General features: G+C 36.1%; 9 protein-coding genes across 14 annotated transcripts; 3 read left to right on the forward strand and 6 right to left on the reverse strand.

Moving 5' to 3' along the window:
• Positions 1 to 13434: 13434 nt before the first annotated feature.
• On the reverse strand, positions 13435 to 15115 carry LOC121248919 (myb-related protein 308-like). The gene is made up of 3 exons (XM_041147529.1): positions 14818 to 15115; positions 14562 to 14691; positions 13435 to 14282 (listed from the first exon to the last, which is right to left on the reverse strand). Exons 1-3 carry the CDS (start codon positions 14948 to 14950, stop codon positions 13622 to 13624), a joined length of 924 nt encoding a protein of 307 aa, XP_041003463.1. The 5' UTR covers positions 14951 to 15115; the 3' UTR covers positions 13435 to 13621.
• Positions 15116 to 22956: 7841 nt separating this feature from the next.
• On the reverse strand, positions 22957 to 25627 carry LOC121248921 (patellin-3-like). Its single transcript, XM_041147530.1, is given in 5 exon segments — positions 22957 to 23244; positions 23656 to 23791; positions 23900 to 24024; positions 24114 to 25300; positions 25303 to 25627. Coding segments are annotated over 5 exon segments (1848 nt in total). The 5' UTR covers positions 25448 to 25627; the 3' UTR covers positions 22957 to 22989.
• Positions 25628 to 30447: 4820 nt separating this feature from the next.
• On the forward strand, positions 30448 to 36858 carry LOC121248922 (serine/threonine-protein kinase SAPK7). 2 transcript variants are annotated; one of them, XM_041147532.1, is made up of 10 exons: positions 30580 to 30898; positions 30994 to 31148; positions 31507 to 31581; positions 31697 to 31798; positions 31926 to 31979; positions 32118 to 32210; positions 32310 to 32402; positions 34231 to 34335; positions 34422 to 34520; positions 36314 to 36858. In XM_041147532.1, exons 2-10 carry the CDS (start codon positions 31029 to 31031, stop codon positions 36638 to 36640), a joined length of 1068 nt encoding a protein of 355 aa, XP_041003466.1. In that variant the 5' UTR covers positions 30580 to 30898; positions 30994 to 31028; the 3' UTR covers positions 36641 to 36858. The 2 variants fall into 2 exon arrangements, with proteins under 2 accessions (XP_041003465.1, XP_041003466.1); XM_041147531.1 differs by having other exon boundaries at positions 30448 to 31148.
• Positions 36859 to 38109: 1251 nt separating this feature from the next.
• LOC121248923 (ferrochelatase-2, chloroplastic-like) lies at positions 38110 to 54621 on the reverse strand. Of its 2 annotated transcripts, XM_041147533.1 has the most exons (11): positions 54426 to 54618; positions 54158 to 54346; positions 52516 to 52837; positions 50410 to 50553; positions 48869 to 48970; positions 47517 to 47620; positions 47298 to 47424; positions 40664 to 40816; positions 39704 to 39804; positions 39322 to 39523; positions 38110 to 38522 (listed from the first exon to the last, which is right to left on the reverse strand). In XM_041147533.1, exons 2-11 carry the CDS (start codon positions 54274 to 54276, stop codon positions 38298 to 38300), a joined length of 1599 nt encoding a protein of 532 aa, XP_041003467.1. In that variant the 5' UTR covers positions 54277 to 54346; positions 54426 to 54618; the 3' UTR covers positions 38110 to 38297. The 2 variants fall into 2 exon arrangements, with proteins under 2 accessions (XP_041003467.1, XP_041003469.1); XM_041147535.1 differs by lacking the exon at positions 39322 to 39523 and having other exon boundaries at positions 38348 to 38522; positions 54426 to 54621.
• Positions 54622 to 57132: 2511 nt separating this feature from the next.
• Positions 57133 to 72080, reverse strand: LOC121248924 (TOM1-like protein 5). 2 transcript variants are annotated; one of them, XM_041147536.1, is made up of 11 exons: positions 71647 to 72080; positions 71181 to 71269; positions 70134 to 70247; positions 65427 to 65505; positions 65092 to 65193; positions 64874 to 64987; positions 60824 to 60981; positions 60076 to 60151; positions 59132 to 59217; positions 57933 to 58091; positions 57133 to 57749 (listed from the first exon to the last, which is right to left on the reverse strand). In XM_041147536.1, the coding sequence occupies exons 3-11, from the start codon at positions 70232 to 70234 to the stop codon at positions 57326 to 57328; spliced, it is 1299 nt and encodes a 432-aa protein (XP_041003470.1). In that variant the 5' UTR covers positions 70235 to 70247; positions 71181 to 71269; positions 71647 to 72080; the 3' UTR covers positions 57133 to 57325. The 2 variants fall into 2 exon arrangements, with proteins under 2 accessions (XP_041003470.1, XP_041003471.1); XM_041147537.1 differs by having other exon boundaries at positions 70134 to 70252; positions 71647 to 72017.
• Positions 72081 to 74493: 2413 nt separating this feature from the next.
• On the forward strand, positions 74494 to 85639 carry LOC121248925 (alcohol dehydrogenase). Its single transcript, XM_041147538.1, has 8 exons — positions 74494 to 74911; positions 80839 to 80974; positions 81114 to 81183; positions 81346 to 81439; positions 82325 to 82538; positions 83476 to 83617; positions 83812 to 83982; positions 85192 to 85639. The coding sequence occupies exons 1-8, from the start codon at positions 74593 to 74595 to the stop codon at positions 85381 to 85383; spliced, it is 1338 nt and encodes a 445-aa protein (XP_041003472.1). The 5' UTR covers positions 74494 to 74592; the 3' UTR covers positions 85384 to 85639.
• Positions 85640 to 86247: 608 nt separating this feature from the next.
• On the reverse strand, positions 86248 to 92731 carry LOC121248926 (DDT domain-containing protein DDB_G0282237-like). 3 transcript variants are annotated; one of them, XM_041147540.1, is made up of 12 exons: positions 92546 to 92730; positions 91857 to 91945; positions 91265 to 91432; positions 90798 to 90970; positions 89312 to 89754; positions 89153 to 89231; positions 88578 to 88924; positions 88042 to 88487; positions 87789 to 87948; positions 87522 to 87683; positions 87356 to 87444; positions 86248 to 86731 (listed from the first exon to the last, which is right to left on the reverse strand). In XM_041147540.1, exons 3-12 carry the CDS (start codon positions 91375 to 91377, stop codon positions 86581 to 86583), a joined length of 2163 nt encoding a protein of 720 aa, XP_041003474.1. In that variant the 5' UTR covers positions 91378 to 91432; positions 91857 to 91945; positions 92546 to 92730; the 3' UTR covers positions 86248 to 86580. The 3 variants fall into 3 exon arrangements, with proteins under 3 accessions (XP_041003474.1, XP_041003473.1, XP_041003475.1); XM_041147539.1 differs by lacking the exon at positions 91857 to 91945; XM_041147541.1 differs by lacking the exons at positions 86248 to 86731; positions 87356 to 87444; positions 91857 to 91945 and having other exon boundaries at positions 87543 to 87683; positions 87806 to 87948; positions 92546 to 92731.
• Positions 92732 to 96558: 3827 nt separating this feature from the next.
• On the reverse strand, positions 96559 to 98138 carry LOC121248927 (tyrosine--tRNA ligase, chloroplastic/mitochondrial). Its single transcript, XM_041147542.1, has one exon. The coding sequence runs from the start codon at positions 98114 to 98116 to the stop codon at positions 96668 to 96670; it is 1449 nt and encodes a 482-aa protein (XP_041003476.1). The 5' UTR covers positions 98117 to 98138; the 3' UTR covers positions 96559 to 96667.
• A 1943-nt stretch (positions 98139 to 100081) lies between these two features.
• Positions 100082 to 102255, forward strand: LOC121248929. Its single transcript, XM_041147543.1, has 2 exons — positions 100082 to 100252; positions 101251 to 102255. Exon 2 carries the CDS (start codon positions 101328 to 101330, stop codon positions 102003 to 102005), a length of 678 nt encoding a protein of 225 aa, XP_041003477.1. The 5' UTR covers positions 100082 to 100252; positions 101251 to 101327; the 3' UTR covers positions 102006 to 102255.
• Positions 102256 to 115279: the final 13024 nt, after the last annotated feature.

Here is a 115279-nt window from a genome sequence, read left to right on the forward strand (position 1 = left end):
GGAATGCAGGAGCTGAGATGATATATTTGTTTCTCTTTGTATGATTCAAGCTTCAATCTAGAGGAAACGTTGTGTTTCCTTTTGCAAGGTTGTTCATCTGTGATTTGCAGGAAGGTCTCTATGTTCTGTTCTTACGAGCCCTAGTCTTGGGTTGTGTCTTCTCTTTGCTTTTTGCTAATTCTTTTATTTCTTTAATCTGGTTGCAAGGTTTTCATTTGCGGCCTGGAGGAAGATCTCTATGTTCTGTTCGTACTAAGCTCAATTTTGTGTTTTCTGTCTTCTCTTGGTTTTTTTTGGCTAATTTCTTTTTTCTTTAATCTGTTTGGAGGTCAAGCTCAGTGCAAATTTGAGGGTTGTTCATCTGTAGTTTGGAGGAGGGTCCTATGTTCTATACTTACTAGGTCCAGTTTTGTATGATCTTTGACTTCTCTTCTTTTTTTTTTGCCTAATTGTTTTATTTCTTTGATATGTTCGGAGGTAAAGTTCATAGCAAATTTGAGGGTTCCTGTACTAAGGTTCTTCGTCTACAGTCAGAAGAGTATATCTCTTTTTTTTTTTTTCTTTCCGACTTGTTTCATGTGTGGTTCTTTCTCTTCAGTTTTGAGCCTTATTTTTTGTTGTCGGTGATCTAGTATTCTCTGTTGTGGTTGCCATGCGCTTGTTTTGTCTAGAGAAGTTGACAATAGGGATTGACCAAGCTGAGTAAATAGGATTGCAGGAGATGAGATGATTTGTTTCTTTCTCTTCATATGGTTCGAGCTTCGGTCTAGAGGAACTGTGACGGTTCTTTTTGCAAGGCTATTCATCTGCAGTTTGGAGGATGGTCTCTATGTTCTATATTCTTCTTGGCTCAATTTTGTGTTTTCTTTGTCTTCTTTTGATTTTTTTTCCCCTTGCCATTTGTTTTTCTCTTGGAGGTCAAATTTGGAGCAAATTTGAGTGTTCTATTACTAAAGGTCTTCATCTATGATCGGGAAAGGATCTTTTTTTTTTTTTTTTTTTTTTCCATTCAACTCTTTTCTTGTTTGTACTTTTTTCTCTTCAATTTTGGGCCTTATTTTCTGTTGTCTTTGTGTTCTGGTTGCCATGTGCTTGTTTATAGGTGTTCTTTGTTTAGGGCTTTTTTCCCCCAAAGTGAGATGGTGTTCATCCATGCCAAGGTCATCTGTGTGGCATCTTGAAATTCATCTTATTGTGCTTCTGGCTCACTACTTCTTACAAGTTTGTCAAAATGGGGTTTTCCTTTTTCACAGAACCCTCCGCGCAGAGATGCAAGCTTCCTATACAAAGAGACCTGAAAACTAAAACCTCTAGAATGTTTCTGAACATGAGCCAATGCACATTTACTTAATTTTTCTCAAGCAGTGGGTTTCTGCTCACTTGGCAGCAAGGGACTTGATTGACTTAGCTGGCTGTTTGGGCTTAGCAGGGGAATTACAATTGCAATGGTTGGGGTTTTCCAGCTTTTGAATATTGTTCATGCATTTTTTGCCACAGGAGGGATGATCTTTCCTACTCATAAAAAGGAGGTATTATTTTTCTTACAGTGTTTGAAACATATTTTCAATTGTTATTGTTAGACTTTGTTGAACTTTATATTTTTTATTACAGCTGGATTAAGTCGCTATCTATTATGTTGAAGAGTTGGGCTGTAATATATATATATATATATATATATATATATGTATATGTAATATATTAAGGGTAAGCTTCAAGTTTCAACACATTTGGCAGAGTTTGTAAATTCACCTTAGGTTTGTATATTTGTTCTAAAGGGAGAAATTTTAAGTTAATATACTACTTCTCTCTTTATTTTTGTGAGATTTCTTTGTAGCTGTAACATATCTCTTTTCCAAAACGTGTCAGTGAATAATAGCATATGTACAAAACAATCAAACAAAAAGAAAAATGAAAAATAAACAATCGACTATCTCTCTCCAATATGAAAAAGAAACAAAAAATGACACCCTAAATAGAATGCGATCTAAATAGACTTCTAATTAAGCATGAAAACCAAATGGCCTATAAACTAAATGGACTAGACATTTAAATCCTAATACGATCTATTTAATAACGAGTTGTGTTGTGTTTATTTTGACTCATTTAATAATTAATTAAAAATTAGTCAACACGATACGACTCATTTCAATCTATTTCATGTAAATGGGTTGAATTAATCTGTATGACTCATTTGACAAATTTATATTTATTAGTAATCACATCTAAAAAACAATAAGACTATTTACAAAAAAAAATATCAATGTTTTTCAGATTTTAATCTACAATAAAACCAATTATAAACCCAACAATAACAAATATGAGCATAGGTTCACAATTACAATCCTAACAATAAAAACATAAGCATATTGAGAAATACCAATATTACAATCCAACAATAATAAATGAAATTTAAACGGGTTATTGCAGATTGATCCGTCTATTAATTATGTCTTAATGGGCCAATCCGTTTTGACTTGAATCCATTTATATTAAATTCAAATTCGCTAATTTCCTATAGTGTTTGTATTGAATTCACAAGTTACGTCAAATATTATCACCCCTATTAGAAAGGGTACGAGACAACTAATGAAGTTGTAATAAATGGTGGAGGTTAAAGAAGTGCAAAACACGAGAAATGCACTAGATAGGTAATAAATGTGGTAATAAATGTTTAAAATAAAAATGTGTTTTGCAAAAATAATGTTTTACAAAAGAGAAGTGCTACAGACACAAAGAGATTATATAAAGTAAATCCACAAACTGATGTAGTTTCATGAAATCCGTTTGATCTACTTTATAATAAAAGTAACTTTGCAATCTGATATAGCACATCAAACTACGTCAGTTTGTGAGTTTACTTTTATGTAATTCTTGTATGGCTAAAGTATTTTCCTTTACAAAAAGGGTGTTTCGGCTTTCATATATTGTAATAAATGCGTTTGAAATTGCATTTGTATGGCAAGTAATTCCATCTCTAGTACTTCAAATGCTTCACCATATGGTGTCATGTTAATGGTAAAACTCCCTCATTAGAGTGACCTAATAATTATTCGGTAAGTGTGGAAAGAAAGAATTGCCCGTGCCCAATGGGCATTATTGTCTGTTTTGGTAAGACTGATCACGTTGCAATATTTGGCATGATTGTTGATTCAATCTTATCATGAGTCTCCATAAAGACGAATCATTAATCTTGCTCACTTTATTTGTTATATCTTTGTTGGGATTCATAAATGCATGTATTTTATTTATTTTTTCAATCAAGAAAGTATTAAACTAAAAGAGAGATACAAGAAGACGAGGTGGCGGTGAAAAGAGAGTGGGTAAAACAAAAAGGAAAATGGCAAAAAGTCATAAGTTCAAGCCCATGTTCTTTGGTTAGGTCAAGGAGGAGACCGTCGCAGATGTTTTGCATTAATCCAAGTAGATAAACTGGTTGTGACTTCAAACTACAATAGATTAAAAGACACCGTTGTTGACTATTTTGGTGTGTTGAATAATAAATTTATCTGAATTATTTTGGCTTATCCCAAATCAGTACAACCTTATCTATTTATAAGCAATAATTACAAGGAAAAATATTCTGATTATAAAGGGATTACACAAAAGTAATCCTACAAACTGACGTGGCTTGATGTGATTCGTCAGATTATAAAATTACTTTTATTGTAAAGTAAATATAACGGATCAGATAAACCTACGTCAATTTGTGAGATTGTTTTTATATAATTCTTTTGTGGATGTAGCAGTATTCTAATTTCAAACATTGTTGGACTAAGAATCTATGAATAACAACAGTCTAGAGAAGTAGTTTGACTAGGAATTATTAACATCATATTACACTACGTACAAGTAGAACATATTTTCATAATTGCTCAATGTCTTTTGCAACTAGGAGTCTGCTTCTTATCTTGTTAATTATGTTTGATTATGCTTGATCTTCTTATGGCTTATCCTTATCACTTTGAGAGATTGTTTTGTATTTAACTACGATTCCCTTAACGCACGCCTGCAAGCCCAATGATGGTGACACAACATTGATTTTGATTCTAAGTGAAACAAATATGGGTAAAGCAGTTTTGCTATGTACAACCGACATGCATAAGCGGGATGCAACTGGTTGTATGTGGCAAAACTTATGTGGAGGTAAAAAAAAAAACAAAAAGTAATAGAAAAAAACAAAAAGTAAAAAGGCAAAAGCAAAAGAAAACAAGAAAGTTCTATTTCTTCTTCTTCCTTCGGTAGCAGACCACACTTTGAAGATTTTTTATTTTTCTTCTTCTTCTTCGGTGGAGTAATAGACCATTGTAGTAACAAAGGTTAACATAAATTTTTATTCTTCCTTCGGTGTAGTATACCACACTTTGAAGCAAACAATATTTTCTATTTTCCTTCTTCTTCGATCGATAGCAGACTATTGCGACAACAAAAGTTCACACAGATTTTTTTTTTCTTCCTTCACAGACCACACTTTTCGTTTCTTTTTCAAAGGGAAAAGAGAAGCATCAAAAGCAGAGGCCATTGCCCCTTTTTTTTTTTCTTTTCTTCTATTTTCCTTTGCTCTCCTCAATCCAAGCTGGTCAGTCTTTCCTCTTCACACTTCTTTTCATTTCCCTTCTCATTTTCCTTCCCCTCTGAAGATATTCAAATTGTAATTAACGCACTTTCTTTGAGTTACTGGTTCTCAGATAATTTTATCTTCATTTAATTGCTCTAAATCGTGTGTGCTTCCATTTCAGATGTGGATTTTTTTTTCTTCGAGTCATTGTTCTTCCATTTAAGATATTTTTTTTTCTTAAAACAACCGGCCACGTGGGACGCAGTGCCCCTGCGATTCCCCTGGCCGGTTGTAAATAGACTTTTTCTTTGTAAAGATGTTTGTCAACTAATCTTTGGTGGAAACAAATTACATTTTGTTGATGTTTCATGCAACCATGTCCCGAACAAAATGGAAGTCAATCTCAATGTACTTTGTGCGTGTATGAAACACTGGATTTGTAGAGAGATAAGTAGCTCATCTATTGTCACACCACAAAATTGGAGGCTTTGGAACTAAGATGTCCAATTCCTTGAGCAGTGAAAGTAACCATTGTAGTTCAACAATTGTGTTGGATAAAGCTTTGTATTCAACCTCTGTACTAGACCTGTCAATAATGACATGTTTTTTCCAACTCCAAGATATTAGGTTCTGTCTCAAGAAAATATAGAAATTGTTATTTGATATACAATCATCTCTTGAGCCTGCCCAGTATGCATAAGAGAAGGCTTGCAGCTGAGTAGATTTTAACTTTTGTAGAAAGAGACCATGATCAATGGTTTGTTTGAGATAGCGCAAGAGACGCTTCACAGTTTGCTAATGAATGAGTTTGGGACTGTGCATAAACTGAGAAAATTTGTTAACTGTAAAGGCAATGTTTGGCCTTGTTAAAGAAAAATATTGCAGGGCCCCCACAGTGCTCTTGTATAGACTGAGATCTTCAAAATCTTCACCCTCATGTGCTGTTAAACTGGTAGATATGGCCATGGGTGTAGCAATAGGCTTGGCCTCACTCATTTTGGTCTTGTTTAGAATGTCAAAAATATATCTTTGTTGAGATAGGAATAGTTTTCCACTACTGTGTATAGCTTAAATGCTTAAGAAAAATTTTAAGAAGCCTAGATCCTTGATGACAAAGTCATGTTGCAGAGCTTTAAGTAGCTCATCAATTGTAGAAATATTTGAACCAGTAATAAAGATGTCATCAACATAAATCAAAGCATACATAGTTAGATTGTATGATGTATGAATAAATAAAGAGGAGTCTGATCTAGATCCTATGAAGCCAAGGTCTAATAACTTGTTGCTCAACAAAGAAAACCAGGCTCTTGGAGCTAGTTTAAATCCGTATATTGCCTTATGTAAGTTGCACACATAGTTAGGAAATTGAAGGTGTGCGTAACATGGGGGTTGAGCCATAGATACTTCCTTTGTTAAAGCACCATGTAAAAAGACATTTTGTACATTTATTTGCCTTATAGGCCATCCATAAGATACAACAAGAGAAGAGAGAGAATTAATCGTACCGTGGTGGGCTTTATTACCAGACTGTAGGTTTCAGAGTGATCAACACCGAACTGTTGTAGGAAACCATTGGCCACAAACCGTGCTTTGTACCGCTCAACATCACCGTTGGCCTTTCTTTTGATTTTAAACACCCATTTAGAATCGTTGATGTTACTGGTAGAGCAAGGTGGAACTAATGACCAAGTTTTGTTCTTCAATAAGGCATCGAACTCAAGATTCATGGCAACACGCTATTCGGGTGATTTAACTGCAATGAACTAGCAACTGGGTTTGGTGACAGAGGGATTGAACTCAGCGGTGAAGGCTATGGGATGATATCGTATGGAGTCGTTAGTGTAGGTCTTTGGGTTTGAAGATGTTGTTTCGGGATCTGGTGACCATGGAGTGTTGATTGGCAGTCGATGCCATCCTGGTAGGTAAGATTGTGGGTGACGACGAGTAGAGTTGTAAAAATAAACAGGAGAACTGAAAAATCGGCTCGAAGCGGACCAGACTGGTTGGTTTGGTCCGGTTTTAAACCGGTTCAGTTCGAGACCAGTTCCTCCATTTTAAAAATCGATCATAACGGGTTCGATCTCGTTTTATGTTTTCTAGGACCGGACCAGACCGGTTCGCATATTTCTATATTTTTAATATTATATATAATATTTTTTATATTATATATAATTTTTATAAATTATAATTATATATGAAATAATATTATATTATAATTTATAACATAAAATTTTAATTTTAAACATGAACATTTATTTGATCATATGTTTTAATATAAAATATATATTAATTACATTTTATGGTTTAATAAATTCTCAACATATTCATTTTGATAAATATATTAGTAATACTAATATATATTAGTATATTAATTACTATATTATCACTAACATATAGTAATAGTACTATACCAATAGTATTACTATATACTAATAATATTAGTGTATTACTAATATTTATATATATTAATATATATATATATAAGTATAAGAGATTAGAGATTTAATATATATTAAAAACCAAAAAACAAGATCGAAACCGGCAAAATCGGAAGTACCAGTTTAGGAGGGCAATCAGTGCATTATCGGTTCTTGAAAATGCAAAACCAGTGTATACCGGTTTGGTCCCAAAATTTGTCCAAAATCGAACTAAACCAGACCGGTTACACCCCTAATGACAATAAGGCATCAAGACTAGAGTTTGGGTTTTGAGCAAAGGTTTGAGGTGAGGGGGATGAGGGATTGGGGTTAGGGAAGATGTTTGGGTATGTCAGGCTCTTTATAGGTTAGGCTGACTAATTGGCCCTGCTAATGTTGGGTTGAGTTGGAGGCAATGAAATGACTGATGGTTAGGCTTGCACAGGTTCAACTTCTACACAGACTAAGAGTGGACTGTTGGGCTATACCAGAGAGGCTGTGAGAGGAGTTGGATCCAAACTTGTATATGAGTGAATTTGTGATTGAGTTTGGAAAGGGAATACCGACTCTTGAAAAACCACATCAAGGGAGATAATGTTTTTCTTGGTCAGTGGGTGGTAACATTTGTAGCCCTTGTGTTTGAGGATATAACCAAGAAATGTACAGCGTGTAGATCGTGGTTGAAGCTTGTGTTTATTGTAGGGGCAAAGATTGAGCCACCAAGCACAACCAAAGACTTTCAAAATTGTGCAGCCATGAGTACATTTGAACAACAATTCAGATGAAGATATTTTATGTAAAAGAGGTGAGGGGAGACGGTCTATAAGATAACACATTGTGTGGAAAAGCGTCGTCCCAAAATTGAGGGGGAACATGACTATGATGAAGGAGGGCTATGTTAATGAATTTGTACATAGATTATTCATGCTTGCTTGCAACTTAGGTATTTAAACAAAAATTACGTAATTATTTTAATTAAGTGTAAATAGTAGAGAATGTATGATTCTATAAATGTATAATGTATTAACTATTTATATATAATGACATAAATTATCACATGATTTATAATATATTATTAATTGATAGCATATATTATTTTATATTTTATATGATCAATGATAATAAATTAGATAAAAATTACATCATTAACTTATATAATTACTATATAAAAATAATATATTAAATTATTAAAAATATTTTAAAAATATATATATAGGGTTCAATTCAGTCCGGTATGGTCCAGCTTGGTCCTGTCCAGTCCAAAATTTGTAGACCCCGGGGCCAGACCAAATTTCATCGGTCCATATATTTTGGGATCGAGACTGACCGGTCCATAATTCGGTTCAGTCCAGTCCGTTCCGGACTAAATTCTTTATAGTCCTAGTTTTTCAACTATGTGGTGGTGTTTGCATTCGATTGTACCATTTTGTTGATGTGTATGTGGACACGATAAACAATGACAGATTCCAAGGGAAGTGAGTAATGTCGACAACGAGTGAATTACATTGCCCTAGTCGGATTGAAACATTTTTATTTTGCAATTAAAAAATCGTTCCACATGGACTTGAAATTGACGAAAAATAGTTGTAACGTCACTTTTGCATGAGATGGGGCAAAGCCAAGTATAACGATTAAAGGAATCCAAAAATGTAATATAATATCAAAAACCATCTTTAAAAATAATTGGGTAAAGACCTCAAACATTACTAAATACTAAATTAAGAGGAGCAGACACCCGCTTACAATTAACAAGAAACGGTAATTGCTCACTTTTGAAACTAAGACATGTGGAACATGAGAAAATATACTGACTAGGTACGGTAGGTAAAGAAAACTATGACAAGACGCGACAAACAACTTTAAAGACTGGATGACCCATTCTTGAGTGTCATTGAGAAACTGAGGTATGTCCCCCAATAAGGGCAGTGGGTGAAGAAGCTTTTGTAGAAGTGGAAAGAGTATATAGTCCATGTTTACTTGGCCCACACAGCAGTGTTTTTCCTGTGGCTTGATCCTTTACAAAAAAACAATGTGGATGAAATTCAAAAAAGGTATTAATATTTGCGGTGACTTTTTGAATAAACAGTAAATTTTTCTTAATGTGAGGAAGATGGAGAATATTTTTTAAAAGAAAAGAAATATTAGGATTAGAAAGTCATGTGGTGCCAGTGTGTTTAATAGGTAAGCCCAAATCGTTGCCAATCTGGATCCGTTCTGAGCTAGTGTATTTATCATACTTGATATTCAAGTTGGCCAGAGGTAATATGATATCAGTCACCCGAATCAGAATACCACTAACCATCAAACTGCTGCGAGGGGGCTATGAAAAATGCCTGAATTACAGATGGAGAGTCATTTTGATATGATTCATCGAATCTGTGATAACATATAATTACTATGTGGCTGGTACGATTGTAGACTTGACAGATCTGCTTTAACACTAGAGCGTTTGAAAGGCCACGACCACTTCTGCCTCTGTCACGATTGGTTTTGTTTGAGCCAAAATTAGAACTGCGACCACCATAATGGGAGAAACAACCACCCTAACCACCTCTTCCGCCTCTGGAATGTGAGGCCATATTTGCATTAACAAGATTCAAATCAACTGAAGGTTGGTGTTGTTTCAACCGAAGTTCATGAGCAAGCATGTGACCATAGAGGTCTTCTAGAGAGATCGGATCAACTCTTGTTGTGACCGACGTAATGAGCGAATCGTATTCAAGGCCCAAACCAACTAATAAGAAAGACACCAGCTCGAAATTGTTCAATGGCTAATCTGCAGCGGCAAGGGTATTGACTAAGGTGGTGACTTTTTGGAAATAGTCGGTGATGGAAAGTTTCCCTTTTTGAGTGTTGACAGATGATAGTGGTGGTTCATGGATCGTGCCCGTGATGTAGATGTGAAATGGTTCATGGATCGTGCCCGTGATGTAGATGTGAACATTTATTCTAGATTAGACCAAACTTAGAGGTGTAGCATTTCGTAACATGTGTAAGAATTGTTTCGAAGAGGGAGGAGTTCAAGGCGTTGAGGATGAGTTGGTCCTGCAGAATCCAAGTGGTATATGTCAGATTTGAGACCAACTAATTTGTGTGGTTGGTGAGAAGCAAGGAGGTACATGGAGTGAAGCCGTCAACATAGGCTCATAGCCATGGAGGTTGAGTACTTTGAGGTACGGAACAACTTGTTCTTTCCATAGTAGGTAGTTGTCACATGTGAGTTTGATAGGGACAAAATTGTTGAGAGGGGTAATTGATGGAGGGAAGGTGTTTGATGAAATGATTGGCCGAGTGAAAATAGGAGAAGAGATGGTGGAGTCAAGCGGTTGAGTGCCTTGATCCTCCATGAAAAAAAAAATTGATGCAAGTCAAGAGGCTCTTGATACCATATTGAAGAATAAATTGATCTGAATTATTTTAACTTGCCCCAATTGATACAACCTTGTTTATTTATAAGCAACAATTACAAACATTGTTGGACTATGAATCTATGAATAACAACAACCTAGCGAAGTAGTTTAACTAAGAATCATTAACATCATATTACACTACGAGTAGAACATATCTTCATAATTGCTCAATGTCTTTTGCAGCTAGGAGTCTACTTCTTATCTTGTTAATTGTGTTTGACTGTGCCTGTTCTTGTACTTCTTGTGGCTTATCTTGATCACTTTGAGAGATTGTTTTGTGTTTTGACTTCGGTTTCCTTAACGTGGTGCATTTCATAGAAGAGCTCCATTACCATTACTTTCATGTTCTCGTTTGGAGAAAATAAGAACATTGTCGAGTAACTAGAGCTGAAAAAACACGATCTTTAGAAATATCGGTGTGTGGGGCTCATGCGCAGGAGGGAATGAAATGGGATTGGCTGTATTTTGAATATCCATGACCAAAGAATCTACCAATACCATGTGTGTATGTGTTGGAGGCGTGGTGGTCTTGAACTTGAGTTCAAAAAATATTCTCTCCACCACATATAAGATATTATTAAGGAAAGTTCTATATATCACGTCACATTATTATTTCATTTTTATCTTATTATATAAGATGTAATATATTTATTATTGTTAAATAATCTTTTATTAGATAATTTTGTTATAATCCAACGGTGATAAATAGGATTATTAATATAGGATTAAAGTGGTCAGCATATAACCAACTTTGATGGGCCTCTCCAACGCTAAAGCTTCGGATTCGAAAAGTTTTGTTGGCGACAATTTTTTTCTCGAATTTTGTTCCCATGAATGTGGGCGTAGGTAAAGGGAAAACACCAAAGAGTTAGGTAAGAGGGGAAGTAATTCTGTAGTAAAGTGAAAAATTTCTGAATTTTACTATACAACTTCCACATTTTATATTTTATAAATTTTTAAATTTTTTAATATTTTTTTGAGTTTTTTTTTTAAATTATTTCAAATTTTTTATTTATTATTTATATAATAAATATTTGATAAAAAAAAATAATAAAATTAAAAAAAATATAAGATGTAGAGTATTAAGAAATTGTGAAGATTTATTCAAAATCTCGGCGCTTCCCAACCTTCTGGATGGTGGCCCCGCCAGTAATGGTAATGCCCCTTTATCCTAAGAGTTTTTCATTTACATACCATATACTATATTTATTATTATTTTTTAAAATTTAATTTTTATTTATTTTTATGTATGATGTGTAAATGATGAGTAAAAATTTTTTTTTATCAAAAATAATTGAACTACAGTTTGAATACAAAATAGAAATTAGATAAAAAAAAAAATGTGTGAAAAAAAAATGTGGGTAGGAAAAAACCAAACCATTAATTAAAAAGAAAATGAGAGACAGGGATAGCAGATAGCCAGGAATTAATGAGCAGAGACAGAGGGGTGGTTGTCTTGAGACCCTCTTGACTGACATCACCCTTCCAATTTACCTACCCAAACTGTTTACAAGGACATGAAATTAAGGAGCCCCCCACCAACACCCAATATTATATCCATTTTATATTCTCAGTGCCCACCTTTTTCATCTTCTTATTTATTGTTTCTTTGATTACAGGTTTGGTTCATATCACAATTCTTCCTTTCACGTGATATTTATTTTGCCCTCAACCCTCCTAAATTTGGTTATCTTCCTTTAAATGATTTTGAAACTTGTAAACTAAAAATAAATTTGGTTCATATCATTTCATCTGAATGTAATTAAGGTAGGACGTTTATGGCAAAACGTAGCAAAGCATGTTTTGGGAATTTCCTCATTCAATCTCTTATGTTATGTTTATTCAGATCAGTTCCTTTTCTGTAGTTACATTGAGTTTCCTTTCGGGAATTCACTAGGTACCTACGTAAGTAGTAGTATTGAGAAGAATGTTAGCTACCCCGCCCCCCTTAATGCTTAACTAATTGTATAATATATGTTAATTTATGAATTTATTTTTATAAAAAAATTTTATGATAAAATAATTTCTTAAAAAAAAGTTCATAATATTCCACAGTGCATAATTCTATTATATTCATTTTGCTATGGATAATATAAATTGAAGTATATGAAATATGAATACGTAATTTTAATATTTATCATTAAGAAAAATGATATATACAAGTCTTAAATGTATAATTTTTATATAATCTCTTTATAAAAAGTGAATTTCACTGTAAAAAAATATAAAAAATTATTTTTTTTCGTAATGGAGTCTATAGTTTTATAAAAGACTACTTATACAATACTTTACATTTATAACTTCTACAAATATTACTATATTATTAATTAATGGCGGTGGGAATTAGCTGTGCCTTTATTGATTGGCCCTTCGTCGAACTGCCCATGATTTCCCCTTTCCCTTCACATGATGCAATATCATTATTGATCAGTATACACAATATATTTTTTTTTTGTACGATCTCTGCAAATGATCTTATATGACATTAGCAAAATAAGATTAAGGTCTCTGATTCGTTCAATTAAATAATTCAAATAAATTAACTCATATTCAACATGAAATTAATTTGATGTGCTCAAAACTTAGCTGAAAATTCTTGTTACAATCCACAAACATTACCTGAATCCGACACAAAATTAGCGAGTTAGTGCTTGATAGATTGTATAACTTGTTCAAATAATAAATCAGAATAGGGTTGAAAAGTTTGAATCGCTTAACTAAACGAATTGGGTTCGGATTAATCTATACATGATAGAAATTCAAGCACAAATGCAACATGACAAGGATTTTATAAATTTCGTCAAAATATAAATATATACTAACAGTTATTGACAAAATTGGAAGAATATTATTAGCTAGGGTCCATCCCCCCGATCTTAAAATTAATAGGTATTAATGTTTGGACGAGAGGAGATGATCAATACCTATTTTCTCACCCCAACTAGAAATTAAATATAAAATTAAGAAGCTAGCAAGTAATTAAAATAAGATTAATATGGAAATGAAAACCCAAGAACAAGAAACAACTTGGAAGGAAAGAGGTTGTGAAAAATTTATGAATAGTTTATATCTTAAAGCTGTTCTGCTCTTCTAATTGTCAGATGGGGGAAAAACAAAATCTTCCAACTAACATTTCTGATCATTCTTCTTCCAACCACAAGATTACATGTGAGCATAACTACTACTGATCAAAGTCTGAAACTACTTCTAACTTCCAAGCTTGATCAAGAGTTTCAAGGTTACTTATATCTATAGAGATTCTCAGCTGTTAAAGTCGTCCCCCATGGCTGTTTGCAGCTGCATGCTCGGCTATTGATCTGAAACCCTAAATGGCAACACAGACATACAGTATCTTGACTAACATTATTCCCATACCACTGATACGAAACCTGTTTCTGCTGTTGCTGTTGCTGTTGTTCTTGCTTCAACTCTTGTACGTTGGTAGAAGCATTTTGAGACTGATATGGCCGCAGCCCTATGGAGAGGTCGAGGTTGAGTTCAGGAAACACTTCCTCTGTGGTCACTCCACTGCTGCTGTTCGACTCTTCTGCTGATTCAGTTTCAACCTTTACGTTAGCATTAATAACAGTACTGCCATTAATTGGATTCATGAGTACTTGATCAGGCACTTGCTGCATCAATATTGGAGCCATATAATTTTCCACTTCAAAGAGAGAACATTTGCTGTCGTTGTTTGCACTTCCTTTGTTGTTGCTAATGTTGGTAGTGGTGGCAGTACTGGTCGTTGTTGTGGCGGCGGCGGCGGCGGCGCCGTTGAGTGGACGGTGAGTTTGAGGATCAACTCCACGACTGTAGAGCTTTCTTTTGATGTGAGTGTTCCAATAGTTCTTGATCTCGTTATCAGTTCTTCCTGGTAAGCGCGCGGCAATGAGAGACCATCTGAGATTAAAATAACAAAAGTTTTGATGAGAAAATAAACTTATTGAAACCCACATCAGATTCTGCTTATTTTGGAAGAAGGGCTTGAAGTCCATAAAGGCTTGGTTTAATTAAACAGAAGGGGGAGAAAAAATTGCATGGGATTTAAGTAATATACATTCTGACTTTAAAAAGTAAAAATCAAAAGCAGCTTTTTTTTTTTTCAGAAATAAAAAGGTTAGACTTTCAGAATAATAATCAAAATGACATTAAAAGTTGAAGGGAATATTTATGGCGTACTTGTTTCCAAGTAAGTTGTGAAGGTTGATGATGAGTTCATCTTCTTCTTCAGTGAAGTTTCCTCTCTTAAGATCAGGCCTGAGGTAGTTTATCCACCTTAGTCTACAACTCTTGCCACATCTAAGCAAACCTACATATATGATTCAAGCCAGCCATATATTCCTTAAACACAAAACCCAAAATCTCTCTCTCATCTCTCTCATGTATGTCTGCAGGCAGGTATGTGGGAGAGACAGAGAAAAGGCAGGAAACTTACCTGCAGCTTTTGGAAGAGATCTCCAACAGCCTTCCCCATGAAGTTTGATGTAGTTGATGAGGCGTTCATCTTCCTCTTTGGTCCATGCTCCTTTATTGGTGTGCTCTTTTTCACAGCAAGGAGATCTGCCCATGGCTAGCTGTGGTTGTTCTTCTCTCAGACTCTTCAGAGAGAGAGAGAGGGAGAGAGGGAGAGAGATAGGGGGGATGGAAAAGGAAATGGAAACAAAGGAGGAAGAAGGAATATAAATGGGAGGTGGTGGAGAAGAGGAGGAGGAGGAGAAGGTACTGCAATTGACTCGGGACCCATTTTTAAGTATTTATTTATAATTTATAAGATGTGTGTGTAATGCGGGGCCGGTATGTTATTTGACCGAGTTGGTGAGAAAGACGAGTGGTTGCAATTAAGTTAGTGTTGGATTTGGTAGGTAGCTCTACTTTTTATGTTGTTGGAGTTATTTTTGCTTTATCCTCAAATTCCTCACTCCTCTTTTGCATTTACCCTCCTCAATTTCCTTCTATTTGTAATATTTCCACTTCTCCTAACAAATTGATGAATGCATATCCCACTGTCATTCTTTTCATTATTGTAATTACGAACTTTATGGAAAAAAAAAAACACAAACTAATATTTGATGTGATATTTTAGATCATAAAATTAATATGAAGTCATATCAGTTTATAAATTTATTTTTATATAATATCTAATATGTGGGTGTAAAAGTTCTGATATAAAAATGGCTGCGGATGAGATAATGAGATTGTTGAGGATGTGGAAGAGCAAAACAGTAGTACCACTGCATACGTATTTCCTTTAGTTAAAGACTCTCCAAGCAAAACTTATCCTTTGAAGTCTTTCCTTATCTTTATTTTCCCAACTAGATATGTTTTTGTGGTCTGCCCGGATCCTTTCCACTCCCCTTCTGGCTACAGTATTTCGTTTATTTATGTCCATTCCTAACAAAAGGATTCTAGAAGACCACCTCTACTTACTCCACTACTCTTGTCAATTCAGGATCGATGATGAAAGCTGTAAGTAACAAACTTCCCTACCTTCCATGATTGAGCTTTTAACTGTGCCCACCTACAATTAATATCTTCCATTTCCCGCCCCACTTCATGTTCCTTTATCGTATTATACCTTCCATTCTCTCACTAATTTTATATTTTATTTTTTCTGATCTATTATTTCTTAGGTTCTTTTTAAAAAAAAAAAAATTATTTAGAGTTGATGCAATGATATTAATCATATTGAATACCATAAAAAAAAACTTAAGCGTTTATTCCCTAACACTAATTAGTTTTAAGTGGATTGATGGATCAACATGATCAGTCCGGCAAGTAGTATCAATGCAATAGCAATATGAAAAACGCTTGTTACAAGCGTCCGGTACAAACGTGGTTGACGTGGAGACACTTGATGAGAGAAAGACCGAGTTGATGAGAGGGACAAACCGAGCTGATGGAGCTGGTGAGAGAGAAAGATCGAGCTGATGTGAGAGGAAGAATTCATTTTAAATCTGACGTGACATGGACAACTGCATGCCGGTTGTATTTAACGATTGTATATAAAAGGACTGTAACAATATTATAAGTCATGCATGGATTCGAGTTGCAAAAACCTCATCGCAAGGAATGATTGTTGGGGCAGTGTGTCTACAAATTAATATCGCTAGCTCCCTGCAACAACTCAACATGAGCAGGATAATATATATATATATATATATATATATATATATGTTGTTTATAATTTTTTTTTGTTGGTTATTTTAACAAACATTGATGGATGTTGATGATGAAAATCCAAAATAAGTAACTTGCCTGTATTTTGTTGATTTGCAAAACTATATATGTTACTATATTAAACAGTAATTAATTACTGGTAAGTTGGCCTACTTGACCTCGTTTGCGACCTTTGCTGAATGTCATTGTCCTAAATCATGCGTGGCTGCAATATTATATATATCCTACCCACTCCTGAAATGTGAAATGAAAACTACGTGTTTCTAGAACATGATCATGTGACGTTCCTTGTAATTTTAATTGATATTGAAATTGAAATTTATTTTTTTATTTTTTTATTTTTGTCATTTTCATGAATCAACCAACCCCAGCCAGCTTTCCATATATATAAATAATTGAGCCAACTTAATTCCACAGACACAGAATGTCATTTTAGCCGGCCATGTGAAAAGCTTTATGGGGGAGGGAAGGTAGGTTGGTAAGGGACATCTTCCTAACTTAACTTTTCTTGCTTCTAGAAGAGTTTGATGAAAATAAACTACTCAGAAAATGGAAGAATCTTTTTGAGTTGGTAACCCACCCTCCTCAATTGCTAGCTGCTGCTTGCATGCCAGCTTTGTGTTTCCTGCACCTCTCATGCATGCTAGCTATTCCCATTAATTTCATATATATTCTTGTCTTTTTTGTTCAGTGATCTGGATTAACATTATTCCTTCTTATATTAATATAATATGGTTTCTTTTGAGAACTGTTTGTCAAAAATGAAATATTTCCAGACCCCACCACATGCATTAGGCTGACCAGAAAAGGGAATGATGATATAATTTAAGTAGTACTGATGTTTTTTCTTATTAAATAAAGGGTCGCACATACAGTTTTCAAGTGAGAACTGTAAATAGAATTTCTCACCAGATATACTTGTTTAAAGAGAATAGCCCTTAATGATTTTTTTTTCAACCGAAACGAACTATATGCTAATTTTAAACTTAGTGATATAAATCGTAAAATATCGATTATCATTATAATTATGACGATGATTAATATTAAAGTAGCTAAGTAGCAGCAAGGCCCAATATTTGGGTCAGTTTTGGGCCTGACGGAAAATATCAAACCCAGTTCGGTCTGAACCTTTTGGAAGTTGACGACTCTGAGTAATCGAAGAGTTTAATTAACAGGAAGATGACATTCACTTTACAAATTAATCCAACATAGCTCAGCACTCAGCACATTATCCAATATTCTAAACTCGGAATATCGCAAAACCATAACACTATGGCCTATGCACCAAAATCATTATACATGGGAGTAATTCGGGAGTTTTCTTTGAAGCAACCTACGACTTTATCTCGAATATCTTATGTTAATAAGACCTGATTTGGATAGTAAGAGTCGCTCATTTCATCTCGTCTCATCACATCTCATTCTAATATCTAAATATTTTTTAATTTTTAATTTTCAACGTTTTCATTTAATCATTACCTAATCATTACTTTATCAAATTTCTAAATAAAACACAAAAAATAAATCAGGGAATGTGTGGAAAAGTTTTTCATCTCATCTCTTTCTCAAATATCATTCAAACACAAATACTTTCAATTTAATCATTACAATTTTTCTAAATTTTCAAAAAAATAAAAAACAAAATAATTAAACTTTTTTAAATCTCACAACAAAAATAATATTAAAAATTTATATTATAACAATATTTTAACTTTATAATATTTTTATTCAATTTTTTCTCTCTCATTTGTCAAAAATTTATAAAACATCTTAATTCAAATTATTTCACTATTATTTACAAATTATTTTTTTTATTATTTACAATGATCTTATATAATGTCAGCATCCAAACGAATCCTAAATAAAAAACATAAAAAAAAAAAAAAAAAAAAAAAATCTTGAACAGCCCGGCTCTACCTGATCATGAAAAATAATAAGATAAAAAACAAAAACATGTCATTTCAGTAAAACCTTTGTGTTGGGTTTTGTACACAACACATATTCGTTTTGGTAGGTGCCCCTTGTTGGACCAAGATACTAGGATTCTTTGCCCCTATCTACTGTTTTTGGTGGGCTTCTCATTCGGCCTTTGTATTTGGATGGATGCCTTTGTTTTCTTCCTTCTTACTTTCCTTCTTTCTTTTTTTCTCATGGAATATATTCTCATTGCCGGGAAGAAAAGGAAAAAGAAGCAAAAAAAAAAAAAAAAAAACTAAAATCTTGAGTTATTTCCTTACCATGACCTTCTTCTGCTTTAGCCTAAAGACTGCACCGCAAATGCAAAGAATCCCACAAATTGAATCACATGCCAGGTGAGGCACATGGTTCTTCCATCGGTTGAGTCCTTCCATGCATTATTGGTAGACCATCAGTTCAGAATGATGCCTACTACTATTATTCATCATTTCATTTGTGTCAGTCTCGGAGATCAGATGCATGCATAAAAAGAGTGGCATTGGGCATAATTGGATCCCAAAAGCTCTGTAACAAATTAAGTCAAGTGTGCATACATGCACCCACGTGCCATGAGCAAGAGCATGCTTGTCCCTCTCGGTCTTACCATAATTTCTGTTAGGGGTGGCTAGCACTACTTCCCCGTACCCCGCCCCCGCCTCGGGGCGGGGGTGGCCCCTGGGTTGAGGGGGCTGGGTGCGGTCCGTCACTTTTTTATTTAAAAAAAAATATTATATTTATTTTATTTATAAATTATTTATAAATGTAAATGTAATTAAAAATATATTTTTAATCTAAATTATAAATTTAAATTTTATAAATATGACTATAATTTAAAAAATATGTATTTAAATTTTATAAATATGACTATAATTTAAAAACTATGTCATTTTTAAATTTGCTAGTGCATATTTTATGTAAATTGTAGTTTATTAATTTTTAAACTATGTAATTTTTAAATTTGCCAATACATATGTTTTGAACAAGTCTAACAAATTATAATATATATTTATATATACACAATTTGTAAAATATAAATATATATTTATGTTTATATATATATATGTATATAATATATATATATATAAAAAAATGTAAGCGGGGGCAGAGAATGGGAAATGCAGGAAGGGGCAGCGGAGGTAGAGCCCTGCTGCCCACCCTTAATTTCTGTCACCGGGACTCTCCATTTCTAATGCCACTATAGATCACAAATATAAAAATGACTTTTTATAATTTTAGGGTGCCCATATACTACTTTTAAAAAAATGGAGCACGCTAGATCCACATGAAATTTTTTTTTATTTTTTTTTTTGACGGATTCTATTTTTTCAAAATTATTGAATAGAATTTGCACATCTTAAAACTATATCTTTCAAAATGACGTCATATCTCGGGTGAGAGTGATGATCAGAACCCTTCACATGTAATTGCATGCCTATATGGAGACATACTTTATTGCATGAAATAATTTCACCATTTATTATATATAATAGAATTACTCGTTCCACAAAGAAAACGACACACAGGCCATCAAGTTCGTTTCATCCTTTCCCTCACAGAGTGAAGATTTTCCTTTGAATTTTAGTGTAAAAAGTAATCATCAATGCGTAGGAACCACTTTCCCACTCTTCTTTCTCTTGAAGCCAATATTTACTCATAAAAAAACAATTGTATTGCAATTTGTATGATCCCTCCTTCATCGTTTACTCATTAAATAATTAGAAAACTTCCAAAATGCCCACACGTACCAGGCACTAGTAATCATGTTTCTATCATGTATAGACGCATGTAGATGGTCGAATCGATTACGTTTACTGGTGTCTCCAAATCATCATGCCTTTAAGGGCCCACCTCTCTTGCTCTCGTGTCGAAAGATTAATGGGCCTTGCTCATAAGTCATTGGGCGGCCGGTACCACTGGGCTTGGTCCAAATTCTTTAGCTTTTCTATCAACTTGTTGCTTTCGGGAGGCCAGGATGTTGGGTGGTCATGTAAATCTCTCAACTCCAAAATCTAATTCGAAGCGGTGAAACTTATAAACAGACCACCAGCCTATCTTAATGTTTAAATTAAATATGTGTGTTTAAATAGAATAACAAAATTAAAAAATTACGTATTGATTAAGTGAAAGTGTATGGTGTAAGGTTTTCTTATAGTATTTCTCTTTTTCTCACTTAAAGATCAAAACCTATCAACTCTGGAATTTGCCGGGTGTTGAATAAATAGGATGGGGATTGAAGAACATGGCTAATTGAGGAAAGGAAAGAAAGTTGGCTCCCCATATATATTTAATGCTTGTTTGAAGTTCTACAGAGAGGAGTGTCATCAGTTCACTCTATGTATATTGATGGAAGAGGGCAAAACAACGTGGAGTCAATTCTCAAGCACGCAGCAAATAGGCATTAAAGGATTGGGAAATTGCTCTCTGCCCTTTGGACCACTATGCTGAGAAATAATCTCATATTGCCTGTGAATAAAATCTTGGACATGTTTATAAGCAATGAGCAATTCTCTCTTGTAGAACTGGTTTTTTAATATGAGTTAGGCCCATAAATTTTTTCATGGTATTAGAGTCTACTACAAGACGAATGGGGCCCACACTACTTACCCCGTGACAAGAACCAGAAAAAATATTGACCTGCACGTGAGGGAGGGTATTGAGGAATAATCACACATTGCTTGTGGATAAGGTATTGGGCATATTTATAAGTAATGATCAATCCTCTCTTGTAGAATTTGTTTTTTAAGATGAGTTAGGTCTATAAATTTCTTCACACCACACGCATAATAATCATGATGCCAACTGAGGGCACACCTGCTTGCTGCAGCTGCATTGCTGCTATATTTCTTTCTAATGCCAACCATATAATATTCTTTGGTGCATGCATGCTTTCGCCGCTCACTTAATTTCACTTTGCCAGATCAGAGAGTGATCTTTTGTCATGTCATTTTGACATAAACAAAACATTTTAAGAGAAAATTAAAAGAAGTTTAAGGGACAAGGTTGGTGCTGATCCATTCATGGTACGTACCAATTTAAACTTTAAGAATGTCTCTCTCTCTCACTTTGGATACCACCTTGCCATTCGTTATCATACTTCATTGTGTTAAGCTTTGGAGGAATTCCTTTTATAATATGTTGGCAAATCTTGATTCTTGATCAAGAATGAGATGAAAACCCAACGCATATTCACATTCTTTATCAAAGTAAAGAAGCTAGGGAAACAACCATGCACTTTAATAAGGTAAAGTGGCATTCTCAATGATGACCATCCACTTTTTTTTTTTTTTAACAAGATAAAGAAAAGAAAACCACTTCTGGCTCTGTTCATGCCTAAAAAGTCTCAATAGTGGGGGAGAAAGCGAAATAATTTAATTAAATCATTATTAAATGGATTATAGAATGCAAAGCAAATTGGGTTTAAGGATGAAAATCAGTGCTGAAAAACAAAAAACAAATAAAAGTTTCAGGACAATGAGTATCTCATGGGTCCAAGATGTCTCTCCTTGTCATGTTTTGGACATGTCCAACCGTGGCTTGCACAGTTAAGGAAGCTGGACAAAGCAGGAAGGCCATAGCCAAGGAGATGACACTAGAGGGCGTGAGGGGCTGAGGCACATGGTTCGAGGTTGAAGTTGGTTTTAAAGAATAATATCTTACTGTTAAACCAGCCATTCAAACGTTCAAAAGCACTTGGAAATGCGATAATGATTATCTAGTGATTATAATTTCACAGCAATCTTGATGGGAAGTATAATGCTAAAGTTCCAAACCTGGTCTTGAAGATAGTGGCTTTATCGAAATGGAAGAAAGCACAGATTACACTTTTAAGAAGACGACACGATAAGAAAGGTACATTCCAAATTTGAAACCGACTTTTGAACGGGATCTATGGCTTTTCTTTTTTCTCAACTACATCAGTTCAACTTTCTACAGTTTAAAGGTCTTGAAGATAATTAAACTGAGCTACAATCCCGAAAATGAACACCCCCCACCCTTGTACACTTCTCCTACCCCCTACACATTCTACACATCCTATGTATAGTGGATAATAAAAATTTAACATGTTTTATGTGATATGTTAGATCTATTTTATAATAAAAATAATTTTATAATTTAATATATTCAAAATGGTAATTTAACAAGTGGCGATTCTAAATTTGAATCTTAACTCTACTCTCATCTTTTATACAGTGAATTATCGCATTAAAATTTCAAGTCACGAAGATTTAATAATTAAAAATTTAATTAAATAATATTCATATTTAATAAACAGCCACAAAATGTATAATTAAACATTCAGGTGAAAAAAAAAAAAAACCCAAACCACTTTCAACAAATATATTTGCTTCCCTATCTATAATCAACAAACCCCAATCTTCAAGCTCCGATGGCAATGATATACTTGGATGCAGGAATTAAGCAGAGCGGTCTTACTCTTATCTTTCTTTTCCCATTTCCTCTTAAAAGAAATCATTCAATCAGAAGAAGGCTTGATCTTCAAACGGTAAAGGAGCTTTTTCTTCTTGGAGGTAGGATTATCAATGGTGAGTACCACCTTGCCAGGTTCACCAATCTTGAAACTGTTGCAAACAACTGGTTCTTCAGATGAGGCCACCTTCCTAGCCTTCTGAATGATCACAGTGTAATTCTCTTCAGCGCTTGGCACAAATTCTGCACCGTAGCTCACCTCCCATCCCACTACTCGGACTTCCCAAGCAAGAAGGCAGGACTGCATCAAGTGGGTATTATTCAACACGAGTACTTGGATAACAATTGGTATCATTTATTAACAACTCGAACGCAAGCTACTGACTTTTTAACCAGACAAGTTTCTGCAGAAAATTTCACAAATGATATGCTTTGACCTATTGAGAAAGTGCCATATCTTCATATCACAAAGTAATGTACGACATGAGGCGTAGCCCATTGAGGGTTTGTTCTAAGCCTATGGACTTTAATATGCTGTACAATTAATGCAGTTAAAAGATACCGTTTCCCTATATATATAAATGGCACCAGTACAGTATATATGTCACCAAACAGGGTTCAGAGAATCCAAGAAAAGATTCCCTATTTTCAATAACACAAGACAATACAAAATTTCAAATGCTAGCTTGTAGTATGACAGAGAATGTTTCACCTCAGTAACTGGAAATTCCACGATGTGTTTTGCTGCAGGCCTAACAGTTATCTCATTTACAGCATCTGTTGTGCCAAATTCACCATCTTTGCTCAGTCCTCCATATTTGACTGGTACCTGCTCTGCAGCTATGTACCTGTATTTTCAAATTCAATCCAATTTAGACTCACATGGCAAACTCTTTTGTTTTCTGGGTGGTAAAATATCCAAAGCCACAAGTAAAAAAAGAAAATTTGGTGCTCACCCCAAAAGGGTCCCTACAGACTTAGAAGGGCCAGCAAACACAAATTTGCTTTTGGTTCTCTGGGTTAGGAATGGGCTTATCATTCTATTGACCGCCAGGTACCACCAAGGGACATTGATAAACACCTAAAAAACATCCAAACCCTAAATTAAAACAGCAAATAACATTGCAGAAGTTACATAGAATAGAAGTGGGATTATATAGCAAAATATACCTGTTTGGCTACAAATTCAGGATAATTATCTTGGAGCAGGTGTAGGGCCTGTTTTGTTGCTTGTCTAAGCTCCCGCTTTCCAGGTCCTGGAGAATTCTTCAAATCATTGACCTGAACAATAGTGCAAATACCACCAGGGTTGAAATCCAACTTCCGGATACTCCTTTCCAGGAATTGAATCCTCCACCTCAAGAACTTCTGTCTCTTCTCTTCATCAGAAAATGTTTTCTGGTAAAGCTCCTTGTTCTGGAATTCCCCGTAGACATTGTAGCACACAGGGTGTCCTTCCTTATCAAAGCCGTGCATGAACACCACCTTCTCTAAATCATTACCCAGGTCTTCTTCTAGCAACTCTTCGATCCCAAACTCTTTCCTCCAGCGCACCGTGTTCTTGATCATGGTGAATGCATCTTTCACCTTGAAATCTCTTGCTCGGAGAAATTTCAAGAGAATGACATCGCTTCTCTCATCGGCGAGGAGTGGGATCCCCCAGATGGATACTTCGTCCGGAGGCAGAGGAGCCGAATCCTCAGCTTTGGCATCTTTTTCTTCCGCCTCCGATGGTGCAGCAGCCTTCTGATCCTCCGCGTTGTTTGCTGGAGGTGGATGAGGCTGCTCCTGTTGAACTGAAGAAGAGACCGCCACAATGGTCTCTTCTATGGCTTCCACAGTCTTTGCACCATCATCATCTACGGCATCAGCGGCAGCCTTCTTTTCAATGACCTCCGTTGCCACTACCGTTTCTGTTACTTGTTCTGCAACTGTTTCTTCATTCTCCGGTTCCGCCTTCTTCTCTGCTCCTTCCTTGGTTTCTTCTGGAGTTTCTGATTCTGGCTTTGCGGGTTCTTCCGATGCCATTGGAGGAACATCAGCGGCCACTTCGGCTGGCTTTTCTTCAGCAGGCTTCTGATCCTCCTTTTCCTCTACAGCCGCTGGCTTTTCTTCTTCTTTGGGGGGTGGTGGCGGTGGAGATGAAGTCAGAGTAGTGAATTCATGCTTGTTGAGAGCATCTTGGATAAGCTGCTTAAGCTCTTCAAGTGCTTTCTTCTCGATGTCGGGAAGGTCAGCAACTCTGGTGCTCTCTTCTTTGAAGGAACCCGATTGAGGGATCTTCGCATCGGTGTCACCCGGTTTCGGCAACTCAGTCCCTTCTGCCGCAGGCTCCTCCTCAACGGGATTGGGCTTCGGGGCTCCTCAGCCTCTGGCACATGAGGTTGCTCTTTCTCTACAGTGGCGGCAGCTTTCTCAGACTGTGGAACATCAGTGACCACCACCTCTTCTTCTTCGACTAATGCCAATGTCTCTTGGGGTTGCTTTTGAACTTCATCAGCCATGGCGATTGATTCTTTAGTTCCCACAACTGTAAACTGCTAATAGATAGAGAGAGAGGGAGAGTGTTCTCAAACTATATATATAAGAGAGAGAAGTTGAGAATCTTGAGATATAGAGAGAGAGAGAGAGAGAGAGAGAGAGAAGTCGAGTGGGTTGAGGGAAAGGGTCGTGGGATGGAGTTTTAAAGAGAGGAGGTTATGGGCTTATGGCCTTGGCCCTCGTTTGTGTTGTGGGGTCGTGGTGGTTTGTATAGTGAAGGGTGGACCAGGCTGCCAGGGTTTAAATATGGATTAAGATATCAGGTTTAAATTTGAAAATTCAATGCATAATTAATTATTAGGCGGATTTTGGAGAAGCGATAGCACGCTACTTTCATTTTATATTATATATTATGTAATTATAAAGAATAATGCTACAAGATTAAAATGTGCAAGACTTTATAAAATTATTTTCTAATTAAAAATATTTATTTAAGTACTAATTGAAATTAACATGACTCCGAGAATACCTAATAATTATTTAATTTTAAACGGAAAAAATATAGATACACAAATTAAATTTTATAATATTTATCAAGTCTTACAAATCTATAGGACAACAATAAATAATATATAAAAAAAAAACAATAAATAATATAAAGCACACTTTCATTTATAAATAATATTTAGACAGCTAACAGTGTTCTATTAGGCGGGACCTCATGATGCTTTGCCTCATTGGCATTGTAACGGGGTTTTTTTTATATAAAAAAAAAAAACAGAGAGAGAGAGAAAGGTTCTTTGTGTGCTGTGAGGGGTTGAGATGAAGTGTGAAGGGCCTATGGACAGTGTGAAATTAGGCAAAAGTGGCCCAAAAAAGTTTTAAAAATATGAACGTTGGATGGATGGATGCCTTGGATCCATTGCGGTCGTTCAGAGGTCATTCTATCTTAGCTGTTTCTGTAATCTTAACCGTTAAAGCTGTGGAACCCTCCACTTAAGGAGGCCCCCATATATATCATGACTTGGACTACCCCTTTGCAAAGTTGCTCTCAACAACTATACTGCCATCAATTGCTGCTATTCCTCAATTGCTTGGCACATTTCTTCACGATAGTTTGAGATTATCATGACAATTTCTTTTTTGTTTTTCTTTTTTAAATGCTTCGTAAATGTTGTAGACCCTATTTTATATAGAGAAATATTTTAACTATAAATAGATTACATAAAAATAATCTCACAAATTGATATGTTTTTATATAATTTGTCAGATTATAAAATTATTTTTATTATAAAATAGATCTAACGGATCACATAAAACTACATCAGTTTGTATAATCTATTTGTAGCTATAGCAGTCATCTTTTATATATTTATCTCTCTCACTCTAAGTTCTAAAATTTGGATATAAACTTTAAAATATCTTAATCTCATTATATATATCCTGTTAAAAAAATGAACGAGCTAAATTGATTATGGAGAAAAATAATGACATGTTATGATGTTGCTCCATACTTTTGAATTCTTTGGAAAATTTGATAATGTAAAGGTGGGATTTTAAATTTAAAACATTTCGTACCTTATCAAACGTGTTCATTCATTAACATGTGGCGTGGGCATGCTCTTGAAATGAGCGAGGGAAAAGACGCCGTTGCCTTTGCCAATTGCCATGCGGATAAAGGGCAATAATTTTTTTTGGTAGTGCGTGGTAATTTCACCTCCAGATCTGATTAGTTGAAGAAGGGAAAAATAAATAAATATTTTAACAAAAAATAGACAAATAAACGCAAAGACGAAATGCCTTATATTTACATTTGGATTGAATTTAATAAATACATAAAACAAATGAATCTATAAAAAATGTGAAACTTAAAAAAAAGGAAAAATGGCAACACGTTTATAAATCAAGAAGAAGGGCATATTACTCTTCATTGGTAATGGAGTTTTCATGGTTGTTGTGGTACTGTCACATGTACTTTGCAATGGTAGTAGTTTTCATTGGTTCAAAGTACTTATTTCAATTCCCTCGCTGGTTTCAATTTGATTATTTTCCCACGGTGTATTCATCTCCCGAAGTAAAAAATAATATTACTTTTCATCTTAATTTTCATCATTTTATGATGTTGTATTAAATGATTAAAAATTATTTATTATATTTCACTTATAAACATATCATCTAATATCACATTATGAGATGATAAGAAAATAGATGATAAATATATTTTTTCATAAAGAAATTCTGTAATTGTGTTTAGAGAATGTGTCATATTAGATAAGTTTTACTACACAACCTCCACCACACTCTACACTCCACATTTTTTTAAATTTTTTTATTTTTTAATATTTTTTTTAGTTTATTTTTTTAAAATTATTTTAAATTTTCTATTTATTATTTATATAATAAATATTTAATAAAAGAAAAAATTAATAAAAATTAAAAAAAATGTGGAGTGTGGAGTGTTAGAGGTTGTGAAGATTATTTGGTATTAGATATAGTTTTATAATATGTAAGCGCCATGCACTTGTCCACCATTAAAAATAAAATTTTTCATATTAACTTCAGATTTGTCCACTTTTTTTTGTACAATTCATTCTCCATAAAGGAATTCCGCAATTCCAATTTCAAATCATAATTCATACACAGGAGGCACTCAGTACGTACCATTGCAACCCATCCGTAGGAATTCCATGATTCTGAAATGGGCCGACGATATAAAGTATTGGGCCAGGCCCAAAATGGATTCTCCCAAAATTCCATAGTTAACTAATACCTTCAGTTTCCTTCTGCGCGGTCCAATTGGGTTGCATACTTGGGCAGCAGTTGGGCTTGGAGAGACGTTTAATATATTTTATAATATATATTTTAAAATAAAATATCTTATTAAAAAATATCTTATGTTTATAAGATAAGATTATGTAATATTTTATGAAAAGTAACTGTGTTTATCATTTTTCCAATAAAATCAGTATTCTTGAGCAAACAGACAAACTGTGGCGGCAAATTTGACAGTTTTTTCTTTGACTAATCGAAAAGATGGGGCGCATAATGATAGACAACGATTGACAAGATGGGCGTGAACTGTATTGGTCATGGCACATGTGCCTCCCCACATGCTACGCATAACGTCCGAGTTTCATGTCTCTCTTTTTTATGGCATTGTTTTTGTTTTCGAATAAATACGACATTTTCTTTTACCAATGCTGCACGTATTTGTCACGGCTTTGTAATTCTACAAGTATCATTAATTATTATGCATTACAACTCACAAAAAAAAATATATATATATACTCATCATCCTTACATCATATATTATACATAATTTTTTATTTTTTCCTCTTAACAAGTATTTGATATATTAATAATAAGTAAAAGAACTCAATTACTTTATCAGAAATAAAACAAAAAAAATTAAAAATAAATATGATGTTTGGTGTGTAAAATGATAAATAGCAAAACTCAAAAATAAAATCTGTCTATTTTCTATTAAACTTCTTTAATATGCATCAATATTATTCATAGATCTCTCTTTTCATCTGTCACCGCATTAATTTTTATGAGTAATATTAGATACAATTTTCAAATATACAAATATCGCATTCACTTTAAAAAAATTGAGATTTACCATTAATAAAATTAGTTTTTTAGTAATAGAATTCAATTTTTTTTAAAAAAAGTGGGCGCCCTAAAATTACAAATATTTATTTCTCAATCTTCAATCCATGTACTTCTTTCAAAGCCAAGTGCTACTGTTTTTCTTTTAATCAAGCAGTACTTTAATTTTCTAAATCATTTGATATATATAGTTTGATTGTTTACTGGAATCTAATCGAGGTTAATTACGAGTGTTTCTTTGGGTCATGACATGCCTAATTTCTATGGGACAACCAGCGGAAGGTTGACATGATAATATATATATATATATATATATATGTTACACGTGTCATGGTCAATATTAGTCCAAGTTAAACAAGTCTTTAATACTAATTATCATTATTCTATAATATTTATTATGTATTTATAATCTTAAATAAAAATATATAGAATGAAAATTATTCATATAATATTCCTCTATTCCATTTTAGATTTTGGATAAAAAATATCATTGAAAATCTTTAATAAAAAGCTGACTATTTGGCCAATATTATTTTACTTATAAGTCAAATACTTCCATATCAGTATATAATGATCTTGTACGTGCAATATATATATTGAAATTGGAACAATTTGCTAATTTATTCATATAATATTCCTCTATACCATTTAAGATTTTGGATCAAAATCATTGAAAATCTTTAATAAAAAGCTGCATGAGTATTTGGCCAATATTTTTACTTTTAAGTTAAATACTTCTATATCAGTATATAATGATCTTGTACGTACAATATATACTCATTTTCAAAGGGCTTTGCATTAAAAAAAAAAAAAAAAAAAACTCAAAAAATATTTATTGGAATATTATAATAGTGGAAAAATGGTTCATTAAAAATATGTTTGGATTGATAAATGTTTAAAAAATATTTTTAAGAGTCTTTTAAACGTATGTTTAGAAAGAAATTTTTGTGAACTTATAAGTAACTTTTTATGGAAGTTATGTTAATTTTTAATTATTGAAAATTCAATAAGATATTTTAGTACGGAAAATGATAGACATGCATGATGCAACCTTTTTTACAATCTTTAGTAAAATTTTGTTTTAAAGGATTTTTTTGTAAAAGAATTTATAAAAATAATATCATTTTACATAAATATCATTATTTTAAAGAAAAAAATCTATTTATAATATTTTTATCATCATCATTTTAATATCTCATGATGTGATATTAAATTATAGGTTAATAAATAAAATATAATAAATAATTTTTAATCATTTAATACTATGTAATGGATTAATGATTAAAAGATGATGATAAAATAGATGATAAGTATTATCTTATTTTAAAATATGATTATATAAAAGTTAAGAAAATGATTATACATTATTACTTTTTTAGCAATAGAAGTTATTTATGAAAGAGATGTTCTGTCGAGAAAAAGTCTGTGCCGACTCTTTTGTTTACGGACATGACCTGAAAGCAGTAAAACGTAAAATGGTAATGCGAGAAAGATTGCTGGTTAGCTTGTGAAAAAGGCATCAAAAAGTCAAATTGACTCCGCGTTGTGTCATCTCCTAGCGCAAAGGCGTTTTTAAAGATCCAATAGCAAACAACTCATGAATTTAAATATATATAAACGAAGAAAAAGACGGATGCATGGTATGGATTCAGTAATGGAGTTGCAGTGATTGGATTCAAGATGGTCATGGATTCCCATACTCATTAACCCCATTTTTCTAACGCCTCCTCCACGTGCATACTTCAGCTCCCTCCTGAATTCACTTCCACTATCCTTAAATATATATAAACTAAGGATTTGGATCCAATCCCACACTCTCCTTGTACACAGACGCAATCACAGACAGTAGTAATCCTCCCAAGGTTTCAGTTTCCTTTCCTATGTGCATGCAAGAACTGATCGAGGCTGTGAAAGTAGTTGCATGCATAGTTAATCGTTGGGATCGTTTTTGATGTAGTTGTTGAAGCAGCGGTCAATAAATATTCTGGGAAGATGGAAAAGTACGAGATCGTGAAGAACTTGGGAGCTGGGAATTTTGTGGTGGCAAGACTCTTGAGGAACAAGGAGACTAAGGAGCTCGTCGCTATGAAATACATCGAGCGCGGCCAAAAGGTTTGTCATGGTTTGCTGTTTGGTTGAAAAGAAAAGCGATGAATGAAAATACAAAAAAGATATTAAAAGTTTAGTTTTTTACTGTTATGTTTTGCTTTTTGGTTGCTGTTGGTTCCAAAGAGTGGAAGACTAATTTCAATTGATTATAAGCTAAGAAGGGTGCGTTAGGCTGAGGCGCGCTGAAGGAGGACCGTGTCTTGGGCTGTTTGCTTACAGGGAAAAAAAGCATGGAAGGAAAAGAAAATTCAGTTTTGGAATCTTAAATTTTTTACAATTTAGAGGACCCCAGAAACAGAACAGAATTAAAAGGATCCTTTCTGAACGTCACTGGTTCTAAATTATCTCACTTCAACTGCAGATTGATGAGAATGTGGCGAGAGAGATTATCAACCACAGATCGCTTCGGCATCCCAACATAATCCGTTTCAAGGAGGCTAGTTTTTGTTTTTGTTATTATTTTTTTTTCCTGTTGCAAGAATTTGGTTAAAAGGGTTTGGAATACAATTGCCGAAATCCTTATTTCTGTTGTTTGATATATAAATTTTCAGGTGGTTTTGACACCGACAGATTTGGCGATTGTGATGGAATATGCATCCGGCGGAGAGCTCTTTGAACGAATCTGCAATGCCGGCAGATTCAGTGAAGATGAGGTAAAAGTTACTATCTCTTTTTCACTCCAATAATCTCTCTCTTTCAATCACTTTCTCTTAATTAATGTAATTATTTTTATAATTATTTTAGTCTTTAATGTTTTTTTTTTTTTTTTCAACTGCGAAGGCTAGATATTTCTTTCAGCAGCTGATCTCTGGTGTCCATTATTGCCATTCCATGGTAGCCATCTCTTTTCACTCTTAAAAGCTGTCTTTTTTTTCTTTTCTTTTTTTTCACTTACTTTCTCCTTTATATTTCTCTACCATTAAAAGTACAGTTTGGAGATACAATTATTATCTTTTCCTCTTTATTTTGCAGCAAATATGCCATAGAGATTTGAAGCTGGAAAACACACTTTTAGATGGAAGCCCTGCGCCACGGCTCAAAATTTGTGATTTTGGTTATTCCAAGGCATGAAACTAATTTCCCACATATTTATTTAATTTTGGGAATATTTATTATGGTCTTTTGATAACTTTTTTCTTGGCCTACTTTTTACTTGTGTTGTAGTCATCCATCCTGCATTCAAGACCCAAATCCACAGTTGGGACTCCTGCATATATTGCACCAGAAGTTCTTTCTAGAAGAGAGTATGATGGCAAGGTAAATTTCTTGTCACTCGCTTTCAGTGGAAACCAGGAGGGTGTTCCATTGCCTTGCATATATTTTCTTCTTTGCCCTTAAATTATGGTCCCTATTGACAAAAGCACATATTCTAGTTAGAAAGTGACGGTCACTGTTTCAACGACATACTTTTGTTTATTTCTTTATGTTCTTATTTATTTGTTCAGATTCCAACAAGGTTTTATGGTGTACTATGAATGCAATTATGGATGGTTTCCACGACATACAGTTTTTTATTTCTTTATGTTCTTATTTATTTGTTCAGATTCCAATAAGGTTTTATGATGTACTATGAATGTAATTATATATGGTATACGAAAACTACAAAAATTTAAAACCATTTGTTTTTTCTTTTTCTTATTTTCTTTATGATGTACTATGAATGTAATTGCCCATTGCACCAAAATTGGGGTCACCTTTCTTCTTCTTTTTTGGCTCTTTTTCTTTATCTTATTTTCTTCTAGAAATTACTTTGCTTTGTTGGCATAAAAGAAGAACATTCCCCTTTGTTGGGTTTATTAGTTGGGACATAATGCCAGTGGGTGTGGGCATGAAAAAGTTTAAATGGGGATGAGGGTTAATATTTAGCCCCATTCCATGCCTGAAGGGAGTTGCAGGGGCAGGGATGGGGATGGAGAAACTTACCCATGACCTACACGATCCTATTGACATCCCTGCTTGGGTTATTTTGGGATAATTTTCTTTAAGTTTCTTGTGTATGGAGTTTGAGTTGATGTGTTATATGCATATATGCAAGCATGAGCTAAGCCAGGAAATAGTTGGATGAGTGTGAGTTCATCTTTCCTAAGTATTGGGCACCTCTGGTAAGGGACATTTTGTAACTGTCACGACAATTAGAATACTGTTTACCCCCTGTTCGTATTGTGAATGTATTGGCTGGGATGCACATGGAAGTGGTGCTCCTTAGCTTGTTTTTTTGTTCCTTCAATTACCTTTTTTTAATATCTAATATAGTTAGCGACTTTATAGTCACCACCCCATTTGGGTGTATGGTTTGAAACTTCAATTTTGGCCAATTTTGAATGCTTGCTTAGTTTTTGGACTTTATAAAGTGACAACCACTAGAGCACTTGTTACCCACTAGCATTTGATTGGCTATTGAATAATGGAGGGTTATAGCATCAGCTTCCCACCATGTGAAAACTTAGTTTTGTCATTACTTGTGTTTGACTTTTTTTCCCTCGTTTCCTCTTATTGGAGTGGAGGAGAGAGAGGCAAGGATCTTTGTTTATCATATTAGTGGAGTGTGCAAGGAGTACGCAAAAGTGCCTGCACATAGAGTTTTTGTTTCTAGAAATATGATGAGGTTGATAAATCTTAGATGGGCCATTCCTTCAAGCATCGTGCCTTTTTTTACTTATCATCCATGGCCACTCATATTTTCGCGTCAGCTCATAAAATCCAAGTGCTTTTGATACATTGGGAATGTTGCTATACTGAACTTGGTCTGGCATGGCATTTTCCATTCAGCATATGGCACCAGTTACCATCCTACACTAGCATTTGGTTCACTACATGTAGATCCTCAATGCAAGTTTGAGGGGAAGCTGAAACTCCCTCTTTCTGCATATTTAATCTCTTAATTCAGTTACTTTTCTTCATTTCTGGTAACGATATCCAGCAATAAGCAGTTTGAAGCTTATTCTACATGTAACATAATATGAAAAACGAATAAACACATATATAGTGTGCTCGCTAATGTTACTACTTTTAGGTAGCTATAAATGGGAATAACTTAAATTTGTTAGTTTCAGTGAGGATAATATCTTTTCTTGCTTTTATTTAGTCGGCAGATGTATGGTCATGTGGAGTAACTCTCTATGTCATGTTGGTGGGAGCATACCCTTTTGAAGACCAAGATGACCCCAGGAATTTCAGAAAAACAATTCAAGTAATTATGCCTCCTCCATCTATATGCTTTTTGAAAAAAATATGAGTTTTCATATTTTCTTCTTCCTCTTTGTCATTCTTCTGCAGAAAATAATGGCTGTTCAGTACAAAATCCCAGACTATGTTCACATATCTCAAGATTGCAGGCATCTTCTCTCTCGGATATTCGTTGCAAGTCCATCGAGGGTATGTACCATTTTGGAAGTAACTAGATTTTATTCTGATCATTGCAGTCACCTTTTAGCCATTTTCATCTCGTTGGAACTTACTTTAATGGACCTTCCGACATTTATTTTTTCACTCTTCCTGGACATTTTCCTTGTGCCATATATCATTTGCTGTGCTAATGCAAGGTGCACTAGTATTAATGTCAAGTTTGACTGGCTTGTCTGTGGTAAGGTGGATGCTTTAAATAATATGGTAGACATGATAGAAAGTCAACAATAAACTCTCTCTGGTTCCACATGTAATATGGTAGTTCTGTCTTGATTGAATTTGCAAATGGCCAACCGCACCCTCCTTGTCGATGATGACCTTTACTGCTAATGAATATCTTTTCACTCACTTCTTTAGGAAATGCAGAAAGGATTAGGATACAACCAAGCTGTATCTTGCTTATTAAACGTGGTCTGATACTCTACACCTTGACATCCAAGAAGTTTTGGTGTAGAGAAATCGCAACGCAGTCCAAGTAATAAATGCCCTGACAGAATAACAATGGTTAAAAAGATACTTAAACAAGTCCATGGATTCCTGGTTGAATCAAGTGAGACCTATAATAATTCCTAGGGGAAATATAAAATGGTTTCATAAAACAGTGGTTCTTTTGCTTTCTTGAGAATTCATCTTATTGCTTATATTGCAATTTATATAATTTTGTTTGTTTTACCTTTTAACGTTGATGCAGATATTATGGTAAAGAAATATGTTACTCTTTCTTTGCTTTCTCTTCTCCTCATACAAGGGAAACTTAATCCCCCAACTGTTAAGGTGTCTAAATCAGCAATGATATGGTATTTCTTATTATTTGACATGGGAATGAGAACATGTGCAAACAATTTTTTTTTTTTTTTTCTAAAAATATATTTGAGATGGGAAAAGATTATCGATGGAACACAATATATCTCCCAGAAATGTATCCTCTATTAGACTGGCTTTTACTGACCCATGTTTGGACCCTTCGGCCTTCATATCATTTATGACGACCACACCAGCAAGGGATAGTGCACCAATAGTGATTAAACATGATATCCAATTATGATATTTTCTTTTAGCTTTATCTCAAAATTAGCCTGAGTGGTTCTAACCGTTTAGAAACATCAAGACCGTCTTAAGGTGTTGGAACAGAGAGATGCCTCGTGAGGCCACCGAGAGCTTGTGATATGCATCTGACACCACTTCAAATTAAAAGATTTAATCTTTATGTTTGGTCCCAATTATGTATATCAACTACTTTCTTTGCTTTTTCTTAACGCAGAATTCAACATCCACACATCCACTTACAATTAATCCCACCCAGTGCAAGTCTCTACCACATCAACCTAACTCCCTTTATTTTGTGAGTCCTTTGCAAATGCAAGAGTTTAACCCGTGCAAAAGTTGAACAAAATGCAACAGCCACTAAACAAAACTCATCCAAGATTCACTAATGCTTTTAATAGGGCCACATGCCAAACATGTCAACACCAGGATGCTTTGCTTAAGCTGGACCATAAGCTCCATAAGAGAGATTCCGAGAGTCCACCAAAAACCTGTTTATACATGTTGGACAAAACTTCAATTCAAAGTTTTTAAAGCTCTAGATGTGGATTTAGTCACGCATATCAACTGCACACTTTGTTTTTCCTCATTGCAGTATTTCAAAACTCATATGTGCACTCACAAGAGGTCTGACTTGCTTTAGTTGTCACAATCTGCTGCAAAGGCAGCATTCTCAGCTTTACTCTATAGTAATTTCCCATGCATCGTTGGTTTTGCAGAGAATTACAATCAAAGAAATCAAGAACCATCCATGGTTTCTAAAGAACTTGCCAAGGGAGCTAACAGAGTCTGCTCAAGCTATCTATTACCAGAGAGACAATCCTAGCTTTTCTCTTCAAAGTGTGGATGATATAATGAAAATTGTATCAGAGGCGAGAAAGCCACCCCCATCATCTAAGCCTATTGGGCGCTTTTGCTGGGGAGCAGAAGATGAAGAAGGTAATCAAAACATAGATGCAGAAGTGGAGGAAGAAGAGGACGAAGAAGACGAGTATGACAAGAGGGTCAAAGAAGTTCATGCTAGTGGAGAATTTCATGTCAGTTAAGCAGTATCATCCTTCTCTAGCCATAAGATAAGTGTTTAAAGTTGTGAAAGTAGCATTCACCAATGTGTATATATAATATTTAATAAGTAATGCTCCAATCTCAAAAAAAAAAAAAAAATTGTGGATTTGAAAGTACTAGACCTCGTGTTCTAATTTGTGTGGCACTTTGCATGTAATGTACTATTTGTTTCCTGAATGAAAAAATGGTTGTCTTGTTATATGGGAACATGAATGTATATGTATTGCTCGTTTCCAGTGACTCATAATCAACCAAAGATCTGATACTCTTTAACAGTAGAGCAATCTTAGATGCAAAAGCTTCAATGTGCATACCACTGGCTATTACTCAAGAAGCATATAAGACCGCACTACTATGCTAAGCCAACCTTTTTTTGAGTGAGGGGGACTCACATTTATCAACTAATATCATCATTATATAAATAAATATTGACCCAAAACAATCAATTTGTACTTGGATAAGCACGATTAATGTAGTCAGTTATGAAGTTATCTTACTTAACCCAGTAAACAAATTAAATTTGTTTAGTCAGATAAAATAATTAAAAAAAAAAAAAAGTAGTTATCTTTGTTTTCTACATCTTTGGTTAGTATATTTTTCGGAAATTTTCTCAAGAACTTTTCTGCCCATCAGAAGTTCCCTTGCTGGGGACCAATCCAATCCAATCGCATTTTCAAGCTTTTCCCAATTAATCCTTCCATCATCTGTTATTGATCTTGAATGTGGATGTTCAATCTCCTAAGCCGAATAGAGTGAACAGTCATGTGAAAAATGTCGAATGTCGAAGGAGGTAGTGCATTCACCAAAAAAATGTCTTTGCACTTGTTTTACTCTCTTGTGAAGTCTTAAGTACTGTCTTTGAGATATGCCCATCAATATTGTTTTGATGTTTGGTATGTTCTTCACTTCCACTTGCAAAGAAAATGTCTTCCAGTTTAGAACATCACTAAAGGGTAGTGCATAGCTATCAGCATATCACAAATCAACACTGGCACACATTCAGCATAGATTGCCTCCACAACTCTCGGACTTGCTACATCATACCCACTTGAGCACGAGCAGAACCTGCTCTTCTTCAGCATCGAATCATAAGATACTCTATTTGGAAGCTGGCTCATAAACCTGCACATCTTCGTCTTTGTTCTTCCATTGCTCTAGAAGTAGGTATCTAATGTGGCCATAACCCACAGGTCCCAGGATCGAAAACTTTTATCTCAATTCGCTGCTTTCATAAATGTACTCTTTCAGAAGTCTCAATCCATAGCCAGCTGAAATGGGAAGGCCAACAGCTTTACGGCCATGAATACAGCTGGTTGCAAGGTATATTGTAAACAATTTCAAAATATACGCTAAAACTGTTTCATCACAAACAACGTTCGGAAAATTTCTCACCAGTGGAAAATAACAAGCACAAACGAAAAAAACAAAGCAAAAAACTTTACAACATACATTCAAGGAACAGTCTGCATGCATACAAACCAAAATCACTATGATACATATTTTTATGTAACATTTTATTCATATCGGTGTCCATGCTGCAAGAGCCAAATGTGATACATGTATGGAAGATGCTGATAGTATGCATAAACAAAATTTACAAGTGGCTCCATTAATTTCCATGAAGGAAGAGGGAGAGATTCACCGAAACAGCGGCAATATGCCCCACTGGTGTAGAAAACCCTCCCCAGTGGTGACTTCTAGGACCAATAGAACAAGCACTGCCAGCATAGCTGCCCTTCCGTTCCAAGTTTCGGCACTTTTTGTCCAACCCCATTCCCACACTGTAACCGGTGCTGGTAGCTCCCTGCGTTGTGAATCATATGCTGCCAATAATTCTTCTACGCTGCCAAGGGGAACCAAAGACTGCAAAAAATCCAAACCTTGGATCAGACTTCCATTCCAAGAAAATTAATCTGGATTTTTTTTTTACCTTGAAAAGCAAAGTTCTAGACTCAAGGCTTCACCAAGTTTCAGAACTGACAAAGTTCATAAATGCTTAAGAAGACAAATTTGAATTTTATGCACAATCAATAATTATGAAAGTAAACCAAACAAAGCAGAAAAGCTTGAACATCAACCTTCCCTGCTGGTACTGACCCAGAATCTTAGGCCCCAGGAACATGTAAAAGCTTTCGGCAGAGAACAAATCTAATAATGATTCAATTACTATCAATTGAATGTTTGTAAATACCTATCAAAATGTACAGCAATTGCTATTCACGCACACAAGCCATTGAACATAAGGTTCATATTTATATGGCCTGCTCACAACGCTTCTCTACCTAACACTTGTCTACGCAGACAGAGAACTTCCACTTTGATTTTTTTCTAGCTTCATAAATAGGAAAAGACTCTCAAGAACATGTGCTTTTATTTCAAATAAAGTAACTATCTTCATATGGAATAGATCTTTGAAGACACATAACTACCATCTAAAATAAAGCAGATCTTTGACAACAGACAAATCATTCTAATAGAAGATCAATTGCAAGGGCCAGTACAAAATGCAAAGCTCCGTAGACTTGACAAGTCACTTATAGCATCATTTGCTCTCACTAGATGCCCTAGAGTACTCTATCCAAATTTATTGCATCAGTATCCATTCCAAACAGAAATGTTCAATTGCGTATGGCATATTGATTCAACTCCAATATAAAGGTACCTGTCGAGCTTCGAGGTTTGAGACTGCCATGGCTCCAACGTATGGGAGACTCTCAATCACAGCATCAGCCAAATCTGAAATGAAGGTTGGTTCACAACCTAGGGCAGGAACACGCCCCCATTTTTCTATACCAGACTTTAGAGCTAATTCTTTATACTCAACGTCAATTTCTTCTAGAGTTTCAATGTGTTCACTGACAAAACTGTGAATCAAGCATACAAGTTTTTATTAAATGTATTCCAAACATATGTGGTGTTTTCGTGAGTGTTGTGCTTGAGAAAGAGAGAGAGAGAGAGAGACACAAACACACACACACAGAGAATTAAGGATAGACCAACAGGAAGCACGAGGTATTGAAAGTAAGGCAAATGACACGCATTACCTGATAGGGACTGCCAACAAACGTTTCACTCCTTTTTGCCCAAGTTCAATTATTGTCTCATCCGTATAGGGTTTCAACCATTCCACAGGTCCAACTCTGCTCTGCAAGAACATTTACTATGTAATGAGTTCACAATGGTATCATGGGTTACATGCAAAAAGACACCAAATAAAACAACTTACATTGTTCATTAGACAATAAAAAGGCTCCTAAGTACGATCATCAATTCAAATGACAAAGAATTTCATTATGAAGATAAGCTTTAAAAAAAATCAACATTCAATGAAAGATCGGCCATAAACAGTTAATGTGATACGTTTTTTTAATAAGTATTGATGGTGTAATTCATACATATCAAAATGGTCCCTCTATCTAAGCTCTGTTAATTTCATTGATGGAAATAACTAAAATGACATTTACTTGCCATGTCACAACCAATCACATACGAATAAGTGTCACAAAAGAACGGTAAGCTTTCAAATAATTAAATAATGTCCATTCAGCAAGCCACCTCAACCAAAAATATTAAAGTCATAAAAATAAAGAAAACATTAAAAAATAAAATAAAAATTACAACATTTAATGAATCAACTATGATTAGAAAAAATACACAAAATAAGAAAGATTATACTTAAAAGACTGCACCAAATAAAAAAAAAAATAAAACTTGATAAAATAAAATTACAAAAAAAAAAAAAAAAACTTAAAATAAAAAAGGGTGACATTGTACCCAAATCAGGTTCTCAAGGGGTGGCCACCATCGGCATGATAAGGGTCTTGCTGGTCACCCCGTGGGTGGCCTGGGGTAGCCAACAGTGGCCACGCCATGGGTTTAGAGTCCGTGTTAGAGTTCAAAGTCCACCATTATCCATAAGCATAAGATTGGACACTGTTATTCTCTGCTAATAATAAGGAAATACAAAGATGGGAGTACAAAAGCAATATAAAATCACGAAGTACCTGATAAGCAAGAGTGTAAGCATTATTTATCTTCCTCTTTTCTAATTCTTCAATTATCAAATCCACACATTCCTCCATCTCTGCCTTGTATGGATCACCAGCTTCTTCAACATATGCAAGTGGCACCCCATGCGCACTAAAGAATATCATAACCTACTATGCCATTCTCAATTATACTGGGTGACATTGTACCAGAATGATACGACAAAGTAACATTTAAAGCTTGTAGCTTTGATGTAAAAAAGAGAGAAGCTTCTGAAGGAGCTAAAAAGAATAAGCATGAGCTCGATATGCAGATTATAGAAGTATAAAGGAGATAACCCAGGTACACATGAAGTCAACTGACAGCAAAATGAGATGGAGGCGAGAGAGAGAGAGAGAAATAAACGATCCAAAAAAAGATGAAGAAACAAAATGCTCCACCACTCTCATCCAATTGAAAATTAATCTCAAAAACAATGATGTCAGTTTTAAGCAATGAGATTTCAGGTCCACCAACCAAAATTCCAAGCATTTATTTCGCTCTAAGTACTCCCTGTCAAGCATAAAGGCGCAACATTCACTATTTCTTTTGGAGCTGCCTCTCAACACACTAAAAGCTCCCCCCATTGAATCAGGTATAACCCAAGAAATCCTAAATAGAAAGAAAACTAATAATCAAAGCTGTCTAGCAATAGCACAATGCAAGAAAAAGCATCTCAAGTCTAGTAGACGCATACAAGAGTTTCTGGCTTCGTTGAGGACTGCAATAATATACATCTGTTTTTTACCAAGTAAATAAATGTTCAAAACAAGAAGGATAAGAAACTAGCTTAGGAGTTAGGAACATTGCCCCACAATTGCCGTATAATAATGACATATATATAATTATGTCCGTACAACCAAAGTTTTCTGTACAACCAAAAACTCCGATGAGGCCGGGTGGGATTAAGCGGTTAGATCACGACGATTGAGCAGTGAGTTGTAGGGGTTGCGGAGTAGGATGGGGTACAGAAGAAATTTAGATATAGAATAAAAAACATTCGGTTCGAGGAAGGAAGGAAGCTCCTTGCTCATTACAGAAAGTAGCTAGAAGATAGTTAAGGAAGTGAGACTTGGGATGGTTAAGGTGCAATAGTTTGCTAAAGAATTAGAGTGTTTGAAGGGGGGACGAAGGATTTTTATACCACATCAAGGGAGGGTACCAAGAGCTTCATTGCACAGAGGTGTTCAAATGTCAATAGCCGTTTCATGGCGTTAGTAGAATATGGTGGGGGTGGAAGGCGAAATTTTATCTTTGTACTGGAAGACATGGAGGGGACGAGGTGGAGGAGGATGGCAAATGCATTGAGGGAGGCCATTTCGGGGGAGGGGATCGTGTTTTGTAACTCGGGCGAAGTATCACAGAAACTGTCGGGGATGGGGAGTAAAACATAAAGTCGGTCGTACAAGGAGGCCTTGGTGCAGACGATGGCGCCGATGCAGTCCCGAGTGCAATATTCGTGTGGCAGGGCCGGTGGTGGTAGGACTCAACAGCAAACCACATTGAGATGCCTACAAGGTCAAAGAGCGGACATGGCCCGACACACTACAAGATCAGACTGGGTGCACTAGAAGGGAGGCAGTGGCAGGCCCGTTGTCACTTAGGCAAACGATGGCGTGCACAATACTCTAAAGGGCATGCAATCCCAGCTGACAGATCTGCAGGAGAAAGTGGCTACTCTAATACGCTGTGTTGAGGAGGATAAGGCTACGGGCTTGGGCTTTGCACCTAGGAATGATATTGAGCCTAAGAAATAGATGGGTGTAGGCAAGAAAGCTGGGCCTCAACTCGTGGGGAGTAATAAGCAACCAAGGGACCTGGCAAGGTCTGATGGGCCTCGGGTAGCAGGTTCGTCAAAAGAACATGAAAGTGCTGGTGGCCCAAAGATAATAAAGGGCCCATGATCTGGGCTTTAGCCCATGGAAGAAAACAAAGGGAAGTCCACGTGGGTGTTCAGCCTATGTGGATAGTGAGATGTGGGGACGTGGCTCCGGCCTTCTACCGGTGGGAGGCTCCTGACCTCGCCAACAAAGGTCCCGACAGACAAGACCATAGCCACAGAACCGTCGACAAAAGGCGCAGATGACGGACTTGATAGAAAGAGAGAGAGGTGTTGGCGGAAAAGCCCAAAATGGATATCGTTGGTCGGATCCCAGGCCCAACTAGACCAGACATGGCCGACAAACAGCAAGGGCAAGTCTCCTCTCGAGACCCAGGTGGTTTCCCCACCGATGAAGGTGTCACAGCATCTGGAAGTGGCCCGTACATTGTTTATTGAAGCAGAGAACACGAGGTTTTAGAGAGGCTTTCTCAGATGTTAGTGCCTATAACGGACCCCTCTAAGTGGGGTGGTAGGTCCAACTGTGTTGAGGAAGAAATGGGGGTGTCGTTGCAGTCATAATGGACACCCAGGAACGTGATAGAATGGTTTGGGAGCTAGTACCCCTAAGCTGCTTTCTGCCAGGTCAGTATAGTGTCTCTGATTGGGTTTTACACAAGACAAAGGAAATATAACGTTGTGTGGGAATTGAATGTGAGGGCTTTAAAAAACAATTTATGGCTTTGCTCATAGCCATTGAAGATGGGCATGTTCAGCAAAAGAAATCAAGTTCTAAAAAACAGAAGGAGCTCAAGAGACTAACTTGGTCTCTAAACTATGAAGGCTCAAGCAGAGAAAGAACCAAAGGGAAGGGAATAGCATCGTCTTTATGAAACCCAAAATTATTTCTTGGAATGTCCGAGGGCTCAACGAGGCTAATAAGTGTCTTCAGGTGAAAAACTTTCTTCGTGAGTGGAAGGCAGACACTGTGCGTTTACAAGAGACTAAGCTGAAACTTATTACAAGAAAAATTGTTCGAAGTTTATGGAGTTGTACCTATGTGGATTGGGCTTACTTAGCATCTGATGGAGCTTCGGGAGGTATATTAATTATGTGGGATAGAAGAGTGGTAGAGAAAATGGAGTAATTCATTGGGCAGTACTTAGTGGCCTGTTACTTCAAGAATGTGGAAGATAATTTTTTGTGGGCATTTGCTGGCATATGAGCCGAACCTAGATAGCAATAGAAGACTTCTATGGGAGGAAATAACAGGAGTTCATAGTTGGTGGGACACACCATGGTGCAATAGGCGGTGATTTTAATGTTATAAGGTTTCCAAGCGAACGATCAAGAGAAAGTAGGATGCGACTTGCAATGATAGAATTTTTGGAGTGTGTTCTCGACTTGGGATTAGTGGATCTTCCTCTCATTGGTGGAGCATTTACACGGTCAAATCACCATACGTGGTCTACACTGGACAAATTTTTAGTCTCGTCGGAGTGGGAAAGCCACTATCCAGATCTATGCCAAAAGAGGCTTCCTTGCATTTGTTTGGATCATTTTTCTATCTTATTGGATTTTGGTGGGATTCAAGGAAGGCGCCAGTATTTTAAATTCAAATATATATATGGCTGAAAACTGAAGGCTTTGTGGACAAGATTAGGCAATGATGGTCCTCATATCAGATACATGGCACTCCTAGTTTCATTTTGGCAGGTAAACTTAAAGCATTGAACCGAGATTTAAAGCTTTGGAATATTCAATTCTTTGGTGATATAGGTGACTGGAAGGAGTCTATGTTGGGAGAGATACAAGAATTAGAAAGGATACAGGAGGGCTGAGTCCTTTCCTTGGAAGAGTTATCTCAGATGCATAATTAGTGTCAGAATTAGAGAGGGTTATATTATTGGAGGAGATCTTTTGGCACCAAAAATCCAGAGCATTGTGGTTGAAAGAAGGCGATCGAAATACGAGGTTCTTACATAGAGTGACAAACTCTCAAAGGAGGACTAACACCATTGAAATGCTGAATATAGATGGCGTAGCTTGTACAGAGACTCTTGTGATTCGAGAGCATGTTGTTGATTTTTTTGAACACTTATTGAACAAGTGGGATGGTAGCCAAAGCTTGATGGACTAGCCTTTGAGTCCATTGAGCCACAAAGTGTTCCGCGGTTGGAAAGACCCTTTGAGGAGGTGGAGGTTCATGGGGTGGTGAGGAAAATGGTTAAAGATAAAGCACCTGGTCCTGATGGCTTCTCTATGGATTTCTTTCAAACATGTTGGGATGTGGTGAAGGAGGATTTAATGACGGTGTTTCAGGAATTTTTTCGGTTGGAAAATTTGAAAAAAGCCTAAATGCAACTTTTATTGCACTTATTCCTAAGAAACTTGGGGCAACAAAAGTGAAAGATTATCGACCCATTAGCCTTGTAAATGGGGTGCATAAAATCATATCCAAGGTGCTTGCAAATCGTCTAGGGGAGGTGTTGGGAAAGATTATTTCGAAACCCCAAAACATTTTTGTAAGGGATAGGAAAATTCTGGATTCAGTTCCCATGAATGCCTCGATAGTCGAATAAAATCCAGCAATAAGGGATCTTATGTAAATTGGATATGGAGAAAGCTTATGCTTATGTGAATTGGGACTTCTAAATTTACTTGCTTGGGAGATGTGGTTTTAGGGAGAGATGGTGTTCGTGGATCAAATGGTGTATCTCAACGGTGAAGTTTTCAATGTTAGTAAATGGCAGCCCAGTTGACTTCTTCAACAGCTTGAGAGGCCTAAGACAAGGGGATTATTTGTCTCCACTTTATTTGTCATAGTTATGGAGGCGCTTAGCAAAATGATATTGGCTTTGGTTAATAGTGGTTTTGTGACTGGTTTCTTGGTTGGTGACCCCAATAGGGGTATTCTTAACATTTCTCACCTATTGTTTGTAGATGATACATTATTTTTTGTGAGGCATAACAAAACTAGATGTGAGCATTAAGGGTTCTCTTACTTTGTTTTGAAGCGACATCTGGTCTGAAAGTGAATTTCGACAAATCAAAGTTGGTGCCAGTTGATAATGTTTGCAATATCCGATAGTTGGCTAACATTATTGGATGTAAGGTTTCCTCTCTTTCCATGAATTACCTTGGTCTTCCGTTGGGGGCAGCATCATGGGCTAAATCGATTTGGGATACAATGATTAAGAAGATTGAACGTAGATTAACTGGTTGGAAGAGATTGTACTTGTCGAAAGGTAGTCTAATCACCTTAATCAAAAGCACTCTGTCCAATTTACCAACGTACTTTCTATCTCTATTCCCCATTCTAGTAAATGTAGTGACTCGGATTGAAAAATTGTATCGTGATTTCCTTTGGAGTGGTATGGGGGATGAATTTAAATTCCACCTGGTCAAGTGGGATAAAGTATGCTCTCAAATTTCTTCTGGTGGGTTGGGAATTAGAAATATGAAGATCTTTAATAGGGCTTTACTTGGGAATTGGTTGTGGAGATGCACTATGGAACCGGAAACTCTATGGAAGTCGGAGATAGACCTTAAATATGGAGGTGTGTTGGGGTGGTGGGGGGGGCTTATGGAGTGGGAGTTTGGAAGCATATTAGATGAGGGTGGGGGGTTTTAACTCGTCACACTAGACTTATGTTGGGAGATGGTTCTAGAATTAAATTCTGGAGTGACCTATGGGTGTGGGGATAACGCCCTTAAGGATTTATTCCCTTCAGTTTTCATGATTGCTTGTGAAAAATAAGCTTCAGTGGCTGATGTTATGGTGCTATCTGGGGATCAAGTCCAATGGAACGTGAACTCTAGTAGGGCTGCCCAAGATTGGCAAATTGGTAGCTTTGAGGATTTTTTTCGTCTTTTATACTCCATGAGACCGAACATTCAAGGAGTTGACAAGTTGTGGTGGATACCAACAGGTAAAGGCATGTTCTCGGTTCGTTCTTTTTATAAGTCTCTCACACAATCACAAGACAATCAATTCCCATGGAAGAAGATTTGGCGAAATAGGGCGCCTCCTAAAGCGGCATTTTTTGTTTGGTCAGCTTCCTTGAGTAAGATTTTGACAATGGACAACTTACAGAAACAAAGGGTGATCATAGTAGACTGGTGCTACATGTGTAAGAAAAGTGGTGAGACTGTGGATCATCTTTTATTGCAATGCGAGTTTGGAGCTATTGGATGAGGTGTCCACAAGTTAGAGCTAGCTTGGGTCATGCTTGCCACAATGGTTGAGTTCTTGGCTAGCTGGACAAATCTAAGAGGAGCCCCCCAAATCACAGCTGTGTGGAAAATGGTGCATATTTGCATCTTGTGGTGCCTATGGAAGGAGAGAATGACTGGATGTTTGAAGACAAAGAACACTCAATAGAGGAACTTAGATCACTTTTTGTTAGAACATTATTTTTATAGGCCATAGCTGTAGATTTTAATGGCCTTGGCATTCATGACTTTCTTGTTTCTTTTTCTTCTTCCTAGATAGGCATTAACTCGTGTATACCTTCTTGTGTACTTGGGCTAAGCTTATTATTATTAATACAATCGTTTACTTATAAAAAAAAAATAATGACATATTGTTTACAAATAACAAGATTTCAGGTAAATAAAAAAATCCAAACGTGATAAACCATGAATCGAGAATTTGCACATGTTCGAGCTATCAAAAAAGAATTTGCACATGTTCTGGAGCACCTCAAATTAAATCGATAATTCGAAGAAGAAAGAATAAGACCAAATTCAACAAATAAGAAAGAAATTGAAAACATTTAAAGATGCACTACCTGTTCAGAGAAGTCAAAATTTCTCAACTCCTTTTCAATCAAATCTGCCATGGCCTTTATGTACCCTTCACGCTGGTACCATGAAGGTATTACTGTGTGCTGCATGTTGACTAAATATTCATCCTCCCTGATGAACCAATTAATTATTGTCAGATTAACGATATTAAATTATGCTTTTGAATAAGCATAACATAATAGCATCACGTGCTTGGCAATCACCGGAATATACTCTCCAAGAGTCGAAGGCTAGAACCACTGGTTGATATTGAAAATTGTGGATAAAGTGGAAGGACAACAAGCTTTGTAATTCCATCTCTTTTTATCTACAAAATTATTTTGAAAAGAATATCAGTAGCCAGATCCACATTTTCAACCCTACAGCAAGTTTATGTATACAAAGATAGTATCGACTGAAACCTTGATAATGAAAGTAGTAGGCTTGGGGTGAATCCACTAAAACAATCGACAAATTTAGTTGTTATTATATTCGAGAAAGAAAAGTACCAGATATATCAACTTATTTCCCAAGCAAACTCAATATTGAAAGATTAAATATTGATATTTTCATTAACAGCTTCAGCAAGAGTGCAACCTATAAAACCAAGGAGAAGAATGGGTCACTAATTAATTGCTCGCCACTCACCAGAACAACTCAATTGAAAATGGGACCAACATACCACTCACCACAGTTCATAACTCGCATCCCAACTCCCAAACCTTCCCTTCCATTTTTTTTCCCGACAAACATTCTTTCTAGTAGGTATCTCTCTTGCATACAACCTGTGCACTTGGGATACACATTTTGAGCTTTTTAGTGAAATTAAATTACTTATAATTCCAACAATTTTTTAACATTTCGCCAGATTAGTATCATACCACCTATTTGCAAAAACACTTTTTTACTAAACACAAGCTTACACACATGATGCAACTTTCGGTAATACTGAATATTGCACTCTAAATCACTTACAGTGGTAAAGCAAGATTCATGTGGCCGATTACCAGCATTCAATGTGAAGAATGTGCGGTTATATAACAAAACAACCCTTCCCCTCAAGAAAAGTTAAAAAGACAAATTTACATTTGAGTTATAACTTCTAAACCAATAAGCAGCACCCAAGCCAAAAATACCACACAACAGAATTGAATGGTAAAGATCAAAGTGACTCGTTGTTTCACTTACCAAGTAATCCACAGACCGAAGTTGTTATTTCTGAAAGTAATCCACATTTACTTTTTAACAATATTATCAAAGAACAAATATGAAAGACAGGCGTTGCAAAAAATTGAAACAATGTACTAGTCATTTTTTTTATAAGTAAAAACAATGTGTTAGTAATTAGATATATATAAAATTAAAAGCACACATAAGCGTTAGTCTCTTTAGCTCCAGTTGAATTAAAAGAAAAAAAAGCCTTTGACCATCAACATCGTCAGAAGAAGATCAATTATTCAGCATTATCTTCTAAAACAAATAGCAAAGATAGAAGCTTATTATGAATCAAAATTAGTAAAAGAATAGCATGAAAAAACATCCACCAATGGTAGCATCTTAAGAGCCCACCAGATACCTGCTCAATAGCTTCTTCAGTGAATGGATGCCAATAACGCATACCAACATACACCTTGGCTGGGACATTCTTTTCCCAAAGGAACTTCATCAACTCTTTAGCCTGAACATATAGAAGGATAGCAATTGAATAGGCAGGGATAAGCTCAAATTTCAGGCAAAAGAAGTTTTTAAGAGCCAGATAGTATAAATACATGAATGTAGCGTAAAAAATCCTTTCCAAACATAGCCAACATAAAATGTTAATTACATTTTGAGAGAGACAATAAAACATTTAAAAATGAGAAGAGTACTTATAGAAAACATGTAAAAATAAAAATAAATAATCAAGCTGTAAACAAAAACACCTGAGTTTCCCACATCTATTGTTTACTATAATCCCAATATGATGATACTTCATTCAACATGAAAATTTTCAAATTTTGAAGTTTTGCAATAAGTATAAACTGGTAAATTTCTATGATCTTTTGCAAGTTCAATAGCTTTAATAAACTGCTATGCCTGAATCCAGATCTGAGAAAAAATTTACTTTGCTGAATAATTTGAAAGTTAAAGCCAAAAGTCATATGAGATACTCCAAAACTATCTAGGTTCTCGCTGTCGAAGTAAAATGAGCAAAAGAGATGATACATTTAACACCCACAATCAACATATTTGGGTTGCATTCCAGTTTATCTTGACATCACATAACCAGAGAGTTCGTACTAAAGCCTGAAAAGAGCCCATGCTAGAACTGCTATTTTGAATAATATTTAAGACCCACCAGAGATCACCATGCATCACAGTATTAATCTCTACTGGATGATGTTTTCAGGCATCCATTAGAAGTATCACGAGAAAGGGAGCAGAAAATATTTTTCCACAACTTAAAGGGAAGAACAAAGTAGAAACAAACTAGGATTTGAAGTGATCAAATCAGCAAAAAATATATATATATAATTTTGGCAGGAAATACAAAAGTTTTATGAATCATCTTAACATTTTCTTTTGTTACAACTATTGATTAGTGAAACCACAATACACTTAATAAATGAACCACAATAACTAAGCTCATGTATAAACTAAAATAAATGAATAAGCTCTAGAAATAAGAAGATTAAAGCCTGGTTTGGATAGAGAAATGCTTCCATCTCATCTCATCTCAATATCCAAACACCACAAACACAAACACTTTTCAATTTCAAATCTTCAACTTTTTCATCTAATCATTACCTAATTATTACAACTTTTCCAAACTTCCAAACAAAACACAAAAAACAATTCAACTTTTTCAAATCCCAAAACAAAAATTATATTAAAAACTTATAGTCTAACAATATTATAACTTTATAATATTTTTAATTAACTTTTTCTCTCTTCTTTCCCAAAGCCCCATAAAAATTTTAACTCAAACAATTTCTAACTCATCTCATCTCAACTCAAATATCTCACTACTATTTACAAACCATGTCAACTCATCTCATCTCAACTCACTATCCAAATCAAACCTAAATAATATTAGCAACTGAAAAAAATCAAGTCAAAGTCAACAGAAAGTCATGCCTGCGCATCAGTTATTCGTCGAAGAGGAGAACCACCACCGATTGAGGCATAGCCTTCTTTGCTCTTGGGAGCCCGGAGAACAGATATGAATTGTGCCAGGGGCTTTTGAAGAAAACGAAACAACCTTGGTAGTCGTATAATATCCTGTCCGATAGCATGAAGTCAAATGAATACAGCACCATTGATGGCAAAATGAATGTCCACCTCCAATATAAGAAAAAAGACGATCAATTATAGTTGATAATGAAACTCAAAACCCACAGCCTAATCATGGTGTTACTGTTCGCTATTACCATTCCATGTGTTTAAATTGTGGGGAAAGTACTGCATTGGCCCTTGGGGTTTGACCTTGTCTCAAACCAGTCCCTACAGTTTAAAAAAGTCGCAACAATCCCTGTCATGATGTCCATATACCAAAGTGAACCCAAGGTCTAATTTCTGTTAACTCATTGCAGAAAATGCTGATGTGGCACTAACTAGCCATGTCAAGCACAATAAAAGGACACGAGTCATTATAAAACCAAACTAGCATCCCCATCATCATATCACCACATCAATGCATCTAACAACTCTGCTAGACATACCAGCAACGTCGCCACGTCATCAAGTCGAACATGTAAGATTAGTAAAAAATATTAGAAAAACAAAACTAGGTGGGCAAATAACAATTCCCACTTATCTTCTTTAAATCGAAAATTCTCAAATTGCATTCCCAACAAACCCTAATAGTGCAATTCGAATTACTTGACTCGAAGCCACATAATCAGCACAGTGGAACATGCCATTGGCTTCATCTGAGCAGCATGCCATTGGGGTGTCATCGTCCTTGTCCTTAGGGCATGGTGCTGAAGGCAATAGTGGTAACAACGATTTTGACACTATGGCCATCAAGCGCCGTTGGTGTATTTATGGACCTTAGAGAATCTTGGGAGGCGATTGTGCATGTTCAAATGAATATAGCTGAAAATGCCACTACTGTTTGAGGCCTCCATGCCCCCAAGGACGAAGATGATCATATCTTTGATGCATGCTACACGGATGAAGAAATGTTGCACAAATGAATCTGATTGGTGCTCCACCATGATGTCTATGGGTCTTTAAGTCAAGCAATTCGAATCACAGTGTCAGGATTCATAGGGTATACAATTTGGGAATTTTGGATCTAAACGAGATAAGTAGGAAAAGTGTGTTACCATTTTCTATTCTTTTTTATTAATCTGATGTGTCCAACTTGATGACATGGTTGCATAGCTAGCATGTCTAGCAAGGCTACCATATGTCAAGATGCATTAATGTGGATGATGGTTACGTGAATACTGCGTTGGTTGAATTGTGAAACATGTCCTCTTTTTATTGGATCTGATGTGGCTAGTTAGTGTCACATCAGTGTTTTTAAATAATCCATATCTAAACATGGACAAAGGAACCACTATGGTATATGGCGCTGCCACATGGATCATTGTCACGTCAATAAGGACTAGTTTCGAAAAAGACCATACCCAGGGGACCAATATAGTAATTAACTTTGTTGCCCATTATAAGCTTATATGTGAGAGAGAGAGAGAGAGGGGGGGGGGGGGGGGGGGGGGGGGGGGGGGAGAGAGAGAGAGAGAGAGAGAGAATGATAGCAAGGCATGCCCATAAAAATGTTCAAAGTTATGAAGCTTAGCCAAGATACCAACCATGTGATAGCTATCTTAAATCATAAATACAGAAATATCCAAAACCCCACTTATCATAGTCATTAAACAACACAGCTGAAGCCTCAATATAAAAAAGGAACCATGAATTTCTTTTAAAATTTTCAAAATAAATATTATTCCCCAGCAAACAAAACCATTCCACATACATGTCTTCCAATATGATTTGTGAAGACAAAAAAAAATCGATAACCAAATCTAGTAATCAACTATCTAACAAAGAATAATTGATGAATCAAATTTAATATAATTGTCAATAATTTAATTGGCTTTGAACCTTCCATTAGCATTTGCTCAAGGCAAAACATTAACCAAAAAAAAAAAAATTATTATAAATGCTGCAAATTTACAATTGGGGGATAAAGAAATATTTGAGACAATTAAAGAAAAATCAAGAACTCATTACCGGGTCAGCGAAAAGGTTAAACAAGAAAGGCTGCACATCTTCAAGAGTCTCGGGACCTCCAAGGTTCAGCAACAAGACTCCAATCTTATCATCACCAACAATAGGTGCATTGGAGACATCTTGAGTTTTTGAGGTCACAAGTGCTCCCAATGGAATCGAATACTTCTTTAGGGATTTCTTTGAAAATAAATATTTTGTTTCAGACCATCCAGAAGAAAATCTTGCATCTACGTAATTCTTTGAAGGATGAGAATAAGCCTCCATATTGACCCCAGAGCAATGATGTATCCTTTGGGAGGTACATATTGCCTGTGGCAACAGCCTATGAAAGTAAAAAATATATATATAAGAAAATAAATATATAATTTGTTATATGCTACATCAATTCTCAGATATGGTATTAAAACATTTGCTTTGTAGTTGGAAATTATAACTGAATTTAGCTACAACAATGCAGTAATGTAAAACCATTACTTTTAATAATGTCACCAGGAAACGCAATGATGCAATAGGGAATAGGAATAATTAAAGAAACATTCATAAAACTAATTTTCAGAAATCTGAATAATGTGAGAGAAAATTAAAAACAGAGGAAAGATGTTAGAGAATAACAGTAATTTTGAATAACAGTAACGGCATCTAGTGATCTACATGGAGGGTGAATTACTATGCGGAAGACTTGCAGCTCCAATACAAAGACATTGTTATGATCCTGAGGGTTAAAGGTTTAACCAAATTAATATCCAACAGTTCTAGGGCTTTTAAATCAATAGTTGGGTCTTTAACAATTGATATCAGAGCAGAGACAATGTCACGAGTTCAAGTCACGGAGGGAGCAACCTATAGGCTAGATTAAAATGTCTTGGTACTATGTATGGGCATAGTATTAAGTCATTAAATACTAATAGATGAGTAAAGCCGCCAAAAGGGAAAGGGCTACAATCAGGTCAGTGTTGATAGAGTGAGCCGCCGTGGACGTTGGATTCGAAAGCATGGTGGAATGTTATAATCCTGAGGGTTAAAAGTTTAACCAAATTAATATCCAACAGTCTTGGGGCTTTTGGATCAATGGTTGACATTTCATGAGTTTCTTGTATCACTAGATTATCATGCATAGGCAATGCTCATGTATATGTCCCGTGTAGCTAGCTAGCTATTCCTATTATCAATAAAATTTTGTTTACCAAAAAAAAAATGCCGATGCATGCATTGCACAAAGATGGTGAAAATTGAAACCAAATTTCACAAAAAGGAAAAAGCTAGTAACATTGCTCTAGATATAATAGCTAGTTACTAATGGATACGGACGTTTGTTTTCTTCTTCGTTTCCTGCTAAGAGCTACTGATGTATCAATCGCTAACTAATAAAATCGAATGAAATATATATCAATGGCTGTACAAAAAATTCAAAACTACTACAACTTGTAAAATAAATAAATATAAATCCAGAAAGAAATGACTATAAATTCAAAAGAAAGAACCGCCATATAAAATTACGAAAACGAAACAATCATTATGAGTGAATCTCTTATCAAAAAAACAATCATTACGAGTGAATCATATATCTAGATGCATACATGCACAGATATTTGTAAACCGCAAAAAAAAAAAGGAGAAAAAAAAAAAGATTTCCGAATCTTACACTGGGAATTTAGAATTGCGAGAAGCATAGGCGCGGCAAGGAGGACGGAGGAATGCAGACGATGAAGAAGAAGGAGAAGAAGAACACGAGGGACTCTGAATTAGGCCCTTCATATTCATCTTGACAAAAGTACCACTAGTAATCCTCCTCTATTCAAATCCACCCACTAAACCCAGCACGCAAATGAACCTAAACCCCAAAACCAAACATCAACATCAAAACCCAGAAAAGAAAGAGAAAAAAGAGGGGGGAAAAAAACAAGACGTACCAAAAGACGGTGCAGCGAGAAGTACGTGAGGAAGAGCATGTGAGAAAAGTAAAGATGAAGGATGAGTAAGTTTACGGCTGTCCTTTAGCTTTATCGCAGAGACTAGAGAGAGACTAGAAAATGGTGTGTAGTTCAGGAGTTGTACTACGTAGTGATGGTTAGCCGAGAGAGGGCCACCCAAAGACGAATGAATGAAAGTGATCCGGGGCAGGGCCACCAAAAGACAAATGAATAGAAGCCCACGCCATTTTATCCAACTCTTATCTATTTTCGTAGTAATATTACATACGTAGAGAAACTTTCGAGAAAACATAATCTTTTTATCAAAAAAACAAAAAAAAAAAAAAAGGAAAAAAAGGAAGATATTAGATAATAATACAAAGAGAGAAGGGAAAATGGGAAAAAGAATCAAAAGGTATTGATGCGAGGACATATATCTTTTATTTCACTTAAATCTTTAGCATCCATTTAACAAAAATACCAGGGATGTTTGTACTAAAAGAAATGGTTTAGCCACTTATACATCTCATCAAAATATTTATAAACTAACATGACTTAATATAGTACGTTAAAATTTATCGTTCCTGAATGATCCACTATGTGGATAAGATATATATGTACAATAAATTATATCTATGTACATATATATATATATATATTAGAATAAATAGACTCATAATCAATAATTTTTTATTTCCTCTTTTTTTAGGTGAATTTAAAATTATTCGAAGAAGTGTTAAATTGATGAATCTATTATTTAGATCCAATCAAAAAAAAAAAAAAAAGATTGAATTACACAACATAGTCAAAATATTAAAATAGAAAAAATATTTCTAAGCGATTCTGAACATAAAAATGAACATATCAGATACAAATACAATTACGTCTAAAATAAGAAGATAGATTTCCGAAGGAACTGGAGTTACATCTCCTTTCAATTTCCATTCAAGAGTTCTTATGTGTTTTCACGCCCCTCGAGACCCATTTTAGTTTTACATATCTTATCTTAATTTTTTTTATTAACTAAACTAATTTTATTAAAAAATCGATCTAACGTATCATATAAAATTATGTCAATTTGTATTTTACTTTTATAAAATCTTTTTATGATTCTAATACTCCTCTTATACTAAATGCAAATGATACATTAGAGAGAGAGATAGAGTCAAATTGTATAATAATAGGAAAAAGTTATGCTTCCGCTGGGATTTTTTTTTTTTTTAGTTTTCTTATTTACTTCGTGATTGAGTATTTTTTTAATAATATTATAATTTTTTTTTTAAAAATATTTAAAAATGTTAACAAAATCATATAAAAAAAATTATACAGAATGCATTAGCGAAAGTCTAGCGGGAGCTCCCAGCAGTAGGCTTAGACCCACCCCTAATAATAGCAAATAATGGTCATCAAACCATTTGACTAGTGGTAGGCTAGCAACCCATTTAGACAAATTTAAATATATAATAATAAATTTTATTAAGGCCAAAGGAGCGTGCTTGCTGCATTCCAAACAAGAGTTTTGTTACACAACTTCTACTATACTTCACTTCATATTTTTTTAAATTTTTAAATTTTTTAATATTTTTTTTGAGTTTATTCTTTTAAATTATTTCAAATTTTCTATTTATTATTCATATAATAAATATTTGATAAAAGAAAAAAAAATAAAATTTAAAATAAAAATGTAAAGTGTAAAATATGATAAGGTTGTAAAGATTTATTCTCCAAACAATGGTACAAAGGGTCATTTCTCACTCCCCTGACACAACTCTTGCAACCTCACGCCTAATTTACTGCACAAGTGCAAATAGAGTCCTCTTAAGTGAACTTTCTGCATGCTGAAACCGACGAAATACAGTGAAATGGTTCGATTATTAAACCACACGTGACACATTAGCAGCCTTTAAGAGGACTCCATTTGCACAAAATGAATATGCATTATTCTTAGATAATCTCTTTAGTCCTAACGAAGTGTAAATGAGAGCATTTACCTAGTTTAGAATAGTATTCTCAAAGACCTTACTGCTATTTATTATTTTATTATTATTTTTTATCTACTTTTTATTATTATTTATTATTTTTCAATATTCTATAATTATTTTTTTACTATTATTTATAGAATACATGAGAATACCTTATAGAATATTCTTTTATTATTTTTTTACTATTATTCACAAATCCGTTTGAATAGTAAAAATATTTTATCCCATCTAGTCATTATAATTTTTTCAAATTTTTATACAAAATATAATAAAAAATTCAACTTTTTTAAATTCTAAAACAAAAAAAATATTAAAAAAAAATATTTTAACAATATTTTATTTAAATTTTAACTTTCATCTAAAATCATATCATCTCATCTCACTATCCAATCCGTACCTAAATCAAGTGATACTCTCTTACCACCGGGTGCTGTCTACTTGTCTTGGATTGCAAGTGATTTGATTTGAGTTCAAGATGGTTTTTATAGGGGATGGGTCCTCAACTCAAATATTGGCAAGACATGGAGTTTCAAGATTTCTATATTTTCTGAGAGTTCAGTTTTTATTGAATTGAACTTTGCTTGACCCATTTATCCCTACACCTTCCACTGCGTTAAGTGACAAATTGCAGAGCCAGGTCTATCTATCTAATAAGAACAGAAGCTAATGCTATTTCTTAAGCTAAAAAGAAAGGAAGAATAGAAGCCATTTCTTTGTTTATCGGTTGTAAGGAAGCAAACTCGAGGTCAGGCACGAGATCATGCAAAACCCTTTAATGTATCATAAAACTAAAGCAGTCATGTCATTCCTCTTTCCGCAGCACCCACCCCGCACAGGCAAATCGGACACCACTACCATATTATAATTATGAACTAAAAATACAGACTCTGAAACATCAAATGGTCCTTTTAACTGCAGTCAATCACTGAAGTCTGTGCTTCCACTGCGAGAGCTACTTGTGCCGCGACTGTGTATTGAGAGGTCCCTCATATGGCCGCTCAAACCAGCACCATCAATCTTGTTTTCTTGGAAGAATCTCTCCCTCTCAACGCGTTTTGCAGGTGGGGGCGGAATCGCGACTTGTGGGACATCCTTTTCAATGTGTTTTGGAGGTACCATTGCAACAGGTGGAGACTCCCCCTCAACATGTCTTGGAGGGGGTGAGATTGCGACAGATGGATGATGGATATTCCGTTCACTCGATGGTTCCGAACTCACTGGTCGTATAAGTGGACGGTTCAGCCTTTCTGCCGGAATGGAGGATCCAAGCAAACCCAAGTGGGGGCGCTCTGCTGAGTGCTCTTCATCTTCAGGTCTCACACAAGCTTTTCCTTTTCGTAATCTGTTGAGTGAAGAAACAACAGTTTCAAATCAGTAAACTAATCGAGTTTTCCTCACAAGTCAAATGAAAATAGCCAAGTTGGCAGATCTACTATCCAGTTTAGTAAGGGATATGAGTAGGCCATTAAAGCTAGGGTGGGTACGGTACATTTCAAAAGCCTAAGCCCCATGGAGATGTACATACCTTCGGAAAAGCTGCTCGGCCTCCTCTTCCTCTGTTTCATCAAGGCTAAAATGATTTGCAGTTGATGTAGGCCTACCTGAAAGAAGGTTATCATGTCTTGCAAGAACTTTCTGGAGTTGCTCGTTCAATTCAATTGCTTGAGAAACCACCTTCTCATCCCTGGGTGCATAACATAGGAATCAACTGAAACTGCAAGGGCTAAGTATGCGTAGAACACATGTACGCATAAGAGCACATGATGTGTACATGCAAGTCTCTATGCACATCTACATGCATGTGTTGTGCTAAGTAAACTAGTCAGTTGTCAGGCGCACAAGTTATGGAGCCATGGACGCTAATTAGACAATTCAGCCATCTGTGAGAGAGAGAGAGAGAGAGAGACCCAATTCCTAGTTATGGTCCATGGAGCCATGGACTAATATTTAGAAAAAACATTAACTTGATGTCGAGCAATATTAGGTACTCCAAGAATATGGACACGCGATACTCATTCTATTATAAGATGCCATGTCAATTAAAATTGACGCTTACATAAGAATTTTAATTACATGACATATTGTGATAGGATGGAGTACCATGTCATCTCTACTCTAGGAGCATCTAATAATTTCCCATCGATGTCCTACCTTGTCTTGTTTTCGTGATGACGATTGGTTCGCATGAAAATTTGAACGTGCATAACAAATATTACCAAATATTCACAAGAGTTGATTCTCATGTAAGCTATTCCCTCAACATTAGCTCAACAATTGAATGATTGAAGTACTACCACCAAAGGAAGATGGGACCTTTTACTAATTTTTATAACAATTCTAAGGCTGTGTTTGGGTAGTGGTACTATTCAATATTTCATTTACTTTTCACTACTATTTACTATTATTCAATATTTTATCATTACTTTTTCACCACTTTTTCACTACTATTCACAGATCATCTGAGATCACCTTACTATCCAAACGTAGCCTAAACCACCGATAAATGAGAAGTTATGAAAATGATATACTATTCTTCCAAGGGTAGCATGCTCCAGTGACTGAATAACTTCAGAGAAAAAAAAATCTAATATCATGATTTTTAGCAACTCCCTGTACACAGATCCAACTTCGATTTCACTTCTTCTAAAATTAAATTGAGAAATAATAGAATGCACAATAGCTATAAGTAATAAAGCAATGGAGTAATTGATTACTCAACCCTACCGAGAAGTCATCACAAGATGCATCACTCTTTGTTTTTGAAATGAACACTGTTCCACCAGATCAAGTGTAAACTCGTCCTTTGCTCCCTGAACGATATGACACCATGAAATTTGACAAGACATGCTAGTTTTTAGTTTCAAATATAATCAAGGAAAGAAATTTCATAAAACAACTGACATGCAATTAAGTATGTTCCAGACTGTTTGATTCGATTCAATCGAGGTAAACAAAGTGACATGCCATTCAAATAAGTTGCAATCCCATGATTCAGTTAGAACGCACAAGTGATGTACATATTTGGCATGTGGTAAACAAAGTGAAATGCAATTCAAATAAGTTGCAATCACATGATTCAGTTAGAAGGTAAGAGTGAAGTATATATATTTGGCATGTAGCCTCCAAACCAATAGTGCCTTTATATATAATTAACCATAGAAAATAAGGGTACATAAAACCATCTAATAACCAAGGCAAGTTCAACATAAAGTTTCTAAAGCTTTCAAAAATTCAGATTCAAACCAAAAAAATTAGCCATTATGCCATTTCTTTTTATGGCACAAAAGGTCATAAGGCTCTTGGATATTATCTTCCTCAAGTTGACAGCATTAGAACATCATAATAAAGGGATAGTCACCACCCGCCACAAAACCCATTCACTATTAATCACTTTTTTGTCTATCAAGTTGCTGGAAGCTTCAAGCAAGTAGGCACAAGATTCCTAGCTAGAAGCCATTAATCTCACCCAAAAATGCATATCAAATATGAGAGTTAAGACATTCCAAACTGTAGAACCATTATAATAAGAATATAAAGGGATTTTTTCATTATAAGATATGATGAAAGGGTGTTATAATATCAACATAACATAGCGCAATGAAACATATCAAAGCAACTCATTGCTGATCAGGTCGTATACAAAATTCAGGAATCATAATCCACCATACCTCAGGATGTTGAGTATCAACAGCATCGAGGACTTCCTTTAAAACCTCTAAAGCATTACTTGCCTTCTGAATTATACTGTATGGAATAGATAGACTTAGAAAAAGGTATTATTTGCAGGCATATCAAATTATCAAGACTTTGAGGAGTATAATTTTTTTTTATAAGTAATCTCTTTGAGGAATATATGAATATCATTTTTTTATAAGTAACATAATTTCGTCAAAAAGCAATTAGGGGCGCAATGTAGGTACACAGGAAGAATACAAGCGAACCCCCATTCAATAGGATATACGAGTATCTTGAAGTACACAAAAATGGAAATAGGCAGATTGAAGAACCTAAATTTGTAACATGATGATTTACCATCCCATTTATTAGAACATCAGCCTTCATTTAACATAAAAATAAAATAAAATAAAGGCAGGGCCAAAATCAAGATGGTCTAGAGTCTAGATTTGACCATGAGGATATTATATATCACTTGCACATGATCTCTTTATCTGCCTGAACCACAGGTAGAAGAAGCAGGGACATTGTGACATAGACACACTACCCAAAACAAGGTCCAACCAAAGCATGTTAAGTTAATATTAGACCCGAAGTTTGTCTACCAGCATTGGTCATAAGGAAGGTATCACCAATAGTTCAAAATGGACTGCAAATACGTAATTTCCAGGGCCATATATACAGTGAATAGGGCATAAAGTAGGCCAAAATACATCAATAAACAGAGTAAGCAGATGATACCTAGACTCGGGAACAAACTGTGGTTCTGCTTGCCGAGTAACCTCTTCATTCCTAGAGGAGGCTAGTTCCCCATTAGGTAAATCATTCTTTTTTGCTTGTGGTGTAGGATTACTTGATTGGACAGCATGGGGCCTTTGTGGAAACTGTACTCCTGCACTCTGAAAGATACGGAAAAATAGAAGTCCGTGAAATAGCATAACATCCAGAATATGTAAATAAGAATTTAGAAACACATGTATACAGGAATTCAAGACAGCAGTTTATATGAAGACATAATTCAATATTACTACTTGGCTTGAATACAATAAGCTTGTACGAAATATTTAAATATCAGAAAGCGGACATAGCAATTATGCCAATTTTTTTTTTTTTTTTTTTATAAGTCATAGCAATTATGCCAATTATGACAAGTTACACAGCAAAAATTACCGAGCTGACAAAGTAAGAGTGGAAGGACCACATTTTTAGGAACCATTTGGATAGTGAGATGAGATGAGATGGTTTTAGATAAAAGTTGAAAGTTGAATAAAATATTGTTAGAATATTATTTTTTAATATTATTATTGTTTTGGAACTTGAAAAAGTTGAATTGTTTATTATATTTTGTGTAGGAATTTGGGAAAGTTGTAATGATGAGATGAAATGAAATGAAACTGTTTCTGTATCCAAACGGGGCCTTAGTCATAAAATGGTTCAAGTCATCCTTTCTCCAAATAGACTTCAAATTCCTTTGGAAGAAAAAGAGTGGAATATAACCATATACTCAATACACAAGGCATATCGTTTCTATACATCTAACTTGAAAAATCCTTCTAAGTAACCTTCATGCGCATATATATATATATATATATATATATTTTGATAAATACAAATATCATATATATCAAAAAGGAGTAACCAAATACACTGAATGTATACAAGAAAAACCTTGCTCATATTAGAAGCCCCTAATGACTCCAAAAACCCGTGAAAAACAATCCAAAATACACCAAGCCCAACCCTAACCCCTTGTTTCCCGTAGAACTAAAACTCTACCCGAAAACCCAACCCCAACCCCTTATTTCTCTTAGAACTAAAACTTCACAATGCCCTCCCTTTGGACTTCCCGCTAATTGAGCTATCACCCTTAGCATCATAGTTGATTGCCCAATGAAGATGCTGTAACCCCTACTTTTCTTGAAACTTGATTTGGTTTCAAGAGCGTGGCTTGCCTCAATCGCAATGATTAGTTCTTTAAATTGGTCTTCACATCCTCCATGTGAAATTTCCACGAACTGTTAAATCTCGTTAACTTTAGAAAGAATCCAATCCGCTATTGGAAGAAGAGAGACCAGGGAGCAACATTATCCCCAGACATAGTATCCAACTACACTCCCCACTCTGGACATTCCTTTATACAAGACACCAACGCCAAGCTCATTGGTTCTCCAGCAACTCCATTGCTTCTCTCCAATGGTTTCAAGGTCCCCATTGAAGATTCTGGGATGACAGCAAGTTCTTTCACCTCTGGGGTGGTAGCGGATTCTACATCTCCTTCAGACCTCAGCAGTACACCATTTTCCTTCAACTCCAACAAGAGAGCCATAGTTTCTTCAAGGACCAAGGGTGTAATACCGACTATCGGTTTATCCTATGTACCAAGAGGCGAATGATATTCCATTACTGATGCCTTAACGCCAATACCAAATGTAGACTCCGCTTCAAATATGCCAGATTCCCTTTTGATCCGCTATACTCTCCTGGATCTGGTTATAGGGACAGGGCCGAATCCAATTTTCCGTTTTCCTTTATCAGAGTTTAAAGGGTTTAGGCCTATCTTGTTTCTTAAAACCCTATTGCCTCCAGCTGAAAGCAGGTATGTTTTCGTAGACAAGCAAGCTATCGCTGCCTTCAACTCGACGAATTGGGTTTCTATCTCCTTTAAAGAATTTTGCATCTCTACAAGCTGGTCTTGAGGCGTGATTTGCTGACCCCCCTCATTCTAAACCCCCGAGGCATGACCCGTCTTCAAAGTTGTCGCATAGGATCGCCTCGACACCGAGGATGTACTTGGGTCTTTCACCTCCAAGTTCTCCCTCTCTTCCACGCCACCTTCATGTCTACTGCAGCTCCCTGCCTCTAAGTTGGATGCGACTCCCTAACAGAGCCATGTCCTACAGCACCTCTGTCCTTCCATACCATCACTCCCAAAACGACACCCACGGGACTGATCTTGCCACGGGAAAAATCACGCAGCACCTCCTCCATCCTTCTCCAGCCACTACCCCCTCCTCGGGAATGAAAATAAAATTCCCGAGTGATGGCATTAAAAAATACTATGTCTTTGTTTTACGTATCCCAAAGTATTAAAAAATACACTAAACCATGGTAGTAACAAAAAATTCCTTTTTTCAGGTGAGTGGTAGCAATAATCAAATTCAAGCATAACCCCAAGGGATTGGCCCAAGTGGTGAAGGCTTTGGTCTTGGAGTATCACTCCTTTCAAGGTTCAAGGTTCAACACCTCATGGGTGCAAACAATCCTTTGGGGCCACACCCTTTGGTGAAAAGCCAGCGATTTAACCAATTCCGTGTAGGGAAAGTTCCGAGGGTGCAATGCATGGAACCGGGGTTTACTCTGCAAGGGTGGGTCCGAAGGGCCCTGCCTTGGAGAGGTTCCCCGACATTAAAAAAAAAAAAAAAAAAAAGGATCAAATTCAAGCATATAGGGCTGAGAAATATGCCTAAAATATACGCAACAACAGAGTATCACTAATCGGAATCAACTTTAATTGGCTGTTAATTAATGGCAATTTTTCGATGCCTCACATTTGTTTTAATAAATGACAAAGCGCACTTAATTGCATCGGGAGTGTTTCGAAATGCATATGCTTTATGCATTTCAACTGCACTTCATCAAATGTTCTTCACTCAAGAAGTGCATTTCCGCAGCTTTGCACTTTACATAGCTAGGCCCCACCTTCAAAACCCCACATCAACTTTTTCATGGGCCATAGACTATGTTCAGCTGGACTAATTTTTTTTTTTTTATTATATCGGGGAACCTCTCCAAGGCAGGGCTCTTTGGACCCACCTCTGTAGAGTAAACTCCGATCCCGTGCACTGCACCTTCGGAAGCTTCCATACACGGAACTAGTTAAATCGCTGACTTTTCGCCAGGAGATGTGGCCCCAAATGATTGTTTGCACTCATGAGGTGCTGAACCTTGGACCTTGAAGGGAGTGATACCCTAAGACCAAGGCCTTCACCACTTCGGCCAATCTCTTGGGGTTAATTCAACTGGACTAAATACACATCTCCACTGCCACTCCATCAACCTACACCACCACCATTTGTGAAATAGCCTGATGGTCACTACCCACTATGGTGTGGAACACAAACTCAAGTATATCTGATCAGTTAGTCACAAATATCTACAAGACCATGCATTAAGGCCTAGTTTGGGTACTGAGAATACCTCACTACTATTCATTATTTTATTATTACTTTTCACCTATTTTTCATTACTATTTACTACTATTCAATATTCTATCATTAATTTTTCACTACTATTCACAGAATACCTGAAAATACCTTACTACCTAAACATAACCTAAATTTCAATCAGCATAAGGGATTGAACAAACTCACTAGTCACTTAGAGTCCTTACCAGTCATCATGCTAAAGAAATAGCAAAGATCTTTATTATTGCTATACTCTCGTATTCACACAACACAGTTTACAAGACCCACTCTCATTTTTGTATAACCATGCCATGCTCTGTCCCAACCATATGCTAAAAATCGAGTGTTGCGCCATAGTGTGGAACACACACTTAGGCATATCTGATCAGTTAGTCACAAGTATCCACAGAGACCAAGCTTTAAAAGTTCAAATCTACATAAGTGATCAAACAAAGTCACTCGAGTTCATACTAGTCATCATGCTAGAGAAATATCAAAAATATTCATTATAGCTATATACTCTCACCTTCACACAAAACAGTTTACAAGAGCCAATCTCATTTTTGTCTAAATATGCCAAGTTTTGACCCAACCATAATACACCTACCACCAATTCATAGTATGCCTCATAATACTTGGGGAACTTTCCGGTAGCACCACCAAGGGATGTTTGTGTGGCATCTAGCAGAAGAAAAATCCGCTCCCTTACAGGCAAGTCTGACTGCAACCAACAAAATTGGCCGAACAAAGGTAAGCTATTTAAATAACAAATATAAAAGATCATCTAATAGCAACAAGTTTTTCTAAATGGGAGCAAAGCTGAACCTTTTTCTTGACTATCTTCACAAGTAAGGGGAGAATCCCTGTATCAAGCACCTGCTTGTGAATATGTTCTCCAACAATATTGTTCATCAACATCTCCAATAGCTGCAAAAATTAAGAAATAAATGCAAGATTGAATAGAAAGGCACCAAGCAGGCAGAGCATGAAAAGCCCTAATTATAAGGTCATTCGATCATGGCATCTTTTAAAAGAAAAAAAAAAAACTACCCATTTCAGTGAAACGGTGTCTTTTCTCTCTTTTTTCTGGGCTGGGAACTTCAATTAATGCAAATGAAAATTAGGTCACACCAACCAAACATTTTCTTCATCCAACTCACCATCACAGCATAGAGCTGAGTATTTGGGTGTTTACTTCCCAGCCGTTTTTTAATAGCTTTAATGACATCTCTAGCTTGCCTGCATAGTTAGAAACAACAAGACCCTGCTGAGAAAAAGAAGATGAAGCAAACTAGACAATAAATAGGATAAGAAAGCTTGAGTCATTGATGACCAAGCCAAGTATAGATTCAAGCCAAAGAGCATAAAGGCTATAATAGGGCAATGCAGGCTTATCTTGATTACATCAGCAAGCAGCAAGGTCAGACATCATGTAGCATTAACAAAAAAACAGTCATTCAAACATCTTCTAAGAGAAGTGTTCTATGAACAGCTGACATGTAATAAATTTCAGAGGAATGATGTTGGGTTTCCAGAGAGTCAGCATGGAACAACTAGCATAATTAAAAAAAGTGAGTAGACTGTAGATCATCTTCTACTGCATTGTGAGGTTGCTAAAGTGTTATGAGAAGATGTATTCGGACGATTAGAGCTAGCCTAGGTTATGCCTACCATTGTGGTTGAGCTTCTAGCCAGTTGGACAAATCTAGGCAGTATTCCACAAATCACAGTCGTGTGGAAGATGGTTCCTATCTGTATTTTGTGGTGCGTATGGCAGGAGCGTAATGACCGGACGTTTGAAGACAATGAGTGCTCATTGGAAGAGCTTAGATTACTTTTTATCAGAACCTTATTTTTATGGATCAAAGCTGTTGATTTCAATGGCCTTGATTTTCATGATTTTCTTGTTTCTATTCCTTTTTTTTTTTAATAAGTAAACGATGATGTTATTAATAAAGAACAGGCAAAGCCCAAGTACACAAGATGATATACAAGAGATAAAGCCTATCTAGGTCACAGTATTAAAAACTAGAAAGTCATGAAAAGTCAGACCATTAAAATCTAAAGCTATGGCCCATAGAAATGAAGTACGAAAAAAATGAATGCAAAGTTCCTCTAGTGACCGCTCCTTGTTTTCGAAAGTCCACTTATTCCGCTCTTGCCATAAGCACCACATAATGCAGGTCGGAATCATCTTCCATACGGCTTTGATTTGTGGGACTCCTCTCGAAAGCGTCCAACTAGCCAATAGATCAACCACCATTGCCGGCATTACAAAATATAAGTCAACTAGGCTAAACACTTCCAACCACAAGGCTCAAGCTATCTCACAATGTAACAAGAGATGTTCAACTGTCTCTCCGGATCTCTTACACATACAACACCAATCGAGGATAACTACTTGTCGCCTCCGCAAATTATCAATAGTCAGAATCTTCTCCAACGCTGTTGTCCAAGTAAAGAAAACCGCTTTAGGAGGTGCCTTATTCCTCCAGATTTTCCTCCATGGAAACTGAGTATTTGCTAGATGTGAAAGGGACTTATAGAAAGATCGGACCAAAAAAGTGCCCTTACCTGTAGGAGTCCAGCACAACCTATCAGTCTGCTGACTATTTGGCTTCACAGAATATAATAGCCTGAAAAAAGCCTCAAATCTACTTCCCAATCTTGAGCCACTCTACTAGAAGTGACATTTTTTTTATAAGTAATAAGTAGTTGTATTGATAAAGATAGGCCTAGTCTAAGTACACTGGAGGTATACATATGAGTACACCAATTTAAGAACTAGAAATTGTTACAAAGCGGGAATACTTACCACGACACTTGGTCCCTTGAACAAAGCATGAGGTCCGCTACTGAAGCATCTTGATTACAAGCCACACGGAAAATAGCTGGAAAGGAATCCTTAAGGGCCTCATTCCCGCACCATATGTCCCTCCAAAACTTGATTCGGGACACCCCCCCCCCCTAAACACTACTCTAGCATGGCTATAAAATCCCCCCCATCCACGTCGAATATACTTCCAACACCATTAGCTCCATGTGGTTCTTTAGTACACCATCCGCCCCACAAGGTCCCATATTTGTGATCAACCACATACTTCCATAAGGCGTCTGATTCCATGTTATACCTCCATAACCATTTTCAAAGTAAGGCCCAATTAAGGCCTAGTTTGCTTTCCAGACTAAAACACAAAACTTTAAAAACCTCTCATCTCATCATTATAACTTTTCCCCAATCCCCACACAAAATAAAATAAACAATTCAACTTTTTCAAATTTCAAAATAAAAATAATATTAAAAAATATATTCTAACAATATTTTATTCAACTTTTTAACTTTAATCTCATCTCATCTCATCTTATCTCAAAACAAACAAGACCTAAAAGTTCTCAAATTTTTTACCCAAACCTCCTGACGAGATTGGTCTACACACCTTATCCCATTTCACCAGGTGAAATTTGGATTCGTCCCCCATCCCACTCCATAAGAAATCCCAATACAATTTTTCAATTCGAGCCGCCACACTAGCAAGTATGGAAAAAAGACAAAAAATATGTAGGTAAGTTAGAGGGGGTGCTCTTAATGAGAGTCAAATGTCCACCCTTCGACAAATACAATCTCTTCCATCCAGCCAATCTCCTTCCTATCTTCTCAATAATAGGATCCCAAATAGATGAGGCCCTTAAGGCTGCCCCTAGAGGCAATCCCAAGTAAGACATGGAAAGAGAGGCTACCTTGCACCCCAAGTATACAAGCTAGTTGCCGAGTATTGTCGACGTTCCCCGCTAGCACTAACTCTAACTTGTCAAAATTCACTTTCAAGCCTGACACTGCTTCGAAGCACAAGAGGAGACACTTCAATGCCTTCAACTAATTGCGGTCTGCCTCATAGAATAATCGTGTCATCTGCAAAAAGTAAATGAGACAAAATAATAATGCCCCTATTAGGATCACCTATCGAGAATCCAGCCACAAAACTGTGAGAAACCACCGCCGATATCATCCTACTAAGAGCCTCCATAATGATGACAAACCACGAGAACTACTAAAGAAACATGTGGGACAACCATTGGTCAAGATTGAGAACCTTGCCGTTGAGATGCACCAACTAATCCACAACCGCCATATAACCCCTGTGGCACCCGACTTTAATCTACTATCCAGGCCTTCATTCGCTATAAGGACTGAATCCAGAATTTGACGACCCCGAACAAACGCATTTTGTGGCTTCAAGATGATTTGATCCAAGACCTCCCCTAACCTGTTTGCAAGCACCTTAGAGATGATTTTGTACACCCCATTCACAAGGCTAATAGGCCGAAAGTCCTTAATCTCTGAGGCTCTATAGTGTCAAAGCCAAGGCCATCAAGCTTAGGCCTCCAACCCTCTTGTTCTGAAAGCAATTGTTCATAGAAGTCCACCACATGCTCCCAAATCCTAGGGGCCCCCTTGCATTCCATACCATTAATATTCAGCCTTTCAATGGTATTAGTTCTTCTGTGGGAATTAGCAACTCTATGGAAGAACTTTGTGCTCCAATCCCCTTCTTTTAAACAAGTGCACCACAAGAATAGGCATTATCATCTAGGAAGATGGTATACAAGAGGTTTCTATTTCTCCTTCCTAGATGGGTGTCACCTCTTGTATACCATCTTATGTACTTGGGCTATGCTTATTCTTTTTAATGCAATTGTTTACTTATAAAAAAAATCAACTAGCATAATTTCAGTTTAACTAAAAAAGCCATTTTTTTGAATCAGGATGTCAACATTGGATGATACAAATGGCATTCTCTATCAGGCTTGCCAACAGTTTGAGTCCTAAAACCATAGAAAGGAAGCTCGGAGGAAGTAGTTGAGCTCCTTCAAGACAAATTATTCAAGAGAAACTCAACAAGCCAAGCTTCATCCCATCAGAAAATACTAATCTCATTTCCACTATGAGAACCTGAAGATTGCCTACGGTAAATTCAACACTTTTTAATGTTATTAATAGAAACTCGTACCAGCTTGAACATGAACAAGCAATTTGGGATAAATTTAATCTCAGCGCAAGTTGATCCAGCTGAACACAAGTCTAGCTCAAACATTGCAAGACAACATTCAGGCTGGCTATTGGAAACCCGTGACCCCACAAATACTTATGCAAGCCATCTACATTTAAAAATTTACTTTTTTTTCCATTCGGATTTGTAAACAACGGATTTACCCAGCATGTTTTACACACAAAAACATGTTCACCACCACGTACTTAGGAGGAAGAAGGCTTGATTAGGTGCTAGAACTCATTGGCATCCATATTTGACACATATAAGTGTACATTTCATCTTATTCATGTCAGAGCTAAGGTTTCCATCATTTCATTTGGCTTACTCTTGCAACCTTATTGCCCAAAATCAATAACCATCACCGAGAACCAATAATATTTTTTTGCTACGTAATCAAAGTTTTTATTAAAAAACGCAACAGACACAACCCCTGTATGCATTACGTATGTATAACCCATAATTCCGTAAGAAGACAGCTTAATAAATTACATTTGCTTCAAATTCATCTGCAGTTTGCTACGAATTAGCCATCACTTCAATATATAGAAATTCTTACAGTAAGTCCCATTTGCCAGAGCAGTTACTGCCAAAAATGCCGATGTGCAATACATATTATTCTATGATAATGATTTAAAGCAGAACAAAGGTTCTATAAAAAGCAATCACTCCAATATACCTCTCCCAAGGAAAGTATACAAGATAATTAAGTACCCATTCATTAATTAACAACATTAGACGGCCTATGCAAACTATTATCTTATGTGATCTATAATCTTCTATTCACATAAAGAATACTGATATATAGTGAACTGTTACCTGTGATCATGAGCAATTAATTCACAGATTTGAATGTTTTTTGCCCAATCCATTTCAGCCAGTTTCTCACTTGTTGCAGAACTGACAAGCTCAGCAGCCATCTTTTGCTTAACTCTGGACTTAAAATAAAAAAATCAGCATTACGTGTTTAGGTATAGAAGAAATAAAAATTTTATAAAAGAATTGACTAATTGCAGATGCAACTTCTAAAGTAGCCAAAACAGCGTCACCTGAGAAAACAATGCAGATGTGCATACACACTTAAGAATAGTGAAGGCTCCACAAATGAGCATAATCAATATCGCAGTATCATCTTGAAAGTCATTATTTTATAAATTATTAAAATCCCCAAGAGATAACACTAACAATTGGAAGTCATTATTGCATTAACACAATACATTCAACACTCAATCATGGCCAATCTGAAGTAAAAAATGGTTTAGAAGTCAAGCAACAGAAACATGCATGAGAGAACAAAACATGTAAATGAAAAATAGTTTAAAAAGTGTGTTCAGACCATGTTTTAGTGCTACATGCGAAGGAGAGTCAAATCCACGATGAGGGTTATACCTTAGGCCATTATTTCTAAATTATGTGGAACGATCCAAAAGGCAGTAACTTTCTTGAGAGTGCCTGATCCACAATACAACCATCACACGGCTCCAGATATAGAAGCAGAAGAAAGGCACACTAAATGGTGACAGAACAATCAAATGCGCATAACTAAGAATGTTTAATTAAAGGAGTAGCTTAATACGCACTTATGGTTCCAAAAATTGTGAAAATAACTTAATTAAATAACTTCTCGCCTTCAATCGAATTACATAGCAATAAAAATAATTTAGTTAAACCCAGGCTACCATCCTATCAATCACACCAGTGGAAATTAGAATTACTGATTTCATTATGTAAATGCAGATTAAAAAACCAGCACAATTATTAAACGTCAACGAAGCAGCTGAAGATAATTATAACCATGCATCAACTGATAAAAGGGAAGAACCATATCCGATTACTTGAGGATATTCAGAAAGAATATAAACATACATTCGGTGACAAAGGCAAGAGCCCAATCAAGCACCAAGGGTTCACTAAGTGGAACCGAGACTTCGACGCCGAACCCGGAGCACGCTACTCTGCAACCAATCAAACGAGAAACTTTATGAGGTTAGATAACAACAAAACAGTACCTCACTTCGTTATAACTGACATTTAAAAATATATATCTATATCATACAAATTGGAGAACTGTTAGCGAAACAATAAAGGTACAAAATAATATTCATCCAGTTTTAATCTCCCAAAGAAAAACTGAAATTTAGGAAACAAAATGGAAAACCCCCAGAACAGACAACTAAGATTAAAGCTTCGTTCAGATCTCAGTCAAGGCATCAAGAAGAACAATATATACAGAGGGTTCGTTCAAAATCAAGATATCCAGATTGTAAATTGCAGGAACCAAAATTCTCAAGCCAAGAAAAAAAAGGGAACAAACGAAAAAGAGACGGCATACCGGTGAAGAAGGAGAGAAAAACAGAGACAATTAGAAGAACAGTGAAGAAGAGCTGGTAAACCTTAAAGAGCCTCAGCATTTCAAGCGACAATAATTGATCAAATGAGAACAACTCACAAAAACCCAAACAAAAAAAAAAAGATCTCTATCTAAAGCTTTTATTCTCTCTTTTCGTGTAGGCTAAAAGTAATTTTTGGGGGCGGAGAGGATGCTGCGTTCTGGTGTTTGGAGGGCGAGAAAACGGAAAGGGGTGGGAGGAGAAGTATCTGGGTAATATTCTCGTCGTTTAGCACGGTAGCAAGTTGCTAGTTAAGGTATTAGAAGTAGAACAGCGGCACCGCCATTGAGGGCCTGTCTAAAGCTAAAAAAGCTAAAGCTGCTTTTTTAAGGAGAAAATTTTGGGGGTTTCTACCGTCACTTGTTGGTTCACCTGTATGCTGACCCTTCCTCTCTTCATCTCACACGTGTAACTAGTATTGGCTTTTATTTTGTTCTGTTTTCTGGTATACGTTTCTTTTTAAATGGTTTTGGGCCTTTGGCATAAGAGACCAATCATTGAAGTACTGATTTTATAGGATATATTAAATTTATTATAATAATAAATTTATTATTTAATATATTATATTAATTTAAATTAATTTTTATTTTTATAAAATTTCTGTGTAATTAAATTATTTTTTATTATTCAATTATTTGAGTTAAAGAATTTTGTCAAATAAATTTTAAAATTCAATTATGTTCTATCTTGATATTCATCAACCCATGAATTTAACTATTTTTATCTTAAAATAATTTAGTATTTTAAATAAAACATAAATAAATTTTAGGCTTCGTCTATTTTTATAATTTTTTTTAATTCATCTCATTTTTTTATCTAATTATTATAATTTTTTTAATTTATACATAAAATAAAATAAAATAAAAACTTTTAACTTTCTTAATTTTTAAAATAAAAATAATATTAAAAAATATTTTATAATAATATATTATTTATATTTTAAATTTAATTTCAATTCATTTTATTTTATCTACAAAATCAAACAATGGTATGTCAGTTTGTTTTATTTTGCACTGAAAAACGAGGGAGGAGAGAGAGGAAAAAAAAAGCGTGTCCGATCCCAAAAGGACAGCCGGTTGTAGAGGACTAAGGTCGCCTGGTTGGGTATCCTATCATTGACGGGGACAAATGCCAACAAAATAAAGAGAGTGGTAAAACAGATTGTACTCTCGCATGTGGTGATATGACAATTACGGGAAAAGAAAGGAGAAAGAAAATGGGTGGACAGGGTGTGCTTGGGCGGTGCAAGTGTTGGCCAACTTGGCCGGGCAGAGAGTTTGTGTTGTGTGCCTTGCTGGCACTTGGATCCTGCTTTAGACTAACATGGAAAAGCAGCACTCTCCTACATACCCCAACCTTTTCCTTTTTCATCTGTTGTCCAATAAAAGATCACCACGTAATCGGGACAACTGTATTCCGATCCTCATTGGGTCACCGTATCACCCCCAAATTTAGCGTTTTAATCCTCCTTTTATTTTTTGCTTTTTTTTTAATTGGCCTTTTCGTCTGGGGCAAGTTGAACGCGTGGCTGTCTGGTTGATTGTCTTAACCGCTGGATTTCAGCTTTCAGTGCATCCAATGATTGAAACAGTCTCCTTAAGATTTGGTAAATGAGAAAAAAAAAAAAAAAAAAAAAACTTTCGTGCATACGACGTTGAAGAAGCATGATTATCATTAATTATTTCATAGGAATTGGGACTAATTATTACGAGTGTGTCTAACATTTACGAGGTACTCCATTTTAACAAAACTCATGGACCACTTACTTTGTATTCTGATTATCTTAGAATTCAATGGCGTGTAATGCTCAATTACTTATTGCAAATCATGTAAATTTTTGACAATTTTTAACATTTTTATTTAAAAATATCATCATTTTTTTCCTTTAAGACTATAATTATAATCATAGTTTGGTATCTGTAAAGTAGCATTATCATAGTCAAAAAATTACTCATATTTTTAAATGAAAACTGATACATATATAGAAAGATTATATAAAAGTAAACTTACAAACTGATTTAATTTTATAAAAATAACTTTATAGTTTGATGTATCATATTAAAACCACATCAATTTATGTGTTTACTTTTGTATAATCTTGTTGTGTCTAAAGTATTTCCTTTTACAAATAAGTCAACCAAGTCAAGTCAACATACATACCCGTGAACATCTCAGTGCCCGGTCAATCATCGAGGCTCAAGCAATAAAAATTCCAAGCTTGCCACTACATAAACTCAAACTCGACTTTAATTTAACAATTATAAGCAATTTCAACGGTGAAAACTATCCTATCACAATTTGGAAGGCGCTCTTTTACACACGTGGACAGCCAAAGACAATATTAATGGACTTTGATTAGAGAAACAAGAACAACCCCACTAGTAACTAAGGAAACATGAGCCATTGGTATTGACAACATAACACTTAAAATGAAATTATCTAGATGTTAATATAAATAGTCTCGAGATGAGATGAAATGAGATTAAACAGAGTTTTAGATTATATTGTCTATTTATATTTAGATTTCTATTTAGAAAAATAAAAAATAATCAAAGGGCAATAAAAATATTATATTTTATATAATAAAATAAAAATTAAATGGGAGTGTATTATACATCTTTAATATTTTCATAATATTGTATGGGCTTATCAAAACCGATAAAGAAATAAAGAAAATAAAAAATAAAAATTGAAGAAAGTCCAAAGGGGTTGGGTCAAAAATTTTGGAAAAAGACCCGAAGAGAATTATTAAAAGACCAAACGGATCGACTCAATGGGACTGGTCGGGACAGTGGGCCCTCGAGAAGCGACCATTATGCACATATCCAAATCAGCCTTCGCCGTTATCTCTATCAGTCAATCAAATCTTTCATTGTGAGCAAAACCAGATGGCCTACCCTCGTATGATTCGCAGAGCCATCGCCGAGACCCACTACTTGAGATCTTCCTGGTGCTTCGGCAACAGATTCTCGACTCACCATGCCATCTCTAACGTAAACGACAACAACAACGAGAAAAAGATCATCGATAATGGTTGGGGTGGTCTTGGTTCGTTTCGTCGTTATTCTAACTCCAGCTCACTGGGGGGAGTCGGACTGCCTTCGTACATGCGCGCAGCTGTGTTTTGGGAACCCAATAAGCCCCTTACAATCGAAGAATTCCGCATGCCTCGTCCCAAGGCGGGCGAAGTTCTCATCAAGACCAAGGGTATTTATCCATATCTTGCTTCGCCGATCCTTTTTTTTAGGTTTTACACTTGATGTTGTTTTATTGCGGAGGAGATGCATGGATAGAAAGAGATTCTGCAGTTTTGAGATTTTTGGATTTTCAAATGCTTCACTGAACTGATCCTCCTCTAATTCACAGACCGTAAAGTTGGAAGATCATGGATTCTTGTTACTTACTGGATTAAGCATAATTCATACGAGCGATGTACAATCTATTAGTCCATCTGATTTCCTGTTCATCTTCGTTTGGTTCGTGACAAAATCCTGTAGAAGAGTAATCATAATTTTGAATTGTTAACTTCTTAACGATTTAAAATCCCGAGGAAGCAAGGAGCTCCGCCGGGCTGAAAGGGTTCATCTATTTAAAGAATTTAATTTGTTTGTTTGCCTCTTTTTGTTTGCTAATTATTTTGTTTGGTTTTAGAGTGAAGATAAATAAGTCAATTATAGTGATAGCATTTCAAAATAATATAATTGTGGTAGGGTCCATCTATTTATCTAGGCCACTTAAATATAACACGGCTAAAGTTAATGTGATTTTCGGACATCTCGCACAGTTTAGCAATCCAGCTTTCTTTGTTTGTGCACGATTAGATTCTGTGTTACTTTACAAGTATCTAAGCTCTAAGCGGACATAAACCGGAGATCTCAAACTAATACTAATTCAATTTGATAATCCTTGTTCCGTTTTGTGAGAAAGAAGGAATGAGAGAACACAAGCATTGCAATTCTGTGAAGAATTTCCTCAGTGCAGATTTCATTGATATGCATGTCTTTATATAGACATATGAAAAATAGAAGTGGTCCAATAGGAGTGATACAGAGTAAAAAGACGGAAATGAAAAAGGGGATAAAAGTTAATTACATTTGCTGTACAATATGACAAATAACAAAAAAGTGCTGTCACTAGAATATTCCTGAGTACTATGTTGCTGCTGCATCATCTGAGGTGATATTTGATCCTTTGCCTTTCTGTTGTGATTCATTTTTGAGGCTAAGGTTGATACGCCCCCTCGAGCCCAATGAGGTGTCAACCACATTGAGGCTCGACCTTAAGAAAGAAAAATCTGTCAGCAACAAACGGTTTGGTGAAAACATCAGCCAGTTGATCTTTGCTACTGCAAAAAGAAACTTGTAGAGTCTTGGCAGCAACTCTGTCACAAACGAAGTGAAAATCTATGTCCATGTGTTTAGTGCGAGAGTGATAGACTAGATTGGAGGTGAGATATGTGGCGCCCATGTTTTCACACCATAAAACTGGTGGATGAAAAAGAGTGAAGTCGAGCTCTTTGATTAAATTTTGAAGCCAAATAAGTTCTGTAGTGGTGTTGGCTAAGGATTTATATTTAGCCTTAGTGTTGGATCTGGCCACAGTATGTTGTTTCTGAGAGCTCCAAGAGATAAGATGATTACACAAGTAAATGCAAAAACCTCCTGTAGATCATCTGTCGTCGGGATAACCAGCCCAATCGGCGTTGGAGTAGACATGAAGAACAGAACTAGATTTCTTGGCAAAGAACAAACCATGATTGATTGAAAATTTTAAGTACCTCAAAATTCTTTTAAGTTTTTAACTGCAGACCAATGAGTGACTTTAGGGTCATGCATAAACTGATAGACCTTGTTCACAGAGAATGAAATATCAGGTCTGGTTAAGGACAGGTACTGCAAACTCCCAACAACACTTCTAAACAATGTGAGATTGTCAAACATTGGTGAATCAAACCTGGAGAGTTTAATGGAAGTGGACATAGGGGAGGATGTGGGGTTGGCTTCCAGCATGTTAGTTTTCCTAAGGATATCAGAGATGTATTTTCTCTTTGAAAGTAACATACCATTGCGAACATAATCGAGCTCAAGATCAGGAAAATAAGAAAGACAACCATAGTTACGTCACTTAGGATCAACAAAGACAGATGGTTGTTGCATAAACATAGTCTCATTGAGTCTCCCATGGAGAAATGCATTTTGAATATCAATCTGTCGTAAGGGCCAATTTTGTGAAATAGCAAGAGAGAGCACTAACCGAATAGTGGTGGGTTTCACGACGGGATTGAAGGTCTCCTTGTTGTTGACACTGGGCTGTTGGTGGAAGCTTTTCGCAACAAGCCTGGCTTTCCTTTGTTCAATTGATCCATCTGAGTGTAACTTGGTCTTGAAGACCCACCTGCAACCAATGAGATTAGACACATTCGTAGGGGGAACAAGGGTCCATGTACGGGTGTTCACCAAAGCTTCGTATTCTTTGGCCATGGCGTCATGCCATTCTGAGAATTTTGAAGCTAGGGCAAAGTTAGAGGGTTCGTCTGGGACAGATTGGGTTGAGAGAAGACAATTTCGAGTGGGATAAGGGATGGTCCCATCAATGAGAACACGGGGGCTAGAGGAATTGGTTTGGGACCTGGTGATGATCGGGGATTGAGGGGGAACTAAACAGGGTGGAAGAGAGGTTTCAGTGGGAGATGGTATCTGGGAAGATGAAGGGGAGTGAATGGACTGAGTGAGACGAGGTGGGTCAGCAAAGAGAGTGAGTTGAGTTGGGTTTGATAGATTAGAAGGAGGATTAGATGGGCCAGATGGAGTGGATGAGCTTGGACTGAGTGCATTATGAGGGACCGGATTCGTGAAAGGTGAGGAATTGAAGGGAGACAAATTTTACGTTGGGTTTGAAGTTGGTGGTGGGCTTAAGATAGAAGGAGTAAGGAAAGGAAGGGGTACAATAGAGGTGTTGGACGGAGAGATGGGGGTAGTGGTTTTTTTGTAGGGAAAAAAATGTTCATTGAAAATGACATCCCGTGAGATGTAGAGACGATTGGTATTAAGGTCGAGACATTTATAGCCTTTGTGAGAAGGGCCATATCCAAGAAAGAGACATGGAGTGGATCTAAAGTTTAATTTGTGACGGTTGTAGGGCCTTAAATTGGGCCAGCATTGACAACAAAAATATTTTAGAAAAGAATAATCTGGTTATTTATTATGAACCATGAAATAGGGAAATTTATTTTGAAGGACTGGAGTTGGGAGTAAATTGATTAAGTAAGTGGCCGTGGCAAAGGCATCATCCCAAAAAGAGAGTGGGAGAGAGCTTTGGGCTAAGAGGGTGAGCCCAGTTTCTATAATGTGCCGATGTTTTCGTTCAATGAGCCCATTTTGTTGATAGGTGTGTGGACAAGAAAATCTATGTAGAATTCCAAGATTTTTACAAATTGTTGTAAGAGGACGAAATTCACCTTCGGCATCAGTTTGAAGGACCAGAGTTGGGAGTAAATTGATTAACTAAGTGGCCGTTGCAAAGGCATCATCCCAAAAAGAGTGGGAGAGAGCTTTGGGCTAAGAGGGTGAGCCCAGTTTCTATAATGTGCCGATGTTTTCGTTCAATAAGCCCATTTTGTTGATGAGTGTGTAGACAAGAAAATCTATGTAGAATTCCAAGATTTTTACAAATTGTTGTAAGAGGACGAAATTCACCTTCGGCGTCGGTTTGAAGAGAAATTATTTCAGTGTTAAAGAAACGTTCAACAAAGTTTTTTTTTTATCAGTATAATTTTATATAGTAAGAGATGAGGGAAAGAAAATAGCTTAGAAAAAAATGATTACAAATAAAATCAACAAAGTGAATGAAGCTTGTAAAACATCTGATTTCAATTTAATAGGAAATATCCAAGAGAAACGAGTAAAATGATCAACAATTGACAAATGGTATTTAAAACCATTCCTAGACAAAACAGGAGCTAGGCCCCAAACATTGGCCCATATTAATTCTAAAGGCTTGCAAGTGATTGTGGAGCTTGAATAAGAGGATTGTTGTCGTGCCTTTGCAAGGGGACACTCTGGGCAGTTGAAGTTGGAGACGTTGGGGAAATTTGGCAAGCGGTTGGCACACAGTATTTTGAAAACTAAAACAAGAGAAGGATGACCAAGGCGTCTATGCCATTGGTCGATCGTTGTTCTTTCACCAAGAGAAGCCAATGGGGAGGAAGAAAACAAAGGGGGAGGAAATTGATAAAGTCCATCATGAGCTGGTCCGCTGATGAGGAGCTTCCTGGTCGATGAATCCTTAACAGAGAAATGATTTGGATGAAATTAAAAAAAAAAGCATTGCCAGTACAAAACTTGGAGACAGATACAAGATTCTTTGTAATGGCAAGAACATGATGTAAATTATGAAGTTTAAAAGAGGACGAGTTGGAAAGAAAAGAAGCATCACTGATATTGTTGATTGGCAAGCCATTGCCATTGCCCAATCGAATTTGTTCGTTGCCAGAGTATGGTTCAGAGGAGAGATTTGGTTTAGAGGAGAGATTTAGTTGAGAGATGTCATGGGTTATGTGGTGGGTGGCTGCTGAATCAGGGTACTAGGTTGGGTCGATGGTGGTAGAAGGTGTAGTGTAGTTTGTTGAGAATGAGCGTGGTGGGTATTGCTGGTAGGCATGGTCAAACCTATAGTGACACTGAAGTGCTATGTGACCTTGTTTGGAACATACTTGACAGGTTGGCCAATTTGGGTTTGGAGTGTAAGAATTATTTTGAGAAGGTGAGAAACGACCTCTGTTAAAGGGTCTGGTTCGGCCTCGGTTGTATCTGTTCCCCCTATATGAGACTCTACCTCACTGGTCATAGGGAGTTGCAGAACTTAAGTTCACAGATGGTGCAAATGAAGCATAAGAGCCAGTTGTGCGTGAGGCATGAGACATCCTACTTTCATGAATAAGAAGAAGATGATAAAGCTCAAGAGTAGTAATTGGATCGCTTCTGGTGGTTATGGATGTCACAAAGGACTCATAAGAAGGACCAAGTCCATTCAGAAGGTAGGTCACAAGTTCTTTATCAAGTAGAGGATTACTAGTTGTTGCAAGAGTATCTGCAAGCATCTTAACTTTGCTAAAAAAATCTGGTCTGGATTGTTCTCCTTTGGACAGATTGATAAGTTGAAAACGGATTTGAAACTCCTTGGCTTGAGAATGTGAGCTGAATATTGATTGAAGAGAAGACCATAAATCCTTTGAGGTTTCTGCCGACATGACATGAGCAACAACAGACTCGGTGACTGAAGAGAATAAAATGCTTAGAATCATTTGATCAGTTTTTTTCCGGGAGAGATAGGTTGGATTGTTTTTTGGTATAGAACCAGAATAAGAGGGAAGATATTTTGGTGTAATATTCTGAGTCTCATCAACAAAATGAAAAAGATCTTGACCCCTCAAATAAGCAGAAGTTTGAACTTTCCAAAGTAGATAATTATCAGTATTCAACTTGATGGATACAATATGGGAGAAGGAAGAAGAAAAAGAGGAAGAAGGAGCCATGGGATTCGTGGGTTCTGCAGCCATGGTGGGAAGAAGAAGGGATCAAGAGACTGCTGGTCGGCAGCTCTGATACCATGTGAGAAAGAAGGAATGTGAGAACACAAGCATTGCAATTCTGTGAAGAATTTCCTCAGTGCAGATTTCATTGATATGCATGTCTTTATATAGACATATGAAAAATAGAAGTGGTCCAATAGGAGTGATACAGAGTAAAAGACGGAAATGAAAAAGGGAATAAAAGTTAGTTACATTTGCTGTACAATATGACAAATAACAGAAAAGTGTTGCCACTAGAATATTCCTGAGCACTATGTTGCTGCTGCATCATCTGAGGCGATATTCGATCCTTTGCCTTTCCTTTGTGATTCATTTTTGAGGCTAAGGTTGATACATTTATACCAATTTCAAAGCCCTCTGCAATATTTGCAGAAGTTGACTGTTGGACTGTTATGTGGTAATTTGCATTACCTTCATTGTCTGCTGCTCATGTGTGAACTTTGCTCTTGTTGGTTTTATAGTTTAAGGCAGCACATGACTGATCCTTTTTTTATTATATGTGATTATTCTGCAACGGCATCTGATAGTTGTATCTGTGATGCAGCCTGTGGAGTCTGCCACTCTGATCTCCATGTTATGAAAGGCGAACTTCCGTTTGCTAGTCCTTGTGTCGTGGGGCATGAGATAACTGGTGAAGTTGTTGAACATGGGCCTCTTACTGACAGAAAAATAGTTGAAAGGTGCAATTATTTGATAGATTAAAAGGTCCTGTGTTCAGTATTAAAATTTTGGAGCCTTAAGTCTTCAGAAAAGACAATTATTTTAGTTGAGGGAGATAGCAAGCAACATAGATAAGTTGTTGTCTTCTTGATTTTTCAGATATCCACTTGGATCCCGTGTTGTGGGAGCTTTCATCATGCCTTGTGGTAATTGTTTCTTCTGTTCAAAGGTACTTTACTTACAAAAGCCACACTTTCCCTTCTGTAAATTTCATAGTCAAATTTTTTTATGCTGTCAAAGCTGCTTTAATCAATGCTGTAATTTTCACCATCTCCTTGAAGAAAGATATGTGGCACAAATTTGATATGAATATCAACGTAATTGAATAAAGGGCCATGACGATTTATGTGAGGACTTTTTTGCGTATAACCGAGCCAAAGGGACCCTTTATGATGGTGAAACTCGGCTGTTCCTCCGCAGTGGTGGTAAGTATGCTTTCATGTACCACTTTTTCAATCCTTAATAATAATCATATCTCGTTTATCATTTGCTCATGCCGCTTTGGTGTTATCCTTATTATTATTACTATATGGTTTATAAAATATATTCACAGTTTACTAAATATCCATGTTATATATACTTTGATGGTCTACATCATCCACTTATAAAATTCTATTGTTGGCCTATTCAATATCTAGATGCCGTAATAGTGTGAACCCCATGTTTGATATCTACATACTCAGTTGCACGTTAGTAAGAGCTGATTTCCCTCTATTGTAGTGGCTTTGTATTGGATATCATACATACTCATATTTCCAATATATGTCAGGAAACTTCATCACAATCAGCATTTTGTTTCCATCTGCATATATAACCCTTCGCTTGGTATTGATTTATTGGTATTTCTTCAAACACTCTATACCTACAGGTCTAGAAGAAATTGATGAATTAAAAGCTAGGTAAGCTTAGGCTGCTTAGCCATTACAATATTTTTCTGCTTTTACGACTGGAAACAGTTAATTTTGGAATCAGTGATTTATTTTGCTGTTTTCCTATAAGTTGAGAATTTTTTATGATTTCCCTGGGAAAAAAATAAACAAGAAATCCTGTCTGTGCAGAAAATGGAAGACAACATGAGGATTTCTGGCCTATCTATGCTTTTCTTCACTGTTCTATATTGACATGCTCCTATATATTTATTCACACACTCACTTTCTCTCTATTTCCATGTGGGCAAGGCAAGACTACTTTTTTTTCCTAAGTGGATTTGATTTTCATCCTTATCTAAATTTGCTTAAAAATTGCTGGACTAATGCTAGTGGAATGTTTACATCATTATGGATTACTGAAAGCGACTCTATTTTGTGTAGAAAAACCTGTGTTCATGTATAGTATGGGAGGCCTTGCTGAGTATTGTGTTGTCCCAGCACATGCGCTGTCTATTTTGCCGGACTCGTTGCCATACACAGAGTCTGCAATTTTAGGATGTGCAGTTTTTACCGCCTATGGTGCCATGGCCCATGCAGCTGAGGTGCGTCCTGGGGATTCTGTTGCTGTGATTGGAATTGGGGGTGTTGGTTCAAGGTAAACATGGAAAGACCTCTCTCTCGCAATTATGGGGATGTTAAATTATGCTTATTAATTACTTTTTGGTGCCTTATATGCCTGAAACCTGCATTGCGTTTGCTTAGTTACTGGGTTGGGGTATGGCAATTTTCTGGGTGTTGGGTTGTTTGTTGAAGTAGCATGTTCAGATGAGAACAATAATTACTTAAAATCCATGATATCAGAAAGGGTGACGACAACGTGAGAGGCGTTTTGGATGGTGAGAATAGTACAGTTATACACAGATTCGTAACTTGCACCATTTTATATTAATGGTATTTTTATGCTTTTATACATTTTTGTCCAAATAAACGATGGTTTTGACTAAGGGGGCAAGTTGACATTGAAACTACGGAATGAGGTCCAAGTAAATTTTATTAGAAAGAGCAAAAAGGTATAGCCCAAGTACACAAGAAAGTATATAAGAGTAACACCTAAAAAGAGATAGAGAAGGAGACAAGAAAATCATGAAAACTCAGTCAATTAAAATATATAAAAGCTGCCAAAAGGAATAGAGTATTGAAAATCATTGTCCATTCACGATCCTCAAAATTTTTATTATTCATTTCCAGCCAAATACACCATGTTAGATAGATAGGGACCATTTTCCACAGTACTGCAATTTGTGGGTTGCCGTTGAAGAATTTTATCTTTTGCACTCAATGTGATTCTCGTCAAAGACTCCTGTTGATTCATTGTAGCATGTGGACCCCACATAAAAATAATTGCAACAGATCGAGGCCAAAAATAGCATGTCTATAGCGATGACATCCCTTTTCCACAATTACTTATCCAAAAAGACATCCCTTTTCCACAATTGACTTTCTGCAAGATTTAAATGCATAGTTACATCTGTCATTCGTGGTTCAGTTTAATAAACTCTTTTAACCTTATTTGACTAGATTACCTGTTTCAGTTGCTTGCAGATAGCTAGAGCCTTTGGTGCTTCTGATATTATTGCTGTGGATGTTCAGGATGAAAAACTTCAGAAGGCCAAGGAGTTTGGTGCCACTCACACAGTAAATGCAATTCAGGAAGATGCCATTGAAAAGATAAGAGTATGTGTTTTATCTTTTTATCTGAGCTTAACTGTGTTTTTCTTGGTACTGATCTCAACTTTTAAAATGTTAGAGGTATTGCCAAACTTTTTCCCCCATGGATTTTTATTCAAACATACAAAATAAAAACTTACTATATTCTTTCTAAAGTTACGAACTCGCTGCTTGCTTAGTTGTTCCCTTGCTTTGAACAGGAAATTACTGGGCGAATGGGTGTGGATATTGCTGTGGAAGCCTTGGGAAAACCACAGACATTTTTTCAGTGTTTCAATAGTGTGAGAGATGGAGGAAAAGCTGTTATGATTGGACTTACACCAGCTGGTGCTGTAGGGGAGGTGGATATAAACCGTCTTGTTCGTAGAAAGGTGCACACTCTGTATCCAATAAATTTAATTTTGAAGTGTGATATATCATAAACGAAGTTGCAGTGCCAAACTATTACGTCACTCCAGTAGTCATTGAAAGGGAAAAGGACTGAGATGAAAGCTTTCAAGAAAAGACACGGAGCATTTTGATATACTGATTTCTAGGGAAGAACTTGAAATTTGATAATTTTGAGAAAGGAAAATATATCTGGATTTTATATATTTGCTAATGTAGTTAATAATTCATCCATTAATATAGTTCTATCAAGGACTTCATTGAGAACTACCTTTCAATCAATATTGATTGCACCAATTCTATTACGTTTATTTTATACTTTTTTGAGTTTGGTCTGATCTGGAAGGTGTTTGTGATTTAATCGTAAAGGTTGTAGATTGTAACTAAAGCTATCAAGGAATCTATGGAGAGGCCAGCCAAAGTAATAAAGTTGGTAGCATGCTATGTTTCTCTCGTACTCCATGTATAGTTTGGTTTTCTTCATCAATGTTATAAATTAAAGACCCTATATGGGCTTTTTTTATTGGTTTCACTCTTTGGTTCAATATAGTATGCTCACTCTCTTGAGTTTATTACGATAGAACATGTTAGTATCTGTTGATAAGCAATACTGTTATTAAATACTGTCATTATTTCTTTATACTTTCTCGACACTTCAAATTATTATTTACATCCTAAATGTCTCATATCTTCTTTTCCCTTCTTGTTATGATGGTTTTTCTTTCTACTGCTGATCTCCCTCCATGTTCATGTCCTAATCCGGGCATTGCAGTGGCATGGGGGATATTGACTATTGAAGGAAAGGCATCACAGTCGTGTTAAGAATTGAGGTGTTTTCAAGATGGGTAGTATAAAATCATTTTGTAAATTATGACTTTTCTTGGTTGTCACCAACTTCAATAATATTTTTACTTGCATTCAGAAGATTATAAAATTGGCTTCAATTTCATAGAAACAGTGATCAATTTCATAGAAACAGTGATCTTAGTCTTAGCTCTAGCTAGAGTAAATGCAATTTTCACCTTACCTTGGGACAAATAAGGCCATGCAGTTTTCAGCTTGGTTCCCCTACAACTACATATTTACTAGGAAGTTTTCGATTAATAACTTACATTTTCCTTTGCACACTGGGTATGATTTAGAGTTGTTATAGCTCCAACCCCTTACCTTCTTCTTATGTTCTCATGGATCAGATTCAAGTCATTGGCTCCTATGGAGCAAGGGCAAGGCAAGATCTTCCCAAGTTGGTTAGACTGGCAGAAAGTGGCATCTTCAATCTCTCCAAGGCAGTTTCTAGAAAATACACCTTTGAGGAGGCAGGCCAAGCCTTCCATGATCTCAACCAGGGAAACATTGTCAGTCGAGCTGTGGTTGAGGTAATGTAATTCTTGGTCAAGCGAGAACACAGTTGTTGATGACAAAGTCCCACCTCTAGTACTAGGCACCTGCCCTGCATTTTTAATAATATCTATGGGATAGATGTTGATCATGTTGTCAATCTTGATTTGTATCCTGGTCCGCTTTCTGAGCAGGGTGTAGTTGTGGATAGCTAATAGCTGGCTGTGGTTACAAGTTTGTGATTTCTTTTCCCTGTAATGTGACTTGGAAGTCTTTTTTAAAAGATGCAGTGAATTTTGTGTATTGTTGCGGTGTTTAAGAGATTAGGAACGTTTACTGCCGTGGTTTTTAACAGATTAGGGAGAAAGAGAGCTTTGTTTTTGGCTTATCGGGATAAAGAGGTAGGAAAAATAGAGATTTTTCGTCGTGGTTCCGGCAGTACCATTGATGAATAGTGAAGGGTGTATTAAGGAAAAAATTTATCATAAAAGCAAATGGTGTATTATTTTGTAATTCTTAAACAAAGATTTGTAGAAACTTCTTCAATATTAAATATTAAATATTATATTGGAAGTTGATTTAGTTATACTTGGAGTGAGAGGTTAAATATATTGACATGATCAGATAAAATAAGCTCATTGTTACACTTTAAAAAGAAACTTGCTCATATGGTGTCCAAACAGAGCATGCAGAAGAATGGAAGCGCGCGCAACAGCTAGTAACGAAGATTGTAACATTCGCCACTATAATGATAAATGCCCAAAAAGGTCATTTACAAAATTTGAGTCAAGCATTATCAAGTGCTTGTTTATGGCTGGTTTGGTTACACAAAATAAAAACATCTCATCTCATATAATCATTATAGTTTTTCCAAACTCTCACACAAATATAATAAACAATTCAATTTTTTCAAACTTTAAAACAAAAATAATATTAAAAATTTATATTATAATAATATTTTATTCAACTTTTAACAAAACATCTCATCTGAACTGCGTAACCAAATGAGGCCTAAGAAGAATGGATTAAGAAAAACTTGCCCATCCCTTGCATTTACATGGCCCCTACTCACTCACTACCCCAACTACCAAATTCCCGCCGAACAAAATAATGAGCATGTGCTTATCTTCTGATTCAACCAAATTCTATTCTCATCCATCTTACAGTGAGTTATAATTTAAGTGTATAAAAGACCTATCCTAAATGAATGGAACCATAGTCCTCAGTACCAAACTCAAGCCCAGTTAGTCTTCCTTCCACTTGTTGACATACCTAAGGAATGCATTAGCAGGATTTTCCCTGGGTGGAGCCCGAACACGCGTAGATCTTCGGAGCACGGCCTCCTCCAGTGCAATCTTGTGAGCCAAAACTTTTGATCTCTTTTGAAGTTCCGCACTGTAAAAAAAAGTTGTATCAATTAAACAATCAGGGCAGCTACAGATACATTTTGGAAGTACTGAGTAACTATGACTTCTCCAAACATGCCTTCCTCCCGAAAGTGTAGCTTTAGATTAATAACAGTGACAAAGAGTTGCCCCACACTCCGTGGCAACAAAGTCTTGTATTCAAAGAAAGAAAGTTCTATTTAATTTCATTCAGATTCAAAGCAGCAGGCCAATGTTGACTTCAACCCTAATAAAGAAAAAATAGGGGAGCTGCCTCTGATCGTCTTTAGATATGATGGACCTAAACATCCATGAAGACGAGTTCAGTTGACTGAGGATCCTTACATGTATGTTAAAAAAAAGGTTCAGATTTGATAATCATCCTATATACAACACCTATTTTCACTGCCCTTAAGCCTCAGATCACTGTCTAGGACAGACACGTACAGGCAAAAGAATAAAAAATGTTGAGCCAACCTGCACACACACAGGGAGGTACAAATGTGCACGTGTGCACAGGTATGTGCCAACTACGAAGAAAAGTTGAAACAAGGTGATATTTGGTAAAGGAAAAATAAATGATGATTTCCAGGGAAACATAGAAGGTATTCAATGAAAAAGTCAAGTAACTCACCATATTCTCTTATGGAATTTTTCCAGTTGTTTCTTAAGTGCCCTCTCTCTCTCACCCTTGATATTCAGTGAACCCATCAGAGCATCCAGCTGATCAAGAATGCCAAATAGGAATTACAAAATATATGAAAGGAACACAGTATAAACTAAGTAAGTAGAATGAATACCTCTTCCTTGCTACTGTAGTATCCCCACTCCTTGGAGTCAGAACTCTCAAAAAATATTCTACCATAGCGTCGAGGCCACCAATACCTGTTACAATGTCTGTCTCTGCCCAAGGGGTTGGTGCGTATCACTCGTTTCTCCATCTCCCGTTCATAAAACTCTCTCTGTGTTAGGAACAATGGCAAGAAAACATGAATAAAGAAAATGCACGAACACAAGCAAGCACGAAATAACATTACAAAAGATGAGAGTAAGGAGATTGATTTTACCCTCTGTTCTTTATTACTTCTCTCAGTCTCTTCCTTTTTATCATCCTTCAAATATTTCAACCCTTCCTTCCTAGAATCTTTGCCATTATCTGCTGGGGCTTCAACATCCAAATTCTGCTTCTTGGCCTTCTTTGATGCAGTGCTCAGAAAATTGTTATCACTGCAAAAAATATGAGAAAAAGATAAATTACAAGTCTCAGATAAAAGATACCGTTATGAAATATATTTTCTTAGCATAAGAAAGAATAAAAACCAAGTTCCGGATGCATTGCCCTGCTGATATGAAAGGACCTCCCCTTTTCCTTTCTTTTCTATGTGACCATTCTGTTTACTCAGGTTATCATTTGCTGCTACATTTTCTATGTTTTCTAAACATTTTTGATCAGTTAGTCCATTGGCGTCAGACTCAGCCTTTGAGTGTTCCTTCTCCTCCCTTTTCTTTCTGGCTTCTTCTAATGCTTCCCCCCTTCTTGTGGCGCCAAGTTCCTGCCGCTGTTCAATAACGTCATCCAACTTCTCCCTAAAAATATCTGTTTGAAGCACTTTGTTAATCAATTCTCGTAAGATTCCCAATTTAGCATGAGCATCCAAAAGGCCATAATGCCCCCGCTTAATAGTTGCTATATAAGTGCATAATTCAGGAAGTTGCATCAATTCCAAAAAATCGCATAAATACTCTGTCCAATTGATCTGGGTGATCTGAAATGGAAAGGATAAATCAGGACATGCCAACTACTAACAGGACAAAAGATATAGAAATCACAAAGAAAATGAGGATGGAATGTTAACCTTTAATTTCCGATTTCTTTTCTCTACAGCCAATAAATATTCACCATCGTCTTTTATGAGTAATCGAAGAAGAGCTGAATGAGATTCCACAAGGAGAATCGGACTGCTGTCCTTGTGACAGATGGCATTTTCAAAATCTTCAAAAGTGAACGGCCACAAGTGCAACAGCCTACTAAATGATGAACAAAAATCCCAGACCATCAAAAGATCCCCAACACAATCCATGGGAACATTGAAGTCTCTCAATGGAGAAGGGCGGTCGGGGAAAATAGGATCATCTGGACCAGGTTGTACCAACAGGTCATCAATTGGATATTTGATAGGTTCTTCCACTGGTCGATCATCTTCTAAAAATTCAAGAAAACAATAAAAACAATGAAATGAAAATTCTAACAATTTTTACCTCACAAGAAAGTACTACTAAAAAGCGCCTGAAGCACCCTCTCCCAAAACAAAATACTAAAAAGTTGTAAACATTGATACCGTACCCTGCCACAAGCAACAATATAAAACATACTGCAAGCTCAAAAGGGCCAAAAAACAGACCCACAATTAGGTCACTTCAGTATATGTACCTTTCTCCATGATTGCAACACCAAATCTCTCACCATCTATCTTCTTCCTTTTATTTTTTCCAGATTCTTTTTTGACTTCCTGAATATGATAGATATGAGGAAAAAAATGACATCATAACCATATCAAAAGAAAGGACCAAACAAGCTATAAATAATTACCATGCCACTTTTTCTATCTTCCTCATTTTTCCTTCGCTTCTTGTAGCAGACTACTTGACCATCCTTAAAGAAAACTTGGCTCCTTAACTCTTCTGGAGGATCAGTTGGAATTCCATGATGTTGTGCCAGTTTATTGTGAAGGACCCAAGGAACACTTCGGTATGTAGATTCCCGAATAAAAGACTTCAAAACAGCTCTGCTAAAAGGCAACTTCTTATGTACTAAATCTTCTCCATTCACCAATGAATTTTCCATTACTTTCTTATTTTTATCAAGCCATGTGACCTCATATTGGATTTTTTCAGGAGCTTCCTCTAGAACTTTTGATATTTTGCATGGAAATAGATCATTGTCCTTCCTTCCATACAACTCAGCACCTACAAACAAGTGGTGCCGCAACTTTTCAGCTATTTTGTCAGCAAGATCTTTCAGTGAAAGCGTACCTGCAAAAACAAAAGATCAGGAGATATAGAACTACAACAAAATTGTCACTCCAAGGCAAATAATAACTTGAAGGAGCGAGCCAACTCAAGATTAGCCAACAACACACTTGGAATGTTAAGCACATTATCATAACACCTAAAATCAATTTGTGACACACATGTCTCCAAATCTCTTTCTTTCTTAATGGACTGTTTTTATCCAATAACATTCTAATATTTTCCCAAACTATTCACAACAATTACAGCTCAAGAAGTTAATTTATATAGCATCAATATATTCACATGCCTCAAGCTTATCAGTGCACGTCTGGTCTCCGTGAATCACCTTCAGGGTCACATGGAATACACTAAAAGAAACTTTATCTGAGAGCCAATTGGTCAGACCATCCAAAGAAGCCATTAAGAGTCCGATATTAACCTCATGAGTACTTAGTAATGTTTTGATACGCTGATTTATGTTCCTTATCTAAAATTGCAAGTGTTTGATTTAGAAAATTTTAAATCTTAGCATTATGATACGAATGAAAAGTAACATTATATCCTTAATGGGAAGGGGTGTTACAATTACAGTCTAGAATTTGGACCGTTTATAAATTCTAAATAAGAAGGAAGACCCAAATCACAAGAATGAATAACTCAAATCAATAGTACGTAGCTCCAAACCATTGCATGTGTGCTTATTTTCACCTCTCCATATTATTCACATAATGCAAAGAGGGCCTGCATTCAAAATGGGACTATTCCCATGTCATCCAGGCAAACCTTTCCAATAAAGTAAACATCAACCACCTTTCTTGGTATCACCAAACAAAGTTAACAAACCCTGACACAGTAAATATTTTGATCCAGAATTCCCATGATGTGTGTTTGCGTGTATATATGGAGTTTTATAGGAATCCATACCCATGAACCAAACAGCATTCTAAAGGCAATGAAGCACTTACACACTGATATAGGGAGGGAGGGAGGGAGGGAGGGAGGAAATCTGGATAACAAATCAAGGTAAAAGATTTTATTTGTAATATGGGTTGATGAGTACTTACTGTATTGGATGAGACATAGTGAAGGAGCCATAAGCTCTTTGGGGAACTGCTGAACCTTTTCTGCTGCCTGTTTTTCTGACACCAAAGCCTCCTCATAAGTCAAGCTAGTTTTCCCAGTGACTTTACAAACCCAAACTCTTCGTCGATACAAGTTTATTCGGTTCAAATATTCCCTGATCTAGGTTAAGAAAGACAAACAAATAGTAATGCCCAGTGGCATCTGGTTACTGAATTATGTAAAGCTTGATAAAAAGTTATCCATAATTAGGGACTCAGAAATTTTTCCCAAAAGAATCAAATAAAATTATTTGGCTCAATCAAGTTGAGTTTTTCATCTGGTCAATACCAGAAGCAGAAAAACAGCATAACTGAAATTGTAATCTTCTTTCAGCTGGTTTCCTCAGCAACCGAGTGGAGTAGAAAAAATCCAAAAGCAAAAACTTAATAAGAACTAAAAAGAAGGATACAAATAATCCTTAAATATCTCTTTCGTGAAACGAACTTGGTAAACAAGCTCACTAGACTCCAAATCCTCAGGTGGTTCTGCCAAGGAAAAAGGCTTTCTTTTCAGCAAAGGCATTGTGATAGCTCAGTCCACCACCAGTAATAACAACCCAAACAAGGACCCTCACTTCCTGTATCAAAGGCAATCATATAGAAAGTTCAAGGTTCTGAGTTCAATATGCAGTGGGTGCATGTGCAACTTAACAATAAAAACAGTTTGGTAAGGTTTCCTCTTCCTACCAGCGTGGAACAAAAAGCATAATACTGTAATACTAAATATGGAGTTGTTCTATTTTCAAGTTGTCGAGTAGAGCACACAATCTACTTCAATTAAATAATAAAATTTGATTTGTAAGATTCAAATTTTAAAATTTATCTTCCAAATCAAATTATACTATGTAGGCACTTTACCAGTACACACCGGCTTGATAATATAATTTTTCCTAAATATGATTTGAATTTCCTATTCCATTTTCGTTCTTCCAACTTTTAATCAATCACAAAGCCAAGAAGGTAATCAACTAAACAACAGGATATGATACATTCGCCTCTTACATGACACAACACAAAGCTCGGAATGACTCATTAAGCAATCCTCAGTCATATCAATTGGGTTCAAAAGCTATATGTAGAGTACATAAACCCTACAACCAAAAATGATGACCAAATCACTTCCAGTAACTCAAACCAAGAAAGAGTGTTACAACAATCTCGTAATCATAACTGCACTAATTTAATATAAAAGTAATGTGCATGGCTACAAGGATGCCGTAGAGAAAAATAGAGAAACCCGATAATGTCAAGTTTCAGTATAACAACGTGATGAGAGTACTTGCAATCTCACAAAAATGGAAAAAAAACAAAAAACTGGTAAGTATATTTGTGTTGGCCTTCATAGCTACCCAACAAAGAAAAAAAGAGACCCATATCTAAGAGAACAAAAAGAAACCCTAGAACGTTCTGTTTACGGGATCCCATTTAAAAAGGACGCACATCAACCCAAGTGCAAGACCAATAAAATGCATCGCCATCAACACTCAACAAGAGCAAAATGCCCATCAAACCGAACAAGTTCTAGAACCTAGAAACAAGAAAAGTCAAACAAGAATTGGGCAAAAAATCAAAAGCCACCGACAACAAGGCAAAACCTCCATTCCCGCCAGAAACAATAGGAACTTATTGAGTTAAAAGCATAGAAACAGGGCAAAACGAGGAAAAAGAGCGAGCGAGCATGTTGTTCTTACAGTGACAGAGCGTTGGCTGAATGTGGGAAAGCAAAAATGTGCGTAATTTTGGTGAGAAATGAGGAGAGAGCGGTTCTTTCGGTTTGTCTATAATATGTTCCAGTTTTTAGAGAGAGAAGGGGAGAAGTTTCTCACGCTTTCTTTCTCTCACTTGCTGCCTCCTCCCCCTCGTTGTTGGAAGCCCAGTCCTATTATATTATATAAGATGGATGCGTGAATTAGTTTATTGCAATTTTGCCCTTCGAGAAATGACTATTTACGAATACGTTTTGCGTTTTTTTCCTCCTTATCTTTTGGTTAACTCCAAGATTTTTATTTTTGGAAACTCAAAAATAAAATAAGCTCTATTTTTTCTTATTTTTATTTAAATTAAGGAAAATTGTTTTATCCACTATCTTATATCTAGATATTAACTTATATTTAAATATTAACTTATGCTAATTTAATACATTTTTAGTAACTTTATACATCAAGCACTAAAATGAACAGTTGCTTAAAATATTTTATATTAATATGTTGATTAAAACGAAAAGGTCTATAATAAAAGAAAACATTTCTATTTTTTTTTCCTCAATAAAAGTGAAAGTTTGACATATTAACATATTGACTTGAGTTGAGTAGTACAACAAACTCTCACACTCCTACATAAAATCAAACTATCTCATCTTATATAATTATTACAATTTTTTCAAATTCCCACAGAAAATATAATAAACAATTCAATTTTTTTAAATCTCAAAATAAAAATAATATTATAATAATATTTTATTTAATTTTCAACAAAATATCTTATCTGAATTGCATAACCAAACGAGACCTAATAATTCTCAAGATTCATACCTAATAATTCGGATATTGATTAAAAAGTCACAAATAAGCATGGAGAGATTGAATAAAAAATGGGAATTTTCTTTTAATCCCATGACATATTCACTGGTTTATGATGAGCTTTTGGATGGACCCCAAACTTTGGGTATGTAGCCTCCAATATGGAGTGATTCAAGTTCACCTTGACGCTTGGTGGGGAAAAAAGGGGGAAGAATGAAAACAAATAAGAAATTTTGAAGGAATATCCTAGGGGTCACCATGATGCTCACGACAGTGAGACTTGTGGTCAATAGGGAAGGAGTGGTCACCTTTGATGAGAGTAATCTTAAGCATCCTTCTCAAAGGACTCAATAAATAAAATTGACAGAAATGTTCAATCACCTTAAATTCATTAAACGAGATATAGAATACCAACTTCTTCAAAGTTGAAATTTGAAAACCTAGGAAGTTCTTCGAATCTTCCATGTGAAACTTGTGTTCTGAAATCAATACTTTTCAACTTTATATTTACGTTTATTTATGTCCAAAAAAAAAAAAATCCTACATAATATATAGTCATAATTCATAAAGAATGTTGCTACATAGCAACCAACTGTGCACATACTACGTGGCTGCTTCTGGTCCATTTGTTTTTTTTTTTTTTGCAAAACGCACAGACGGCTACCCCTCTCTCTCTCTCATCATCTCTCTAGCGTCTCTCTCATCAATGATTCTCTCTCATCTCTCATCGTCTCTCTCTCTCATCATCTCTCTCATCGTCGGTCTCTCTCTCATCGTCAGCTCCTTCTCAGTCCGTAGTAATTTCAAATTTGGAAAATGAATGTTATAGGGTGTTTTTGTCATTTTACTTATGCCATGTAGGGTGTGCAGCGGCTGCTCCCACTACGATGGCTTCTCCTCAAATTTTTTCATTCATAAAATCAAAACCCTGTTAGTTGCGATAATATCGCTGTTTTGGAGCTTTGCCAATTGATGGCAAAGTTTATGGACCATCTCGGCACACAACCACGGCACTTGTATTGGAGTGCACCACCAATCCCATGTGCACCGCCGGTGACTTATTACCAGATCCATCACCTTGCCAATACCATTAACAACCCTTTCTTCCCCGCAGTAACACCCTAAAAATTTCTCCTTCCCCTCAGCAGCAGCACCACTGCTTCTAATAGGAAGTTCAGCCATCCTTTTATTAGACGTTCTGACCCCACCAAATCTCATATCTACTCCAGCACTAACACTCTGACCATTACTATGACCAACTAGTGCCTACAACTCCACCTTGCCATCTATGAGAAATAGGAGCTCCAGCACCAATCAATCCTCTCCCAAAAACTGACTCAACCAGCAGCCACTTGCAATCTGCCATTGATGCCACCACCAGCACTTCAACCACGCCCCTTCCCAAACCAAAAACACAATAGGTATTTGTGCTTCAAAAATACAAAACTAAATTGCATCAGCATAAAATTATAACAACCAAATGTAAGGTGCACAAGTGTGAACGTCAAGCATTAATTTAGTGTACCTGATCCTTGAACAAATTTAGTCTGATTGAGAATTGGCCCAACACGAGACAGGAATTTATCCAATGTGCACCATGCATCAATGCATGCAAATGTAAGTATGCTACAATCCCTGATAACATATTCAAATAAAGATGTATAGTAGGACCTACTTTAGTAGAAGTTGAAGTCTGCTGGTTTTTGGTACTATTTGACTCTTAACCTTCTTGGCCTTACATGTCACCGTCAGCCCTTTTATTCAATTGTACTAGTGCTGGTAGACTTTGGCTTGCCAATGATTGGATCCTGCATTGGCCGATGTCCAGAACTTGAGAGCACTTTGAAGAGCACACTGTCAAGACCTTGCAGAGAATGGAAAGCATGGCTAATGACATTGACTCTTTGGACTCTGTTATCAAGGAGGCATCCAATCACATCAACGATGAGCTGACAATCTTGAAGAGAACTGTCAGTGCATGCCATACCCAGAGGGGAAGTGCCCAAGAAGGTGAAAATTGCAGAACCGATGCTCTCTAATAGCAAATGGAGTCCCAAGGATTTAGAAAACTTTCTGTTGGATGTAGAGTGCTACATTATATCTGTCATTATTCATATATATACTTTATGGCAATTTTTTTTTTCAGGGATGAAAAGCTCTAGTGGAGAACCCGGATGGAGGAGGATTAAGGAGGAGGATGATGATGGTGGAAGGAAGAAGATTGATTAATGGGATGTCTTGAAAAAGGATCTGAAATATCAGTTCCTTCTTTGCAACATAGCTGTATTTCAGTTCCTAAGATTTTGGTTTCACTTTGATGAGTTTGAAATATACCACTTTCCCTTTTCTTGAACAGATTAATGTTTGAATTCCTTACGAACTGAAAACAAATAAAGAAAGAATCAGAGAGAGAGAGAGAGCAGTCACCACCTTTCCAGCTAGTTGTGTCAAACCTGAGAAACATTATGTTCAAAGAAGAACATGTTCTGCATGAAATCCAGGTTCAAGAGAGATATAGGCATGACTCGTAGAGATTGTAGTTGCAAGTCTGTACAATTTTAAACAAAACTTATTGATCATGTCTGAATTCTTTTCTCTGGGTAACGAGTGGTAACCAAGAGTCAACAAGTCATTCTTCTTCGTCTTCTTTAGACCACTTTTTCTCAAAAGGGAAATAAGAAACACAAATTTAGATAATTTAGAGCCCAATCAGATACAGAGAAAGATAGCCTAACCAGAACTGTTAAAGCCAGGTTAGGGTAACAGAAACAGTTCCCTCGGGGATCATGTAAAGTATTTATCATTTAATGGCCCTGTATCCCAAAGGAGCTTTGCTATTCATCACTCCACACACCGCACACCATATTTATTTTTCTTTTTTTAATATTTTTTATTTTATTCTTTCTAAACTAATTGAGTTATTCTACTTATCATCCATATATCACACATTTAGTGAGAAAAAAATTAAAAATTAAAAAATTATGTTTAGTGTGTGATGCGAAGATGATGAGTAGAATTCTTGTTCGATAAATAGACAGCAAAGGATAAATAATGGATTCATTCCGTAGCAATGTCTCATATATTGAACTTTCGAGATCGTAACTTACCGTTCCATATGTCAACTTTCAAGTGTTTGAAAGCATGAAAATCAAAGCATTGTACAGCAGACAAGATATTCAAAGAAGTAAATAGACAACTAAGAATCAATTCATTCAATGAAATGGTTTATGATTAGCACGAAAACTCAAAACTTTACTGCTCAATAAATAGTAGGATATAGATTAGATCAAGCAATCAAGATATCCGTATAAGCACCTTGTTCTTCTTTCCCGCAGACAGAAGGATAACTTTCCCATCAACGATGTCCTCTGCCTCAATTCTCTTGTTCTCACCATCCACTCTACTGTTATTCAAGTACAAACCCCCCTGCTTCAACAACCGCCGCGCAGCCGATTTGCTCTCCAACAAACCGGCCGATACTGAGAGATCAACGAGCGAGAGATTTAACACTTCATTATACGCCAAAGAACAAGATGGCACGTCCTCCGCAATCCCCTCAATCGTCTGCCAATCCAACTTGGCCTCCGCCCCCGGCCTCAACGCCTGGGTCGCCTTAACCGCCTCGCTCAACCCCTCCTCCCCGTGTACGAACCGTGTAACTTCCTCCGCAAGCCTCCGCTGCACGCTATTCGGAACGTACCCAGGTCTGCCCATCTCCCTCTCTAGCTCACCAATTTCCTCCAACTCCAGAAACGTAAGGATCTTCAAAAACCTCACCACATCCGCATCCGGCACTGAGAAGAAGTACTGGTAAAACTTATATGGAGAGAGCATTGACGGTGACAACCAAACCGCGCCTTCTTCCGATTTTCCAAACTTGGTACCGTCACTCTTTAGCAGAAGAGGAAATGTCAATCCAAACGCCCCTTCAACCTGCAAAATCTTCCGAATCAACTCGGTCCCGGCGGTTATGTTACCCCACTGATCATTTCCTCCTATTTGCACACTCACCCCCTCCTTCTCGAACAGTCGCAAAAAATCATAGCCTTGCAAGAGCTGATAAGTAAACTCGGTATAGCTCATTCCCTGCTCCGATTCTAACCGCTTTTTCACGCTCTCCTTGGACATCATCGTCCCGACCCTCGCGTACCGACCCACATTTCTCAAGAAATCTAACAACCTGACCTCTTTCCACCAGTCGTAATTGTTTAGAATCGAGAAGTTCTCAGAATTCGATAGGAGGATCTTGTAGATGGTGTCGCGGATCCCGTCGGTGTTCTTGCGCAGCGTGTCGACGTCGAGCTCTGGGCGTTCGAGAGACTTCCCGGAGGGGTCGCCTATACGGGCGGTGGCGCCGCCGATTAGAGCAACTGCGTGGTGGCCGCAGCGCTGGAACCAGGAAAGGACAATGAGGCCGAGGAGGTTACCAAGGTGGAGGCTCTCGGCGGTGGGGTCGAAGCCGCAGTAGACTTTGACGGGGCCGGAGGAAACGGCGTCGTGGATAGTGGAGCTAGTGATGGACTCGAGGAGACCGCGTTGCTGGAGGATTTCGACGACGTCGCGGCGCCGAGAGGTTTGAAATTGAGATTGCAATTGAGTGGAGTAGGAGCAGCAGCAAAAGCAGGCAGTATTGACGGAGGAAGGTAGTTTAGGAATTTTACGAAAGGAAAGGGATGTTTTAAAGGGGGAGAAGAGGAGGAGAGTTCTGGAGGCGGAGGACATGGCTATGGCTACAGATGCCATTTTACGGCGCGTTAGGTGGTTGGCAATGGTTTGGGGTATGTTTATTCTTTTGGATCGGATGGGCCGGGCCGGGCTGGGCCGGGTCACTAAATATCTTACCAACGGGCATTACCAACGAAGTTAGCAAAGAGGAACTGCAAAACATCATTAACATGGACAAGCATGATTCAAGATAATGGCTGGATTTTTAAATTTCATATTTCGTCTATAGTTAACGCATGCTTATTATATTATTATCGACGCCATTCGAATATTATGCTTATGATTTTACTGAGTTGTTCTGTTCTTTTAGTATTTGAGTAATGTTATTTATCAACATCATTCCATGTATCAATATAGAATTAGATAATTATTTGTTTATCTTTCATTATTTATATGTCAATGATCAATCTAAACATATGCTACCACGTTATGCCACGTCAGCATTGATTGGTTAATAGTCAACATGAAGACTCCCGTACGCATGACACTACTCATCATCTAATATCAAACTTGAAGGTAATAATTAAAAAATAAAAAAAAAAATTATATTCATAAGTCTATGTAAAAAATATATCAGCTACATACATTAATATAACATGATTTACTTTTAAGTTAAATTTAAAAATTTAAATCTTATAAGTTAAATATTAATATATAAACTATGTACTTGGCACCGAATTATAAGTAGAATATTTAAATAAATAATAATTAAAAAGATAATAAATAATATCTTTTATCATATCACTAGGGTTGGTTTGATTACACAAAATTAAACTATCTCATCTCATCTCATATAATCATTACAACTTTTTTAACCACTCACACAAAGTTTAATAAATAATTTAATTTGTTCAAATGTCAAAATAAAAATAATATTACAAATTAATATTTTAATAATATTTCATTTAATTTTTAACAAAATATCTTAACTCATTTCATTTGAACTACGTAACCAAATGAGACACGATATTCACATAAAGTCAGGCTAAGTGTAAAAACTTGCGTAGATCCAGACAATATCTAGTCATTAATTGGACCCAAAGGCTCCAAATGTAAAGTATGGTTGTACAAGAATCGGCCATACCGACCATAGTTGATGTGGACTAGTTGGTCGCCAAAGTCCAAAACCAGCCGAAACCAGTGAAAAATCAGTCTACCGGCGGCAGAAAATAGCTAGAACCGATGTCAGCTAGTTCGGTTCTAGTTTGAACCAAGTTCAAACCGTTGAACCAGCTATAATATATATATATATATATATTATTCTTGATACAAAATGACGCTGTTTCACTAAAGTGATTTAAATGTTGTCATTTTATACCTACCGTTTTGAAAAAAATATATATGAAACCATGTTGTTTGGTTTAATACACCAAATGGCGCCGTTTTGAAGCCCTAGCCCACTGAGCCCCCCTTCCCCTCACTTCCTTTGCGGCGTTCTCTCTCTTTCTCTCTCATCTCCCTCTCAACTCCCTCTCTCTAATGCCATTGATCCATTTAAGATTTATTGATAGGGTTATTCTTCCGTTGCTGTTCCTCTCTCCTTTCATCCATTTGCGTCGTTTCAAGCTCTTTCATCTCTGATTCATTTGAGGTTTGTTGATGGGGGTTCTTTTAATTTTCTAGTGATTTTATTGTGAATCTTGTGATATTTATTGTGAGATTTGTTGATAGGTTTTTTAAAATTTTTCTAGTTTTTTGTTGATGAGATTTGAGTTTTTTGGGTTGGTATTTTGTAATGAGTTTTTTGCTAGACTTGTAAACGATGAACCGACTTGTAAACGATGAACCGACGGGAATACCGATGAACTAATGGTAACCGATAAACCGAGGCGGGGGCCAAAATCAGCGGTTTCGGTCGATATCTCCCCTTAAAAAATATATCGGTGCAGCTTTGAACCGAAACTGCCGCTATAGGATCAGTTTTCACCCATAATACTCATTATCTAATATCAACCTCGAAGATAATAAAAAAATAAGCCTGGTTTTTTTTAATGTAAAGCCCGGTTAGGACAAGGAAGTTTCCTGCTCTCTGTATTTTCCTTCTAAAAAACTCGAAATACGAAGCCGCTCTATATAAGCCGTCGCTTTGCGCCTCCATTGTATCTCCAGACGCTCACCACACAAGCTGAGGCTGTAATAACCTCCAAGGTTTTGGTATGCTCTCAATCAAAGCTTTCTCGCGATTCCCTTTTCATCCTTTTTCTTTCCAAAATTCAAATCCCGTCTGGGTTTTATCAAAATTCATGTTTATGTGTCATGTGTTCTGTCTCTCTCTCTTTTGTTTTTTTTTTCTGTCTTTCTGATCATGGAAATTGTCTTGGGTTCTCATGTGCTTTGATGGGATCTGCTGCTGCTAAAATCGGTTTCATGTTCTAGTACTGATAATGCCTAATGCGAAAGTTCTATCGAATTACAATCACTGTTACAGGAGATCTTCATGGCCAGCTTTTAACTTTTTCAGTCTTTCTTTTTCTCTAAACATATAGGGATTGTTATGATTGCATCATATTAAGATCAATGAATTCTTATAATTTTCTTATTCAGTATTTGATTGTCGATATTGTTGGCTGTTTCAAAACTTTTTTCTTTTTATTGTAATTTCTTATAGTTGGGTATTGTTTTATAAATAAGCCTTCTTCATTGGCAAGCACAAAAACCAAACACTCCCCATCGCAAATTAAAATGTATATTTTGTAATAGCACTTGCATTCAGATTCAGGGATTTGCCTTTTGAGTTTTGTTAGTAGTGTTATAGTCGTTTTTATATCCTCTGCTTTGGTGTTGCATTGTTGCTTTATCTTGATTCATTTGTGCGCATAACTCTTGCCAATTATGAGACAAAACATTCAATGTTGAAAGCTCCTCAATTGGTGAGAAATTGTGTTGCGTGGGACGTGGATACTGTTGGGGTGAATATATTTTTATGAAATACTTGATTTATAGTGGAAAATGATATTTATTTAGAGACTACAAGGATTGATTTTATTTTCTTAAACCACATAACTGTTTGGAATGCCTTAACTAATTGATATGTTCTTGTGTTTCGTTGGTTTTAGACCTGAATGTTGTTTTCAACGTCTATTTTTAGTTCAAAGTATTTTGTTTCTGTTTCACAATCTAATGTTGTTGGTATTCTTTCTTTATCTTCTTAGGGATCACGCATTCAGTTGATACTAGAGGCATTACTTTCACACATTGAAGAATTTTAATTACACCTTAACATTATACAATGCCGAAGGACAGAAGAATTCGATCCACACATCATCATCAATCTAGGACATGTCCTGTTCCTTCATGTTCCAAGACAGCCAAGCAAGACAAATACAAAAACCTCACCGGACAAGACAAGGATGCGAACAAGGATGTGAATGAATGGGAAGAAGTCAGGTGCCCCATATGCATGGAACACCCTCATAGTGCTGTCCTCCTGCGATGTTCTTTTTATGGCAAGGGTTGCCGCCCCTACCTTTGCAATACAAGCTACCGCCACTCAAACTGCCTCTCGCAGTTTTGTGCTTCTTCCAGTAAACAGCAAGAAGCCCTTCCCCTGAGCAAATCCAAGCTTGTATGCCCTCTCTGTCGAGGGCAAGTCAGTGGTTGGGATGTCATAGAGCCTGCACGCCAGTTCATGAATTCCAAAGCAAGGAGTTGTCCATACGAGGCATGTGATTTTTGTGGGACTTATGTACAACTCAGGAATCATACAAGGCGAGAGCACCCGATAAGTTGGCCATCGCAGGTTGATCCTGCTCGCCGGCAAGAGTGGATAAGGTTGGAGCGTGAAACGGAATTGAATGATGCTATATGTCTATTCCTATCACAATTCCAATACATTGGATTCGAGGACATGTTACGTATACATATACTGCATTCTGGGTTGCTTACACCAGTTGAATCTCTACCATGAGGCTTCTGCACTGTGGACATCGGATATACGTTTAAGCTGAAACATAATAGAAACTTGTCAGCACTCATTTGGAAGGCATTAAGTAGTTTTTCTTTTCTTTGCTTTAGTGAAACATCACGGCATTATTATTTTTATCTGCTATGGTTGTCACTAGTCGAAATAGATAGATTTGAATTTTCGTCTGATCACTTTGCTAATGTTTATTTTAAAGTTCTATTAAGATAGATGGATCAGACGGAATTCTTATCAACTATCACTTTTGTAAAGAGGGCATGCACCGGTAGGAGTGGTAATACGTGACACGGCCTGTTAACCCAATACGAATACGGCACGATAATAATAGGTTTGGGTTTAGTCTTAATGGGTTCTAGTCAAAATGAATTAACCCGTTAAGACACGACTACTTAACGGGTTGATAACAGGTCAACCCATTTTGATCCGTTATAGCCCGAAAGTTAAAGTTACAAATATACCATATACCTAAAAGTAAAATTGTTGGGATTTTAGTTTCGATATTTTTATTATTTGAATTGTAATTTTAGACTTATAGTTAGTTTTATATATTTTTTTTATAGATATTGTGATTTTAATATTTATATAAAATTATACTAAACTTAATCAAATCAAACAGATTAATTTTGGATCTATTCAACCTATTTACGTAAACGGGTTAGGTCCTGTCGTGTTAAACTATTTCGTAGTACTTATATTCCGACCCTAGTCTAATTATTTTGTATAATGAGGTCTAGTTCAAATTTTGAAGGCAAAAACAAAAAGAAAAGAAAGAAATGACTTACACGAATATAAGTATACAACCTGTAGAAAGGATTGTGTCACCTTGGTCATAACATATTGTGGAAAGCTACATTTTACACTTGCAAGAGAGATTTTTACCTCATGTATTATTGTATATATTAATATGAACAATGCAAGGCAATAGGATATCGAGTGCTCTACATTCCCTAAGATTCAACACGAGGACTTCAAAAAGATTAAAGATTTAACATCCTGATATTCAACTAAAAATTATCAGTAGCTAACGTTGGGATCAAGTGGGGCAACAATGTACATAAAAAGCTTGAAACAATGTACATACATAAACCTGCTCTCAGCCATCTCATGAGAGTGTTCTAAAAAAATGACTCCCCACCAACATGTATAATTGACAGTTCCTTAATCCCGCTTGCATCATTGCACGCCAGACCATGTTTCTTTCACTATCAACTCTTTGATATTTTCAGGGGTTACGCCTATTGGGGTGAAGCGAGTGCCATCTTCATTAAGAATATCTATGGTAAAAAGGAAAATGAAGCTTTATGAATTTTTTATCATGGTAGATTTCATCCAAAGAAACAACTCTTGTTGGGGTTCAATGGCTGATGCCTAGAGGGTTGTTGCCCTGGCTACTTGTGGAAGGTAAAGTTCGATCATCATCAAGTCTTCTTTTTGACGTTATTTCATGACTGAATGTGGGCTGTAAGCAGTGTCCCATCTGCCTCTTTCCCTGACTTCTTTATTTTTGTGAATTTCATATGGCTCTTTGGAGATATGGGTGTCTCTCTTTCATCGGAGGTTGAAAGTTGGAAGAAAAGCAAGAATCTTACCCTTGATAACAATCAAGAACATTCTTTTATTTTGGTCGCATCATCTGGGACCATAGTTGTAGCAGTTACACTTGCTCCTCATAACCCTTCTTGATGAAGAATCTACCCAGAAACTGCCCTCGCACAACTGAAAATTGAAACCGTTCAAGAAATCATCAAGATATTAAGATGTGGATGCACAAACAGAAAAGAAAAGGACAAGACGATTTACAAATGTCAAATTTGTTGTCAGAGCTTCGGCTCCTCCACCAAAATAGAAAAAAGTAACATTTTCCTTATGAATGTCAATCGTTTCATATGGGAAATGATACTTAAAAAACAAAATTATAAACTGCTGCAGAATAAGGGTTGAAGTTAAGTCGAGCTTTAAACTCAGAGCACTTAAAATTTTTTGTCAACAATCAGCTTTTTACTATTATCCAAAAACACTAGAGCCCTAGTTTCATAGCACATTTTGTGGGTCCAAACAAGTCTGACCTTTGAAGTACCGCTCAACTCATCCAAGTATTGAGTGAGATGCCAAGGTTTTTTGACAACAAAAAACATAGGTTTACTTGCACATACTTAAGTCATAACATGTAGTTGGGCTAAAAATTTTGACGCTCAACTGTTAAGCAATTACATACATATTGTTGCAAGGTATCTAGTGCTTCCGGTGTTACACTTTGACAAGAAGCAATATCAAGTTGCTCTTTTCTTTAGCATCAATCTAGTGACCTTTCAGAAACAAACATTCAAAAAGGAGTATCCAGATGCATCTGAAGTTTTGAGACTGATCTTCCTACACATCATCATCATTATTGGTCCAATGTCAAAATTTAGTATCAGAGATTCACCCACTCCATATCAATATTTTTATACGTCAGAACATCCATTCTGATCTATCACTTTGGCATGCGCAAATAGAAACAAAGATTCGAAAGAATTTATCCAGATGTGTTTAGTTTAACTGCCCTTTCTTCTTCATTAAGAACGTATTCAAATAAAACATCAACCTTCCCGCTTTTCGGCTTTTCATAATTTTCATTCTAAAGGAAGATTATTCTTAAGAGTAACCTGAGAAAACAATGATTGTATATTGTGTTCATTCGAACCATCATAAGATCATAACCCGTTCGAATCACGATCATTAACTCATATTTTTTTCTTGAAAGTCTTTACATTCCATATACTCTTTCCTAAGAAATAAAAACCGGACCTTGAAAAATGCTATGATTTTAATTAATAGAGGTGGTGGGTCTAAACGGTAAACACATCGACACAGCAAGAGGAATCAGAGGAAAGGTACCAGTTGTGAAGACTACAGCAGTCGTGGATCTCTCAGAGGCTCTGTCAAACATATCATCAAATGGCTTCTATACCGCCTGATTTTGAGCACCTGATTTTGACCAGAGACGGCCGACATCTTGTTCAAACCGAAAAGAAAGTGCCAGAAACAAAACCGATCTTAGTTACTGTTAACCCGCGCCCGGTTTCCGAGTTTAGCTCACAAACCACGACAAAAAGTGAAAAAAAGTGAGGGGTGTTCGGAGGAGGCGCTGATGAGGACAGTACGAACAGTTCGGTGACGAGAGAAATGCTTGGATCTTTAAAAATTACGAACACCACACACCATGACGTAAGATTATCTGAATACCCGTGTCCAGGCCTGGCTGATATTTAAAAAGAGAAAAATGCTTGGATCCCGATGGCCACCGATGGCTGCTCCCCATACAGTCTCCGGACTGACGTGGCAAACCACGTATATTTATTTAAAAAAGAAAAAAAAATCTATTATTAGCTTGGTTCAATTTACGAACAGTCTGGTTGCCACATCACGATTTTTCACTTCTCTCTCAGATGGGGTTCACGCGCAGATCCCTTTAGATCCCTTCCTCCTCGTCTCCCTCACTTCCCTCTGTCCGTAACCCACCAAAGATCCCTTCCTCCCCGTTCTCTTTGTCCATCACACAAATCAGATCCATTTCTTCATCCATTTCTTTGCCTCTATTTATCGCCTTCACTCCCATCTCTCACCCTCGGCTCTGCACTTCCTCTCCTCCATTCTCTCCCTCACTTCTTACCCTCCCTTCTCTCCCTCTGTCGAATCCATCTCCCCTGTCGACACCATCCCTCGAGAAAAATCCTAATAGATCTGAGAAATGCCCCTCAAAATCCGCTTCACAAAGTAGCTCTAACACTGGAGAAATCCGTGTGGGTGGTCGCGCAACCCTCTACGAAATCCATCTACCCCCGTGACGTTCGTTTGATCCCATAAGATCTTAGAGGTATGCTCACCAACCCTAGATCTATATTATGAGTTTTTATTTATCTATGATTTGTATTTCTGAACGATTTATACTTGATTTTTGAATTTTGTATTTACATAAAAACAAGATGATTGTTGATAAGTAAATCGTGCATGTAAATCTTGCCCTTAGGCTATAGCATGTTTCAATTTCTATATCTAACGAAAAAAAATCAGAATTTTGTTAGATATCAATCTATAGGAAACCATATGGACTCGTACATGCAAGTGTGCTAGAGCAAAATTGTCATTTCCAATCATGTGGCCTTCTATGTTTCTATATGCCAAAAAAGGAAGAACATGATAGAAATTCTTCCAAGCATGTCAATATATTTAGTCTTCCATCAATTTTCCATTTTCGCTTTCATTTTTAAGTAACTCTTATCTCTCTCTTAATTTTATTTTTGTGGTTTTTCTATCCTATCAATTTTCCAACTTTGTCATTGGCCTATATTTCTTGAGCGTTGTGAACAAATTTGGAATTAGCTCATGCATTTGAGATTCTCAACTGTCTATCTTCTTGTTGTCTTGTACATAGCTAGTAATGTTGTGGAAACAAGGGGGCAATCATTGGAGGAAATAGAGCTATCTTATGTTAAAATGTCAAATATTGACTGTGAATAGCTATAGCGTAGTGTCTATATTGAGTTTCTTAGTCCATGTTCTCGAGGATCTATGCTGCTATCAAACCTCCTTAGCACTTTTTTTTCCACATTTGATTTTCAATCAAAACAAATATAGCAACAATTGGGCTAAGCATGCCACATTTCGATGGGGTGATATTTTAGATTTTCTTTTTAAATAAAAGAAATCCCAAAGAGATTAGAGGAATAATGAGGTTAGATAGATCTGGTCTTCCAGTGGTTTTTTGCACATAATAGATAGAAGTTGCCTACGGTGGATATGTGTTTATATGGATGTTTTATTTTGCTTTTATACCCTGTCTTCTCAAAGTGTCATATATGCGTAATGTTTTGTTCCAAAGCATCTCTGTGTGACAACCTTTGCAGCTATCTTGTTTTGGGCTTTTTTCAGTAGATGTTGGTTGTGCTTCAGCAAATGTTGTCACATAGAGATCTACCTAGCTCTTTACCATATGATGCATGGACCTCCATGGTGTTCGTGTTTTAATATTGCCTATATATAGTCACTCTGTCTGTGCTGTACTCACCACTATTGCTGCCCTACGATAATGAAAGATTTATTTACATGTCCAGTAATGCATGGGTTTCTTATTTATCTGGATTTTAATGGAATATTGAATAAATGCAGTTTGAAGTAAACTTTGTGCTGTTAATTGATTTTTCCAGCATGGATATTTTCCTCATTGTTTTCACTGTCATTTATGATTCTCATTTAGATCAGTTATGACATCAAGTCAATCATCATCATGTATAGTGGATGCATTTCAAATCGAATCACCAACTTGTTGGTGTGGTTTGAAAGTGCCACTAAAGACCTCCCAAACTAACAAAAACCCAGGAATAAAATTTGATGCTTACTCGAAGTATAAAACGGTAAGCCAAATTATTATTTTGTAAATAATTTTTATTGCATTAACAGTTTGTCATATTCTAATGTTTGAAATTCTTGCATTGTATGCAGAGAGAAGCAAGTTGTCAATTCTTCATATGGGCCGATAAATTTCAGCTAATAGAAGAGAAATTTATAACAAGAGAAAATGCACTCCGAAAAAGAAATGATGATTTATTGTTGTGCGAGTATGAGGTGTCAAGAAAAGAATATAAACTAATACAGAGAGCAAATGATCTGCACAAGCAAGATGACGAACTTTGAAGGCAAGTCGTAGAGAATAGATGTGCACGTATATTATTGTGTTTGTATCGAGTGTGTTCTATTGTAATAGTTTTTGGTTTGTTTGGATGATAAATGTATCGTGTAACCGTTAATTGTAGATGTATCCTTCGACCGTTATTGTAATTGTAAAATTTTCTATGAATATCTTGTAATTGTGGAACGATCTGCGTATAGTAATGGATGTTAACTTTTTTGTATTTGTGAGAATGATACTGTACAGTTAAATGTACATGATATACATTCCTGATGGCATAAGTCAAACATGATATCAGAATCTAAGCAGTGAAAAAAATCTATCCAGTTTCAGAACCTAAGCAGTGAAAAAAAATCTGTCCACTGTTAATAGGCATCACAAATCTGTCCAGATTTTCATAAAGTAGATCAACAAAGGAATAAAAAATGTAATACATGATTTCATACAAATAGAACAACCACAACAGATTAGTACACCGCAATAACAAATAGAATTGTCCAGACACGCATGACAACCAAACTGATTCCCTTTACATCCTTTATAGCCACAACAAATTAGTACACCACAAATACAAGTAGAAGTGTAGAACAAGTATGTCTGAAAAACGTTCTTTACAAACCCATCAACATTCTTTATAATTCATCATAAAACCCAGCATATTTCATCACAACACCCAAAATATACATAACTACAACTTCGCAACAACATTCTTACAACAATATTTCATCACAACAACAAAAATACAACAAATTAAGGCACAACTGCGACCTCTTCACTGCTCAGTGGTGTTGGTTGTGTGACATATTACATTGTGTTTCAATAACAAAATCATCAACATTAGAACCAAGTTGATTCACGTTAGCACCAGGATGAGCTTTCAATACCTCACCATGATGTGATTCATCATCAAATATTTTTCTGCAAATCTAAATTTCAAACAAAAAAATACACATCTATTAGAAAGAAATATTCATGCAGTCCAATAAATATATAATTAACATGAAAAAAACTTACAACTTGTTTATTTCTTCTTTTAGTCGAAGCCTTCTCCACAGGCAGAACCTTCATTTTCAATGGAGGCCTTCCTTTCCCTCAGACAACGTGTGAGCTTAATATTTTTTTACCCTTGTCCACGGCCACGTTTTCTTTTACCTTAGTTGAACCAGACTCAAGTGGTAATCCTTTAAAGTTATTCTCAAACTCATCCAAATGACACATGAATGCATTGACATAGTCATCACATTGGGATACATGGGCTGCTAATTTTAGACATCATTTCACCACAAGCTCATACCTCCGTGTGTCTGCATTTTGCTGCATGTCATCGTAATTACTTTTGATCAGTGTGTATCTCCTCTTTAAGTCATTCCGCTATTGATCCAAGACGTACTTCTTTTGTACTACATGAATCTTTTTCATTTGACAAACTTTCATTGCATGCTTACAAAGGATCTCCTTCATCTCAAATAATGCACACGTGCATTTTCAGTTCACACTCCTCCTCGTTATAATAAATTGAGTACTTGATGGTTTTGACATGGTCATCCTCAATAGTAATTTCATCCAAAACATCAAATATGGAAATGCAACCTTGCTTGCAAACAAATATACAATTACAACAAATCATCCTCAACAACTCTTTTTGAACCTTTTTATACTTTGCATTTATATATAACACTTGAAACTGCTTCTCAATGCAAAATGGGGATACACATGTGATGGTTTGGGTGTAGGACATGAAATTAGCTATAGTCTCGACCTCCACCTTCTTCCTCAAAGCATTGTTAAATTGATCTATGAATTGTTTCAATGTCGTACCATAATGCATAAATTCATCAAAAAAAGCATTCATGCTTTCAAACTGTTGTGTAGTGCTTATGCCAACCCAAAATACACCCTTCAAGTAAGCTGGTACCAAGAATGACCTCTCGTTGTACAACCTTTGCAGCCATGCATTATCACTAGTGTCAAACTTCTGAATTAGTTGCTCCCACTTCTTTTCAATTTCTGCTCATATTTGTGAATCATATAGGGAACTAAGAATGGAAGTCTTCAACCTGTTATTGAATTGGGAGTGTGATCCCAATTTCTAGAAAATTTTTCGCAGTATATGCCATAGACAATATCTATGGCGAGTGTTTGGAAATACCAATGCAATAGTAGACTTCATTGCTCGATCTTGGTCTGTTATGATCGCTTTTGGAGCTCGATCATCCATGCACTGCAACCATGCGTGAAATAACCAAACAAAAGTAACTATGTCCTCGCTTGAAATCAAGCCAGCCCCTAACAGTATAGACTGTCCATGATGGTTGACCCTAATAAAGGAAGCAAAATGCATACCGTATATATTTGTTAGGTATGTTGTATCAAAGGTGATAACATCTCCAAAATACTCATAAGCTGCTCGACTTCTTGCATCAGCCCAGAAAACATTTCTGATTCTCAAGTCTTCATCCACATCTATAACAAAAACAAAGCCATCATTAATCAACCTCATCATCTCAAAGTAGTCAGTAAGTGCATCACCACATTCTTTACCCAACCTTAAATGTCTGGTTTTGTCAATAAAATTTAGACAGTCTTTCTCTTGGAAATCAAGATTCTCAAACCCTCCTTGCATCAACAAGTGCTCCAAAATTATTATTTATTCGAATACTTGCTCTGTCATTCAAATCCAACATCATTTGACTGTATTCATCCAAACATTTGTGCGATCTAAAAAACCTAGATTTCTGTGAGTTGACGGTACTATAATTTTAGGCAATCTTAACAATAGTCACCACCCATACCCCCTTCACCAAATGAGCATTTATTTTTACCTTATAATCGGTTTTAGTTGTTGGTCTTGATCTCAAGATATTATTGTGGCTAGGATAATACTTGTCGTGCACACACCCAATTGAAAGATACTTTGCACTCTCATCTCCCTCTCTCTTCGTCCTTTGAGCTATAACACCAAAATCTTATTACTTGACATATCACTTGTAATAGGTCATAAGCTCTTTGTCTGTGACAAACTTCATACTAGGTTTTAGCTCCTTAACTCATTCGTCACCCAATACTTCATTAGTCCCCTTAGCCTCTCCCTCTTTATATACGTCCGATGAATTTTTTGAAAATGAAAATGCATGATTTGGATTAGCATTTATATCATATACATACACTGAATGTTTACTCATCGGGTTAAAGTGTAATATCATTACTCATACAACAGCTTTGATCAGTCATGTGTGATCTACCTCCTAAAATTTTTTCACTTTTAGATGTAAATGGCACAGTTGATGATTCACTTGCTAGCTAGGGGTCATTCCATATCTTCTCAACTCTTTCGGACTACTCAACAGAAGGTATGACATTGATTAGGACTGTAATTAGGGTGTTAGAACTACTCAAATATACGTAATAAAAAAATATGACAACTGTTAGAAAGAAATCTACCTGGATAATATGTTGAACTCGCCCCGACTCCTCCGCATTACTTGACGGATGGTAGAGCGTCGGTGGTCCAAATGGTGGCATTGATGGGTGCTGTAATTTGATACGGTGTTAGAACGAGCCAAATGCATGTAAGAAAAAAAAATATTTTGAAAGTTCGAAAGGAATCTACTTGGATAATATTTTGAACTCGCCCCGACTCCTCCGCATTACTCGATAGAGGATAGCGCATCGTTGGTCCAAAAGGTGGCATTGATGGGGCTATAATTTGATATGGTGTTAGAACGAGTCAAATGTATGTAAGAAAAAAAAATATTTTGAAAGTTTGAAAGGAATCTACTTGGATAATTTTTTGAACTCGTCTCGACTCCTCATTACTTGACGGAAGATAGAGCATCGTTGGGAGTTATAATTTGATACGGTGTTAGAACGAGCCAAATGTATGTAAGAAAAAAAAATATTTTGAAAGTTTGAAAGGAATCTATCTGGATAATATTTTGAACTCGCCCCAACTCTTCCACATTATCCGTGTGAGGGTATAGCATCGTTGGTCCAAAAGGTGGCATTGATGGGGTTGTAATTAAGCACAAGATTAAAACGACTCAAATGCTCGTCCAAAATTTGTTTAAAAAAGCTTATAATGAAATCTACTTGGCTGCCCCATGCGTACGTATATATAAATGGCCAGGTAGTACGAATTTCTTAGACCACAATATCCTATAATACACAAATAAAAATACATTAACTAATTGAAAATATCAAACACATCGACATTTCTAAATGACTAATGTGTATCATATTTGTGTCGGTGGGATCGATGTAGAAGGCCTAGATGGCCTTTCATCTTTCTCTTTATCTATTTCACTATTTCAACTGAATTCACATAATAAAGTTTTAGAAACTCATATACTAGGAAATATTAAAACTGATTATCTCACCACTAGTAAATTTAAATCATGTACACTTAAAAAGGGTTGGCAGTTAAACATTACTTGTATCTCAATTGTGAAAGAATAAAACATGAAAGACTAAGCTAGACAATTTGCAAAAGTCATACAAATGCGTCTATTGAAAAGACTCAAGCCATTAAACTTGTTCAACATGCAAAAATGACACATTCAAGACTCCATTCACAATTATCACATTTGATATGAAGTAGACGTAAGAATCTCCATTAAGCCTCGAATATCATCACTAACGACGCAAAGACCACGTACAAATCTGCTTAGATACGCTTTTACCAAATTTTGACATAAAAATCCATGATTTAAGAAAAATATTTTGGAAACAAGCCCACAGGATCACTTCATTTAAACCAAAAGCCCACAAATTTATTAATGAGCCAGAAATTTATTCTTACATAAAGAGAAAGAGTTCTTCTATACATCTATCGTGTACCCAACAACTAATAAAGCACTAAATATTGTTAAACTGTAACAAACCCACCAAAGATCAGGTAGAATAACATAAGTTTAGAAAAGAATTCTTCAAATTAAACAAAAAGAAAAATAAAAATAATGAGAACCTTGCAAGGCTTGTTCTTGATGACAATATAGCCATTCTTACGAATAATCAATTCAAAAACATGTAGAGCTCTGGGGACATAAAAGAAGTTCAAACTTGAACAAAAACCATCTCAATAATCAGTTCAGAAACATGCAAATCGAGAAAAAAATCTAGTAACAAAATCCCCACCCAATCTTTCTATATATAGAGAGTTACCAAAGAAATTACATTGCTTTGTATAGGAAAACCCAAACAAAGAGGACAGACAAATACAATAAGAACTCAGCCATTACTTCTATGCAAACAAACACAAACACTTGGAAGAAAGGAGAGAGGATTTGTAAAATAAATCTAAAAATAACCCAACCATGTACTGTGAGAGAGATAAATGTCACCTGCGAGATGGTGGCCGATGATTGGAGTTTGTTTGGTAGGTCAGTGGTGGCACAACACGGTGACGAATGAAGTACAAGTTGGGTGAATGAGGGCAGAGGGGCAACGCAGGAGAGGGGCGACACGAGGGAGGGAAAAAATTCGAATGGCATTTGGAAGGAGACAGTCTGTAAAACAAATGTTTTACTTGAAAAATAAAATAAAATGCCACATCACCGGTGTGTGATGTTAGAGAAGTACAAGCAGATGTATAGACTTACTCATTTGAGAAGAGTTGCTCCTTTGTTTTTACTCGTTAAATCTAGACATGAGTCGCCATCTTACCTTTCATTTTCTAGATTAATTCGAAGACATGAATGATTTTAAGGCCTCAATTCTTCCCGTGGAGATGGAGTAGCCATGCAAAGAACAAAGCATTTAGTATATAAAAAGTGCATATTTTCGAATATTACTATATCCTGAATTTACAAAGAACGTGTGATACAAACTATGCAGCATTTTACCCACTTGGAAAATGTGACTCTTTTACTCACTAGCTTCAACTTGATCTTAAAAATTTGGGAGATGGGGGTTTAAGTGCAACACCAAATCATTACTAAAGTCGTCAATTACCAAAAATACCACCTCAAGATACGTGTACAATAGTTTCCAGTCACTATTTTCGGCAATGTGGATGAGAGAATGAAGGGAAGCCTTCTAGAAGAATTGAGAATTGATAATTGAGAATGACGGGAAGCCTTTTGGACAATGTAGAGGAAAGAAGATATGGATTTGAAGAAAGAATTGGGATGAGAAGCCTTTTGGACGATGTGGAGAAAAGACCTAGGTCTTTAGCCAGGAGTTGGGATGGAGGATTCGAAGAATACAAGAATATGGCAGGAGTTAAGGCCTCATTATTTAGGAGAGAAGAAGGAAATTGCTTGGGTCATGTACAAGAATGAGGAACTGACTGATTTAATTTTTTTTTAATATTTAAAAATGTTGCCATGTGGGCATGCCACATCAGTCGGGAGTAGCCATAGGTGGGCGTAGCATTTTTCTTTTCAGACTGTCTAATGTCATATAATCAGATGCGTCAATCAAAGAGTCAAAAAGTCAAACCCTTCTCATTCTATCCCTTTGCGCATTGGTTCGATCAAAAGTACAGAGAGTGTGGCAATTGGTGTGGCAACACTCATTTCTTTGCTCTCCCTCTCATAAGCACATAATTACTCAGCTCTACAAACCTTATACCATTAGGATTATGCAATTACAAATAAAATAAGAAGTTTGACTAATAGAATTTAAAAATGTGTTGTATTAAATTTTGCAAATGTAAAACAAAATAACTTTTAGTTACAATAAACTAATTTTTTTGATCATATTTAATACAGGAGAAATGTTAAACATACAAATGACATATGCAGATTGTTTTACGCGCAGACGTCGCCAACCTTTTATTTTTATTTTTTTAAAAAAAAAAAGTGATACGAGGGGCAAAACTATAAAGAAAGGACATCTTGCTTTTTCATCCATAAGTACTTTTCCCATCTCTCGCATTTTGTGTCTTCTCCCATCTCTTGAGCCCTCTCTTAATTTTTCATTTCAGCTAAAGCAAACGAAACATGTACAACAAAATAAACAGAGTGATTTTTCCATCTGCAACCTTGACATTAAGCATGAGAAGTGTATCAAAACTTGAAGCCATGGGCATCACCACGATGTATAGGGGTGTAACCAGTCTAGTTCGGTCCGATTTTGGACAAAATTTAGGACCGAACTGGTATGCACTGACTTTACATTTTTCAAAATCGATTACGCATTGGTTACCCTCTTAAACCGATATCTTCGATTTTACTGGTTTTCGGCCCGGTTCGGTCCTATTTTCTAGTTTTAATTAAGTGTCAATTTAATAAAAAAAATTTGTTGTATAAAAAAATCTGTTGTAAAAAAAAAAAAAAAAAAATTGCTTTATAAAATCTACTATGAAAATCTATTTTATAAAATCTGCTATAAATAAAATTTCTATAAGACTTAATTATCAATTGATATTTTACCCATAATAATATAATGTGGCAGTAGAAGATATGAAAGCATAGAGAAACAAACATTACAATCCAAGCTGAGCTTTAAACATGACCATTTGCATTGAAATGAATGGCTCCCAACCTTGTAAAGGCCCAAAAGTCATATAACCAATTCACTACACATGTATCTAATTCACCAGAATACCCAACCAATTGTGCAAGATGAAACTGTATCAAAGATTAAAAGT

Source organism: Juglans microcarpa x Juglans regia, chromosome 2D (assembly GCF_004785595.1).
Source record: "Juglans microcarpa x Juglans regia isolate MS1-56 chromosome 2D, Jm3101_v1.0, whole genome shotgun sequence".
In the NCBI taxonomy this organism is placed as follows: Eukaryota; Viridiplantae; Streptophyta; class Magnoliopsida; order Fagales; family Juglandaceae; genus Juglans; species Juglans microcarpa x Juglans regia.

Coding starts and splice junctions, on each gene's coding strand:
- LOC121248919 (XM_041147529.1), bottom strand. CDS start 14,950: ATGGGCAGATCTCCTTGCTGTGAAAAAGAGCACACCAATAAAGGAGCA. Junction 14,692..14,817: donor ATCTCTTCCAAAAGCTGCAG/GTAAGTTTCCTG, acceptor TCATATATGTAG/GTTTGCTTAGATGTGGCAAG. Junction 14,283..14,561: donor CACAACTTACTTGGAAACAA/GTACGCCATAAA, acceptor TTTTAATCTCAG/ATGGTCTCTCATTGCCGCGC.
- LOC121248922 (XM_041147531.1), top strand. CDS start 31,029: ATGGAAAAGTACGAGATCGTGAAGAACTTGGGAGCTGGGAATTTTGTG. Junction 31,582..31,696: donor ACATAATCCGTTTCAAGGAG/GCTAGTTTTTGT, acceptor ATAAATTTTCAG/GTGGTTTTGACACCGACAGA. Junction 31,980..32,117: donor TCCATTATTGCCATTCCATG/GTAGCCATCTCT, acceptor TTTATTTTGCAG/CAAATATGCCATAGAGATTT.
- LOC121248923 (XM_041147533.1), bottom strand. CDS start 54,276: ATGAATATGAAGGGCCTAATTCAGAGTCCCTCGTGTTCTTCTTCTCCT. Junction 52,838..54,157: donor CGCAATTCTAAATTCCCAGT/GTAAGATTCGGA, acceptor TTACTTTCATAG/GCTGTTGCCACAGGCAATAT. Junction 47,621..48,868: donor CTGAAGAAGCTATTGAGCAG/GTATCTGGTGGG, acceptor ATAATTTTGTAG/ATAAAAAGAGATGGAATTAC.
- LOC121248924 (XM_041147536.1), bottom strand. CDS start 70,234: ATGGCTGCTGAGCTTGTCAGTTCTGCAACAAGTGAGAAACTGGCTGAA. Junction 60,982..64,873: donor AGGCATACTATGAATTGGTG/GTAGGTGTATTA, acceptor CGTATCTTTCAG/AGTGCAGGAGTACAGTTTCC. Junction 58,092..59,131: donor CATCTTGTGATGACTTCTCG/GTAGGGTTGAGT, acceptor TTATGCACCCAG/GGATGAGAAGGTGGTTTCTC.
- LOC121248925 (XM_041147538.1), top strand. CDS start 74,593: ATGGCCTACCCTCGTATGATTCGCAGAGCCATCGCCGAGACCCACTAC. Junction 74,912..80,838: donor AGTTCTCATCAAGACCAAGG/GTATTTATCCAT, acceptor TCTGTGATGCAG/CCTGTGGAGTCTGCCACTCT. Junction 81,440..82,324: donor GCTGTTCCTCCGCAGTGGTG/GTAAGTATGCTT, acceptor TATTTTGTGTAG/AAAAACCTGTGTTCATGTAT.
- LOC121248926 (XM_041147539.1), bottom strand. CDS start 91,377: ATGCCTTTGCTGAAAAGAAAGCCTTTTTCCTTGGCAGAACCACCTGAG. Junction 90,971..91,264: donor GAGATATTTAAGGATTATTT/GTATCCTTCTTT, acceptor AACCTAGATCAG/GGAATATTTGAACCGAATAA. Junction 88,925..89,152: donor TGTTGCAATCATGGAGAAAG/GTACATATACTG, acceptor TTGAATTTTTAG/AAGATGATCGACCAGTGGAA.
- LOC121248927 (XM_041147542.1), bottom strand. CDS start 98,116: ATGGCATCTGTAGCCATAGCCATGTCCTCCGCCTCCAGAACTCTCCTC.
- LOC121248929 (XM_041147543.1), top strand. CDS start 101,328: ATGCCGAAGGACAGAAGAATTCGATCCACACATCATCATCAATCTAGG.